Consider the following 144179-nt stretch of genomic DNA (forward strand, 5'->3'; position numbering starts at 1 on the left):
TAAAACAACCTCTTTTGAGTAGCTAATCTGGGTTGATGAAGATGACTCCCCACACATTAGGCTTTTGTCATTGTTCATGGATTTCCCACAGAAGTAGAAATTATGTCCTTCATGCTTAAGCTACCAGCCTCTTCAGACAGTGATATCAGACCATTCAGAGGATCTGGCCTGAATGCCTGCCTCCTGACAGCTATACCTATAGGAATCATGAAAATTTACCAGGCAAGGAAGCAATCAATAGTTTTTACATTTCTGATGCCTTTGAACCAAAATAATGATCAATATGGTATGATAACCCTACAGTGACAACAGTGGAACACACACGTACCTTGTTGGTCAACAACAATTTTCTAATTGGAATCACACTTCACTTAACAAGAGGAAATTATGCCTAGTACTGGAAACCTGTTCAATGCCCAAAGCTTAATGAAATGATGGATCTGAAAGAAGGACATACAACCACCATTTTATTAAGCCAGTCTAATCTCTATATTCTAAATATTTATCAAGGAACTTGGAAAACTTTAAAGGAAATGAAAACCAGTCAAAATGAATCAATTGGGGAACCCTATCTCAACTGATATCTACACCTAATTTCTGCACCTAAAGTACATGAGGGAGTGAAATGATTATAAGAGACATTTGAACAGGAAATTTTCTGTGAAATTGTCTCTCTAAAAAGGATGGTACTGATAAACATGTTAATGTGGACAGAGAAAAGCTCATGAGGTCTGAAACCTAGAAAAAAGGCTACAGGCAACTGAGTAATTTTGAGAGTAGGAGAAATATTCTTCTCTAGCAAAGAGCACACCAATGTGTTATCCAATTCTGAATGGCCAGCCCTGAAAAAACATTCACAATATGCATTCAAGTAACCTTACACACAATAGTATGGAATTGTATAATACAGAATAAGCAGGTTGTATTTCTGTATTTATGAACACACATCTGTATGTGTATATATGTGTAGCATCAATTAAAGGAAGTGAGGCATAATTTGGAAGAGAAGAAGAGGTACAAGGTTCATGGGCAGATTTTGAGTTTGGGAAGAGATAAGAAAATTATTTACAATCCCAAAAACATAAAATCCAAAAATTGCCTTAAAAGTAATAGGTAAACAATAAAATATTCTATTGGTGGAAACTCATCAAGAGACTAAGACAGAAAATGGAATGGCATAAATCACAAGAACCAATATAATAGATATAACTGCAGAGAGTTGAGAGAATACTATCCTGATCAACAATACTGATAATTTTAAATTCCCACAACAAGAAAAATACATATGTCTCATTGAATACAATACTAACCAAAGTTTATGAACTGCTCATGGAGTTGCTTCTAAGATACTTAAATAGAAACATTCATCTAATGAATAAAATATGAAGGCCCGAGTCCCAATATAAATGTTCTGCACTTGGGATTACTAGCATTTGAAATATCATATGTAGCCCATGACAGAGTTTACGAGAAGCAGTGTGTTTCCACTCTGTGGGAGTGAGAATAAGGTACCTGGGACAATTTGAGAAATACTATAAATATCAAGTAAACCAATTGTACAGAGAGATGTGAATGTAATAACTTAGCAAGCAAAAAAAACAAAAAAAAACAAAAAAAACAAACCAAACAAACCAAAACCAAACCAAACCAACCAACCAAAACAACAACAACAACAACAACAACAACAACAACAACAAAACCCAGATATTTTCTGTGATTCCAAGGGAAAAAAGGAGCTGTGGGATTAGAAAGATGGACAGTAGTTGACAGAATTGCTGCCTGCCTTTCTGCCCTTCCAGAGGATCCGAATTTAGTTCCCAGGACCTACATGAGGCAATACCAGGCAGATAAAATTCATTTGTAACTCTGGACCCCAGGAGAACCAGTATCCTCTTTTTTCCTCCATAGCTGCCTGGACACACATGGAAGACACACAGACTTACATATACATAATTAAAAATTAAACAAACCTTGAAAAATTTAAATTGAGAACAAAAATGTGATATGACAAAAGTGATCTAAGGGTGAAGGTATAATAAGTTAAGAATTGGTAGGAGGAGAATAAAGAGTAGTGTGCATGAAGTCATGGGAACCATGATGAGTGTAATTACAGAAGACAGGGATAGAAGAACAAGATTTTGAATGGAGACAAAAGAGGAAGAGATGAAACTGTCCCCAAATCATCATCTTCTTCTTCTTCTTCTTCTTCTTCTTCTTCTTCTTCTTCTTCTTCTTCTTCTTCTTCTTCTTCTTCTTCTTCTTCTTCTTCTTCTTCTTCTTCTATTCTTTTTAGTTTATCTCAAAGTGAGATAAAAGTACAATATAAATTTTCATAAACAAACAAACCTAGGTTAGTAGCTAAAACACTATAACAATTTTACCGAAGATAATGCTTAAATGATTTATTCTTTATAGTTAATCTTTGCTTGTAGGATAGTGATTAATATCCCAAGCTTCAACAAACTAGGTTCAAGTAGCAAATTCCACCCAGTGAGACTAAAAAGATATTGCTAAAAGTTCCTTGCTTTCAAATTATCCTTTGTTGGGAACAACTGTACTAAAGTGATTATTATATAAGTAAGCCATATCTTGGCATTGTTCTCTTTTCAAAGTAAAAGTAATAACATATTGGATACATGTGATAACAAGTATGTATGCATAGTTTCATATTTAACTACTCATACACAATTACCTTAAAATGCAGTTTGTCTCTGAATTTTCTTTCCTTCTTTTGACAAATGCTGCATGATTTTACTCATATGTGTAATCTAAAGTTGATTTTACAAGGCAAAGAATGCTCTCTTTCAGAGACAATGAAAATTGTACAGAGACAATATAACAGAAATAAGGTAGGATTATGACACTATGGAAAACAGTAAAGTGTAAGATAAATTAAGGTGGAAGTGAGCTGACCTTTTACTTCTTCCTCTTTCTGAGTTTGAATACAATGAGAACAGGTGATGTATGTCAAATCAAAAAGCAAAAAAAAAAAATAACCTTTCCCCCTTCTCATTAATAAGTGGATATTAGCAAAAAAAAATACCCACGATAGAGTCCACAGAATTAAAAAAAAAATCAACAAGCTGAAGGGCCCAAGTGAGGATGCCTCAGTTCCACTTGGGGGAGAGAAGAAAGCAACCACAACTATGGAGGGGGAGACAGGGGAGGTAAATGGAATGGGGATGGGGGAGAGGGAAACATGATCTGGTATTGGGTGGGGGGAACAGGACTGAAGCCCTAAGGACCTGCAGAAAGAATGGAAACAGGCTACCTTGGAAAAAGGAGGTTGGGAAAACCACCTAGAATTCTCCAGAGACCTGGGAAGTGAGAGACTCTCAGGACTCAAAATGTGTGTGTGGGGGGGGGTAGATATCAGGCCCTAGAGTGGGGAGAGGGAACTATGGAACCTACCTGCAGCAGAAAGACAGGGCATCAAGGGAGGGGTGGGGCTGCTATAATTCTTCCTGTCTGAAAGAAATTCAGGAAAGGAAATGGAGAAGAGCCTGAGGAGAGGAAAGTCCAACAATAAGCCCAAAGTGGGTTCCAGCTCAAGGGGAGGCCCAAAGACCTTACACCATTACTAAAGCTATGGGGTATTCACAGAAAGGGACCTCTCATGACTGCCCTCTGAAAGACTCAACAAGCAGCTGAAAAAGTCAGATGCAGATGTATGCACTCATCCAATGAACAGAAGCTGCTAACCCCTCCGGTTCAATTAGGGAAAAGCTGGAGGAAGCTAAGGAGGATGGCAACCCTGTAAGAGGATCAGCAGTCTCAATTAACCTGGACCCCTGAGATCTCTCAGACACTGGATCACCAACCAGGCAACACATACCAGCTCATATGAGGCCTCCAACACATATACAGCAGAGGACTCCTGAATCTGGGTTCAGTCAGAGAAGATGCACCTAATCCTAAAGAGACTAGAGACCCCAGGAAGTTTAGAGATCTGGTGGGGCGAATAGAGTGGGTACATCCTTGTGGAGACTGGGGAGGATGTGATGGTGTCTTGATGAGACATTGAATGTGGAAACCTCAGGGGGTTAACCAGGAGGGGAAAAATCTGGAATGTAAAAATAAATAAATAGAGATCTGGCACCTCAGAAGTGTGGAAACCCCTGAGAAGTCAGAGGAGAATATCCTCTGCCCACAGTCCAGACCCAAGAGGGAATCACATAATATCAACTGTGCCTGCGGGGTTCAAGGACCTGCATGAGCAATCAGAGGCAGGACACTTTGATCTCTGCCTGTACCTAAAGCTGGAAGATAGTCTCCAGGATTGCCAACACACCTGAAATCAGAGCACCTGTTCTCAGGAAAGGCTGAAAGAATACAGGAAAACAGTTCTACAGGAGTGCTGACACAGAGGCCTACAGCAAGATCAAGTCACTGTCAGAAACAGCAAGACAAGCAAACACCAGAGACAACCCAATGGCTAGAGGCAAGCACAGGAACATAAGCAACAGAAACCAAGACTACGTGGCATCATCAGAGACCAGTTCTCCCACCAAAGAAAATACTGTATATCCAAACACACTGGGAAGCAAGATTTAGATTTAAAATCATATTTTTGATAATGATGGAGGACATTAAGAAAGACATACAGAACTCTCTTAAAGAAATGCAGGAAAACACAAGTAAACAAGTAGAAACCCATAGAGAGGAAACACAAAAATCCCTAAAAGAATTACAGGAAAACACAATGAAATAGGTGAAGGAAACGAAAATGGAAATAGAAACAATAAAGAAAGCACAAAGGGAGACAACTCTGGATATAGAAAACCAAAGGAAGAGACAAGGAGCCGTAGATACAAGCATCACCAACCGAACAGAAGAGATAGAAGAGAGAATCTGAGGGGCAGAAGATGCCATAGAAAACATCAGCACAATCATCAAAGATAATGTAAAACGCAAAAAGCTCCTAGCCCAAAACATACAGGAAATCTAGGACACAATGAGAAGATTAACCCTAAGGATAAAAGGTATAAAGAAAGTGAAGACTCTCAACTTAAAGGGCAAGTAAATATATTCAACAAAATTATAGAAAAAAAAATCCCTAACCTAAAGAAAGAGATGGCCATAAACATACAAGAAGCCTACAGAACTCCAAATAGATTGAACAAGAAGAGAAATTCCTCCCGTCACATAATAGTTAAAACACCAAATGCACAAAACAAAGAATATTAAAAGCAGTAAGGGAAAAAGGTCAAGTGACATATAAAGGCAGACCTATAAGAATTACACCAGACTTCTCACCAGAGACTATAAAAGCCAGAAGATCCTGGAGAGATGTCACACAGACCATAAGAGAACACAAATACCAATCCCAGTTCCTGTACTGAGCTAAACTTTCAATTAACCTAGATGGAGAAATCAAGATATTCCATGACAAAACCAAATTTACACAATATCTTTCTGCAAATCCAGTTCTACAAAGGATAATAGATAGAAAACTCCAACACAAGGAGAGTATCTACTCCATACAGAAAGCAAGAATATAATTTCCTTGGAATGAAACCAAAAGAGAGACAAACATAATTCCACCTCTAACAATGAAAATAGCAGGAAGCAACAATCATTACTCCTTAATATATCTCTATATCAACGGACTCAATTCCCCAATAAAAAGACATAAACTTACAGACTGGATACATAAAGGGGACCCAGCATTATGCTGCATGCAGGAAACACACCTCAGAGACAAAGACAGATAGTACCTCAGATTAAATGGCTGGAAAACAACTTTTCAAGCAAATGGCCCGAAGAAACAAGCTGGAATTGCCATTCTCATATCAGATACAATTGACTTTCAATCAAAAGTCATTAAAAAAGGTAAGGAAGGACACTTCATATTCATCAGAGGAAAAATCCACCAAGGTGAACTCTCAATCCTAAATATCTATGCTCCAAATGCAAGGGCACCTACATTCATAAAAGAAACCTTACTAAAGCTCAAAGCACACATTGCACCTCACACAATAATAGTAGGAGATTTCAACACCCAACTCTAATCAATGGACAGATCATGGAAACAGAAATTAAACAGAGACTTAGAGAAACTAACAGAAGTTATTAACCAAATGTATTTAACAGATGTTAATAGAAATTCCATCCTAAAACAAAAAGATCTACCTTCTTCTCAGCGTTTCATGGAACCTTCCCCCAAATTGACCATACAGTCGGGCACAAAACAGGCCTCAACAGATACAGGAAGATAAAAATAATCCCATGCATCCTATCAGATCACCATACATTAAGACTTGTCTTCAATAACAACAATAATGACAGAAAGCTCACATGTACTTGGAAGTTGAACAATGCTCTACTCAATGACAACTTGGTAAAGGAAGAAATAAAGGAATTAAAGACTTTTGGAATTTAAAGAAAAAGAAGATACAATATTCCAAAATTTATGGGACACAATGAAAGCAGTACTAAGAGGAAAACTCATAGCTCTGAGTGCCTGCAAAAAGAAACAGGTGAGCATATGTAAGCAGCTTGACAGCTTACCTTAGTACACTAGAACAAAAAGAAATAAATAAATCCAAGAGGAGTAGAAGGCAGGAAATAATCAAACTCAGAGCTGAAATCAACCAAGTAGAAATGAAAAGGACTATACAAAGAATCAATAAAACCAGGTGCTGGTTCTTTGAGAAAATCAACAAGATAGATATGCCCTTAGGCAGACTAACCAGAGGTCACAGAGAGTGTATCCAAATTAACAAAATCTGAAATGAAAACGGATATAACAATAGAATCTGAAGAAATTTTAAAAAATCATCAGATTCTACTACAAAAGCCTATATTCAACAAAACTGTAAAATCTGGAGGAAATGGACCATTTTCTAGACAGATACCAGATACAAAAGTTAAATCTGGAACAAATAAACTATCTAAACAACCCCATAACTCTTAAAGAAATAGAAGCAGTTATTAAAATTCTCCAAACCAAGAAGAGCCCAGGACCAGATGGGTTTAGTGCAGAATTCTATCAGACCTTCATAGAACTCCTCATACCAATACTTTCCAAACTATTCCACAAACTAGAAATAGACAGAGTACTGCCAAATTCCTTCTATGAAGCCACAATTACTCTTATACCTAAACCACACAAAGACCCACCAAAGAAAGAGAACTTCAGATCAATTTCCCTTATGAATATTGACAAAAAATTCTTAATAAAATCTTGCAAACTGAATCCAAGAACACATCAAAGCAATCACCCATCATGATCAAGTAGGCTTCATCCCAGGCATGCAGGCATGGTTTAATATACAAAAATCTGTCAATGTAACCCACTATACAAACAAAATCAACGATAAGAACCACGTGATCATTTCATTAGATGCTGAGAAAGCATTTGACAAAATTCAACACCCCTTCATGATAAAAGTCCTGGAAAGATGACGAATTCAAGATCCATATCTAAACATAGCAAGAACAATATACAGCAAACAAGTAGCTAACATCAAACTAAAGTAAGAGAAACTTGAAGCAATCCCACTAAAATCAAGGATTAGACAAGGCTGCCCACTCTTTCCCTACTTACTCAACACAGTACTCAAAGTCCTAGCCATAGCAATCAGACAGCAAAAAGAGGTCAAATGGAAACAAATTGGAAGGGAAAAAATCAAGGTATCACTATTTCCAGATGATACGATAGTGTACTTAAGTGACCCCAAATGTTCCACCAGAGAACTACTTAACCTGTTAAACAACTTCAAAAATTCGTCAGGGTATAAAATGAACTCAAACAAATCAGTAGCCTTCCTCTACTCAAAGGATAAACAAGTTGAGAAAGAAATTAAGGCAATGACATACTTCACAAGAGTCCCAAATAATATGAAATAACTTGGTGTGACTTTAACCAAGCAAGTGAAAGATCTCTATGACAAGAAATTCAAGTCTCTGAAGAAAGAAATTGAGAAAGATCTCAGAAGATGGAAAGATCTTCCATGCTCATCGATTGGCAGGATTAATACAGTAAAGATGGCCATTTTGCTAAAAGCAATCTACAGATTCCTGCAATCCCCAACAAAATTCCTACTCAATTCTTTATAGAGATAGAAAGAGCAATTTCCAAATTCATTTGGAATAACAAAAAACCCAGGATAGCAAAAGCTATACTGAACAATAAAAGAACTTCTTGGGGAATCACCATCCCTGACTTAAAGCAGTATTACAGAGCAATAGTCTTAAAAACTGTATGGTATTGGAAAAGAGATAGGCAGGTAGATCAGTGGAACAGAATTGAAGACCCAGAAATGACCCCACACACCTATGGTCATTTGATCTTTGACAAAGGAGCTGAAACCATCCAATGGAAGAAAGATAGCATTTTCAACAAATGGTGCTGGTTCAACTGGAGGTCAGCATGTAGAAGAATACAAATCAACCCATTATTATCACCATGTACAAAACTTAAGTCCAAGTGGATGAAGGACCTCCATATCAAACCAGATGCACTCAAACTAATAGAGAAATTGGGGGAGGAGTCTCAAACACATGGGCCCTGGGGAAGTTTTTCTGAACAAAACACCATGGCTCATGCTCTAAGATCAAGAATCGACAAATGGGACCTCATAAAACTGCCAAGATTCTGTAAGGGAAAAGACACTGTCATTAGGACAAAATGGTAACCAACAGATTGGGAATGGATCTTTGCCAATTCTACATATGATAGAGGAATAATATCCAAAATATACAAAGAACTCAAGAAGTTAGGCTCCACAGAGCCAAATAATCCCATTAAATTGGGGTACAGAGCTAAAAAAAACATTCTCAGCTGAGGATTTTGGAATGGCCAAAAAGAATCTACAGAAATCTTCAGCATCCTTAGTCATCGGGAAAATGCAAATCAAAACATCCCTGAGATTTCACCTTACAATAGTCAGAATGGCTAAGATAAAAAACTCAGGTGACAGCAGATGCTGGCAAGGATGTGGAGAAAGAGGAACACTCCTCCACTGTGGGATTCCAAACTGGTACATCCACTCTGGAAATCAGTCTGGAGGTTCCTCAGAAAATTGGACATTCTACTACCTCAGTACCCAGCTATACATCTCTTGGGCATATACCCAAAAGATGCTCCAACATACAACAAAGATATATGCTCCAGTATGTTCCTAGCAGCCTTATTTATAATATCCAGAAGCTGGAAAGAACCCAGATGCCCTTCAACCGAGGAATGGATTAAAAAAATGTGGTACATCTATACAATGGAATAGTATTCAGCTATCAAAAGCAATGACTTCATGAAATTCATAAGCAAATGGAATGAACTAGAAAATATCATCCTGAGTGAGGTTACTCAATTACAGAAAAACACACTTGGTATGCACTCATTGGTAAATGGATATTAGCCAAAAAGATCAAATTACCCAAGATGGTATCCACAGACCACATGAAGCTCAAGAAAAAGAATGACCAAAATTCGGATGCACACTACTTCTTACAGGAGGAAAAATATCCATAGGAGGGGATATGGAAGCCTCATTAAGAGCAGAGACTGAATGAATGGCCATTCAGAGCCTGCCACACATGTGGCCCATATATATACAGCCACCAAAACTAGATAAGATTGATGAAGCTAAAAAATGCATGCTGAAAGGGACTGGATACATATCTCTCCTGAGTGAAACATCCAGGGCATGTCCAATACAGACGTCAATGCTAGCAGCAAATCTTTGAACTGAGAACAGGACCCTGTTTATGGGAATTAGAGGAAAGATTGAAAGAGCTGAAGGGGCTCTTAACCCACTAAGAACAACAATGCCAACCAACCAGAGCTTCCACGGACTAAATGACTACCGAAAGCCTATACAAGGACTGACCCAGGGCTCCAAGTTCATATGTAGCAGAGAATAGCCTTGTTGGGGCACCAGTGGAAGGGGAAGCCCTTGGTCCTGCCAACGTTGAAACCCCAATGCAGGGGAATATGAGGGGGCAATAAGGGGGATGTATAGGGGAATACCCGTATGGGGGAAGGGGGGAGGGAATGGGGACTTATGGACAGGAAACCGGGAAGGAGAATAATGTTTGAAATGTAAGTAAAGAAATATATCTAATAAAAATTAAAATAAATAAATAATAAAAAGATATTGCAGCTATTTTAATTTAATATTTTAAAAATATATAAAAATTATAAATTTTATAAAAACTGTACTTACAAAAATAAATTTTATACAACATATTTTCATGTCATGTTTTTACTTTGCCAATTCATCCCAAATCTTTACACCCACTCAACTTTATGACCTTTCATTCTCTCTAGAAAACAAGTAGGCAAAAACAAAACATAACAACAAAAAAGGCCAATGAAAAATGGTAAAGACCTTCAAGAATAAACACACATACACACACAAACAAATGCACACACACACACACACACACACACACACACACACACACACACACACACCAAAAATAAAGCCCCATTCAAACATTAAATCAGGGACCCTAATATTCAAACAAAAGTGCAGGAATACAAAAATATCCAAGGTAGCAATGTGACAAAAATGTATATACAATATCATTGTGATCATTTTGTGTTGATTATTTGCTTCTTGTCATTGGATTCTATCCTCAATGTGCTTAATATATACAGTGAGACTAAACTGGCAAAATATTTTCTTTACAAATAGGTGCTCATTGCAGATAGTTTCAAGGTTAAAAGTGGGAGCCAGTGTCCTCTGTCCACCCTCAGCACTGAGACCCTCTCTGACTTGAACCTGTCAGAATCTCTGAGCTCATATTTCTATCAGTTCTGTTGTGCATTAAGGACACAATTTACTTGGTATCATTCATCCTCTCTGTCTCTTACAGTCCTTTGCCTATATTTCCATATAGCTCCCTGATCACCAAGGAAAAAAAATTGATGAAGATCCATCCCATTTAGGACCAAGTCTTCCAAAATCCGCATATAGTCTCCATGTTAGTTCCCATGTACTGTCTAAGGAAGTTTTCCAGAGTTTGGCTGTGCAAGGCACTGACCTATGTGTGTATAGATCATAAGGAGTCATTTTTGTGCTATAATTTCTAAGCAGAATAATAGTATTTGTTGTTCTCCTAGTTCCATGTTAAGTCTCAGGTTCATAGCCACTTAAAAACTTAAAAAAGAAGCAATTATATCAACGAAATGATCATGCTTACATGTGTGGCCTAACTTCCTTACTGAGCAACACACACACACACACACACACACACACACACACACACACACACTGAGAGAGAGACAAAGAGACAGAGACAGAGAGACAGAGACAGAGGGACAGAAAAACAGAGAGAGACAGAGAATCAGAGACAGAAAGACAGACAGAGACCAAGAGACAGAGACAGAGCAGACAGAGATGGAGAGAGGCACAAACATACACCATAAAAGGAAACACAGAGGAAATCAGAACAAATTTATATCTTAATATCAATTAAAAGATTCTGTCATTTTCACTAGACTGTCATAATTTCTGAAGAATCCCGAGATAAAAGACACAGTGAAGCTTTTCCCCTCTGAGTTCAAAGTTCAACTTTATAATCAGGTATGTCAATTTAATCACTTCTCCTATAAAAGCATATGTTCTTGGAATAGTAAATGATTTATTGATGTTTAAAAAATGTACTTATTTTAGATAATCATGTCCTTGGCATACACAATTAATATATGTAGTATAAATGACTTCAACAGGAATTTCCAGGGAGACAGGACTAATGACATATTGATTGGGTAGTGCTTGTATGTGGCTTGCCCACACAGTACTTTATCCTGGAAACCTTTTCATCAGCATTACAATGTTAACATCTAGGGCCCTTTAAGAAATGGACCTAGTGGAGGGGCTAGAACCAACTGCCTACAGTTCCAGTTTCAGGAGATCCATCAATCTCCTGGAATCTGTGGGCATTGCAATTACATGTGTATATCCCCACATAGAGATGAACAAATAATTAAAATTAAATTTAAATCCTAAGAAAAGAAATTGATTTAATGGAGTGTTCTCAGAGCATTATGGGTACTATTCTAAGACGAGTATACTAGTTTTCTGATACAAGTTCTCAAGAAGAAAGCTGCTAGGAAAGCATGAATCTGACTCTAGTCAGTTATTGCTTTTTTCTCTCTCCAATGTCCTCTTGCTTTCTTTCTCTTACTGTCCAACTTATTTGAGAAGCACTCCTTTGCTTCCAAACAGACGTCACCATGGCAACAGAGAATGATGTGACAATGCCTTGAGGGTCCTCACCAGAAGTGAGTATACATTACTACTGTGTACTTGAAGACCCAGACCTGTAAGTGAAATAAACTTTCTTGTAAGAATATTGCTTCCTTCATAACAAAATCTACATAGTTGATAGATGACAGATATATAGATAGATAGATAGATAGATAGATAGATAGATAGATAGATAGATAGATAGATAGATAGATAGATCTCAGAAGAATCGGTCCAATAATTACAGAGTTGAATAAATTCTATAACTAGCTGTATGAAAGCTGGAAATGTTTTAATTCTGGTAGCATGAGTCTTAAAATCTGGGAAGTTAGAACCAGTAATGTTAATCATATAACACTCAGTCCCAAGATATAATTCTGAAAACTTGGTGGGGAGGTACTGGAGAACAAAGACTGAAGAACCTAGGATCTGAGATTCCAGAGGAAGAGAAGGTTATTCCTCTGTGCCTGGTGTTGGGGGCCATGGGAGAGAGTTTTTTCTATTTTTGTTATATCTGGCCTCTTGAAACAATGGAGGTTGTTCACACTGAAGCAATTTTTTTAACTCATTCAACCAATTCAAATGCTAGTCTTCTGTAGAACCACTTTTATAGGAACATTCAGAAAATTTATTGTATCAGTTAAATGGATATCTAAAATTAACCATCACAGTCATACAACAATGTGGGATTTATATATAAATTTGATTTACTATCTTTGTTGGTTTCACCAAATAATTTTCTGTCCCTAGATGATGCATGTTAAATAAATGGAAATATCGCTTCATTTGGTTTCCTATGATAAAAACACACCTCAAAATCATTGTAAACGTGAGTAATTCAAGTATAGGAGCATTTTGTTTATTGATGGACTTTATAAAAGTAAGATTGCCATGTCTTCTTTATCTAAGTTCCTTTACACACTAGAATTGGATTTATATGTAATCTGAGTAAATTCTTTCCTTTTAACTATTTTAATGAAATCATGAATCTCTTATTCATAAAAATACTAAGTAAACTACTTCAAAACCCAAGATTTATGGTAAGTACTGATATATGAGTCTTCCTTTTAATCTTTACCTACTTTTTCATTATGCAGTGATACTGACATTTGTAAGTCAGAATTCTGTCTCCACATTTTCTACCTTAGAGTCCAAAAGCCAACAATGGCTTAACATCTAGTCTTCCTGTCAGTTACAACTCTTAGAGGGTTTTTATTTGATTTAACAATGATTTATGGGAAGTTCCTGATAGTAACTGCCACAGCAAGAGTCATAGATGCTTGGGACTATTGTATTTGAATCATTCAACTCACTTGCTCACTAGGGTTTTCTAATTATAGTTGACTTCATTTTGATATTTTCCACAGGAAAAGAATGTACTGGTCCTGGTGAACTGACCCTCTAGTCAAGTTGACAGTTGTTTCCTTGTAGCAAGTTAACAGGTGAGTCTTGAGGTTTGCTCTGAAATAATCTGGAGATTTCAATGCATAGGCTAGCATCTCTAAATCTGATAGCATAAACACTGGGAAAACACTGAGTTTCTAGACTTGGATCATGATAAATACCTTAAAGAAATTCCACTTGGTGAGTCCTTTGCAGAACACTTCTTCCTGTAATAAATATATCTATATATCATAGTGTCATTTATCATATTTGCAGCTTTCTGTGTAATATTCATAGTGAAGAAATAAGAGATGACTTGACTTCAATCTTATATAAAATGATCACTACATTCTTATAATAAAATATATTTTCTTTACATAACATCACTTTTAATCAGCTTATATTATCTTCAATATATTTAAAAGGCAAAGATACTCGCTCTTGGAAAATCTTAGGAAGAATTTCACAAAATGTCATTATCAATATTTTATTATTTATAAAGGTTGTAATTTCACTCCTTTTGACATTTTGCACTGAGTGATTGAGGTAAATTTTAATTTGTTTAGATTAATTTTTTTTATTTTAGGTGTATGAGTACCTTGTCACCATGCATATATGTTCAAAATGTACTTGCTTGGTGCATAAGTTACTCAGAGAAATTTATTGGATCCCCTTTAACTGTAGTTACAGATAGAGTTTTAGCACTGTGTAAGTGCTGGAAATTGATCCCAGGTACTGGCAAGAGCAACAAGTGCTTGTAACAACTGAGCCATCTCTCCAGTCTCTTAATTGTTGTATAATAAGAAAAAAAATCAGGGATAATTTATATTGATAGGAAAAATGAATAAAGGTAAAAGTTTTGAAAAAATTCAGGAAGTAAATGGAATAAGCAATTATTAATATTTTCCTTTTTAACTCATCAACTTGACAGTCACAGGTACTTGTCATGAACATTGAACCACACTCTCAATAGAGATAGATCAATAGAAAAATGTTTCCCCACTACAGGCAAAGAATTAATTGTTCTATAGTCAGTTGCATGAGTTCATGAAGCTAATAGGACCTATATTGAGGTCATTCTACCACCTTTCATCTCCAAGTTTCCCAAACTTCATAGTGCTTAACATCTGGACTTTGCAATGTATATAGATGAACTTTGTTAAATGATATATTGATGTGAAAGAACAAGCCACACATGAGCAACTTCAATGCTTCTTAAAGTATTTCTACATTGTTTTAAATTAATCTATAATCAAATTATTCTTGTAGGCAAAAATTCATGTATTGTTTTAAAAAGTCAAGTACTGTCACTTTCTTTGTGCTCATCTGATTTTGAGATGCCAGCTCATATGATTGACAATTGATAATACATTGTTTTGTTCTCTAACAAGAATTCAGTATACATTTTCAGTTAGCTATTCTAGAATGTGTTTTTTTAAAATGATGGTAATTTGTTATTTCAGCACAGGGTATATATTAAGGCACAATCCAATGTGTTGATGCATAATATATGCAAATTTTCACAATTAATAAGTCTTGTAGTGGTACAGGTTTTTTCCCCTGTATCCATGAACAGGATTTTAGATAAAGACTTCTTATACCTTTTTCTAAACATGAAAATTTATGGTAAATAAATGGCTTATAGTACTTTATAAGATCATTTTTTAATAGAATGGATTTCAACTTTGGTAGTCAATAGAGGAATTTCCCAAAACAAATCTAGACGCAGTCATTTCACTTTTTTTCCGTTGTATCTATTTATAGTTCTTCAATGCTAAACTCCACCAAACATGAAGACTTCTTTCTTACACTTTTTTTCAAAATGGCAGCCATTCTTAAATAGGATGTTTAGGAATGACTTTCCAAGGAGAAGAATAAAAGCCACATAAATATAATGCAGTGAACCATGTCACATATTACCCAAATCACCTGCATTTCTGCCATATCACTTGGCATTTGACAGAAGAAAAATAAGGAAAAATGCATATTATTTTGGTAAATAGCAACTAATTAAAAAGTTAGCCTTAAGTTACCAGTTTTATAGAATGAAAAATAAGTAAAGCAAATAAAGGGCCTTAGGGTAAGCCAGTCTTCCTTAGGATCATGCCCATGTCTGTTTCTGTCTTGTTGACATTTAATTTGATGAAATTTGTCAGCTGTCATATATTTTACTGTAAGTTACATTTTCTTTACACAAGTATATTTGCCTTTAAAGAAACATATAAAATGAAGTACAGGATTTAGCATATTATCGCAAGTATCACAAGCATCAACGAACCCTCACTGGCAAAGAATTCTGAAACACTACATCTGGTCCAATGTGTTTTCTTAGGCCAATGAACCTATTTTCCAATATGGTTTTGAAGTTCAAGAGTTATTGAAAATATAAATTGATTCAATGAAGTTCATAAATTGACTCATTTTCAACCTTGTTCCCTCTCCTGGAATCAATGATTCAATTTAACTGCCTTTGATTAATAGAAATAATAATGGCTAACAAATCCTTGGGCCATGTACACACTTTCCCCACACATAAATGATACCTGCTTCCCTCCAAAAATAAGTAAACTGAAAATTTGTCTGTATTCACATCTTTATGCTCTAGGTTGGCTTACTCTGGTGGCCCCGATTCTTGAAAGTATGGCTTTAGATGTGTTAGTTGGATCACTCTATTCTCCTCAAAATATTCCTGAGTAGACAGATACCACAATTGTAAAGTGGACTGAAATGCTGAGAAATTCACAGCAAACAGTTCTTATCCCTCCCCCATATATGTTTGTGTGTGTGTGTGTGTGTGTGTGTGTGTATGCACATCCTTATAAAATATTATTTTATTTTAATATCTTTAAAAATAGGAAATGAATACAGATAGCACCCTCAGTTTCTACAACGAAAGTGAAATAATCTTGTATTAGAATCATCTATGGTGAATATGTGTTTGTGGTTATGATGACATAAATTAGAGCTTTTTTCCAATAGTTAAATCTATAGATACTAAACTTTATATTTTTTGACTGTAGAGAGAAAGAACACAGGAAATAAGCCCTAATTCTAGTGGACTAAAAATGAAGAGGATTAATCCTAGTGGAATATCATTTAAGAATTAATTCCTATTCATTGATTAGAGAAATAACTGCAATGACTATGCCCAGCCCTCATTTAGATTACGTTTTAGGAGTTTCAAATATTTTAATAAAATACAGTCAAAATAAGAACTCTTAATAAGCAAGCATTAAATGTGTTTCAAGACCCATGTAGATGGTCTAAGGATAGTGATTTTTAATACAGTTATATAAAGAATATAATATATTGACACTTTACTTACATGCATTTAATGAATTCTATCATATGACTACAACTTTAATTTTAATTATAATTTTAAAGTTATTAATGTATTTGTGTAAATAAATTTTCTTGTGTGCGGGGGTTTGTAGAGTCCAGAAGGAGGCTTTGAATACACTGCAGATGAACTTACTAAGATAAATCCTGGGTATTGATTTTGGCATCTCCATGAGAGCAGCAAATGCTTCTAACTACTGAATCATTTCTGCAAACCCAACAGCCATATTTTTATGAAGAAAAACTTTAAAGAAGGAATTAGTTTATTTAATGATGCAGTAGAAGTTACTTACAACTTACTTGGCTTGTTGTTGTTGTTGTTGTTAATAATAATAAGATGAAATAGTTATTTATATTATGGCAAGAAAACTTTTTTAAAATCATTATATACTATATAGTGTGTTGTGGCTGTATTTCTTAAATAGAAGTTCAGCATTCCAGAAGATAATAGCATAAAGTGCCATAAAAGGAGAAATTAATTTTTTACTATTGTGATCTTTCCTAGTGTACCCAAATGTTCTGTGATATCACCAAATTCTCGAAGTCTATGTCTATACATAAATATTTATAATTCCTTGACAATATAATAATTAAATGCTGTGCAATCCCAAGTTGTTACAGCCATAATCACAATTAGTAGAGTACTCAAGAAGAGTTATGCTTCAAAGCTAGGTAAAAATTAGCGAGTTTATAGGTAAATGAAAATCTTACTGGTGAGATATTTCCTTAGGAGGTTTGGTATTTTGAATGGTAATGTCCCCTATAGGTTCAGATATTTGAGCAAGTGCTTTTCCCTGTTGGTATCATTTGAGTTAGGAAATGTGGCCTTTGTGGAGGAAGGATATCATTAGAGAAAAGCTTTGAGAGTTTAAAACTTCCACCATTCCTAGTTTTCTCTCTCAGCTTTGAGCTTACATTAAATATGAATTCTGTGCATTCTTTAGTCACCATATATGTTGCTTCTTTCCATGTCTCCCACTCTGATGCATACTTATTCTTCTGGAGCCTTAATGCTTATAATTTGTCTTGGTCATGGTATTTTAGCACAGCAATAAAAAAAAATAAATGAATACAAAGCTGCTATTCAAAGAGGTCCTTCAGGTTCCCAACTCCAAACAATATCATCTGTTGCCAGTGGTTCAGGTTATCCACCCAAACTACATAATGGGTCTCTGTTGTTGATAATACTTCATGCTGTAGTTGTAGAACATAGAGAAATCAAGAAGAAAATGAGGTGAAAGCTTCCAATCTGTTGGTTATTTTTTCAGAGTATAAAAATGTGTTTTGCAAGCTTCCAGGGGAGAAATGGAATCAACGGTTTTACCAGCTGTGCACAATATGTACAAAACATCAATGTTCTCTACAGGGCATTATCATGGTCACTCTGTGGTATTTATCTGTTAGATGGGTCAGTATATTAAGATCCAAAGTGTCTGTACTGAGATGTTTAGTACATTGTCCAGAGTTACTCAAAGGATGGTTTCCGCTGGGTCATTCATTTTGTTTCCCTTTAAGATCGTTGTACATGTTTTCCTAATAAGTAAATTGGTTTAATTTTTAAGTTAAAAAATATAAAATTTGTTCTTGGACAATTCATAGATGTACATAGTTCATCCCTACTCCGTTTTAACCTTTAAGTCTTTTTCCCTATTCATGTCTTTGTTTTCTTTTGTGGCTCACTTGGTTTTACCACGACAATCTCTGTGACCATGGTCATGTAGGTAACCTCTATACCTTAAAAGAAAAGCCATTGTTCCAGGTATTCTGTAGGAAGATGGCCTCTGATGGAAGGCATGGTTGATTTTCTGCTATTTTTTTCAGAACCTTTGAGGAGATAATGTTTAAATCCTTTCATTTGTTAACAAAAAAGTACTGGCTAAACTAGGAAGCATCTGGAGATGATCAATTGGAAAGAATGATGGGTAGCAAATTACTTACTCTGAAAAAAAAGTAAAAGAGTCCAGTCTATTAATCAATAAAAAAATGAAACCATTCCAGTTTAATAGACATTTTCAAGTACATGAGAGGATAGTTTTAGAAGGAAATTAGGGAGTTGATCTCTTTAAAACTCACTAAGGAAAATAGTGACTTAAGCCAAACCAGGCAAAATATAGATTTTGTATTTCTGTTTATTAGAGAATAAAAAGTTGAAACAGGAAACTTTATAAATAACTTTCCACTGATTATTAGCTATGTAATATTAACATTTTGACACCTCAACAGTAAAGTTAAGGGGAAAATAAAGTAAATAGCAGAGTAAAAGTTGAGAAGTAATACTATGCTTTCCTGAATGTTATTTCTTAAATTGTTTAGAGTCTATTTGGAACTATAGTACATATGAAATAAACAACTTTTAAAAGGTAATACACAGAGAAAGAGTATGTGTATATAAATATCTGCAGCTGGAACTTGGGGAGAACTGCCACAAATGGACCACTGCATGCACATATTTATCTTTTGTATGTAATTATTCATTCTGTGATCTTTTGGTGGATTCAAAGGGTTCACTTCAGTTTTAGAGTAAATACAAAACATATGCATGCTAGATTTAAAGTATGGTCAAAGTATTTTCAGTATTGATGTCATATGCAAGAGGAAAACTGGAGTAACCAGATGACGTTTTTCCATCCAAGCTGTTGTATTAGTGGCCACTTCACAACTTATTTGATATAAGTTTTTTATCTTACTGTAGTTTGAAGCTTCTTTTTGTTAGTGGGAGGTGTGGAGAAAGGGGAGTTTCTGAAAATACAGACTTCTAAAAGAAATGCCACGAACCCTGTTATTTAATGGTTTCTGCTTACAAATTGCCATATCTATTTTAGGGTAAAACATAAGGAAATTTCCAATAGCATATAATGGTTGACTTTTGGAAAATGTCCTATAATTTTATCTAAAATATACTATACTTTAATCCTAATGACTGACATGAGTATGATAAATTTCTTTTATGCTTCATAAAGATGAGGTTTGAGCCTCTAAATATGTATCAAATATAATTTATGTTATAATAAAGGAAACTTGTATACTAGCAAAGTTTTATCATTTTCAAAGACTCATCTTGTATTTCTTTTATACATGTGTCAATATCTGTTTATATTTATATCATAATAGGTTTCTTTTACGTAGGTTCAGAAGGATTACTTGTATTTTAAGCTTGTTTTTAGACTCATGAGAGTTGAACAACTATAATGCTATCACAATTAAAGGCTAGTATGACCATGTACATCATATCTGGTGTTTCAAAGCTAAGTTTGGCAAGCATTGTACTAACTGATCTACACCTACAGCCATCATAGAGTTCCTAACACAGTAGTTAATAATTGGTAATTAATTCATAGATAACAAATTAAGTTGGTGTCTAATTAAGAAAATTTCTGAAAGGAGATATTAAAATTTAGCATCTATTTATTCATGTTACGAATGCTAAATGACATGTGATTGAAAAGAGAGAGAAAATAGGAACTAGGTGCAAACAGATTCTTTAATCAAATACAAGCTTTAAATAATTCTTAACTATGATGTCATGAAAATATTACACTAAGAAACCTAGTTTCTATCTGTTATAACTGAGCTTAAGATTTCTGAAAATTTTTATGAGTTTTTTTTTAATTTTGTGAGTCTATGTATACATAACAACAGTTATGTACATGGCACAGGTATGGAGGTCAAATTTCAACTTAAAGGAGTTGGATCATCTATTGCACCATTTTCCCAGCCTGAGTAAAACTGTAAGCTACAGTCTTATAAGAAAAATAACTTAGGTATGTAGTGTAAGTACCCAAAATTGACAACTTATTAATCTAGGTTATTTGGTTTTTAAAAATTAGCTATTTAAAGACAAGACTATCATTCAGTTCATGGTTTGTGAATTAGTAACTGTAAAAAGAGTCAGGGAAGAGGTGGATCATACTTTTTAAAGACATTGAAGCTTGACTTCTTAAAGGAAAGAATTTTATAGGAAAAACCCTTTATCTCTAAGAAACATCAAGAAGATTACTGCTTGGAGTTTACTGATCCTGTTTTTGATCTAAATCTTAGTTTCAAAGAAAGTTTTCTGGTATAAAGTAAAATAATATGCAAGAGTGGCCATTCTTACATCATGCAAAATATACTTGAAATAAAAAAATTATAGAGACAAGAAAGGCTATGATATAAAAATAAAAGATTCAGTTCAAGAAAAAGATAGAACAATCAGAAATATATATTCCATATCAGAGAACTTAAATATATAACCAATAATGAGCAGATCTGAGGACAGAGATTGACAGCAATAATATAATAACATATTATTTAAATATGTTGTTCCTATGACCCTTCAGCTCCTTCAATCCTACAATGGGGACCCTATTCTCAGTTCAAGGATTGGCTGATAGCATTGCCCTCTGTATTTCTAATGATCTGGCAGATCCTCAAAGGAGACAGCTACATAAGGCTCCTGTCTGCAAGCACTTCTTGGCTTTATCAATCTTACATAGTTTTGATGGCTGTATGTATACATATGGGCTGTATACTCTTGGGGGACAAGCTATGAATGGCCATTCCTTCAGTCTCTGCTCCAACCTTTGTCTCCATATCTCCTCCTCTGAATTTCTTTTCTCCCTTTTAAGACGGACTGAAGTATCCACACTTTGATCTTCCTTCTTCTTGAGCTTCATGAGGTCTTTGGATTGTATCTTGGGTAATTTAAGTTTTGGGCTAACATACACTTAGCAGTATGTACATACCATGTGTGTTTCTTGTGATTGGATTACCTCATGCAGGATGATATTTTCTAGTTCCATTCATTTGCTTATGATTTTGTGAAGCCACTGTTTTAAATAGATGAGTAGTACTCCATTGTGTAGATGTACCACATTTCCTATATCCATTCCTCTGTTGACAGGCATCTGGATTCTTTCCATGTTCTGACTATTATAAATAAGGCTTCTATCAACATAGAGAATGTGTCCTCCTTATATGTTGGAGAATCTTTTGGCTATATGTCCAGGAGTGGTATATAACTGGGTCCTCAGGTTGTACTATGTCTAATTTATTGAGGATACCCCAGACTGATTTCCAGAAAGGCTGTACCAGCTTGCAATTCCATAAGAAATTGATGAATATTCCTCTTTCTGCATATCCCTGCTAGCATTTGTAGTCACCTCAGTATTTGATCTTAGCCATTCTCAATGGTGTGAGGTGGAATCTCAGAGTTGTTTTGATTTGCATTTCCCTAAACAACTTCAGCAAAGTGGCTGGGAATAAAATTAACTCAAATAAATCAGTAGCCTTCCTCTACACAAAAGAGAAACAAGCCGAGAAAGAAAGTAGGGAAAAGACACCCTTCATGATAGACCCAAATAATATAAAGTACCTCGGTGTGACTTTAACCAAGCAAGGAAAAGATCTGTATGTTAAGAACTTCAAGCCTCTGAAGAAAGAAATTGAAGGAATCCTCAGAAGATGGAAAGATCTCTCAAGCACATGGATTGGCAGGATTAAAATAGTAAAAATGGCCATTTTACCAAAAGCGATCTACAGATTCAATGCAATCCCCATCAAAATACCAATCCAATTCTTTAGAGAGTTAGACAGAACAATTTCCAAATTCATCTGGAATAACAAAAAACCCAGGATAGCTAAAACTATCCTCAACAATAAAAGGACTTCAGGGGGAATCACTATCCCTGAACTCAAGCAGTATTACAGAGCAATAGTGATAAAAACTGCATGGTATTGGTACAGAGACAGACAGATAGACCAATGGAACAGAATTGAAGACCCAGAAATGAACCCACACAACTAAGGGCACTTGATTTTTGACAAAGGAGCCAAAACCATCCAATGGAAAAAAGATAGCATTTTCAGCAAATGGTGCTGGTTCAACTGGAGGTCAACATGTAGAAGGATACAGATCGATCCATGCTTATCACCCTGTACAAAGCTTAAGTCCAAGTGGATCAAGGACCTCCACATCAAACCAGACACACTCAAACTAATAGAAGAAAAACTAGGGAAGCATCTGGAACACATGGGAACTGGAAAAAATTTCCTGAACAACACACCAATGGCTTATGCTCTAAGATCAAGAATCGACAAATGGGATCTCATAAAACTGCAAAGCTTCTGTAAGGCAAAGGACACTGTAGTTAGGACAAAACGGCAACCAACAGATTGGGAAAAGATCTTTACCAATCCTACAACAGATAGAGGCCTTATATCCAAAATATACAAAGAACTCAAGAAGTTAGACCGCAGGGAGACAAATAACCCTATTAAAAATGGGGTTCAGTGCTAAACAAAGAATTCACAGCTGAGGAATGCCGAATGGCCGAGAATCACCTAAAGAAATGTTCAACATCTTTAGTCATAAGGGAAATGCAAATCAAAACAACCCTGAGATTTGACCTCACACCAGTGAGAATGGCTAAGATCAAAAACTCAGGTGACAGCAGATGCTGGCGAGGATGTGGAGAAAGAGGAACACTCCTCCATTGTTGGTCGGATTGCAGACCAGTACAACCATTCTGGAAATCAGTGGGGAGGTTCCTCAGAAAATTGGACATTGAACTGCCTGAGGATCCAGCTATACCTCTCTTGGGCATATACCCAAAAGATGCCCCAACATATAAAAAAGACATGTGCTCCACTATGTTCATCGCAGCCTTATTTATAATAGCCAGAAGCTGGAAAGAACCCAGATGCCCTTCAACAGAGGAATGGATACAGAAAATGTGGTAAATCTACACAATGGAATATTACTCAGCTATCAAAATCAATGACTTTATGAAATTCGTAGGCAAATGGTCGGAACTGGAAAATATCATCCTGAGTGAGGTAACCCAATCACAAAAAAACACACATGGTATGCACTCATTGATAAGTGGCTATTAGCCCAAATGCTTGAATTACCCAAATGCCTAGAACAAATGAAACTCAAGATGGATGATCAAAATGTGAATGCTTCACTCCTTCTTTAAAAGGGGAACAAGAATACCCTTGGCAGGGAATAGAGAGGCAAAGATTAAAACAGACACAGAAGGAACACCCATTCAGAGCCTCCCCCACATGTGGCCCATGCATATACAGCCATCCAATTAGACAAGATGGATGAAGCAAAGAAGTGCAGGCCGACAGGAGACGGATGTAGATCTCTCCCGAGAGACACAGCCAGAATACAGCAAACACAGAGGCGTATGCCAGCAGCAAACCACTGAATTGAGAACAGGACCCCCGTTGAAGGAATCAGAGAAAGAACTGGAAGAGCTTGAAGGGGCTCGAGACCCCATATTTACAACAATGCCAAGCAATCAGAGCTTCCAGGGACTAAGCCACTACCCAAAGACTATACATGGACTGACCCTGGACTCTGACCTCATAGGTAGCAATGAATATCCTAGTAAGATCACCAGTGGAAGGGGAAGCCCTGTGTTCTGCTAAGACTGAACCCCCAGTGAACTAGATTGTTGGGGGGAGGGCGACAAGGGGGGAGGATGGGGAGGGGAACACCCATAAGGAGGGAAGGGGGGGGATGTTTGCCCGGAAACCGGGAAAGGGAGTAACACTCGAAATGTATATAAGAAATGCTCAAGTTAATAAAAAAAAAAAAAACCTGAAAAAAAAAAAACATTTCTTTAGGTATTTCTCAGCCATTCACTATTCCTAAGCTGAGAATTCTTTGTTTAGCTTTGGACACCATTTTTAATAGGGTTATTTGATGCTCTGGACTCTAACTTCTCAAGTTCTTTGTATATATTAGTTATTAGCCCTCTATTGGATCTAAGATTGGTAAAGATCTTTTCTCAATCTGTTGACTGCTGTTTTTTTCCTAATGACAGTGACCTTAGCCTTAGAGAAGAGTTGCAATTTCATGAGGTCCTATTTGTCGATTCTTGACTGTAGAGCATAAGCCATTGGTGTTCACTTCAGGAAATTTTCACCAGTGCACATGTGTTCAAGGTACTTCCCCACTTTTACTTCTATTTGTTTGAGTGTATCTGGTTTTATGTGGAGGTCCTTGATCCACTTGGACTTGAACTTTTGACACGCAATAAGAATGGATGGATTTGCATTCTTCTCCGTGCTGACCTTCAGGTGAACCAGCACCAGATGTTGAAAATGCTATCTTTTTTTTTTTTTTACTGGATGATTTTAGCTGCTTTGTCAGAGATCAAGTGACATAGGTATGTGGGTTCATTTCTGGGTCGTCAACTCTATTTCATTGATTTAACTGCCTATCTCTGTATCAATACTATTCATATTTATTTTATGACAAATGCTCTGTAATACAGCTAGAGGTCAGTGATGGTGATTCCTCCAGAAGTTCTTTTATTGTTGAGGATATTTTTCACTATCCTGGGACATTTGTTATTCCAAATGAATTTGCAAATTGCTCTTTCTTCCTTTATGAAGAATTAATTTGGAATTTTGATGGAGATTTCATTGAATATGTAGATTCCTTTTGGCAAAATAACCATTTTTACTATATTAATCCTGCCAAACCATGAACATGCGAGATTTTTCCATCTTCTGGTGTCTTCATCAATTTTTTTCTTCAGAAACTTGAAGTGCTTGTCAAACTGATCTTTGACTTGCTTGGTTGAGTCACACTGAGGTATTGGATGTTATCTGTGACTATTGTGAAGGGTGTCATCCCCCTCTCCCCCTTCCTTATGGGTGTTCCCCTCCCAACCCTCCCCCCATTGCCGCCCTCCCCCCACCAGTCTAGTTCACTGGGGGTTCAGTCTTAGCAGGACCCAGGGCTTCCCCTTCCACTGGTGCTCTTACTAGGATATTCATTGCTACCTATGAGGTCAGAGTCCAGGGTCAGTCCATGTATAGTCTTTAGGTAGTGGCTTAATCCCTGGAAGCTCTACTTGCTTACCTGTGCTGTCCCATATTTCTTTAAGGGAATTATTTATGTCCTTCTTAAATTCCTCTATCATCATCATGAGATGTGATTTTAAATTCAAAACTTGCTTTTCCAGGGTCTTGCTATATCCAAAATTTGCTTTGGTGAGAGAAGTGAGCTCTGATGATGCCAATTAGTCTTGGTTCCTGTTGCTTAGATTCCTGTACTTGCCTCTTGCCATATGGTATTCTCCTGTGTTAGCTGGTCTTATTGTCTCTGACCGTGGTTTGACCATCCTCTATGACTGTTTGTCAGCACTCCTGGAGACAGGGTTTCTCCCAGAAGTATCTGGTTATTTAGAGTTGTGAAACCTGTTCAGCTCTGAGCTCAGGCAGAAACCAGGAGTGTCCTCTCCCACACTACTCTTGGATTACTGTGTGTCCTGGCAGGTCTCTCAGAGCAGAATTGGTGCTCTTACCCCTGCTCTCAGGTGTGTTAGTGCTCCTGGTGACTACCTTTCAGCTCCAGTTGCAGGCAGACATTTGAAGCGTCCTTTCCCTTACTCTTCCTGTGTCCAGAGGTCTCTAGGCAGGTTCCTCTTGGGGCAGGAATGTTAGCAGAATTGGTGGTCTCCCCTGAGCTCCTGAGATTCCAGCTCTCTCTCCCGAATAGGATTTGGGTACAGAGAATTGTGGGACCAGGCCAGCTCTGTGCACAGGCAGAAGCCAAAAGTGTCCTGCCCCTGACTAGAAATTTGATATTTAATTGTCTGTCCAATTTCATGGAATTGTTCTTAAACGCACACACACACACACACGCACATTACCAATGAAATATGTGATTTCAATAAGTTGTATTTATGTTTATCTGAATATATATGGCATAATAAAAATTAAAGAATAAAACACTATTAACTTAAGGGGACGTGGGGGTAAATAAGATAAATTGAATGTAAAAATGTGAATACGGTACTTATCTATGAAATTCTCAAAAAAATTCCAGCCAATATTATACTTACATTGGAGGAATATGATGAAGGGACAGGAAAGAATTCCTTGAAAAAAGCATTATCTTAGTTGCTAAATTACCTTAAAGTTATTTTGAATATTACATTTTCAGGTGCATTATACATGTTACTTAGAATTTATAAAATATCACACAATATATATTTTTATAAATAACAAGAACAGGGCTGGGGATTTAGCTCAGTGGTAGAGCGCTTACCTAGGAAGCGCAAGGCCCTGGGTTCGGTCCCCAGCTCCAAAAAAAAAAAAATAACAAGAACAAACAAACAAAGGCAAATTTCCATCAAAACACACAGGGAAGTTATGTTCCTATAATAAAAGTCACATATGAAGACCCATTTATAAAATATTAAAAGAGGAAATTAAGTAAAAATTTCTTCTATGACTTGGGTAAGGCAACACAATACCTGCTTTTTCTATCTCTTTTCAATTTAGTATTTGAAGTCATAATCAGAGCAAATAATTGATTAAAACAGAACAATTTAAATCAGAAAAAAACTGTGAAATTATACTTATTACCAAATATCACTATAGTGGAAAAACATCTCTTTCATTTAGACATTAAAATCAATAGTATATTAATTCAAAATGTTTTAGGACATATAATAAACAAATAAAAATTAATGTTATTTTCTACAATTAGAACACAATAACAAAAATAATGTTTTACTTTACCCTTTTATACATATACAGTGTATTTTGATCAAACACATTTCCCCTATTGCTCTTTATTTTACCTCATGCTCCTCTGATTTATCCTCATCTATATCTTTTAAAAAAATATGGATGTCCCATATGATAGAAAGGTTGTGACACTTGTTTTTCTTAGACTATCTTATTTTCCCATGATGGACTGAACTTCAGTTTTATCTACTTCTCTGAAAATAATGTAATTTCCTGTTCTCTATAGCCTTGTAACTCGATTGTGTTTTCATTCATGCCATACATTATTCATCTGTTCATGTATTGGTGAACATCTCAGTTGATACCGTAACTTTGGTACAAAGAAGATGGTTGCAGTAAACATGGATATGCCTTATTCTATGTGATATGCTAACTTCTACTCTGTTGTGGCCATAGATACCTAAGAATGGTATACCTGGATAAGATTCTGGTTCCTTTTAAGTGGCTCTTTTTAAAGTTTATTTTATATTTTATTAATGTGTTTTGTTTTTGAGATTATAATATCATTACCTAACTTTCACCTTTCTTTTCTCTCTTTAAACTCTCCAGTTTAAATCTTTTTGCTCTCTTTCAAATTCAAACCCACATATTTTCAGTAAATGATGGTAGATGCTTACACACACACACACACACACACACACACACACACAAACACACACACATATTCACCTGAATACATGTGTGCAAGCTGCTCAATGTGTATAATGTTATTGTATACATATTTCATATTTTCATGGCTGACCATTTAGTACTGAATAATTTCTTGTAAAAATGAAACTTTTTTCAAGAGTAATTTGCAAACTCAGTGCAAACCCAATCAAAGTCCCCATCTAATCCTTCACAGAAAGAGAAAAAATTGTCCTAAAGTTTATTTTTAATATTTCATTATTAATATTTTAATTATACGAGCATGTATGTACATCATATGTGCATACAGTGCAGGCAGAGGCCAGAAAATGATATCAGATTCATTAGAATTAGAGTTACTGATCATAATGAGCCACCACGTGGGTGATGGGAACAAAATCCTGGTCCTCAGTAAGAGCATCAAGTGTTCTTAACTGCTGAAAAAACACTACAAGTCCTACATTGTATTTTTTATTTTTTGATGAATTTTCATACTCATTTGAATATTGGTTGATATAAATTACATTCCTAGTTAGCAGTGAAAAAGATACCTTTTCCTGGCATTCTTGCTAGCATTTGTTAATATTTGTTTTCTTGTATAAGAAAGGTTCAACTTTGTTACAAAAGTCAACCCATTAGAAAAACAACATCTGTCTCAGCTGAAACTCTAAGGTCCAGGAGAACATGGACTGATGTATTTCAATTCTTACAACATCCAAGTATCTACCTATAAACAAGTTGGAGGATATCCAAAAGGGGAAAAAAGAAAAAAGAAACAATTGCAAATCGGAACAAAAATAATACACGAGTCAAATTTGAAAATGAGTGGAAATCTTTAATATCTTAAATTAGAAAGTATTAATTATTAGACAATAATAGAAAGATAGGTTGAAAGGATTAAAAAAAATCCGACTATCCAAGTGATTTTTAGATTTAATGTGATGAATGAGAAAAGAATCAATTATAGTTTACAAAAAGTCATGATGCATATGAAAACACAAAACTAGTCAAAGCAATTATGAACAAGGAGAGTCAAATTTGTAGCATCAAACTTCTTGACTTCAAAATATAATATAAAGCTACAAGTAAGTAATCAAATTAGTACTGGATTAGTATAAAAATGGGTGTGGTGACTCACACCTTTAATCTCAGCAATCTAGAGGCTGATGCAGGACTGCTCAAGGCAAGGCTTGGTTGTACACTGAGTTCTAAAACAGAGGATGATACAAACTGAGAACCTGGTCCAAAGGAGATACTATCACAGAAGCTTAAAAGTAACGCAGGTGAACAAGTTGAGAAGAATAAAGAATCTGAAAATAAATGCACTACTCTATGATCAACTGATATCCATAAGAATTTCAAGTATGAACAAGGGGAAAAGGATAGCATCTGCAACACATGATGCTGGAACTCACAGTCATACAAACATATCCATCATAAAATCAGATCCATCTGTTACCATCTGCACAAAATACAATGCAAAATAGAATGAGGATATGGTCCCTAAAACAATTAACAAAAGCAAAACTGCCAAGTGAGATACTACCAAACTAAAAAGCTTGAGTACAGCAAAGGAATGAGCTGACACTGCAAAAGAACAGTATGTAGGTTTCTTAAATAACTAAACACAGAGACACTGTTTTGAAACAGCAAGTTCAGTTATAGATATTGCTTTCATGATAATAACACTATTATTTTAAAGAAATACTTGTGCCCCATTACTCTCTCACTTTCACTCTGATAAATGCTATGCACTCTGTAAAAACTTCAAGAAGACACCCAGGTTTCCTGATGTTATATATATATATATATATATATATATATATATATATATATATATATATATATATATTCTCTCTCTCTCTCTTGTTTTGTTGCTAAAATTAATTTATTTACCCATTTACTTCAATTCATTCTGCTTCATTTCTTCAGACAATACAGATAATCATTAACATCGATAGTAAAAACACAAGACAGTATAAATTACTTGGTATAAGGAACAGTCATTGGACCCTCTTCAGAAAAATACATACATAAGCTATTAAATACTGACATCACTAAAGTGAATGAAAAGAAATATCTCCTTCTTGTAAAGAAAATCAAATACATATTGTATGAGAGAGTCATTGCATAGTAAACAATATATTAATGTGATAAGTGATTCTTGATATTCACCTCCATATAAATGTATTTGAAAACTACTTTATATTTAATAGAAAATGGGTAGTGTGTATTCTGCTTCATATATGAATTCCAGCATGATTCCCCTTTTATAGTAAATTTCTTTCTCTGTAGCAAAATTGTCTAAATTGATTTTGATTCTCCAAAGTATATATTGTATTACATCTTATTTCAGGTAATTCTATATCAAAGAGAAAATATTCAAGACTAGAAAGGCCAATACATTTGCAACATAAGAATAGATTATTCAGAAGATCACAGACGAAAATATAAAGGTTAAATTTCAGAAATTCCTACAAAAATGTGAGAAGTATGTGTATTCTTTCCCTTCAAAGCCAGTTAACTCTAGGAAAATTTGTTTTATATAAAATTAAATGAATGCCAGGGACAAGTGTTTTGAAATGAAAGAAGATCATTTTAAGCAATATCTAGTTTTACCAAGGTTAAGAATACAAACCAACAGGCCAAATAGATATATAGACTTTTTTTTCCCTTTTTTAAATTCAAGGCTAGGTCAACCTCTCACGTTCTGAGTTGATACGTTTCTTATGAGAAAATATGTTGTGTTGCTATTTCTACAAAATGGTAAATAGACAGAAAAATATAATTATGTAGATAAAAGAAAATAGTTGAAGAGAAAATAACTACATATGTTATCTGTCAACACTTTATAAATATTGTTAATTTATTGTTTTTAATTGATGAATATTTTGAGGTTACTTAAAAGGATCATAAACTATGTAATAAATTTGAACTATTGGAAAGACCTCTACATTTTACTGAAGTATATAGCATATGTTTAAAATAGAGTGGTGTAGCACTCTACTTGCCTATAAGTAAAGTTCAGTGTCTTACTTTGGGATGTTAAGTACATAGAATATACCTGTTTAGCTGTCTCTAGTTTTATCTCAACTGAACAGTGTAGCTTTAAATTAACATCACTCACTTTCTTAGACCCACACAACTCTCATGTCTGCTCTCTGGAAAGGCATAGGTACCTGACAGTTTTAACCTAAATCCAGACACAATGATGAGCAGTTCCTCTAGAATTACCGCATGGATTTAGACAAGATTTTCGGGTCTGCTTTTCAGTCTGATGTCTCCTTTTGTTTCTGTTAAAATATGCTAATACTCATAAATTTCTTAAAAACAAAATATGTCTCAAACCTATGTCTGAAAATGTTGACCAGGAACATTTAGTACCTGGAGTGATCTAAGAAAGCAAGCAATTTGCTTTACAGCAGTCATGTATGAAAGAGGAGTTGGGGACAAGGTGACTGCTACATTGTTTAAAATTCCACTAATAGTGATTAATACCTTGTACTAGAAGAATATCTTACCATATACACTGACTGGATTTGTAATACTCACCAAGAAAATATCAGATGAAAGGATACTTAGTTGCAAGAAAGTATAACATCTTAAATCATCAAGTAACGCAAATATAAATGACAAGAAAATGCCCTTTTTAAGCCCCTAGCACAGGTATAATAAAAAGAGAGACAGTAGCGAATGCTGTAATTATCCTACTCTGTTAAGAAAGCTGCAAAGTGGTATATTCATGGGAGAAAACAACTCCTTACATTTCTACCATGGTGCTACTATGCATCAGTTAATGGATTAAAGATAACCTCAGAGAGCACATATTCACACGGCTATTGCATTAAGGAATAAAATAAAGGAACTTCCTCTTAGGTTAGTTCAACCAAAATCAAGTCCAAGTCTGAATTCTCCACTTCTTTGCTGGTGTCTGCCTTCTGCTTATAGTTTGTGGTTAATAATCTGTCTATAATATATCTGCTGCTGTGACTCATGTCTCTCTCTCTCTCTCTCTCTCTCTCTCTCTCTCTCTCTCTCTCTCTCTCTCTCTCTCTCTCTCTCTCTCTCTCCTCCCTCGCACATATCTGTGTGTTTGTGTCTGCCTTTAATGACAAAGGACTTTCTTCTATGTATACTGAACAGCACAGAAAAAATAGTGTGTCTTAGGGTTTCTCTGGCTGGGATAAAGCACCATGACTAATAACAACTTGAAAAAGAAAGGTTTTATTTTATCTTATGCTTCCCAACTGTCTACCATTCATTGAAATCAGGTCAGGAGCTTAAGACAGGAGAAAAGAACTGATGCAGAGGTCATGGGGGAGTGCTGCTTAAATGCTTCTCAAGATCAGTCAGTCTGCTTTCTTACAGTACATAGAACCTGCTTTCTTACAGTACGTAGAACCATGAGCCCAGGGACGGCCCGTCCGCATGCACTACTAATTAAGAAAATACCCATGAGTATTTTGTTCACTCACAGGAGGAAATACAGTGACAAAGAGTGGAGCAGAGACTTAAGGTAAGGCCATCCAGAGATTGCCCCACATATGGATCCATATTAAGCCACAAAACCCAGAAACTATTGCTGATTCCAAGAAGCACTTGCTGACAAGAGCCTGGTGTAGTTGTAACCTGAGAGGCGCTGCCAGAGCATGACCAACACAGATGTGGATGCTCGCAGCCAACCATGATACTGAGCACAGTGACCCCAATGGAGGAGTTAGGGGAACTACTGAAGGAGCTGAAGGGGTTTGCAATCTCACAGGAAGAACAACAATATCAACAAGCCAACTCCCCGTCCAGAGCTCTCAGGGACTATACCACCAACCAAAGGGTACACATGGAGGGACCTATGGCTCCAGTAGCATATATAGCAGAGGAAAGCATTGTCAGGCATCAAAAGGAGGAGAGTCCTTGTTCCTGTGAAGGCTCATTTTTCCAGTGTAGGGGAATGCTCAAATTATGATGTGCAAATGGGTGGATGGGAAGGAAATCATCCTTACAGAAGCATGGCCGAGGAGAACCTGGAAAAGGGATAATGTTTGAAATGTAAGTACATAAAATATCCCCTCAAAATAAAAAAAACTACATCTTATTATTTTATTTTATAGATTTCTTGAAATAGCATGTTTTTTACAATCTGTTTCATAAAATTAAATGGATATAAATATTTTAGAAGCAAAAAAGAAAGAAAAAATGCCCTACAGTCTGACCATTTGGAAACATTTTCTCAGTTTAAGTCCCCCTCTTCTCAAATGACTCTAACTTGTGTCATGTAGACATGAAATTAGTCAGGGAAAGGAATGAAGGTTTCTTTATAGAAATATAATTTCACAAGGGAAGAAATTACTTTACTGGTCTTTATAAATAGGAAACATCACTGCAAATAGTTGTGATCAAGCTATATCAAATATTTGCAACACTTTGGTGGCTATTACATAAGGTTGTTTTCCATCTGCTGGCTCTTCTTAGCAAATGATTACCACTACATACAAATATATTATTGTGGTTAGTGACATTAAGAACTATGTAAATTAAGATTAAATCAATGTATTTAGCTTATTTTGTAAAAGAAAATTTCAGCAGAAACCCAAGGAATAGTACAAATGATTACTTTGTTCTCTTAATGAGTTAAACTAAAGAGGCTATCCTACTCAACTTGTTGGCTGTGTGTTTGCATGTTACGTTGAGCTTGGGAAGTAAAGCATACAAACAGGATGCTTGGTAGATTGTTCAGACTGTGCAAACTATCACTGTTCTACAGATTTCATTCCCTAGTCTCACTCTTGTGGATATATGGTAGAATTCTTTAAGAAAGAGAACGTGAACCAAGATTCATTTCTTAAGTATGTGAATACAAGTACAAGGGGATGATAGATGAAAGATAATCCTATAAATTTTGACAGATAATTTTAAGGAGATTACTCCTATATGTGTAGGGCTTAAGAAAGTTCACGTGTAATTCTTACATAGGAAACAAAAAGCATCTAGTGTGTAAATGATAGGTAATAGAGAGTGGCAATCTTCTTACTAGATCAGAGTTTATTTCTTCTATAAAGTGATATTTTCTTGTGCAACACTCTAGTTTATATTTCTTTTTAAAATTATTTATTGGATATTTCATTTATTCACATTTCAAATGTTATCAGCTTTCCTGGTTTTTCCCTCCACAAATCCCCTATCTCATCCCACTCACTGGGCTTCTATGAGGGTGCTCCCCAACCAACCCACACACTCTAGCTTCACCACCTGAGCATTCCCCTACACTGGAGCATCAAGTCTTCACAGGACCAAGGGTCTCCCCTCCCATTGATGTTAGATAAGGCCATCCTCTGCTACATATGTGACTGGAGCCATGGGTCCCTCTATGTGTACCCTTTGATTGGTGGTTTAGTCCCTGGGAGCTCAGGTGTGGGGGTCTGTTTGGTTGATATTGTTGGTCTTTCTATGGGGTTGCAAACCCCTTCAGCTCCTTCAGTAGTTCCCCTAACTCCTCCATTGGGGTCACTGTGCTGAGTATCATGGTTGCCTGCGAGCATCCACACCTGTGTTGGTCATGCTCTGGCAGAGCCTCTCAGGGGACAACTATAGCAGGCTCCTGTCAGCAAGTGTTTCTTGGAATTAACAATAGTTTCTTTGTTTGGTGGCTGAATATGGAATGGATCCATATGTAGCACAGTCTCTGGATGACCTTTCTTTCAGTCTCTGCTCTACTTTCTGTCCCTCTATTTCCTTCAGACTGTGGTAATTCTGGGTTAATATTTTTGAGATGGGTGGGTGGCCAAGAGCTACGCCTAACCTCTGGATATAGTCTTTACATGTTCTCTCTCCCCTTTGTTTGGTATTTCAGCTAATCTCATCCCTGTTGAGTCTTGAGAGTCACTTGCTTTCCGGCCATATGGAACTTTCTGGTGGCTACCCCCAGTTCCCTATTCCCCATTGCTATACACTTCTGTTCAATATTGTGTATAGCTTCCCGATTTCCTCCCATACTTGGTCCTATCTCCCCCTTTTCCCTCTCCCTCCCTTCTTCCTCCCAAGTCCCTCCTACTCTCTACCTCCTGTGATCATTTTGTTCCCCCTTCTAAGTAGTACTGAGGTATCCACTCCTTGGCCTTTGTTCTTCTTGAGCTTCATATGTTCTGTGAACTGTATCATGCATATTACATGATTTTTGTCTATTATCCACTTATCAATGAGTATATACCATATGTGTTCTGGCTTACCTTTTTGACTGGGTTACCTCTCGCAGGACGATATTTTCTAGTTCGATCCATCTGCCTATAAATTTCATGAATTCATTGTTTTTAATAGCTGAGTAGTACTCCATTGTGTAGATGTACCACATTTTCTGTATCCATTCCTCTGTTGAAGGGCATCTGGGCTCTTTCCAGCTTCTGGCTATTATAATTAAGTCTGCTATGAACATAGTGGAGCATGTGTCTTTGTTATATGTTGGGGCATCTTTTGGGTATATGCCCAAGAGAGGTATAGCTGAGTCCTCAGTCCTATGTCCAATTTTCTGAGGAACCTCTAGACTGATTTCTAGAGTGGTTGTAACAGTTTGCAATCCCACCAACAATGAAGGAATGTTCATCTTTCTCCTTTACCAGTATCTGATGTCACTTGAGTTTTTGATCGTAGCCACTTGACTGGTGTTAGGGGGATTGTCAGGGTGCTTTTGATTTGCATTTCCCTGATGACTAAGGTTGTTGAACATTTCTTTAGGTGCTTCTTGGACATTTGAGATTCCTCAGTTGAGAACTCTTTGTTCAGCTCTGTACCCCATTTATTTAAAAGTTTTATTTATTTATTGTATATAAGTACATTGTAGCTTTCTTCAGACACACCCAAAGAGGGCATCAGATCTTATTATAGATGGTTGTGAGCTACCATGTGGTTGCTGGAAATTGAACTCAGGACCTCTTGAAGAGCAGTCAGTGCCCTTAACCACTGAGCCATCTCTCCAGCACCTCTGTACCCTGTTTTTAATAGGGCTATTTGTTTCTCTGGAATCTAACATCTTGATATATATATATATTTGATATTAGCCATATATCAGATGTAGGATTGGTTAAAAAAAAATCCCAATCACTTGTTTTCTGTTTTGCCTATTGACATGGTCCTTTGAGAATCTTGTATTTATGGGTGAAACTATGCAGTATACTGAGAAAAATGTTATATAGAGTTATAGTCTAGTGAGTGGTCAGTTGCCTGCAGGGAGAAAGATAAAGGAGCCAAGAAAAAATGAACTGTCACATATAGATATCCAAATGGCATAAAAATGGTATCATGAAGTGTGCCAAGTGTGAATTGTTGAATGATGTATTAACAAATAACAGTTTTCATCCTCCATATACATGAAACTAAGCATAAAATAATCAGTGACTTACTTGGCCATTTTAGGTTAGATAATAAGTCCCTGTTATCAATGACACAATGCTGAAAACTAGCTACATGAAAAATAAAGCCACAATTACAGAAGAAACTACACCACTTTTAGTTACAAATCTGGACTTCATTTGACCAAGATTACTCTTGTTACTAGAGCCAATGATAGTCCAACCAGTCACTAGACTTAATATATTCTTTTCCCTTAAGAAATACAACTTACCACTTGGTTGTTAGTAGATGACACTAGGCTCCTCCTATCTTGGCAAGTAGTTTATTTTCATAACAGATACATAGTCTTGGTATTGATTTGTTTTTCCTGCATTCAAGGCTCCATCCAACACCACTGTTCAAGGGTTTATGCAGAATTGCAAATGGTGATTACAGACAATGTCATTGCGGACATGAAATTGGATTTTTGATCAGAGAATATATCAGTCATACTATATATTTTATAGTCAGGAATTATGTACTGCTATATAGTATTAGGACAATTTGCTGAACATGCTGAGGCATAAGCTCACAAGCTTATGAACTTGCATTTTCTCTAGTTCTGAAATTCTGAACTCTTCCTGGTACCCTTTTGTTAAAAAAGGACAAAAGTTGCCAACTCTGAACTACAATGTTACATAGGGAAAAAAGGTCATTTTGACAAGAGAAGCACTCCCTACTTAAACTACAAGCACTAACAGAAAGTGTGAAATTCAGGTGCTGCACATGAGTGCTTATTTTTATCCCTTTGCCCCAATGTAAAAGGAAAAATTAATGCCCTGTTATGGGAAAGACAGAGTGGACAGACAGTTTATAAGCTAAGAAGTAACTATTCAAGTTTATGTGTTAGCAAATGGTAGTGCTGTTCAAAATGTAACTAGAAAAGAACGTTGGGTATCAACTGTGACTGAGTATTTAAATGAGATAGTGGATCTATGATCCCCTTATTGATCTTCTAAGCTTCTCCAAAGCAAGCGGTAACCATTAGAATTTTCTAGATCTTTCCCCAAATGAATGAAGAAAAGAAATTTCTATGAGGCATAGAATATGATTCTGATAAAGTCTGAAACGTGACATGCAGATCCACTTTCAAGGAAGAACAATTTTCACCTCTGCATTCGGTCTTTGAGCAGCTTCCAACTGCCGGCCTCTGCAGGGTCTCAATAAGTTACAGAAAACTGTTTTATCAGATGTCACATCCTTCTGACAAGAGCCAGTGTGCTTCACTGAGCAAAACAGGGGTAAAAAGAAGAGTCATTATAGCCCTTTCTGAGACACTAGGGAAGCCATTACCACAAAGCTTCCTAAATCACAGTTCAAGTTATCTCTCTGACCTAATAAACACCTGCTTCCTAAACTCTAACAGAAATTGCCCTCAGAGAATCCAACCTGAAACAATAAATTTAATGTATTTTCTCCAATTTAGACATATACTTATAACAGTAATGCTTGCATTATATATTCCTTTCATATAGTTTAATATCCTTCTAGAACATTAAAATGCCATGTTTGGTATAAATCAACATTTGGATAGAATTTTTAATAAGTAAAACATTAGAGAACTAAACATTTCAATTTTCACATTTTATTTTCTTTGATTCTGGGAAGTACTACATTGAAGATTATTTGACCAACCCCTGAAAACAATATAACCTGACAAAAATATCTCATATTTTGGGCATTCAAGCTTACAGATGCCCCGGACTAGAAAGATCAACATTTGAGTTTTTGAATGTTTTTTTTTCTTGTCTTCTACACCTTTCAATTTAATACTTAAAAATGTTTTAAATCACTTGAATAACAGGAACACTTACATATTATTGAAGCTATTTTTATATTTTTCTATATTGCTGATTTGTATACTTGAAAATATTTTATTGCCATTAACCATGAAGGAAAAACAGCATGTTTATATTTAGGTATTATTGAAGTGTAAGTATTTCAGAATTAAGGTGAAGTTAATATGAATGCTAAGGCTCTCCCTAATCTTATCTCATCACTTGTAATACACTTCATTTAAAGGATGCATCTACCAGATTAAAAGCATTGATGACCTATCCTACAGTATGCTCCTAATAGCTGCATCTGGGGATGATCTAATCTTCTTGGTTAAAATACATTCAAATGTGTGATAAATATTAAATACTTGGGAATTTTATGCTTTGTAAATTTACTTGTGTCATTCTGTACTTCCAGTCTTCTGCTATTTATCATGTCCCTCCTGCACTTCCATCAGAATTCCTCCTCTAAGTAAAATTTTAGGACAAGAAAGAGTAAGTTTCATCACATCACAGCCTGGCATTTTTAGCTTTTCTGCATGAATGACAATGAAAATTTTGAAATAATCTATAAGAAATATATCATTTTTGAATCCAGATAATAATGAGATGTTAGCATTACCCATCTATCATTTGATATTACTAATATAAAGCTAAAAGAGCTTGATTTTTTTAAATGTTGTACCTTCCAAAGTGTCTATATATATTTACTATCAGCTGGTCCACAAAAAAACAACATATGTGCAAACTGCAGAGGTTTATTTATTTCAATTTTGTAGGAAGTACTGGGACCAAGAGGAAAAAAGGAATTAAAAAATTAGAAATGGTTGTTAATAACTGAGTTAACAACATTAATTTATGATGCTGTGATAAAACACTGTGACCAAAATCAACTTAGGGAAGGATAGAATTTGTTTCAGAATTTTGGTTACAGGGAAGTCATTCAAGGAAATCAAGGCAGGAGTACAAGCAGAATCTTGAAGCAGAAACCATGTAAAAATGCTGATCGCTGGCTTTCTTGCAAGTTCATTCTTAACTAGATGTCATACACCATGTAAGACAACCTGTCCAGGGGATGATGCCACCCATAGTGGACTATCCTACAGTCCAGTATTATCTGGAAAATTCCTCATTTGAGAGCTTCTCTTAACAGGTGACTCTAGGCTTTGTAAGGTTGACAATTAAAGCTTGTCTGTGGACAAGTCTGTGAAAAGAAATTGAAAACTTTGTATGGTACCTAAGGCTAGGGACAATCTTGGCAGAGAATCTCTCTTTGATGGCTACTAAGAAGTCACTAGCCTTCCAGCTCACCAGGAAAAGAAAAAAAATATGCTTGTTGTCTTGGATAGAGATGGTGGGCCCTGGTTATGAAAGCTATCATCTGGGGGTCAGTCTAGCCACATCAGATAAAATGTGTAAATAGAAGGATGTGTCAGGAGTATGGATCTGAAATATGATCCTGGTGTTACCAGGGACTACCTGAAAGTGGTTATTGTACAAGACCATGTCTGTGAAAGATTTCCACTACATGTTCTTAAACTCTTATTTCTCACCAAAGATACAATACCTAGTATGAAAAAATAAAAAAAATAAAATCTCTGCAATGAGATTACAACAACTTCTATCAAAAAACAATAGCACAGGGTTCCCTTATTTTTTATTTTGTTTAAAAGAAATGAAATAGATATTTTCACCAAAGCAGATAATTACTGAAGGATGGACATGGGACTGAGAAAAGCAAGTCAACAGTTTTCATAATACTTTACTTAGAAAAAGATCCATGTTAATCTCTTAAACTGTCACTTTTGATGTTTGGCAGCAAAAATATTTAGTTGAGCTTTATTAAATGAACCCCTGTGCCACCTTAGTTTAAGCCAACATATCTGCTTATTTCTCAGACATATTATGCCAATGTCTGAAATGGCCAGTGTCAGAATCTTGCTGTCATGTTCTGATTTTGTAACCCAGTATACATGTGAACATCTGAGTATAGTTTTATGGTATGTGCTCTTCCTTACACATTCAAAACAAATTTATCATTTTCTGTTCATTCTCATGCCAATCTATACTTTCCACATCCAACTTCTCTGTTCCTGTATACCAATAGTCTTTCTGTTTTGGGACATTGTACAATATACCAAGTCATTCAAAGCTTCTATCACTCCACCCGCTTATCTCAAATACATCTATGATTCTTCAATTAAGTTGATAATGTAAAACATCTGAACCATTGCCCATTGGGTGTATGTCATTTACTGTAAATACTCAAGGCTATCCCAGTGTGAAGTTGTTATGGAATCACTGTCCATTTTTACTTTGTTTTTAAAACCAAATTTAGTTACTGGAGAAATGGCTTATGGGTTTACAGCACAATCTGCTCTTTCTCAGTAACAAATTCTCTTCCCAGTTGCTATATCTTATGTCTCACAACCATATCTAACTCCAGTTCCAGGGGATCTGACATTCTTCTTTTAACTGCTTACACATGATATAGATACCTATACTTAAGCATATAAAGTATATAAGAAAGATGTAAGTCTTTAAAACCAAGCTTATCACCATGCATGTTAGGGTATGCCTTTAATCTCAGTACTCTAGGGGCATAGGCAGGTGGATCTCTAAATTCAAAGCCAGCCTGTACTATAGATTGAGTTCCAAGATAGGCAGGGCTACACAGAGAAACATTGTCTGGAAACCGAGAAATAAATAAAGAAAAACAGTTTCAGTATTCAGTTTGAGCTATTTATTTCAATAAATAACTCAAGCTGAGGACTCAGCTTGAGATAACTTTCTATCAGATATTGATAGGAATATTCAGATGACCCCTCAGATTTTTGGTTGCAGACATTTTGGGTGATATTCAATCTTGGACGTCCTTGGTCCTTCCTGTACTACATTTTTCTTATGAGATATTCCTAACAGACCCACCTGAGTTTATGACCTTGGGAGTCTTACATAATCATTTTCACAAGAGGTAAGTCTAATTTCAGTGGAAGCAATTTAAATCAGTTGAAGGAATTACCTCCACATCACAACCCAGAAACATGTTTAAATGATGTGTTATTTCTGTTGATGTTTTGAGTGACTTTGCTCTAAAATCAAAGGGATCTACATTATGACCTTCTAATTTAAGCTTGCTGTAGGATATAATGCATATTATATCATTTTCTAAAATGGATGTTTATTAGGCAATGGGGTTTTCTGACTTGTGTTGCTCAAATGGAATTACTGAGAGCATAATCCACTAAATTTGCTGATCAAATGTTGTCGGACCCAATCCCCACACAAATCTGTCAGTTTTCTCACTAATTAATGAGGCAGAGTAATATTTCAAAGTTGAAAATTTAATATACCCAGACACCAAAGAGCACTATTTCCTCTTTAGTTGTTAAACAAGTACATGCAATAGTTGTCTTTCCCTTTTGGAAGAGATGTCCCAGCATTCCTTAGAACACTGAAACTCTGAAACATTCTATTAATGGACAAGTTTTGTTTGTGTGGTGTATCTGATATTATATACAGCTCATGTATCCTACTAAAGCCTGAATTCTACCTGCAGATTTTGATATCTGTGATTTTCATATCATAGTATCAGGGATATAGTGGCTCAATACAATTTTATGAGTTACCCTTAGACTATATTTTGACTGAATATGGAAATATTAACATAGCTCTGAAACAAAATCTTATCAACGAAGGCCATTTTTGTATAAGGTAAATATGAGTTGATGGTATGTTTCTTTTTCTGTTAGGAATGTAGAAACAATGTATCAGAACAAGAAAAATACATCAAATATTTGAGGAAATGTTAATAAGTTGATATAAAGTATAAGCATTTAATACGACAGTCAGTTTGTATACCATATGATAAGTTCTGAAGTACTTTTAATGTCATAATTTATCACCCATATGTTTTTGAAAGAAATTAAACAGGTACACTATTATATCCTATAAGTATTAAAATGTTGTAGAATGTAGTTTTTCTCTCTACCGACCATTAAATCCCAGAAGTGACCACTCTACCAGCCCCCTCCCGGCTTCCCTTGAATTTGCAGATAAAAGACAAACACAAAGTTCTTCCTTTATAGTTTGCGTTCTCGGCACAATTGCTGGATGCTACTATCTCCAGACTGGAAAAAAATATGTCCTTATCAGTTTCTTATCTCAGTTTCTCCACCTACCCTAAACTTCATTTGCTAAACTCCTTTGACTTCCCTGCCTGTAGGAGCAGCCTGTGTTACCACTCTGCCATGAGATCTCACATGGTTGCTGGTTCTCCACTCTACAACACATGATGAACTCTGTCCTCTTCCCTTGTGTCCCTCTCTCTGACTCCAGGGATCTGGATGTCCTGCCTGTCTCTTCCACTTAACAATTAGCCCATGGCTTTCTTTACTGACAAATCAAGAACCAATTGAGAACATGACCTTAGCATCATAACCACCTTCTACAAAAGGTTACATTAATTTCAAAGAATGTGTAATATTGGCATTCAACATTGCTATGATTCGTGTGAAACTAACATATAAGTTTTTCTAGGTCTCAAGGAATTTTGCTGTTTGACTCCAGTTACTGCTGCAATAATAAGAAGAAAAGGTAAGGGAAGACCCTGGTTATATGAGCTCACTGTAAAATCTGAGGTAATAGTAAAAACAAAACAACGTGCATTATATAAGTTATTGCTCACAGGAAACAAAACAGATGGTGTTCACTGAAAGCATCTCCATAGTGGTGTTTCTTTGTGCCCTTTACTGATCCACAAATAGTGCAGTCTTGTCAGGGAACCCCCGAGTAATGAATGCAAAGGCATGTACTATGTGCATGCCCATGGAAATCATAGAAATTCCTAGGACTGGAAGTACAGAGACAGTTGTGGGCCATCATTTGCATGATAAAGACAAGCCCATTTCCTGTATAAGAGCAACAAGTGCTCTTAACAGATGAGCTACATACCATTTCTTTCAAGTTATCTTTCCTAAAGAAAGTTTCATACACTTGCTGCAATGCTTGCAGCAATTCTCAATCTATGTGTAGCAACCCAGACTTTGGAAGTCACCTATATGATATCTTGAATATTATATTTTGCATTACAATTCATAATAGAAAATCACAGTTATGAAAGAGCAAAAAATATTATGGTTGAGGCTCAGCATAACATGATAAACTCTACTAAAGAGTCACAGCATTAGTAAGGTTATGAACAATTCAAGGTGGTTTTTATATATTATATAATATATTATTAGTACAATAAACAGCATAATATATTAATAGTATGTATTCTATTAATATATTTCATCAGTATATATTGAATTATAATCAACTAAATATAAACTAATCTATTTTATATATTATTTAGGAAGATTTATATAAGCCATTATTTTTGATTGGCATTAATGGCAGTATATATCATGAAAATACTTTCAACACGATGTGATCAACAATAGATTTTTTTCACAAACAGAAAATGTAACCACTTCATATTAGTCATATAGTGGGAATATCTTGCTTAATTAGATTTTCAGACTAAGGTAAATAGTTTTCTTTAATTCAATGAATGATTTACTACAGGATTAAAGGAGGAGAGAATTTAGCTATACACACACACATAGTGGGCATTAATACATATATATGTGTGTGTGTGTGTGTGTGTGTGTGTGTGTGTGTGTGTGAATACAAGACAGAATAGATGAATTTTTATTGCAGTCATGGGGCCTTACATTTTCTTCTGGTCTGACTATCTGTAGCTGTAGATGCTTTTATGCTATGTTTATTTCTGTGTACTATTTGTGTAGTCACTCTTCACTGGATAATATTGGTAGAAACTGTTATACTCCATTCAATAAGGTATTCAGAAATCTGGGCATGATAAAGTCTGACTGCTTAGTAAGAAAAGATTTTCAGTTTTAACTCTTCAAAATATATCTCGGTCTCATTCACCAATAGACTCTATATATTCATTCAGTAATTTTGACGTTTGCATCAGTACTGCTTGTCTTTACAATGATTTTCTGTATGTGAAAAAAATCATACGTTTAGTCTCAAATTAACTTAATTTTTACAGTTTTTATGAAGTGTTGTATCATCTCAGTCATTTCTTAGTTTCCATTCTTTCACTAATGCCTAAAAATCATTTTAAATTTCTCACATATTCTTGTATACAGAACTGCATCTTCCATTGTTTGCTAGTCTCTTTGATGATAAGACCTAATACTTTTGTTGTCCAGATTGCCTGTTTAGGAACATACATATAGCTGCGGTACTGTTGCTATCTTTACTTGAAATTTTTCTTGGTTATGAGAAACATCTACCTAATAGAAGGTTATCGTTCCTTTAAGCAGCTTTAGCAGATGAAATACTGTTTCAGCAATATAATGGCTCATGTGCCACCCACTATGTCTCATTATCTACAGGCATTGACTAGAAATCCTCTGTGTTGCAGTGCGTATTTGATAGGTATTCTAAAATTAAATTGAAGCTAAACATCCTGATATAGTCATGGTTTTGAACTTCATCATCTGAAGTGTCCTTTAGTCGGGTCTAGAGAGATGGCTCAATGTTTAAGAATACTTAACTGTTCTTGCTTGAGGACCTAGGTTTGTTTCTCAGCTAGCATATGGAGGCTCACCAGCATACAATCTGGACTCTGTGATATTCCACACACATGATGTACAGTGTGGAGGCAGGCAAAAAGTTATATGTGTAAAATAAAATTTTGATAAAATTCCACTTTAAAAAACAAGTATCAACAAAGTCTCCTAATTCACAATATGTTGTGATATGGATCTTTGAAAACACTAAACTGTAAAGGCAGAGGATATTTTTAAAAAGTGCTTTCTAGAATGATTTTAGTATATAAATTTAGTACATCACATTCATGCATCATTGCTATATGGTCTGGTTTTCCTCCAACTTGTTTATTACAATCAAGGATGATTCAGTGTGGTCTTGTAAGTATGTAGCTTCAGTTGAAGTTAACTGATAAATTTTTAGCAGATTTGTATTTCATGGGTTTATGAATTCATGATATTTTTCATAGAGCAATCTTTGTTTCTTTTTTGAACCATGTGTTCATCACATGAGAGTCTATACTTAAGAAGAATACTCGAAATGTATATAAGAAATACTCAAGTTAATAAAAAAAGAAGAATATAAAAGTAAAGAAATCATTACATTGGAAAAGACTTACATAAAAAGTAAATATTGGTGGTTTTATTTGATCCATTGTTCGGTTTATTTGGATCACAATACAAAAACAGAACTCTCATTTGAAAGGATGGAAAAGATAGTTTATTCTGAAGTCAATAATGAGTATCCATGGGTTGGGAACACACATTTAGGTTTCCAAAATTTCATGTTCTAATGTGAAAGCAGTTTTATAAAGTAACATAGTAAAGAACAAAATAGTTGCATAATACATAGCATCATAAGTCAAGACATTTTTCAAATACAATGGTGGAAATATTAAGTAGATATATTAAAGTAAAATGGATAGACTGCTACAGACCTCAGACACATAATATGTGATGATATTGTAAGTTTTCTGGTTGGTGGAAAATAGGATTTTAGAAAATTAATACATTTCAAAAGTTTTCTTTCCTATTAGTCTTAGTATCTTAGGTGATACACAGAGGTGAGTAAGGAACAGCTATGTAGGGGGCTAAAGATAAGAACATGTAAATTGTAATTTGACTACTCCTAAAACATTTTACCCTTTCAAAATCATAATCATTGAAGGTCTAATCAGCTAAATAGCCCTGAGGAACATTTTGTGAAAGATGAAGTTTTCCCAGAACTCTCACTAACAATGAAGTGATTTAAAATACAGTTCATTTTTAACACTTCATAATACAAGATGTTATCTTGTGCACAAACTGGGGGATTGCTGTTTATTTACTGTCATACAAAAACATGAATCAGTGTTGCTTTGTTCACTCTAGTCCTAGATAATCTATATTCTCCTTCTCCCTCTCCCTCTCTTCCCCTCCCTCCCCCTGACCTCTTTGCCCAGGAGGAGGAGATTTATAAGCATTTCCCATTGAGTACAATTAGTGTACATGGTATAGTGGTGAATATAGTTGCTTTCAATTCAATACAATTCAGTACTTAAATAATTTACACATAAATCTAAATATTTGCAACAATGAAAAAATGGATTTCTAATAAGATGAGATTTAATAGGGCAAAATTTTTTTATCTGTCAGGCTACTACACCATATTTGGCCACCCAGACCTAATAAGCCAATTCAAGAAACAAGTAAGAGTATAAAGAAAATACATTTATTCAGTGTATTTACATGGGAAGAGAGACAGCTAAGTCCAGTGACCAATATTCGTACTCTGGTTTATCTTTCAGGATCCTGATATGAGGTTTATTTTTATATAAAGAGACATGGATACTCATAATTTAGTAATAACAATCAAGAACTGGTTCATTCCTCCACTGATTGGGCTCGAATCTCTTCTGAAAAGTGGACTGAGACTTCTTAAAGCTGTAAGAATTCTCTATCCGGGTGCAAAGCAATCCTCTGACTGATACCAGGCTTCAGTTATTTCCTTCTGCCTTTATGAGATACCTGGGAGAAATTCCAATTCATTAGGATGCTTTGTTTATATTTTCTGATAATATAAGGAAGGTTCATGAATATTTCTGTAAAATATTTTCATATCTGTCAGGATAGTTACATGGTGGGTGTACATTTTGGAACTGGTACTCCAAAGATATACGAAAAGTATTAGACTGGGACTAAATATATTCTATTTTTAAATTCCCAAAAAGAGAACTGCATGTGATAAAACTGTTTTTCAGCGAATTTTTGTAAACTTGTTAGTATATAAATGATGGAGAACACTTTTTTTTAAAATAATACTAAATGAATTTCAACCCAGGTTAAACGAGGCCTGAAATAGAAATAAAATAGAGTCATCAGGAAAATACAGGCACAACTGAGAATTGTAATAGAGGAGAGGTGTATAGTTAATGTCACTGGCAGTTCCAGTATCACAGAGATGAGTGCAATAGCAATTAGGAAAAGAAGTAGTAACATTGATTGACCTAGTACTACAGTTGATTAATCCTGTACCCAGGAAGAGAGATTTTAAGGAGTGAAATGGAAGCAACTGCAAGCAGAGGGACAGTGATAAATTACCACAATTAACCTTTCTGATAGCCTAAAGCAACTAGCAGAGCATGATAAAATGTAGAACACAGAAGTTACAGCAGGTGAGAGATATAGGCTTCAAGAGAGGATAGAGACTTCAGTCTAGCTAAAGCTTCTCATGTGTCTCCTGAAAATGCAACATCTACATTCTGTTAAGAAGTACAAAAAGCAATTTGTTTAAACTTTCAACTAGCCATTTATTACATTATCTCTGCAGTTTGTTATGCTTGCTTAACTTTGCTATCTGTGTAGGTATGCAAATGCCCTTCCACACAGACAGACACATAGAAAAATATGTATTTTCTGGAGAACATATAATGACACTTACAGGGACATAAAATAGGAGAGAAGGAGCCCTTATTCAGGAATCTGGATGAAGCCTTAAACCGAGATACTAAATTGTACTAAGCTTAGAATTGAAGTAAGAATTATAGTATACTTAACAATGACTTAAGAAAGGAATAAATGTAAAATGATCTGATAATCTTAGAAGAAAAATACATGCACTAGACTCCTTGTACAAATGTCTCATGGTATCAAACTATCATTCTATAATTCTGCTCAGAATATTCTTGAATAGACCTCATCTGTCTATCAAAAGATATGAAAAAGGAAAAATTCGTAGGGACATTATGTTGTTGTGTCTAGGATTTAATTGATTTTATGCATATGGGTTATGCTTACATTTATGTACGTATGTATATCGCATGCATTAAGTACCTGTAGAAGGTAGAAGGAGTCAGAATCTCTAGAACTGGATTTATAGATGTTAATGAGAGACTCTGTGGATGGTGGGAGGTTAACTAAGATTTTCTGCAAGAGCAGGATGTGATCTTAAACTCTGAGCCATCTCTTTAGATTTAAAGATTCATTTCTTTTTATGGTAGGTATATATGTGTACAGATACCTGCCCTGTCTATTCTTGCACCATGCAAAAGCAGGTGTCCATGGAGACCAGACAAAGCTATAAGATTCTTTTGGAACTGAAGTTAGAGACACTTGTGAACTACCCAACACGGGTACTCAGAAATAAACCCAATTCATCTGTAAGAGAAGCAACTACTCTTAACTATTGAACCACCTCTCCAGTACCTTATAATTTGAGATGTAACAAGTACTGCCAAAGTTGTATATACACCTAATGCTAAGACAACTAATTATGACTGTTCCTTCAGAAGCATATATCTCCAGTTGAATAGGTCTTACTTCCTGAAACTCTACCATTCCCAAATTTTATTATGCACTACCTTCTTGATTTCCCATCTTCCTCCCAACCCCAGTGCTTACATTAATCTTAAGTGAAATCTCCTACATCAAACTCAGAAGTTCTGAAATTCTTCTCTCTGTCAAAGTCATGAATCCTGTTTTGCCCAAGTTCCCCAACAGATTAAAAAAAACTTCTCAGGCTGTTGATAAAGAAAATGTGGCGCTGTGTCTCGGTCCTTCACTGCTGACAGGACATATCATGAAAATATATGAGTGTAATGCATGGATAATTCAATATCCAAGTGTTAGATGGTATATTCTATGATGCAGATGCCGGATCGATAAAATGAAGATGCTGGAAAGGACAGCTTTTTGTGAATTTAACTTCAGTTTAATTTCTCTAGTATCTCAAGTTGATAAAGGGCAGCCATAATGGGGCCCTTGTGTTGCAATGGACACCTCTGGGTCTAGCTCTTCCTTATTATTTTTCTTCTACTGGAACTAAATTCCTTTAATTGAATCTTTTTTCATTCAGTCATATTCTCACATATCTCCATCTCACTGGTTAAAATTCTTAGTCAGGCGAAGGTATCTTTCCAGGCATTTGTCAACTTCTGAAGCTCATCTTTCAAATATGTGAAAGACCATCCTCTTCAATATCCACATTCAAAATTCATTTTTGTATCAATTAAATATACTTGTAATTGACATGAAATTTTATTATGAGAAGTGTTAATACAGACAGTGTAGATACCATTAATACATTCTGATATATATATATATATATATATATATATATTCCTATTTTGAATTACATGTTAAGATTATATTTTCGTTACATTGATTAGGTGTAGAAAAACTATGGTCATTTACTTGGCCAAGAAAATATGAAATGTGAATGAAATAAATCTTTTCTCCTTTTAGAGTTTAGAGGTAATAAATGATTTTTTTCTAGTAACCTTTGTTTACAGTGTGCTATAAGAAATCTAGAAGGTAATTTCACTTTTCTTGGTTTCTGAGTGTGAGGATGAGATCTAATTTGCCACATCATAAATCATGAGAAAAAAGCTACTGTAATCTACAGGTGATTAAAATTATTGCTTGGTGTCTCAACATAGGATTTCTTTATGACAGTCCCAGAAAAGTGAAATTTACTCTCATTTTTTCAAATTTAAGTCTGAATACAAATTGGTCAGCCAAGTGACCCACAGGAGTGAATTTCAATCTATACTAGAGTGATACTAAGGAATCCTAAGAATCTCATCAGATATCACCTGAGGCAATTATGAGAGGAGCTGATTCTCTGTAGATATAATCAAACACAGCATCTGCTTCTCAGATTATCTGAGATAATTTGTTTACTAATAGGGTTTCCAACTATTAATGGGTTCGTGCAAGTGAAATGATATTGGGCAAAACATACTTCTGAGAACAATAGATAGCATAAAAGGAAATTGATAATATATTCAGTTTCTCACCAGCCATTAAATATGCATTGCTCATTCAAACCTCAGCATTTTGCATGAGTTGAAATGCATTTTCTCTCTTTGCCTGTCTCTTTGTCACAAATTGCTATGTGCTACTTAACCCACACATAAAACTTAGCCTGTTCTGTTAAGCTACCGCAGATAAATTTGTAGAACATATGCATGTACCAAAACTAACAAATGTCATGCTTTGCAACCCTGCTATTGTGTTATTTTTCTCAGTGTTCTTTTGTATTATCAGTTTTTAAACCTTTCTTAAGATGGATTTTTTTTTTTGCTTTTAGAGATAGCAATCTTGCCATATAGCTCAGAGTAGTATCAAAATTGTGATTCTCCAGACTCAGTGTTTTGAGTGCCAGGAGTAGATTCATGTACTACTAAACCTAATCTACTATATTATTTAAAAATAAAACTTGATTTAGTTTCTAATTTATTTCAATACAATAATTTATATAGAAATGTGTCTGACTTTACAAATTTCAAAAGTGCCGTATTCTGTTACTAAATATTTAGCAAAGATTTCTCCAGACTCTATAAAATTATAGAATATTCTGCAAATTATTTACTGTGATGCTTTTTTAGTTGACTTTCAATGATTTATCTGTATCAACTGTAATTAACAAGAGGAATAAGCAATGTGAAACAATATAACTTAAGTTTTTGATCATTGTGCTTTCAGATCTTGTTCTTTTACTTCCCACTAGAAAGATTCCTGATTCCTTATTCCCTTCTGTTTGGGCTTATTATTCTTACTGTAAATGTGGCTGTGTGTAATGCAACAAATGTTATATTCAATTTCCAGTGTATACCAATTATACAAACTGTTGGTATTCTGTCTAAGCCCCACCCCCACAGCTACCTGGGAACAGCCAGGTATGTTCCACTCCACAGTTGCCTGGCAAAAACCAGCTGTGCCTGACACTATATAAGGGGATGTTTGCACCCTCCTCTCCCTCTTTATTGCTCTTTCTTCTTCACTGCTCTTGTCCCCTTTCCTGTCCCTTCTATCTATCACCCCCTTTCCTCCATGTACCCATGGCCGGCCTTCTTTGTTACTACCTTCTTCCACTCTTCTCTCATTAAATCTTTCTACGTGGAACCGTGTTGGCTTGGTATGCTTTATCCAGGCACAGGCTGAGATTTAAACCCTAATACAAACTACCACATTGTAGTTCATGTACAGAATGCCTCTATCTGCACTTAAAATGATTACATGTGATAGATGGCAATACTTTAAAAGAGAATAAATTTTTGGACTGGGGAGATGGTTATGTGTTTAAAGTACTCACAACACAAAAAAACCAGAATTTTTATACTCCAAACTTATGTAAATAATAGGGGGGCATGGTGACTTACTTGTCTATAAACCAGCCCCATAAGGCGAAACTAAAAATCTCTGTAGCTAGCTGGCTACAGAGACTAGATATGTCAGGGGTTTCTGTGTTTCTTTCACAGAACTTAATGCTATCTAAAAGATAAAGGAATAAGCTCCAAAGTTTGACCAAATTGGGATAGTGAAGGACTGAAGAAAGACAGACATACAGACAAACACAAACTGGGATCATGTGAGATAGACTCTTGGATAGAAAAATATAGGACCCAAAATGTCAGTGTTAATTATATATAACTGTACAGAGAGGTTTGGTTATTGCATGTGGTTGAATCTAGAAGGTGGGATTATTAAATATAGATAAACAGGACTATTATGTATAACAAAACAAGGAGGTTGGTTTACCTAATCTGGGTAAGAATAGTATTTGTAAGTCAGCAGTCTTCAGGCAGTAAACACTCAGTGAAGAAAGCTACTGTGTCCATTTTCTGCACACCCTGTTAACATTCACAGTGGGTCCCTATGTAGGCTTTACCATCCCTCTGAGCCTCAAGAATGCTTGCCACTACCCTGGGGATGAAGCATTGGTCTTTGACATGATAATGCCTAAACAATACACATACACTTAGGACTTTACTCATTCCTACAGTGGAAGTGGGATCATGGAAAATTATAGACATGAATCTTAGGCCTATACACACAAATGCATATGAACATGCACATCCATGCACAAGATAATAAATGGACAAACACACATACCACACATTATCCAAACACATGAAAAGAAAAAATAGAAAGATAAAACCAACAAAACTGACTTATTTTGGGAAGTATAGTGGTTTGGATGAAAATATGCTCCAAAAACTCAAGTATTTGATCACTTGGTGCTCAGTTGGTACTGCAGTTTAGGTAAGTGAAGAGGGAGTCATCTTTGCTGGAAGAAATACATTATTATGGGTAGAATTAGAAATTTTATAGACCCCCTCTATGTCCAGGTCTCTCTATGCTCTCTGTGTGTCTCTGTCTCTTTGTCTCTGGCTTTTTCTCTGTCTCTATGTCCCCGTCTTTCCATGTTTATGATTGAGAACATGATCTGTCACCTGACTGTTCTTGCCATTGTGTCTGTTATTTGCTATCATGCCTTCCATCCATGATGGTATCTTATGCCTCTGTAAGTATAAAACAAAATGAACTCTTTCTTCCAAAAGTCACTTTTGGCCCTGGTATTTTGTCACAATTGAACAGTAACTATGATAGAAATAGTACAGCAAATAACAGTAATTTAATATCCATTTTTAAACAAAGTCAAAAACAGGCTTTACATTTCCAAGTACTTACATAGAAAAGAAAACATGAGGAATACTCCAAGATTTTTCCCCCAAAATCATAAGAAAATAATGATAAATATATATGCATATGTATATGTATATGAGTGTGTGTATGTGTATGTATGTGTATATATAAATATATGGGTGATTTCAACAGTACGTATTATTTAAAATCTGTAATATCCAGAAACAAGCTCTAAGACTAAACTACCAACTAACAAGTATACTTGGAGGGATCCATGGCTCCAGACACATATGTATCAGAGGATGGCTTTGTCAGACATCAATGAGAGGAGAGGCCCTTAGTCCTGGGAAGACTGATGCCTCAGTGTAGGAGAATGTCAGAGCAGGGAGGCAAGAGTGTTTGGGTTGGTGGGGGAGCACCCTCATAGAAGCACGGATAGGGCTGATGCAATAGGGGGTTTCCAGAAGGGAAACCAAGAAAGGACAGAACATTTGAAATGATAATAAAAAAAAATCCAATTAAAAAATAGGACATGTTCAAATCAGAATTTCTCTGTGTATTAGCATATATATTGGTGTGTGAGCACACACAGAAGCATATACTACAAACTGAGATCAAGATATGCACATTTATACTGAGTTATTCTTCTGACCCAGAATTTTTTTTGAAGTCCCAAAACTTAAATTTTAAATACAATGACAATGATGGTGGTTTGAAAAGGTAATTTCTTATGATTGAGCAAATTGGACTTATCATTTGCTCATTAAAAATAGTATAAATAGGGTGACTAAGTTTCATATTCACTACTACAGTCTTGATGCTGACTATAAGAAAAGGAAATGACTGCTGAGAGAACATATGTCAGTTTGACTAAATGCTAGAGATACTGAGATAGTTTCAGGCTGGAGAGATGGCTCAGTGGTTAAGAGCACTGACTGCTCTTCCAGAGGTCCTTAGTTCAATTCTCAGCAAACACCTGGTGGCTCACAACCATTTGTAATGGGATCTGATGCCCTCTTCTGGTGTGTCTGAAGACAGCGACAGTGTAGTCACATATATACATAAATAATTTAAAAAATAAGAAAAGAAAGTAAAGATAGACCCAATACAGAATACGTTAGAATCTGCGTGGGATGCTGCAGTATATTAGATTGGTAGCTAAATAATAAATAAATGTAGGTACTCAGTAGCAGCAACTGGTTTTCCAAAAAATATAATAGTTATGTTTTTGAATGAATATAGTATAAGATACCAATGTGAGATTAAAATAGGGACCTTCACTAAGAACTCAGTTAAAAGGTTGAAGAAAGATTTCCTTGAAATATAAATTTAAATTTAGGACTTCTGAATTTATATGATAGTAATATAGCCAACAAACTAGAAAGATGGTATTTATTAGGTAAGAAACATATAGACCAAAGAGACCTGCTACATGAGAAGAAAACATTTTCTCCAGAATCACCTGCATACACCATGTCTCACAATTCAGTACTAGTACTATAAAATTCACATAATGGGATATTTTAAGAGATTAATTTTGACCAATATTAAATACAAAAGAATAACCAGAAAAAAATAAGGATTGAATTTTCAGAAGCTGGATTTTTTTATGTCATTATCTGGAATATATATATATATATATGTATATATATATATATATATATTAAATATTTGATGAAAGAATGTAACTTATGGTAGCCATCAGAATGTTCCAGTTGCCAGGAAAGTGAGAGGATCCCAGGACCCAACAGAGATGAAATTAGCTGAAATACCGAACAGAGCGTTAGGAGATCCTGTAGAGACCATATCCAGAGATTAGGCAAGGCCCCCTGTTAAAAAATGGGGCCACACACTCATCTCCAAAATTTTAACCCAGGATTGCTCCTGTTTAAATGAACTACAGAGACAAAGTATGAAGAAGAGGCAGAAGGAAAGGTCATCCAGAGACTGCCCCTCCTAGGCATCCTGCCCATATACAGACACCATACCTAGACACTATTGCAGATGCCAAGAAGTCCATGCTGGCAGGAGCCTGATATATCATCTCCTGAGAGACTTGGCCAGAGAATGACAAATACAGATGCGGATGCTTGCAGCCAACTATTTGGAATGAGCACAGGGACACTAATGGAGAAGCTAGGAGAAGAACTGAAGGAGTTGAAGGGGTTTGAAACCCCATAGTAAGAACAACAATATCAACCAGCCAGAACCCCCAGAGTTCTCAGGAACTAATCCACTAACCAAAGAGAGTACACTTGTAGTGGCTCACGGCTCCAGCTGAATATGAAGCAGAAGATGGTATTGTCTGGCCTCAATAGGAGGAGAAACCCTTAGTCCTGGGAAGGCTCCATTCGCCAGTGTAAGGGAATGCCAGGGCAGGGAGGTGGGAGCTGGTGGGTGGGAGGGGGAATATCCACATAGAATCAGGGGGAAGGGATAGTAGAGGGGGGAACTGGGAAAGAGGATAACAGTTGAAATGCAAATACATAAAATATCCAATAAAAAAAGAAAGAGAAAGAAGCAATTCATGATTATGATTACAATGAGTATATATATATATATATATATATATATATATATATGTGTGTGTGTGTGTGTGTGTGTGTGTGTGTGTGTGTGTGTGTGCGTGCATGTGTGTGTATCTCCAATCTGGAATAACTAATATGAAAGAGTATTTTACATTTTATTTTGAGAATATTGAGATGTTTTTAAAAGTAAAATTTGTTTTATAGACTGTTATTCAATTGATTTTCTCAATAGGATGTTTGTACAAATCATGTGATATATACTTCATGCAGTAATGAGAAAATTCACATTTACATTTTGGAGATTTGTTTTTGCTTGATTTTGATTTTCTTCTTTAACAAGACAGTGTGGATCCCAGGCATGCCTGGAAATTGTTCTGTAGGAGCTGTCTTTAGACTCCTGCCTCTCCTGTCTCTATTTTGTAAATGCTGGTATTATAGGCATGCTTATTAACCATGTTTGGCTGAGAGTTTACTTAGTAAAGGTGATATTGCTGGGAATTTTACTATAAGGTAGATTTTTTAAATTAGTGAATAATTTAAAGACTGTGTAACTATTTTTTTCTCATCAAGGTTTCAACCACGGATTTTAACAGTCACTGATAAGTTTTGACTAAAATAACTTTTGCTATTGGGTTTTTAGAGAGCAATAGAGCACTTCTCAAGTCTTGGTGAGCTTAATTCAGTGATTTCTTTTTTTTTTTTTTTCAGAGCTGGGGACCAAACCCAGGGCCTTGTGCTTGCTAGGCAAGCGCTCTACCACTGAGCTAAATCCCCAACCCCTTAATTCAGTGATTTAAACTGCCTGATAATCAATAATCATCAAAGCCACCCAGAACCAATATTTTACAAGTTCTTTGTCTCTACCAAAATAACAAAAAGAAAGCGAGGACAAGGAGTGGGTGAGCATAAGTAATTTACTAAGGAAAAACGACAAGTTACTGGGAAAGTAGAAGGAAAAGAACACTGTTGTATTGCCTTATTTATTAGCTTGTTAGAAGATTTATGCCAATAGTTGGAGGGACACTGAGATAGTATTTACTAGGTCATCAGAGGCAGATTTAGCTAATAAGTGACCTATATATTTTTATCCCGACCAAAATAATAATGATCATGGTTTCTCATGTAATCAGAGGATCTGTCACTTGTCATTGTCACTTAAAATTCTCTCTTACCCAACTAATTTTACTTAGTTTGTAGGCTATTTATTGAGTTGCTGTCTTGCTGTCTTCATTGTTTAAAGATAAATTTTTATTTTAGTTTGCATGGGCATGTCTCGGTGTGGGTATGTGAATATGAATATTGTGTGTGCACAGTCCAGGAAAACACATCATGCATTCCTAGAACTGGAGCTATAGGCAGTTATGTGCTCCCTAAAGTGAGTGCTGTGAAATGCAGTTGCTCTAGAAGTGTATAAAGTGCTCTTAACTGCTAAGACACTTCTTTATCCATGATAAGGTCTTTTTCTACTTGCAACTTATGGCCTGCCATATTCTTGTCCTTGTTTACTGCAGGGAGCCAGCTTCTATCTCACTACAATGGCTTCCAAATAGTGACACTATTCTTCCATTATATTCTTTATTTACAAAAGCACATTTTATATTTTAATTTATATATTTATTCAATTAAAAGTTCATGGATGTATATTCTCTTCTAAAAATATAATTTGTTGTTTCAATATTTACTTTGATTCTTGAAATATCCAGTATTTGGCTGCGGTAAGCCACTTAAGATTGATTTCTTTACCCCTTTGAGATATTCCTAGAAGCTCTACAATCCATCCTTTACTCTGTGTCACCCTGACAATATTGCAACTATATCATGGCTTTTTTATTCCTGTACAACAAACAGACATTCATCTAAACATTTCTTATTCCTTTCAGTAAAGTGTTAAAAGTTAAGAATCATTATATGACTTAAAGTCTGTGATCAATAGTGGGAAATATTTGTGTCTTGACATGGTGTTCATTACACACACACACACACACACCACATGACTATACTTAGTCATTTCATCCTCTATTAAAAACTCTGCTTATAATTACACTTCTAATTTTCTAAATTTTTGGTCAGGTTAGTAATTTACTATCACATGATAGATAACATGGGAAATGATCTAGATTGGAGGATATTTTAGCCAGTAGTTTTTTTTTTTCCTTTGTGATTAGAATTCCTGATCTGACCACAGAACAGTTTAATTCTACCCTACATGCAAAACATGTTAATTTTTTTCTTGAGGAACAACCAAATAGTACCACGAAAACTTAAATATCTATTGTTGATGATCAACAATGTTTATTCTAGGATATGATGTGCTGAGTCTAAACCAATTACTGATTTCTCTTGATTTGAATACTTATAACCAGAAATGTTTACTGTTTCACATTCAATATTTATGCCCTGGTATAGACATGAAAAATAAATATTGCTATTTAAAAAATGCAAGACCTGAGGGAACAAAGAGCAAATTTTGTATGCTAGAGCTCCAGGCTCTTTCTGTGAGCATCTCATAACATCTAAATGTGTAATTATTATTGTGATAATAATAAATAAATACATATACCATTTTTTCTGGATCTGGTTTACCTCATTCGGTATTACATTTTCCAGTTCCATCCATTTACCTCCAAATTTCATGATTTCCTTTCTCATCATGGTTGAATAAAATTTTATTATATATATGCACCATAAATTCATTATCCATTTATCAGTTGCTGGACATTGAGATTTTGTCTATATCCTAGTATTTGTAAATAGAGCAGCAATGAACTTGGCTGAAAAAGTATTTATTGTTATGAACATAGTGGAGCACGTGTCTTTGTTATATGTTGGGGCATCTTTTCGGTATATGCCCAAGAGAGGTATAGCTGGGTCCTCAGGTAGTTCAATGTCCAATTTTGTGAGAAACCTCCAGACTGATTTCCAGAATGGTTGTACCAGTCTGCAATCCCACCAAAAATGGAGTAGTGTTTCTCATTCTCCACATCCTTGCCAGCATTTGCTGTCACCTGAGTTTTTGATCTCAGCCATTCTAACTGGTGTGAGGTGAAATCTCAGGATTATTTTGATTTGCATTTCCCTTATGACTAAAGATGTTGAACATTTCTTTAGGTGTTTCACAACCATTCAGAATTCCTCAGCTGTGAATTCTTTGTTTAGCTGTGAACTCAATTTTTTAATAGGGTTATTTGTCTCCCTCCGGTATAACTTCTTGAGTTCTTTGTATATTTTGGATATAAGCCCACTATCAGTTGCAGGATTGGTAAAGATCTTTTCCCAATCTGTTGGTTGCCGTTTTGTTCTAACCACAGTGTCCTTTGCCTTACAGAAGCTTTGCAGTTTTCTGAGACCCCATTTGTTGATTCTTGATCTTAGAGCATAAGCCATTGGTGTTTTGTTCAGGAAATTTTCTCCAGTGCCCATGTGTTCGAGATGTTTCCCCACTTTTTCTTCTGTTAGTTTGAGTGTATCTGGTTTGATGTGGAGGTCCTTGATCCACTTGGACTTAAGCTTTGTACAGGGTGATAAGCATGGATCGATATGCATTCTTCTACATGCTGACCTCCAGTTCAACCAGCATCATTTGCTGAAAATGTTATCCTTTTTCCATTGGATGGTTTTGGCTGCTTTTTCAAAAATCAAGTGACCATAGGTGTGTGGGTTCATTTCTGGGTCTTCAATTCTATTCCACTGGTCTATCTGTCTGTCTGTGTACCAATACATGCAGTTTTTTATCACTATTGCTCTGTGATACTGCTTGAGTTCAGAGATAGAGATTTGCCCAGCAGTCCTTTTATTGTTGAGGATAGTTTTAGCTATCCTGGGTTTTTTGTTATTCCAGATGAATTTGCAAATTGTTTTGTCTAACTTTCTGAAGAATTGGATTGGTATTTTGATGGGGATTGCATTGAATCTGTAGATCGTTTTTGGTAAAATGGACATTTTTACTATATTAATCCTGCCAATCCATGATCATGGGAGATCTTTCCATCTTCTGAGGTCTTCTACAATTTCTTTCTTCAGAGGCTTGAAGTTCTTAACATACAGATCTTTTACTTGCTTGGTTAAAGTCACACCGAGGTATGTTATATTATTTGGGACTATTATGAAGGATGTCGTTTCCTTAATTTCTTTCTCGGCTTGTTTCTCTTTTGTGTAGAGGAAGGCTACTGATTTATTTGAGTTAATTTTATACCCAGAAACTTTGCTGAAGGTGGTTATCAGGTTTAGTAGTTCTCTGGTGGAAATTTTGGGATCACTTAAGTGTACTATCATATCATCTGTAAATGGTGATATTTTGATTTCTTCTTTTCCAATATGTATCCCCTTGATCTCCTTTTGTTGTCTGATTGCTCTGGCTAGACACGTGCTCCACTATGTTTATTTATCCCTACTTATAATAGCCAGAAGCTGGAAAGAACCCAGATGCCCTTCAACAGAGGAATGGATATAGAAAATGTGGTACATCTACACAATGGAATATTACTCAGCTTTCAAAAACAATGACTTTATGAAATTCATAGGCAAATGGTTAGAATTGGAAAATATCATCCTGAAAAAGGTAACCCAATCACAGAAAAACACACATGGTATGCACTCATTGATAAGTGGCTATTAGCCCAAATGCTCGAATTACCCTTAATGAACAGAATACATGAAACTAAAGAAGGATGACCAAAATGCGAATGCTTCACTCCTTCCTTAAAAGGGGAACAAGAATACCCTTGGGAGGGAATAGGGAGGCAAAGTTTAGAACAGAGGCAGAAGGAACACCCATTTAGAGCCTGCTCACATGTGGCCCATACATAGACAGCCACCAAACTAGATTAAGATGGATGAAGCAAAGAAGTGCAGGCTGACAGGAACCAGATGTAGATCTCTCCTGAGAGACACAGCCAGAATACAGCAAATACATAGGCGAATGCCAGCAGCAAACCACTGAACTGAGAATGGGACACCTGTTTAAGGATTCAGCAAAAGGACTGAAAGAGCTTGAAGGGGCTTGAGACCCTATATGAACAACAATGCCAACCAACCAGAGCTTCCAGGGACTAAGCCACTACCCAGAGACTATACATGGACTGACCCTGGGCTCCAACCTCATAGGTAGCAATGAATAGCCTAGTAAGAGCACCAGTGGAAGGGGAAGCCCTTGGTCTTGCCAAGACTGAACCCCAGTGAAAGTTATTGTTGGGGGAGGGTGGTAATTGGGGGATGGTGGGGAGGGGAACACCCATATAGAAGGGGAGGGGGAGGGGTTAGGGTGGTGATGTCCCGGAAACCGGGGAGTGGAATAACAATCAAAATGTAAACAAGAAATACTCAAGTTAATAAAGATAAAAGAATAAATAAATTAAAAAAATCGTATTTATTTTTTCCTTTTGAAAACATATAATTTTTTAATTGCATATATATGTATATAAATTATTTCAGACCTGCACTAACCCTCCTCTCATCCATCTTCTTTCATCCATCACTTTTAAAAAATTACATTTATTTATTTATTTATTTATTTAATTTATTTGTTGCATGTGTGAGCATATGTGTGGTGGTCAGAAGAAAATTTGTGGGAGTCAGTTTTCTCTTTCAACCATATGACCGAACTCAGGCTTGGCAGCCAGTGCCACTTCCAAGCCTCCCTTCTTTGTCTGTCATTTCCCTGTAATGAGGTAGATAAGCTTCTTCTGTTCTATATTTCTGGCATAGAGTATTATGCTTTCATATAAAGCAAGAGAGCCAAATAATCATAAGCTGAAAGTAGAACATTTCTTTTTATCAGATGACTGTCTCAGATATTTGTTGTAATGAGGGAGATATGACTAGAGTAATGATTTCTCAATAATCAAATGATAGTTGATATAGAATTTTAAGTAATACCATATAATCTTTAACAGGTAAATAAATCATGCTGCATAGTGGCAACTTGAAAATTATAGTTTTCTGTGATACAGGGACCACCAACAGTTTGAAATTATTCATCATGCTCATAGGGCTTTCAAACCAAAGCCAACCACGAATCAAGTGAGTTGACTTCGTTACAGTAAGATATTTATTTCTTTTTTGAGGTGGAGGAATATTGAGATAAAGTCTCATGTTGTAACCTAGGTTGGCACTGGTTTATATGTTGGCCAAGAATTGTCAGCAATCCTCCTGTTTTGACCTTTGAAGAACAGGGATTATAGGTATGTGTCACAACAGTGGCCCATTAAAGGTTTATATTTTGTTGGATTTTTAAATTTACATTTCAAATGTTATTCCCTTTCCCAGTTTCCCACCCATAACTCCCTATCCTATCCCCCTCCCCCATCTTCTATGAGGGTGTTCTCCCACCCATCCACTCACCTCTTCCCATATCACCACCCTGATATTCCCCTACATTGGGGGGTCCAGCCTTGACAGGACCAAGGTCTTCTCCTCCCATTGGTGCCCAACAAGGCCATCCTTTGCTACATATGCAGATGGTATACTTGGATATTGTATCCTTTGAATATATGCCAAGGGTTGGTTACATGTGTCATGTGTCAGATATTTTCAGTTTTCTTTTTTTTTTTTCCTTTTTGGGCAATTCCCCATTCTGGTTTACATAGTGACTGTCGTGCCCACCTCGGCCGGCAAGGAAGATGCAACACTGTCGGATTCTTCTCAACAGCCTTTATTGCAGGACCACCTCTTTGCTGATATGGGGACCTCGAGCAGCAAAAGCGCTCGCCTTACATACACAGCAGGCTGAGGCTATGCTAATTGTCCTTCAGGGATTGGCAGAGCATGAATTCCTCATTAGCATATTAACGTCCCGGCCAACTGGTGCCAGGTGCAAAACCCGCACATGCGCAGTACCGTTGTTCACCACAGGTGGGCGCCGGATCAACTCATTATCCTACGGCCACCCTGGCAAGGGGACAAGCCTGCGCATGCACGATAAGTCGTTTACTACCAGACAGGACTGGATGTCGGCGCCATCTTTGTTTTACCGTGTCGCTCACTACAAGTGACTGCACCAATATGCGATCCTACCAACATCAATGAGGATTCTCCTTTTATTTAAACTGTAGGCAATACCATACAAGATAGTGTTTCAGGAAAGAACTTTTTGAATTGGACTGTATTTGCTCAGGAATTAAGACTAACAACAAATGAGGCATCAAAGATTTTTTTTTGTCTTATCATATATGCATTAATTTTTTTCTTTTGTAGGATATCTTCTTTATTTACATTTCAAATGTTATCCCCCTTCCTGGTTTCTCCTCTGGAAACTCCCATCCCATCTACCCACCTCCTCTCTCTATAAGGGAACTCCCCCACCCAAGCACATTCTCTCTCCTGCCTCCCAGCTCTTATCTTGCCCTACACTGGAGAATCCAGCCTTCACAGGACCAAGGGTCTCTCCTTATTGATACCCAACAATACCATCCTTTGCTATATATGCTGCTGGAGCTATGGATAGCTCCATATATACTCTTTGGTTAGTGGTTTAGTCCCTGGGAGCTCTTGTGTACCTGGTCGGTTGATATTGTTGTTCTTCCTCAGTTACATCAGTTTTTTTCTCTAACACCTGCATTGGATATACCATTGATCTCAATCCAATGGTAGGCTGCGAGCATCCACCTCTCTATTTGTCAGGCTCTGGCAGAGCCTCTCAGGAGACAGCTATATCTGGCTACTGTCAGTGTGCACCTATTGGAATCCCTGATACTGACTGAGTTTCATGACTGTATGTGCACGTGTGGCAGTTTCTGTATGGCCTTTCCTTCAGTCTCTGCTCCACATATTGTCTCTGTATTTCCTCCTGTGTGTATGTTGTTACCTCTTCTACGAAGTATGTAAGCATGCACACTTTTTCCTTTCTTCTTCTTGAGCTTCATGTGGTCTGCAAATTGTAACTTGGCTAATTTGAGCTTTTGGGCTAACATTCACTTATCAATGAGTATATATCATGTGAATTATTTTATGATTAGATTACCGCACTCAGGTTGATATTTTCTAGTTTCATCCATTTGCCTATGAATTTCATTAGGTCATTGTTTTTAATAGCTCAGTAGTACTCCACTATGTAAATGTACCACAATTTCTGTATTAATTCCTCTGTTGAAGGACATCTGGGTTCTTTGCAGCTTCTGGCTATTATAAATAAGGCTGCAAAGAACATAGATGAGTATTAGTTCTGATATATGTTGGAGCATTTTTTCGGTATATTCCCAGGAGTCGTATAGCTGGGTCCTCAGGTAGTACTATGTCCAATATTCTGAGGAATTTCCATACTTATTTCCAAAGTGTTTGAACCAGCTTGCAATACCACCAACAATGGAGGGGTGTTCCTATTTCTCCATATCCTTGCCAGCAACTGTTGTCACCCAAGTGTTTGATCTTAGACATTCTTACTGGTATCAGGTGGAATCTCAGGGTTGTTTAGACTTGCATTTCCTTAGTGACTAAGGAGGTTGAACATTTCTTTAAGTGCTTCTCAGACATTTGAGATTCCTCAGTTGAGAGTTCTTTGTTTAGCACTGTCCCCCAATTCTTTTTTTTTCTTTTTTTTTCGGAGCTGTGGACTGAACCCAGGGTCTTGGGCTTGCTAGGCAAGCGCTCTACCACTGAGCTAAATCCCCAAACCCTTCTGTCCCTAAATTCTGATGGGACTATCTGTTTTTCTGGAGTCTAACTTTTTGAGTTCTTTGTGTATATTAGATGTTAGCCCTCTCTTAGATATAGGATTGGTAAAGATCTTTTCCCACACTGTTGGTTGCTATCTTGTCCTAGTGACAATTTCCTTTGCCTTGCAGAATCTTTGTAATTTTATGAGGTCCCAGTAGTTTATTATTTATCTTAGGGCATAAGCCTTTGGTGTACTATTCAGGAAAATTTCCCTTGTGTGAATATGTTCAAGGCTCTACAGCACTTTCTCCTCTATTAGGTTCAGTGTTTCTGGTTTAATGTGGAGCTTCTTAATCCACCTTGAGTGGAGCTTTGTACAAGTAGATACTTCCTTTCTTCTACCTGCTGACTGCTCGTTGAACCAGCAACATTTGTTCAAAATGCTGGGTTTTTTTTTTTACACTGGATAGATTTATCTCCTTTATCAAGGGTCAACTGACCATAGGTATGTGGGTTCATTTCTGTGTTTTCAATTCTATCCTACTGACCTACCTGCCTGTCTCTGTACCAATACCATACAGATGTGTTTGTTTGTTTGTTTTTTTTATCACCAATCCTATGTAATACATCTTGAAGTTAGGGATAGTGATTCCCCCAGATTTCTTTAATTGATGAGAATAGTTTTTGCTATCTTTGGATTTTTTGTTATGAAAATGAAATTGCAAATGGCTCTTTCTAACTCTCTGAGGAACCAGTTCAAATTTTGATGGGGATTGAATCTTGCATTGAATCAATAGATTGATTTGGTAAGATGATCACTTTTACTATATTAATCCTGCCAATCCATGAGCATGGTAGGTCTTTCCATCTTCTGAGATTTTTCTTCAATTTCTTTCTTCAGAGACTTGTGATTTTTATTATACAGATCTTTCACTTGCTTATTTAGAGTCACAACAAAATATTTTATGTTATTTGTGATTATTGTGAACTGTATTGTATCCCTAATTCCTTTTTCTGCCTCTTTATCCTTTGAATAGAGGAAGGCTATTGATTTGTTTGAGTTAACTTTATATCCAGCCACTTTGATGAAGTTATCATGTTTAGGAGTTCTCTAGTAGAATTTTTGGGGGCACTTATATATACTGTCATATTATCTGTAAATAGTGATATTTTGACTTCTTCCTTTCCAGTTTCTATCACTTTGACCTCTTTGTTGTCTAATTCTTCTGGATAAAATTTTAAGTACTATATTGAATAGGAAGTGAGAGAGTAGGCAGCTTTGTTTAGTCCCTGATTTTAGTGGGATTGTTCCTAGTTTTTCTCCATTTAGTTTGATGTTGGCTACTGGTTTTCTATATATTGCTTTTACTATGTTTAGGTATCGGCCTTAAATTCTTGATCTTTCCAAGACTTTTAACATGAAGGGGTATTGAATTTTGTCAAATGCTTTCTCAGCATCTAATGAGATGATCATGTGGTTTTTTTTTTCTTTGAGTTTGTTGAGTAAATTACATTAATGGATTTTCATATATTGAACCATCCCTGCATCCTTGGGATGAAGCCTACTTCATCATGATGAAATTTCATTTTGATGTGGTCTTGGATTTGTTTTGAAAGAATTTCATTGAGTATTTTTGCATTAATATTCATAAGCAATTTGTCTAAAGTTCTGTTTCTTTTTTGGGTCTTTCTGTGGTTTAGGTATAAGCATAATTATGGCTTTGTAGAATGAATTGGGTAGTTCTCTCCTTGTTTCTCTTTTGTGGAATAATTTGAAGTGTATTGGTATTAGATCTTCTTTTAGGGTGTTGATAGAATTCTGCACTAAACCTATCTGCTCCTAGGCTTGTTTTGGTTGAGAGAATTTAATGACTGTTTCTATTTTTTTAGGGGTTATGGGATTGTTTAGATGGTTTATCTGATCCTGATTTAACTTTGTTTCTTGGTATCTGTCTAAAAAATTGTCCATTTCCTCCAGATTTTCCAGTTTTGTTGAATATAGGATTTTGTAGTAGGATTTGATAATTTTTTTTTTAATTTCTCCAGTTTCTGTCTTTATGTCTCCCTTTTCATTTCTGATTTTTAAAATTTTTATACTGTCTCTGAGCCTTCTGGTTAGTCTGACTAAAGGTTTATTTATCTTTTTGATTTTTTCAAAGACATAGCTACTGGTTTTGTTGATTCTTTGTATCATTCTTTTTTTTTCACTTATTTTATTTCAGCCCTGAGTTCGATAGTTTCCTTCCATCCATTCCTGTTAGGTGTATTTGCTTCTTTTTGTTCTAGAATTTTCAGGTGTCCTGTTAAGCTGCTAGTGTATCCTCTATGATATTATGGACACTATATATTTCAAGAATATAGCCATTCAAAAACTTGCATATCTAGTACAAAATAAATAATAGATGCATATTTTTATACTTTCCACTGAGGTATCTATTTCACGAAAGAAGATCTAACAGTCACTATCCGATAGATAGCAATGAATTCATATGACTATTTAACATAAAAGTGCAAAGCTCACATACTTGAATGTAATAAGCACATCACATTATGTGGCTTATAGCTTGAATAGCTTTTCAGTATACTGCATTAATTTTGTCCTTATTAAGGGGATCTCATTGTCACTTGATGGTAAGCAACATTTTGTCTTAGTATCTCCCTGGATTAACGGCAATTTCTATGGGAACCTCTTGGCCAATACATCAACAGACTGCACACTTCTCCCATCAGCAGAAGTCTTGCCTGGATACAAGATATGGATAGATTCCTTATCTTCCATTCCTTGTAGTGTTCTTTAGGATCAACTTCATAGATTTCAGTAAAGTTCCATTGCACTAGGTTTCCATTCCACCCCTCAATTAGAATTATAAGAACATACTTTAAAAACCTGTTCTTCACCAAATTTGAAAATCTAAAAGAAATAAATAATTTTCTTGGTGGATACCACTTACCAAAGTTAAATCACGATCTCAGATAAAAAAATTAAATAGATCTATAATGCATACTGACATGGAAGCAGTCATTAAAAATCTCACTACTAACTAACTAAATAAGTAAATAAGCGAAGTGCAGGGCCAGATGGTTTTAGCACAGTATTCTACCAGATTTTCCAAAATGAGTTAATGAAAATACACCTCAAATTATTCCCCAAAATAGAAACAGGTAAAACATTGTTTAATTCATTTCATGAGACCAAAGTTACTCTGACACCCAGACCACACAAAGACCCAGCAAAGAAAGAATTACAGACTAATTTCCTTTATGAACAGATACAAAAATATACAACAAAATACTTGCAAAGGGAATCCAGAAACACAAGGAAAGATCATTCACCGTGATTAAATAGATTTCATCCCAGAGATACAAGGATGGTTCAACATAAAACACACACACACACACACACACACACACACACACACACACACAACCCAGTAAAGGTGCTGGTAGCCCACATCTTTAATCCCAGAGCTAGGGAGGCAGAGCCAAACCTGAGTTGTACATTACAACCTCCCAGACTTACCCTTATACACCCCCTCCAGTTATCCTCTCCACTTCTCCTCAGAGAAAAGGAAGCTCCCAGTGGCTGCCAACTTGACCTGACACATCAAGTTGCAGCAAGACTCAGCTCATCCTCTCCCACTGAGGCCAGACAAGGCAGTCCAGCTAGGAGAAAAGAATCAGAGACAGCCCCCCTACTCCAATTGTTATGGGATGGGCATGAAGACTCATCTGCACATTGGCCCCTAGACATATGTAGCATTGTTTTGTATCTCAAAAGTAACCTTTATGGCTGAAGAGATGGCTCAGCGGTTAAGAGCATAACCTGCTCTTCCAGAGGTCCTGAGTTCAGTTGCCAGTACCCAGATGTTGGTTCACAACTATTTATAATGAGATTGAATATGCTCTTTTGGCCTGCACATGTACATGAAGCAGAGTACTCACACTTAAAATAAATAAAATAAGCAAAACTTCATGTTTGGAGACCAAATAATGAGTAATTTTTAAAAATGTTTTATAAAATCTTGTAAAATATATGTGTGAAGGATTGTCAGTGCTATTAATGCCATTAAGTTATTATTGCAAGGAGAACTGCCTGCAAGATGGTTATAGACAAAGATAAAGATCCTCTTTTCTCCTAGGTAGCCACAAACACAGCAACAAAATACACTATACCTCTTTATGAGAAAGACAGAAACCAAATAGGAGGCACTTTAGCCTAAGTTACTGAAGTAACATTAACATTAGTAGAATATATCATAGCCTGTCATAGTGTGTTATAGTGTATCTGCTGAGCACCAGAATATCAGGAAGAATTCGTAGCACATATTTGGAGACAGTAAGGTAAGGGAATGCATTCGATAATCTAATTTTTGAGGAAATCATTTGAGAGATTAAGGATTCTATCCAGTATTAGAATGTAGATGAGGTCAGTATATATTTTACATGTTTAAGAACAGTAAATAATAAAATTAACAGGGGATTCTACTGCTGTTCCAGATTATCTGTGGTTAACCTAGAAGCATTTATATTAGTAATAAAGAAAAGAGTGGAACATATGTCCAATATTTTGGCTTTTAGGAAACTACTGAGGAATCAAATTCTGTATTTTCATTCTAGGATATAGACAAGTCTTGGAATATCCTGGATGCTTGGAAGATAGAGAGACTAACAAAACAAATCAAAATTAACAACAACAGAAAAAAAAAACAGAAAAAAAACTAACAACAACAACGACAATAATAACAAAATATCAGTATTCCTAAATGCCCACAGTACAGAAAAGAGATTTCAAATTGTTCATGAGAAATCTTGCAATCTCTAACTAAGTAAAGACTTTTTTTTCAGTATGAAGCCAATGGGACTGGGAGAATTAGTATCTTTATTTTTGCAAATGTAAAGATACAATACAAAGTTCTAAAAAGAACAGAATAACAAAAAGAAAACTATCTTGTTAAAAAGAAAACCATGGTGAGCTTAAGATACAAAACATTCACTCATTCATTCATTCATTCATTCATTCATTCATCCAATCATTAAAATGTTAAAATAAACATAAGGAAATATACATAAACATGAAAATCATAAAAGTTACAAAAATACAACAGTAAAATTTGTTTGCTGAAGGAGAAAATAAATAAAATATTCTCTACATGGGTCAAAAGAATATTTTCTGTATAGGAGAGAGGGAAAACCTCAGAGGCAAAGGAGGGGGGATGGAATAACTAACTCTTGGTGGGCATCTGAACCCAGAGGCCCTTCCATAGAAGAATGGATACAGAAAATGTGGTACATCGACACAATGGAATACTACTCAGCTATCAAAAACAATGACTTTATGAAATTCATAGGCAAATGGTTAGAATTGGAAAATATCATCCTGAGAAAGGTAACCCAATCACAGAAAAACACACATGGTATGCACTCATTGATAAGTGGCTATTAGCCCAAATGCTCGAATTACCCTTAATGAACAGAACAAATGAAACTCAAGAAGGATGACCAAAATGCGAATGGTTCATTCCTTCTTTAAAAGGGGAATAAGAGTACTCTTGGGAGGGAATAGAGAGGCAAAGTTTAGAACAGAGACTGAAGGAATGCCCATTCAGAGCCTGCCCCACATGTGGCTCATACATAGACAGCCACCAAACTAGATAAGATGGATGAAGCAAAGAAGTGCAGACTGACAGGAACCGGATGTAGATCTCTTCTGAGAGACACAGCCAGAAAACAGCAAATACATAGGTGAATGCCAGCAGCAAACCACTGAACTGAGAATGGGACCCCCATTGAAGGAATCAGAGAAAGGACTGAAAGAGCTTGAAGGGGCTTGAGACCCCATATGAACAACAATGCCAACCAACCAGAGCTTCCAGTGACTAAGCCACTACCCAAAGACTATACATGGTCTGACCCTGGGCTCCAACTGCATAGGTAGCAATGAATAGCCTAGTAAGAGCACCAGTGGAAGGGGAAGCCCTTGGTCTTGCCAAGACTGAACCCCAGTGAAAGTTATTGTTGGGGGAGGGTGGTAATTGGGGGATGGTGGGGAGCGGAACAGCCATATAGAAGGGGAGGGGGAGGGATTAGGGAGATGTTGGCCTGGAAACCAGGAAATGGAATAACAATTGAAATGTAAATAAGAAATACCCAATTTAATAAAGATGGAGAAAAAAATAGAACTCTTGGAGGGTTCTGGGTTGGGGGACTATATTTGGGACAAAAACAAATAAAATAATTAATGAAAAATAATAAAACACAGTATTAAGCAAGGAAAAGGACAATAAAAGCAAAATAATCCATTTAAAATTGACATGGAAGTCAAAGTGTTTGGAAAGGATCAAAAATTGATTCTCATTAAAGGCTCCACAAAATTTGAATAATGAATGAATAATCTAACCAAGTATTTGGGCAGAATGGTATTCACACAGATACAAATGAAATAATACCTGAAATAATTTTACTAGAAGAAAATATTAGGAATGGTTCATAATGTTGATTTTGATCAACAATTGTATTGATCACCATTGCTTAATCATGACATTAAAGGCATAGTCAGAAAAAGTAAACCTTTGACAAATGGGACTATATCAAACTGAAATTCCGTCACAGAGTTAATAACACTGTGAAAATCATTAATAATTAGGGAAAATATTTTAAAATATGGATCTTATTAAAGGTTAATATCCAAAATTCATGAGGAACATAAACATACTGTAGTAGAAAACTAGACAACCATATTTTAGAAATCACTAAAAGCCCTAGTAGGCATTTTAAGGATGATTGGAGAGTTAGACAATATGTGATGTCAATCTCCTTGGGAGTCATTGAATTATAAATTCAACCTACAATGCGATATTTTACAGCACTTAGGAGAACTACTATCAAAAATATAATGGATGAGTATTGGGGCAAATGAAGAAAATGAAAATGTAGAACAATTGAGAGTAGGTTATAATTGCTACTATGGGGAAAAGGCAAGAATATCACTCAAAAAATTAAAGACAGAGCTATAATATGGCCCAGAAATATCAAAGCTGAACATTTTGTGTGTAGCAATAACAATATCACTCCATTTTCTTTAACACGAATGCATGAAGAGTTTTTACATTTTCAACAACTCAATATAGTTCTAAATATAAATATTGTATCAGGAAATAATATCAATATCCCATGTACTTCATCCACCCAAAAATATAATCAAAAAGCTTGACTGAAAATAACTATACTTAACATTCTGAAGTTTTATGTTAGATTTTGTTTGGCAAATAGAAAGAGTATACACAGATCCATATGTCAAAATAACAGGCTTTTGAACTTGTTTTATTTCAAGATAGTAATTCGGAATGATGTATTTATGCACAAAATACCTTTAACCTTCATAAAGCATTGTATTCCAAGAATTCTATTGCAGGGGGGATGGAAAAGGAGAGAGAGGGGAGTGGGAGAGTGGTAGAGAGAAGGAGAGAGAGGTGAAGAGAGAGGAGAGAGAGGGAGAGAGAAGGGGAGAGAGAGGGGGAGAGGGACAGGGACAGGGACAGGGAGAGTGTCTCTTGTGTGTTTCTTTTTGTTCTAGAGCTTTAAGGTGTGCTGTTAAGCAGCTAATGTATGATCTTTCCTGTTTCTTTTTGGGGGCACTCAGAGCTATGATTTTTTCCTGTTAGCACCGTTTTCATTGTGTCTCATAACTTTGGTATGTTGTGTTTCCATTTTCATTAAATTCTAAAAAGTCTTTAATTTTTTTTATTTTTTTCTTCCTTGACCAAGTTATCATTGAGTAGGCTATTGTTCATCCACCATATATAGTGGACTTTCTGTAGCTTTTGTTGTTATTGAAGCTGAGCCTTAGTCCGTGGTGATCTGATAGGATGCATGTGATTATTTCATTCTTCTTGTATCTGTTGAGGTCTGTTTTGTGACTCATTATATGGTCAATTTTGGAGAAGGTGGCATGAGGTGCTGAGAAGAAGGTATATTCTTTTCTTTTAGGGTAAAATGTTCTATAAAAAATTAAGTCCATTTGGTTTTTAACTTCTGTTAGTTTCTCTATGTCTCTATTTAATTTCTCTTTTCATGATCCTTCGATTGATGAGAGTGGGGTGTTGAAATCTCCTATTACTGTGTGAGGTGCAATGTGTGCTTTGAACCTTGGTAAGGTTTCTTTTATGAACATAGGTATCCTTGCATTTGGAGCATAGATATTTAGGATTGAGAGTTCATCTTGGTGGATTTTTCCTTTGATGAATATGAAGTGTCCTTCCTTATATTTTTTGATAACTTGTGGTTAAAAGTCGATTTTATTTGACTTTAGAATGGCTACTCCAGTTTGTTTCTGCGGACCATTTGCTTGGAAAATTGTTTTCCAGGTTTTTACTTGCAGGCAGTGTTTGTCTTTGTCTCTGTGATGTGTTTCCTGTATGTAGCAAAATGCTGAGTCCTCTTTCTATCTGCAGTCTGTTAGTCTATGTCTTTTTATTGAGAATTGAGTCTATTGACCATATGAACCTAAAGGAGAACCACAAGAAGAAGGATGACCAAAGTGGATGCTTCACTCCTCCTTAAAAGGGAGAATAAAACTATTCATAGAAGGGATATGGTGGCAAAATTTGGAGCAGAGACAGAAGGAATGGCCATTCAGAGCCTGCCCCACATGTGGCCCATATACATACAGCCACCAAAACTACATAAGACCAATGAAGCAAAAAGTGCATGCTGACAGGAGCCTGATATAACTGTCTCCTGAGAGGCACAGCCAGAGAATGTCAAATACAGAGGTGAATGCTAGCAGCAAATCATTGAACTGAGAACAGGGTCCCTTTTGTGGGAATTAAAGAAAGGATTGAAAGAGCTGAAGGGGCTTGCAACACCATAAGAACAACAATGCGAACCAACCAGAGATCTCAGGGACTAAACCTCTACTCAAAGACTATACATGGACTAACCTATGGCATATGTAGCAGGGGATGGCCTTGTTGGACACCAATGGAAGGAGAAGCCCTTGGTCCTGCCAAGGCTGGACTCCCCAGTGTAGGGGAATATCAGGGGTGTGGGGTGGCAGGAAGGGGGCATGGATGGGGAGGTGAACACCATTATAGAAGTAGGGGAGGGAATGGGATAGGGGCTTATGTCCACGAAACGGGTAAAGGGAATAACATTTTAAATGAAAATTTAAAAAATCCAATAAAGAAAAAATAGCTTTTTTGCCCAAGTGATTTGAATATATGTTCTCTATATGCATGCATTGCCCACATAGGCCACAAAACAGCGACATAACATCTTAAGTGGAATCATAAATAATCAAAAATAAGCAAGTGTAGAGTAACACCAAACTAGACCACTCTGTAGATTAAACAAACAAAAACAAACAAACAAAAAATAACAGGAAACAATTAAAAAACCCAAAAAACAAAAAAAAAAAACAAAACAAAACAGAAAAAAAGCCAAACAGATAAACAAAGAAAAAGAGAGAGAAACAAACAGCCAGGCCACAGGCCATCTCACATAAATAGAAATAGCAGCAGATTGGTGAGAAAGCAAGCAGATTGCATATGATAATTAGCATGGTGAAAGTCTTTGAGCTGATGCAGGTTGTTTATGTTAAGAACTAGATGCACTTTGCTCCTTTCAGCTGAATATCACTGTTGGAGTAGGGAAGTAGACACCTTCATGACATATAGAAACCACCTTACTCTGATGTTTGAGAAATGTTGAACCTAGGTTCTGTTTACCCAATAAGACTATGACCTGTGTTGAGCTGGGACTGCCATTTTAGGATAGTGTCATCATCACTGTCTTTTTGGGCCCTATTTTGTGAGCTAATTTTAGTGAGCCAGCATATGGATTTTTGAAAGTCTACTCCAATCTCTCTAAAACCTGCAAATGCTTTTTAACTCCAGCCCCTCTGTGAATGTTTGAAGTGTCCCTTCATCTTTTGTTAAAATGTCTAATGGAAATTAAAGTTTAACCTTATGACATCACTGTAAGCAAAAAAGAGTGAACTAGTTTTCTTTACCTAAAGATGTTCAGAAGTATAATCTATTTCTACAGGTATGTGGATACATGTAGTATGAATATGGTAAAAAAACAAACCAAACCAAAGCAAAACAAAACAAAACAAAACAAAACAAAAAACATAGCGTCACTGAGATGGCTAGGGAGGGGAATAAAAACATTTGCCCTCTATCCTGGAGAATCAAGTTCAATCCCTAGGATCCATAGGACAGAAGGAGAGAACCAAGTCTTCTAAGGTGTACTTTCACCTTTACATAAATAATAATTAGTAACTAATAAATGTTTTAAAATACTGAAAGTATATGACGATTTCTTACCAAAGACATTTGAGTTTTCTTATATATCCAAACATATATTCAAAGACATTATTACTTTGTTTTTTTGGTAAGCATTCTGATGCCATACTTGATTGACACTTGGAAATAAGAGTAAAATATGGAAATGTTGATTTAATATGCCCAAATGATAAAAAGCAATGCAAAAATTGTCAGAAAACATGCCATGTTCACTTTTAATCTTTTAAAAAGTGAATTTGCAAGGACATGTATAGATAAATGAGTCAAATACTACAATCATGATTACTGTTTTCATATTTTTATGATGCACTCAAATTTACCTGCTAGAAATTTATATTTATAATTTGTTAGGGTACATTGTGAAAGCATTCATATGGAATGAACATTTCTTTCCATCTATGAAGATTAATAGATTTGTTTTCCTCATAAAACCTATATGTTGTCTGAAATATATTTACTACCCACGAATTTCACTTTCATACTTTGAGGAAATCTCATTAGAATAAGTCCATATTTAACAGAGAGTCCTGGAAAAATTGTCTGTGTTTAAAAATACTTGATATTTCATTTCTTAATATAGGTAAGTACTGCATAATTCTTATAGCAACAGAATCTTTCACCGTCTAACATTTTCTTCATTATTTAAAGTATAAGATTTTGATATTTGCACATCTGTAAAAAAATAAATGATTTTTCTGTTTCAGTCATGTTTGAATTCATTCTTCTTGAAAATATAATAATTATTTCTCATTTCAGCAAAAGAGTATGTTAGATGAAAGTAAAGAATTAAGTCATAACTTCACAATTTTATGATGCAGGGGAAAAACATTAACAGTATATGATAGGAACTGTTTACTTCTGTATTTACTATTGATTAAATAAATTACCTATTGCCACAACTTTTTAAAATATCTTGATATAGATTTAAATATAAGTTTATCAATTATATAGCACTATTTAATATTCATTTTCTGTATCTTTCATTTCCTTATAAAAAGATGTAGAATTCAAGTTGTTTTTTGTAAAAAAATTACATTATTTCTTAAATGACTATACCAATTAGATTGTCCTTGAAGAAAAAAATGTGAAAATGTAGTGAAAATGCATTTAAATATTTTCTTTATTATTCTACATGTATTTTCTAAGCATATAAGCAAAACATTTAAAATATGAAAATATTAATGACTAAATATTTTAAAAACTGATTTTTCTACATATTTGAACCAAATGTTTCACGTAGTTTATAAGTAGATTTATTTTAGTAGCTTCTACATTTGAAATGTTGACTCAAATTTTTAATAATCCAAATAAAAAAGGGTATGAATAAAACACTAAAAAGTCTATTTCCTGAGCTGTCTTCATCTTAGCCTTGTATGCATTTCTTCACAGTTGGCAATCCATGTTTTTACATGAATTGTCTACTATTTTGATCTATACAAGGTGCCTATTAGATGAAACTACCAATATTTTTATAATTTGGATAAATAAGTTAAGGAACAAAATTAATAAATGAATTATTCAACGCTTACAACCAAATAATCATTCCCTGACTTGCAACTTACTCAATTTTTACTTTGTATAGAAAGGATCAGGAAAATACAGTATATCTTTAGAGCTGTTTTATTACCATAATAGTTGTTGCCATAATAATTAATCTACTCCTTCTATATAAATTATTTGTTTTAATTTTTGTTACATTTGTGATTTATTTGTGTATATGCACATGTAGGGCATATGATCCCTATGGGTTATGTGTGGAGGTCAGAGTACAAGTTCCAGAAGTAGTTTCTCTTCTTCCAATATGTAGGGCCTGGACAAGCAAACTCAGGTTATAAGGTTTCAATGCTCATAGTCACTACGAAATCGCATTGACCTCTTTCTCTTTATTTTTTAAACAAGAATTTCATTATGAATCTCAGGCTTGCTTTGATTTTACAATTCAGCTTTTGCATCCATAGTGCTGGGATTACAAGTGCATGTCAGCATTCCTAGTTCAACATGATACCTTTAAATTATTGTAGTTCATCTTCCATCTAATTCTATAGAGGATGCTGTTTTTCTATTGTATTTAGTTTACCAAAAATAATTGTGATAGCAAAGACTTCATATCTAGGCATTGTTTTCTTTCATTTATGCTTGAAAAATACAAACAGCTGTTTAAATGCACATATGAAATATTTCAATCTTTTATACAAGAGAATTATAGTGATTCCAATGTCATGGGGATTAAATTAGCTTTCGTTGGCAAAAGGAAATTGCCACAGGAATTATTTAAGAGGTTTAAATTGCATACCTTTCCTTTCACAAGCTGTCAATAATAAAGACACTAAGACTTCATTTACAAACTTTATCTTTAATGTAAAATGACAGCAACTGACATCTCAAAGTTCTATGAGTCAGTACATTACAAGGCAGAGACTTATTTGACTTTTAAAGACTAAGTTTTTGTCTTTACTTTTCTTGGATATTTATTTACATGTCAAATGTTATCCCCTTTCCATGTTTCCCCTCTGGAAACACCCTATCCCATCTTCCTGCTCCCTGATTCTATGAGGGTGCTACCCCACTCCCTCCCCAACTCCCTCCTGGCTATCTGCCCTGGCATTCCCCTGCACTGGTGGCGGGGTCTAGCCTTGGAAGGACCAAAGGCTTCTCCTCCCATTGGTGCCCAATAGGGCCTATATATCCTTCTACATATGCAGATGGAACCATGGATCTGTCCATGTGTACTCTTTGGAGGTAGTTTAGTCTTTAGATGCTCTGGTTGGTTGGTACTGTTATTCTTCCTATAGGGTTGCAAACCCCTTCAGCTCCTTCAGTTCTATCTCTAACTCCTCAGTTGAGGATGCTATTCTCAGATCAAAGTTTGGATGTGATTATCTGCCTGCCTTTGTATTTGTCAGGCTCTGACTGAGCCTTTCAGGTGACAGCTATATCAGGCTCCTGTCAGCATGCACTCTTTGGCATCTGCAATATTGTCTGGGTTTGATGATTGTGTATGAGATGGATTCCCATGTGTGGCAGTCTCTGGATGAACTTTTCTTCAGTCTCTGTTCTCCACTTTGTTTCCATATTTCTTCCTGTGATTTTTTTTGTTCCTTCTACTAAAGACTGAAGCATCTACACTTTGGTCTTCCTTCTTGAGTTTCAGGTGGTCTGTAAATTGTATCTTGAATATTCCAAGCTTTTGGGCTAATGTCCACTTATCAGTGAGTGCACACCATGTGTGTCCTTTTGTGATAGGGTTACCTTAGTCAGGATGATATTTTCTATTTCCATCCATTTGCCTAGGAATTTCATGAAGCCACTGTTTTTAATAGCTGTGTAGTACTTCATTGTGTAAATGTACCACATTTCCTGTATCCATTTCTCTTTTGAAAGAATCTTGCACATATGTACATTGATTCTCTAAGACCATGGGGGGTTTCTTATTTGATTTTTTAGTAACTTCTTTGATAATGTGTTAATCTTCAAGAAAATCAACCTGAAAGCAGTGTCCATATTACTTTAGATATTTCCCCCTTTAAACTCCTCTTGAAATGTGTTGCCATAAATGCAGACCCTAATACATAAATATCAGACACTAACCCACATACTCTCCAATTAAGTTATCAGTAGACCAACAAAAATTGAGCAGATTTATGTCATTTCTCAAACATAGAATTTCTTTCATAGTAATTGTTCTAGATACTGTAAGGCTATAGTAGGAAGAATTCAGTAAACAATAAGATTGAAGTTTACATAAAACCTTAAGGATAACCAACATGTAAATTATACTTATTTAACAGGAATTTGGATAATAAATATTAAATTATCATATATATATTTACACATATTACTATCCCCACACACATGTATGCACACCTGTGGAAACACACACACACACACACACACACACACACACACACACTCACACAGTTTTTGAATTCCAAGTTTTGTTAAGCATGATAGAGTCTTCTTTGATCCTAATTGTGGTCTAAGAAATGCTCATGTCCGTTGGTTTCTACATTGGTTTCTGTATACTGTATTTTAAATGGTATACAAGTGATAATCACATTCTTTAAAGAATAATGGGCCTCTTCAGTGACAGTTTTATGTTAAATGTGATATTATATTCCATATACTACTCTGGTTACAAAATTATTCATTTGATTTAGATTTTTAATTAAGCATGACAAGACTTTAGTTTTGAGTTAGGAACAGGAAATAATAATGAAAGGATTGCCCTGGAAATGCCTAGAGCACATTTAGCTGAGCATCTTGGAGCAAACAGTTTTAAATAAAGACTTAGCCTAATCCTTTGATGACTTCATTAACAAGTGAATATCTTCAAGCTGAGTAAACCTATGACAGAGAATACTGTAGTAGCTTGATGAAGTATCCATAGAGTTTATACTTCTTGATCATATTATTATAAATATTTTTAATGCAGCAGCATTTGCCTGGGGGATTTAAAAAAGCAAAAGATGTATTGTTATTATTTACTTTTGAATTTTAAAGTCCTCAATGTATGATAACTGAAGGAGTATATATATATATATATATATATATATATATATGCATTAATGAAATCCATAAGTAGCCAATATATCCATAGAATACATTTCTTTGAGCCCTATTATTTTGTATAAATTCTTTTTGTTGGTGTTCAAAGCTATAATTAAAGTCAAAGCTTCATCTTTTCCTTCTTTATAATACTTTTAAAACATTTTATTCTGAGCCAAAGAACCATGAGTAAAGATTATAATATTTTCCTTGATTGCCACATTCAGTAACATGGTTACTTAGTTAACAAAGAACATGGAGCAATCAGTGACTCTTTACTGGAATAGGATGTAGACAAATCTTAAAATAGTAGAAAACTCCAATTGTTTGTCAAGTATTAAAATTTTTCTCTTATAAGAATATTTGCTGCAGGATTAGAATCACCATTAATGGAACAGTATTTTACAAATTGGTTAAGAAATAATCTTAAATCCCATATTCATAATAGCAACTACACTAAAAGTTGAGTTATTTTTAACCAAAAACAGCTTCATTTAAAATTTTACAAATTAATCATTGATGTGAAATAAAGGTCTGAATCATGTTTCTGTAACAATCAATTAATTGAAAATAGAAGATGGCTTTGGTAGTTAAAATTAATATTTTATAAAAATCCAAAGTGATCTATTGTTTTAAGACATTCCTTATCAAAATACCAAAAACATTCTTTTTGAAAATAGAAACATACCTTAACATCTTAAGAGAACTAATAAGCTTGGTATAGGCAAATTTATGCTCAACAATAAGATTAGAATGAAAAACATCACAGTCCCTGAGTTCAAAATATGCTCTATGCTATAACAAAAACAGCAAAGGTCCAATGGAAAAATTAATGAAGATCGCATAACAGAATACAGAACTAACATATAATTCTAAAAAATTAATTTATTGCCAATTGATTCGATCTCTCTCTCTCCCTTTCTCTCCCTTTCTCTCCCTTTCTCTCTCTCTCTCTCTCTCTCTCTCTCTCTCTCTCTCTCTCTCTCTCTCTCTCTGTATGTGTGTGTGTGTGTGTGTATGTGTCTTTGTGTCTATATAGTTCTGTGCATTTACTACTTTCCCCATTTTTTAGAAGTCAATAATCCCCTTTAGTTCTTTTTTTTATATAGAACCTTGAAAAATTATCCTCTTGTCCAAATTGACATGTCCTGTGATACTACCGTTATTCTAGTCTATTACACAGCCATCTTTCCAGTAAACTATATTTTACAATATTTCTGCTACATCTTCTGTGATGTTCCCTGATCCACAGAACTATAGACAGCAGATCTGTGATAAACCATAGATGCAGGAGCTGTATTAAAGATTCATCCTTTAGGGATTTGCTCCCCATATTCTGGAGATCTCTGTATTCTTTTCATTTGTTGCTTTATATAGAAGGTTACTTTTTGTTTTTCCAGACACTGTTTCTCTGTGTAGTTCTGACTGTTATGTGTAAATATAACTTTTATCTGCTATGTGTAGTTGTCATCTTGGAGGCTTACTGATGAATAAACTCACCCTTTCAAGCTCTTTCTGGACTTAACCCGAATAGTTCATTTCAGCTATTCTAGCTCCAATGCTTTTTCAAACTGACTGATTCAATCCAGTTTCTCTCAGCTTCTAACTAAATTGCTTCACTTGCCCTCACAGTTAACTTTGACAATATATTCTCATCTTCTGGCTCCTTCTCCTTTGGCTCGGTCTGTCTTCACCTGCAACTTTTCTCTGTAAAACTGTCCCAGTAAAACTGCTCTCTCTCTGACTCTCTGTCTCCTTGTCTATCTCTCTGTCTCTCCATTTCTCTCTGTCTCTCTGTCTCTCTGTCTCTCTGTCTCTCTGTCTCTCTGTCTCTCTGTCTCTCTGTCTCTCTGTCTCTCTCTCTCTCTCTCTCTCTCTCTCTCTCTCTCTCTCTCTCTCTCTCCTACTCTCTTAAACCCTTGCCTTCTGTTTCTTTTTGTTGATATAGCTTATTTTCAATTCATTCTGTCAAATCTTTCTCTAATTTGTCACTTAGCTTCCACTCAATTAGACATCACTTTCAATCATGGCCACTTCCTCCTATAAACACTACTTCCATTTTGTAGGATTAAAGATATATGTTAAGGGTATATCTATATTCCAGCCAGAGGGATTAAAGATGTGTGACATGTCTATATTCCAGCAGGATCACACAGACTTGGGTATTTGGATATGATTCCTGGCGAGAATAGTCATTTCCCTCTACAGTCATGGAACTCATGTCTCTGCCTCTTGAGATCTGAGATTAAACGAAGTGATGAGCAGTGGTGCCTATTTTTATCTCTAGTATAGGTAAGATATAGAATGTAGTACAGAATTGTGGTGGTCTTAGAAAGTGACAGTAGGATTGATTTTCTTTTCTTAATGCTTTATTTCCTTTATGTGTATGAATGTTTTTCAGTATGTATGTAAATGCAGTACATATGTTAATCAGTAGAGACTAAGCCCATCAGAGAGTGCCAGACATCCTGGAACTTGAGTTATAGATGGTATTGAGCTGTCCTGTGGGTGTTGATCTCAGTTCCACTGAACAGCAACAAGTACCCTTAACCCCTGTTCCCAAGTAAATAGTCTACAGTAATAGTGCTGAGAAAACAAACTAGGAAAAATGGCATTGTTTTCAGCAAGTGAGGTTATGGAATTGGATATCCATTGTCCAGACAGAAAAATCAACTAAATATCCAGACATACAAAATTAGACTACTATGTCTTACCAGACATAAATATAAACTCAAAACACAGTTAAATGTGATATTGAACCTAGGAAAATATTTGGGAAAGAGGAGATGAGTTTCATGATATTAATCTGGGAAATGGATTTTCATATATGCTGGCAAAAGGAAAGTCACCAAATTAAAACTAGAGAGTATTCAAGTAAACTAAAAGACTTCTCTGTATATCAAAGAAAATGGTAAGGCAATGATACAACCTGAGAAAGAGAAAAATAATATTTGGAAGCTGTACATTTAAAAAGCAGTTACTATGCAAAATTTATGCAAGTCAATACATAAAACTAAAACAAATGACCCAACATACAACAAAGACACATGCACCACTATGTTCATAGCAGCCTTATTTATAATAGACAGAAGCTGGAAAGAACTCATATGCCCTTCAACAGAGGAATGGATTCAAAAAATGTGGTACATCTACACAATGGAGTACTACTCAGCTATCAAAAACAATGACTTCATGAAATTCATAGGCAAATTGATGGAACTAGAAAATATCATCCTGAGGTAAAACACACATGGTATTCATTCACTGATAAGTGGATATTAGCTCAAAAGATCGAATTACCCAAGATACAATCCACAGACCACATGAAGCTCAAAAGGAAGGATGACCAAAGTGCAGATGCTTCACTCCTTCTTAAAAGGGGGAAGAAAAATATTCATAGGAGGGAATATGGAGGCAAAATTTGGAGGAGAGACTGAAAGAATGGCCATTTATAGCCTGCCCCACATGTGTCCCATATATATCCAGCCACCAAGACTAGATAAGACTGATGAAGATAAGAAGTGCATGCTGACAGGAACCAGATATTACTGTCTCCTGAGAGCTACAGCCAAAGCATGTCAAATACAGAGGTGAATGCTAGCAGCAAACCATTGAACTGAGAAGAGGACCCCTGTTGGAGGAATTAGGGAAAGGTTTGAAAGAGCTAAAGGGGCTTGCAACCCCATAAGAACAACAATGCCAACCAACCAGATCTCCCAAGGACTGAACCACTATTCTAAGGCTATACATAGACTGACCCATGACTCCAACTGCATATGTAGCAGACGAAGATCTTGTTGGGCACCGATGGAAAGAGAAGCACTTGGTCCTGCCAAAGTTGCATCCCCAGTGAAGGGGAATGTCAGGGGGTGGGGTAGGAAGGGGCTGGATGGGGAGCAGGACACCCTTATATAAGAAAGAGAGGGGGATGGGATTCGGAGCTTATGTCTGGGTAAACGGGAAATGGAAAAAAAACATTTGAAACGTAAATAAAAAAAATCCAATAATAAGGAAAAAAAAAGAGACAACCATGTGAATAGGGATATAAAGTTTGATGTTCTACTTTTCTAAGTAAGAACGTGGCCCACAACTATCACAACATTAAAGAGAACTGGAAGAATTCTTTTCTAAGACTTTCATGAGAACATAGCCTTGAACTTCTGTCTCACAAAATCATGAAGATAAATATCCGTTACTCTGATACATCAAAGTCTATGGTATTTTCTTAGACAACATCTAGAAAACTACACTATTTTAAAATCAATTGAAGAAAAAAATACAACCCCACACTTATTTTCTCACAGGCCATAGAGGATACAAAGTTGATTTGGAGTTGAGAGTTGTGTGAAACTCTCAATTTTCACTCTGTAAATATCTTAACATGGGCATGTTCTCATTCCTGAAAATGATTTGAAGTGAAAATGTACGTTTTTCACTGTTGTATAAATCTGTGATAACATGATTTTTCTTTGTCCTAAGCAAGAAATGATTTTTTCAATGCTCTACTAGACTATTGCTAGATTTAATAAAGAGAGGTTGAACTTCCATTTTCCTCAAGATTGCCAAGGAATCCCTTTGTCTCTGTTATTTGTTAAATGGTTTAAAAAGGACATTTCATTGTATTAGAGTGGCTTGGCCAGAGCTTAAAATACAGGTGTTTAAAATAATAAAATAACTTATTAGATAATTTTTCAAAACACCCTGAAAATGAATGGCTTAACCCAACGATACATGCCTCATAATTACTGTATATTAGGAATCCAAACTGGATCCACTGAATATAGGTGCGCTCAAGTTTCTAGTATGTCCCAGTCTCATGTAAAATAATCTGCTTCTTTTTTTATTTATATGTGTGATAACAGGATTCAGTTTCTCATGGAATATAAGGTTGAATTTATTTCATGAAGTTTTAGCCAGAGTCCACTTTTAGTTCTTTGATATGTATGCTGCTTTTCAAAATATCTCACATATGAACTTGTTTTTATTATTATTTGATACAGCAAGATTATAAACAAAATGTATTTCAGTAAGATTAAAGACAGAAACAGTTCTTGTGACTGAAATATACAACTGGAATTCCCTCATTTTTTTTCATATTCTGCTTATAACATTAAAGAAAGACATTAAGTCCAGCCTTCATTTATAAAGAATAAAGTACATAGTGAGAAAATATCTATGTTGTTATTGTAGGTTCAAATGATGCATTTGTCCAATATTATTAAGTTATAGTGTATAGAACTAATAAAGAAAACTGAGCCAATCATGGGGACACACATCCCAGTACTTGAGATTAGGAGGAAGGTATACAAAGAGTTTGAGATTACTCAGAAAAAAAAAACTTTAATATCCCTTAAAATAAAAGTAAATCATAGACTATTTATCATGAGCTGAATGAAGCACTGTTTAAAAGTATTTTTCCAAAAATAAAAAAAATTCCACGATATTTTACTAATACAATAACTATTTATTTGAACATAACTAGAAATTGCTATTCTCAAATATATATTCATGTGCTTCCAGGTTTTTGTGTACATATATCCTATTTATTATAAATGTGTGATATGTGTATATATGTCACAGTTGATGAACTGAAATGTTCTTTTTTGAATCACTGTGGAGAAAATCTCCTTGAGAATTTAGCTTTTTTTCCTATTTCTTTTTTTCAATTCTTTAATCTTTTTAGACAATCTTTTCCCCTCCACATCTGCCCTCTGATTGTTCCACATTTCATACCTCCTACTGCAACCCCCTGTCTCCAAGAGAATGTCCCCACTTCCCCAACACCCCACCTCTACTCCACCGGAAATCCCCACTCCCTGTGGTTTCAAGCCCCTTAAGAGTTAGGGTATAAAATTAACTCAAATAAATCAGTTGCCTTCCTCTATACAAAAGAGAAACAAGCCGAGAAAGAAATTAGGGAAACGACACCCTTCATAATAGACCCAAATAATATAAAGTACCTCGGTGTGACTTTAACAAACCAATTAAAAGATCTGTACAATAAGAACTTCAAGACACTGAAGAAGGAAATTGAAGAAGACCTCAGAAGATGGAAAGATCTCCCATGCTCATGGATTGGCAGGATTAATATAGCAAAAATGGCCATTTTAGCAAAAGCAATCCACAGATTCAATGCAATCCCCATCAAAATACCAATCCAATTCTTCAAAGAGTTAGACAGAACAATTTGCAAATTCATCTGGAATAACAAAAAACCCAGGATAGCTAAAGCTATCCTCAACAATAAAAGGACTTCAGGGGGAATCACTATCCCTGAACTCAAGCAGTATTACAGAGCAATAGTGATAAAAACTGCATGGTATTGGTACAGAGACAGACAGATAGACCAATGGAATAGAATTGAAGACCCAGAAATGAACCCACACACCTATGGTCACTTGATTTTTGACAAAGGAGCCAAAACCATCCAATGGAAAAAAGATAGCATTTTCAGCAAATGGTGCTGGTTCAACTGGAGGGCAACATGTAGAAGAATGCAGATCGATCCATGCAGAGCGACAGGAGTCAGATGTAGATCGCTCCTGAGAGACACAGCCAGAATACAGCAAATACAGAGGCGAATGCCAGCAGCAAACCACTGAACTGAGAATAGGACCCCCGTTGAAGGAATCAGAGAAAGAACTGGAAGAGCTTGAAGGGGCTCGAGACCCCATATGTACAACAATGCCAAGCAACCAGAGCTTCCAGGGACTAAGCCACTACCTAAATACTATACATGGACTGACCCTGGACTCTGACCTCATAGGTAGCAATGAATATCCTAGTAAGAGCACCAGTGGAAGGGGAAGCCGTGGGTCCTGCTAAGACTGAACCCCCAGTGAACTAGACTGGTGGGGGAGGGCGCAGTGGGGGGAGGGTTGGGAGGGGAACACCCATAAGGAAGGGAAGGGGGGAGGGGGATATTTGCCCGGAAACCGGGAAAGGGAGTAACACTCGAAATGTATATAAGAAATACTCAAGTTAGGCGAGCGTGATGACCACTAAAGCTCAAAGCACACATTGCACCTCACACAATAATAGTGGGAGATTTCAACACACCACTCTCATCAATGGACAGATCATGGAAACAGAAATTAAACAGTGATGTCGACAGACTAAGAGAAGTCATGAGCCAAATGGACTTAACGGATATTTATAGAACATTCTATCCTAAAGCAAAAGGATATACCTTCTTCTCAGCTCCTCATGGTACTTTCTCCAAAATTGACCATATAATTGGTCAAAAAACGGGCCTCAACAGGTACAGAAAGATAGAAATAATCCCATGCGTGCTATCGGACCACCACGGCCTAAAACTGGTCTTCAATAACAATAAGGGAAGAATGCCCACATATACGTGGAAATTGAACAATGCTCTACTCAATGATAACCTGGTCAAGGAAGAAATAAAGAAAGAAATTAAAAACTTTTTAGAATTTAATGAAAATGAAGATACAACATACCCAAACTTATGGGACACAATGAAAGCTGTGCTAAGAGAAAAACTCATAGCGCTGAGTGCCTGCAGAAAGAAACAGGAAAGAGCATATGTCAGCAGCTTCACAGCACACCTAAAAGCTCTAGAACAAAAAGAAGCAAATACACCCAGGAGGAGTAGAAGGCAGGAAATAATCAAACTCGGAGCTGAAATCAACCAAGTAGAAACAAAAAGGACCATAGAAAGAATCAACAGAACCAAAAGTTGGTTCTTTGAGAAAATCAACAAGATAGATAAACCCTTAGCCAGACTAACGAGAGGACACAGAGAGTGCGTCCAAATTAACAAAACCAGAAATGAAAAGGGAGACATAACTACAGACTCAGAGGAAATTCAAAAAATCATCAGATCTTACTATAAAAACGTATATTCAACAAAACTTGAAAATCTTCAGGAAATGGACAATTTCCTAGACAGATACCAGGTATCGAAGTTAAATCAGGAACAGATAAACCAGTTAAACAACCCCATAACTCCTAAGGAAATAGAAGCAGTCATTAAAGGTCTCCCAACCAAAAAGAGCCCAGGTCCAGACGGGTTTAGTGCAGAATTCTATCAAACCTTCATAGAAGACCTCATACCAATATTATCCAAACTATTCCACAAAATTGAAACAGATGGAGCCCTACCGAATTCCTTCTACGAAGCCACAATTACTCTTATACCTAAACCACACAAAGACACAACAAAGAAAGAGAACTTCAGACCAATTTCCCTTATGAATATCGATGCAAAAATATTCAATAAAATTCTGGCAAACCGAATTCAAGAGCACATCAAAACAATCATCCACCATGATCAAGTAGGCTTCATCCCAGGCATGCAGGGATGGTTTAATATACGGAAAACCATCAACGTGATCCATTATATAAACAAACTGAAAGAACAGAACCACATGATCATTTCATTAGATGCTGAGAAAGCATTTGACAAAATTCAACACCCCTTCATGATAAAAGTCCTGGAAAGAATAGGAATTCAAGGCCCATACCTAAACATAGTAAAAGCCATATACAGCAAACCAGTTGCTAACATTAAACTAAATGGAGAGAAACTTGAAGCAATCCCACTAAAATCAGGGACTAGACAAGGCTGCCCACTCTCTCCCTACTTATTCAATATAGTTCTTGAAGTTCTAGCCAGAGCAATCAGACAACAAAAGGAGATCAAGGGGATACAGATCAGAAAAGAAGAGGTCAAAAAATCACTATTTGCAGATGACAGGATAGTATATTTAAGTGATCCCAAAAGTTCCACCAGAGAACTACTAAAGCTGATAAACAACTTCAGCAAAGTGGCTGGGTATAAAATTAACTCAAATAAATCAGTTGCCTTCCTCTATACAAAAGAGAAACAAGCCGAGAAAGAAATTAGGGAAACGACACCCTTCATAATAGACCCAAATAATATAAAGTACCTCGGTGTGACTTTAACCAAGCAAGTAAAAGATCTGTACAATAAGAACTTCAAGACACTGAGGAAAGAAATTGAAGAAGACCTCAGAAGATGGAAAGATCTCCCATGCTCATGGATTGGCAGGATTAATATAGCAAAAATGGCCATTTTAGCAAAAGCGATCTACAGATTCAATGCAATCCCCATCAAAATACCAATCCAATTCTTCAAAGAGTTAGACAGAACAATTTGCAAATTCATCTGGAATAACAAAAAACCCAGGATAGCTAAAGCTATCCTCAACAATAAAAGGACTTCAGGGGGAATCACTATCCCTGAACTCAAGCAGTATTACAGAGCAATAGTGATAAAAACTGCATGGTATTGGTACAGAGACAGACAGATAGACCAATGGAATAGAATTGAAGACCCAGAAATGAACCCACACACCTATATGCACTTGATTTTTGACAAAGGAGCCAAAACCATCCAATGGAAAAAAGATAGCATTTTCAGCAAATGGTGCTGGTTCAACTGGAGGGCAACATGTAGAAGAATGCAGATCGATCCATGCTTATCACCCTGTACAAAGCTTAAGTCCAAGTGGATCAAGGACCTCCACATCAAACCAGACACACTCAAACTAATAGAAGAAAAACTAGGGAAGCATCTGGAACACATGGGCACTGGAAAAAATTTCCTGAACAAAACACCAATGGCTTATGCTCTAAGATCAAGAATCGACAAATGGGATCTCATAAAACTGCAAAGCTTCTGTAAGGCAAAGGACACTGTGGTTAGGACAAAACGGCAACCAACAGATTGGGAAAAGATCTTTACCAATCCTACAACAGATAGAGGCCTTATATCCAAAATATACAAAGAACTCAAGAAGTTAGACCGCAGGGAAACAAATAACCCTATTAAAAAATGGGGTTCAGAGCTAAACAAAGATTTCACAGCTGAGGAATGCCGAATGGCTGAGAAACACCTAAAGAAATGTTCAACATCTTTAGTCATAAGGGAAATGCAAATCAAAACAACCCTGAGATTTCACCTCACACCAGTGAGAATGGCTAAGATCAAAAACTCAGGTGACAGCAGATGCTGGCGAGGATGTGGAGAAAGAGGAACACTCCTCCATTGTTGGTGGGATTGCAGACTGGTAAAACCATTCTGGAAATCAGTCTGGAGGTTCCTCAGAAAATTGGACATTGAACTGCCTGAGGATCCAGCTATACCTCTCTTGGGCATATACCCAAAAGATGTCTCAACATATAAAAGAGACACGTGCTCCACTATGTTCATCGCAGCCTTATTTATAATAGCCAGAAAATGGAAAGAACCCAGATGCCCTTCAACAAAGGAATGGATACAGAAAATGTGGTACATCCACACAATGGAATATTACTCAGCTATCAAAAACAACGAGTTTATGAAATTCGTAGGCAAATGGTTGGAACTGGAAAATATCATCCTGAGTGAGCTAACCCAATCACAGAAAGACATACATGGTATGCACTCATTGATAAGTGGCTATTAGCCCAAATGCTTGAATTACCCTAGATCCCTAGAACAAACGAAACTCAAGACGGATGATCAAAATGTGAATGCTTCACTCCTTCTTTAAATGAGGAAAAAGAATACCCTTGGCTGGGAAGGGAGAGGCAAAGATTAAAACAGAGACTGAAGGAACACCCATTCAGAGCCTGCCCCACAGGTGGCCCATACATATACAGCCACCCAATTGGACAAGATGGATGAAGCAAAAAGTGCAGAGCGACAGGAGCCGGATGTAGATCGCTCCTGAGAGACACAGCCAGAATACAGCAAATACAGAGGCGAATGCCAGCAGCAAACCACTGAACTGAGAATAGGTCCCCCGTTGAAGGAATCAGAGAAAGAACTGGAAGAGCTTGAAGGGGCTCGAGACCCCAAAAGTACAACAATGTCAAGCAACCAGAGCTTCCAGGGACTAAGCCACTACCTAAATACTATACATGGACTGACCCTGGACTCTGACCCCATAGGTAGCAATGAATATCCTAGTAAGAGCACCAGTGGAAGGGGAAGCCCTGGGTCCTGCTAAGACTGTACTCCCAGTGAACTAGACTATGGGGGGAGGGAGGCAATGCGGGGAGGGTTGGGAGGGGGACACCCATAAGGAAGGGGAGGGGGGAGGGGGATGTTTGCCCGGAAACCGGGAAAGGGAATAACACTTGAAATGTATAGAAGAAATACTCAAGTTAATAAAAAAATAAAAAATAAAAAAAAAAAAAGAAATACTCAAGTTAATAAAAAAAAAAAAAAAGAGTTAGGTGCATCTTCTTTCACTGAGTAAAGACCCAGCAGTCCTCTATGTATATGTGACAGGGGCCTCATATCAGCTGGGATATACTGCCTGGTTGGTGGCTCAGTTTCTGACAGATCTCAGTGGTCAAGGTAAATTGAGACTTCTGGTCCTCCTACAGGGTTGCCTCCTCCTCAGCTTCTTCCAGCTTTTCAACCACAGGGCTCAGCAGCTTCTGTCCATTGGTCGTGTGTAAATATTTGTATCTAAATCTTTCAATTGCTTGTTGGGTCTTAGGGCAGTCTTGATACTGCCCTTTTCATGAGCACACCATAGCCTCAGTAATAGTGTCAGCCCTTAAGCTGGATTTCACTTTGGGCTTGTCACTGGACCTCCTTTCTCTCAGGTCCTTCTTCATTTTTGTCCCTACATTTCTGTCAAACAGGACCAATGGAAGAAGGAGACTAGCACTGCTAACAATCGAATTAATCCTGGGCAGCCATATAAATTTCACTGTAGTCAAGTAGAAAAAATACAAAATGTCATAAGATAAGTCATAACTTCTACCCATACACTAAAGTTATAAAACCCAAATGTATATTGTGGTATGTCTACAATATCAGTATGATGCAGGAAGAGGAAAGATGGAATCTAGGATGAAGCTGGCTATCTAGAGCCTAAATGGTTAGTTCTGGGTTCATCTATAGATAAACTCCCAATGCATAAGGCAAAGAGGGATTGAAGAAAATAAGATGTCAATTTGACCACACACACATACATACATTATCATATGAAAACTATACACGCATATACGTAGAAACAAAATACTGAGTACATTATATCTGACTTTAGAATAAGGAATAATTTATTTTTCCTGGAGAGAAATTTAAATAAATATAAGAAAATATAGGAGATAACACACATGATTTCAAAACTTTGTCAGTATCAAATTCTAGATTTAAACTTGGGTTTTTCTTACAATAAATTAAATAAATTACCACTATATTTTTGAACCGAATAAATTCATCTAAAAAGACCTTGTCAGATCAGTGGGAGGAAAGGCCCTTGGTTCTGTGAAAATTTGATATCCCCGCGCAGGGCAATGCCAGTGTGGTGATGTAGGAGTGGGTGGGTGAGTTGTTGAGCATCCTCATAGAGGCAGGGGGAGGGAGGATGGGATAGGCGTTTTGTGGAGGTGAAATTGGGGAAGTGGATAACATTTGAAGTGTAAATAAATAAATATTCAATAAAAAGGTAATAAAATTAAGACTAAAATATAATTATTGATTTATTGTTATTTTAATTTTATTCACGTTTCTACATCACAATACATATGTCTACTTAGTTTTAGTTTTTATTTATTTATTTATGGTGCTAATAAGAAGGACATACGTCTGAGGGTCATATTTTTTTCTTTCCATCTTGAAGGTTCTGGTAAACAAATTTACCATCTCAAACATGAGGAAAAGTACTTTTTAACACTGTTGCATCTTGCTGGCCATAGTGATTCATTTAAGGATAAAGTCACATATAGCTATACCAAAGAAATGAGGAGAGTAATATAAAGGTATGCTGTTTTTATATGCCGTGGTAGCAATCTACTAGAAAATATTTAAAGTTAATCATTTCAACCTACACCTTATTTTTAAATTAAATGAAATATCTTTTCCCAAACCCATTAAAACAACTATTGGTTATTGAGATGGCACATGTTTGAGGCAGATCATTATCATTCTGGGGGTGGTAGCTTAGCTGATATTTTAAATACATGCAAATAACTTTGCTAAAAATAAAAATTAATAAATAAAAGGAGACCTTTATTTAAAAATTAAACAGTCCATTTTACACATGTATATTATACATTTATTAACTTCATTCTTATAATATATTTTGATTAAACCAACATCCTGGTTTTTAATCTTTTAACGCCTCCTCTGTCCCTTTTCCACTTTTCCTTCACACATTCATTTGTTCATTTCTTTAATCCACTAAGTCTACTTCATACTGCCAGTATGTGAATGGACACAGGACCACATAATAAAGCAAGTATAGCCTCTCAAGAACCTCATCCTTGAAGAAAACCTATTGTCCCATCACTAGTAGCCACCAATTGCCAATAACTCCTCAAATAAAATGGAACACTCATGAAGATTCTAACTATGCTGGCATTTTGATTAGTCTTTAGTCTTGATCTTGTACAAATTTTGTGCATGCAAGCACAGCTACTATGAGTTCATGTGTGCACTATCCTTGCTAAATCTGGCAAACATCAGTTCATTGCTGACGTTCACTCCCTCTGACTCCTAGAATACTTTTGCCCCTTCTTCCCAAATGATTTCTGAGCTATCACAGAAAAGGTGAGATATAGTTATTCTACTTGGAGCTGGGAATTGCAGTCTTTTATTCATATTGGCCACTTTTGGAGTGTTTATATGTGAAGAATCTATTTTAAAACATTTCTGTGTTGGAAGAGTGTATTAAAGATAAATTTAAAAAGTACCCTGATACTTGGATGACATTAGAGAGTAAATTTATCAGCCTTTGTCATATAATGTTAGTTTTTCTTTATCATGCTTAAAATATTCTATAGAAAAAATCTAAAAATTACATTTACCACTTTTCTATATTTTTTGATAGCTCTCTAATGGAAAATTGTGGACAAACGATTTGAATTTACCCTATGTTTATTGCAGAACTATACAAAAGATATAGAATCAAAATAAGTACTCATCAACAAATGAATAAATAAAAATTTGGTACAAATGTTTGATTTATATCCTATGCTTTTCTTAGCTATAAAGAAAAATAAACTTATGTAGATTTTAGAAAAACGTAAGGAAGTAAAATCATGATGCCAAATGAAATATGCCAAATTTAAAAGATAAAACTACATTTTCTTTGATGTGCTAAAGCCAAAGCTGGAGGGGAAAAAAGAGTATGAAGAAAGAAATAAAAAATGGAATTGACAGGGACGTGTCTAAACTGAGGGAGTGACATTATAACAAGGAATAATAGTAAAAATGGTCAATGTACATATTAATATATAGAAAAGCCATAATGATCTCCCTTAACTTGTATTATTAGCATATGCTAATATTTTTAAAACATTATCTAAAATACAAAGAGAATAGATGAAAATCATGCAAACCATTAGGGCTCAATAGACTATTAACTCAGAAATAAAACCACACACATGAAAACTTGATCATTGACAAAGAAGCCAAAAAATAAATAATGGAAAAAAGAAAGCATCTTCTTTTTTTTTAATTGAATATTTTTTATTTACATTTCAAATGTTATTCCCTTTCCAGGTTTCCTGGCCATAAGACTCATGTTTTGATTTGTATTTCTGTGATGACTAAGGATGTTGAACATTTCTTTTCTTAAAGAGATGAATAAAATATTTATTGTATCTGTTGACTTAAAACATAAACAAGAGGTTCGTGAGATAACATGGTTTGTAAAAAGGCTTGCTGAGCAAACTGAGGGCCTGTGACCAAATCCTAAAGACCAATTTTATTTTTATTGGATATTTTTTATTGATATTTCAAATATTATTCCCTTTCCCAGTTTCCTGTCCATAAGCCCCTATCCCACCCCCCCTCCACTTTTTCTATAAGGGTGTTCACATCCCCATCTACCCCCCTCCCCCTGAAATTCCCTTACACTGGGGGTCCAACCTTGACAGGACCCCCAATGGCTTCTTCTTCACTTAGCGCCCAACAAGGACATCTTCTGTTACATATGCAACTGGAGCCATGGGTCAGTCCATGTATAGTCATTGGGTAGTGGTTTAGTCCCTGGGAGCTCTGGTTGGTTGGCATTGTTGTTCCTATGGTGTTGCAAGCACCTTCAGCTCTTTCAATCCTTTCTCTAATTCCTCCAATGGGGGTCCTGTTCTCAGTTTAATGGTTTGTTGCTAGCATTTGCCTCTGTATTTGACATGTTCTGGCTGTGTCTCTCAGGAGACATCTATATCTGGTTCCTGTCAGCATGCAGTTCTTAGCTTCATCAACCTTATCTAGTTTTGGTGGAGATATATATATATGCCACATGTGGGACAGGCTCTGAATGGCCATTTCTTCAGACTGTGCTCCAAATTTTGTCTCCATATCCCCTCCTGTGGATATTTTTGTTCCCCCTTTTTAAGTAGTATGAAGAATCTGCACTTCAGTCATCCTTCTTCTTGAGCTTCTTTATGTAGCTCTTTACCCCATTTTTAATTAGATTATTTGTTTCTCTGGAGTCTAACTTCTTGAGTTCTTTATAGATTTTGGATGTTAGTCTTCTGTCTGATTTAAGGTTAGTGAAGGTTTTTCCTATCTGTGGGTTGCTGTTTTGTTCCACTGACAGTGTCCTTTGCCTTATAGATGATTTTCATTTTCATGAGGTCCCATTTGTCAATTGTTTATCTTAGAGTTTGAGCCACTGGTGTTTGGCTCAGGAAATTCTCTCCTATGCTGATGTGTTCAATGTTCTTTCCCACTTCCTCTTATATTAGTATCAGTGTATCTGGTTTTATGTGGAGGTCCTTGATGCATTTAGACTTTGGCTGTGTACAAGGGAAGAAGAATGGGTCAATTTGCATTCTTCTACATGCTGACCTCCTGTTGATCCAGCATCATTTACTGAAAATGCTGTTTTTGTTTCCACTGGATGCTTTGACTTCTTTTCAAAGACCAAGTTATCATAGGACTGTGGGTTTATATCTAGGTCTTCAGTTCTATTGGACTGATATATTTGTCTGTGTCTGTAACAATACCATGTAGTTTTTATCACTATAGTTCTGTAGTACAGTTTTAGGTCAGGGATGGCAATTTCTCCCTGAAGTTCTTTTATTGTTGAGAATTGTTTTTGTCAAGTTTTCTTTTTCTTTTCTTTCCTTTTGTTATTAAAAATGAAGTTGAAAATTGTTCTTTCTATCTTTTTGAAGAATTGATTTGGAAATTTGATAGAGATTGTATTGAATCTGCAGATTGTTTTGATAAGTTGACTATTTTTACTGTTATTTTTTATTACAGATCATTGGGCATGAGAGTTTTTTTTCCAAATTCTGCAGTCTTCTTTGGTTTCTTTCTTCAAAGAATTGAATTTCTTTTCATACAGATCTTTCACTTGCTTGGTTAGAGTTATGCCAAGATAATTTATATTATTTGTGACTATTGTGAGGGCTGTTATTTCCTTATTTTTTTCCCTTAGCCAGTTTGTCCTTTGTGTAGAGAAAGGTTACTGATAACTTGACTTCTTCATTTCTATAACAGTATTGCCAGATATAAAAAGTGGGAGTCACCAAATAATCCCTAGAGTCACAGAGGAGAAAGCTGTCCACTTCAATCTAGACCCAAGGAATAAATAAGGTCTCTGTAAATGGACTTACCAGAAACAGAGCTAGTAGGAATATCTGGATTTTCTTTTCCTTTGACACTTCAATCTTCTGTCAAAGTTTATAAAATCCACATATCAGAAAAAAGGCTACTTATAGTCTCCTTCGCTGTCTTTTAAGGCAGAAAAAAAAACAAAGAAAAATGTATATGAGAGCATTTAACTGACAAACCTAAATATATGCTCTGATATATTTTCTAAAATCAGAACACTTAGAGATGTCTTCCTAGAAAAGTTTAAATTCATTATAAAGGTAAATGTGTTTTCAGTAGTGTACAGGTTATGCCTCTCATAGTCGTCAATAAATGCGTTAAATGAATATATTGTAAATTAAGTTTATATGGATTGATAAGATGTCTCAGCAAATAAAGGTACTTGCCACCAAGCTTGACAACCAAAGATTTATTGTTAAAACTCTCAAGATGACAGAAAAAAAAAACCCTGGAAGTTTTCTTCTGACCTTCACTGTGCACTGTGGTATATGTATGCACATAATCATGTATGCAAACAAATATAGAAATATTGGAGGTTTTGAAGATTCTCTGACAATTACAGAAGGCTCAATATGTACCATACTTCCTATTCCTCTGGCTCTTACAAAGAACTACCAGCAATTACAGAATGCAGAGAGAATGCAAGTAATAGTCTTCTCCTGGGGGAAAAGCACAGCAAGTTGATATCTAATAACAAATGGGCAGCCCTGAGAATAGATACATACAAGTAATCATTTATGGACTGAGCAGCTTGTGTTTACTTATTTAAGTGTATTCACAGACACACCACAAAGAGACACACAGAGACACACACACCTACATACACTAGCAAAAACAGTTAAAGAAATAGCAGCCTCGAATTTAAAAGAATGAAAGTGTATGGGGAGGATTTGGGGTTAAAATAGGGATGGGGAATTCTTTGTCAATATTCCGTTTCCTTCCTCTAAAGAGCTACCATGACCAAGGCAACACACTATCATGATGATGATGATGATGATGATGATGATGATGATGATGATGGTAGTGGTGGTGTTGGTGGTGGTGGGAGGGGTGGTGGTAACGGTGATAATGATGATGATTATTATTAATAATTCATTTACTTTATGTAAATGTTTCTTTTATTTTTCTCAGATGAAGTGATAAGATGAGAAACATACCCAAGCTATATAAATACACAGCTGAGCTTAGAACATGTCCTTCACTGTTCTAATCATTTTTAGGTAGGCCTAGAAGCTTCTAGCCTCCATACAATCTACTCTTCCACGTTGTTCAATATAACTTCTCACAGCTTCTGACTGACTTGGGCAATATATTCCCTCTTCTGGCTCCTTCTCATTCACTGGTTTGTTATGCTGTTCCCTATTTCTAGCTTGTTCTCTCTGCAACCTATCTCTGTAAAATTGTCTCTGTAAAATTGTCCCAGTAAAACTGCCATACACACACACACACACACACACACACACACACACACACACACACACACACACCTCACACCAGAACCACACCTCTCATTCTATCTCTTTATCTGTCTGTCTGTCTGTCTGTCTGTCTGTCTGTCTGTCTGTCTCTCCCTTTTTCTGCTCTTAAGTAAACTTCTCTTTCCTGTCCTGTTCTCTTGTGAGTTGGGTATATCCTCTCTCCCACTCATTTTGTGAAATATTTCTCTGACTCATCTCTTTGATCCACAATTAGATATCATTTTAAAACATGGCTAATATCTGCATCTGACTCTGGCAGCTGCTTGTTGGGTCTTTAGGAGGGCAGTCATGATAGATCCATTTTTATGAGTGCTCCATAGACTTGAGTTTCCCCTTGAGCTGTATCCCACCATGGGCCTGTGGTTGGACCTCCTTTTCTTCAGGCTCCTCTCCATTTCTATCCCTGAAATTCTTTCAGACAGGAACAATTATTGGTCAGAGTTTTGACTGTGGGATGGCAACCCTGTCCCTCCCTTGATGTCCTGTCTTTCTGCTGGAGTTTGACTCTATAAGTCCTCTCTCCCCATTGTAGGGCATTTCATTTAGGGTCCCTCCCTTTTAGTCCTGAGAGTCTCTTGCCTGCCAGGTCTCTGGTACATTCTGGAAGATTCCCTACAACCTTCTACCTCCGCGCTTGCCTAGGAAGCGCAAGGCCCTGGGTTCGGTCCCCAGCTCCGAAAAAAAAGAACCAAAAAAAAATTAGTTTAAAAAACCTTCTACCTCCCAACGTTGACTGTTTCCATTCTTTCAGCTGGCTTCAGTCTTTCCCTCCACTCAATACCAGTTAATGTTCCTCTCTTTCCCCCTCAATCCCTTCTTTTTGCCCAACCAGGTCTCTTCCCCCCCCCCTTTGGGATTGTTTTCTACTCCCTCTCAAATGGGTTTGAAGTGTCCTCATTTGGACCCTTTGGCTTGTTGACCTTTTGAGTTCTGTGGACTTGAATATTCTGTACTTTTTTGGCTAATATCCACATATTAGTGAGTACATACCATTCATGTCATTTTGGATTTGAGTTACCTCACTCAGGACAATATTTTCTAGTTCCATCCATTTGCCTGCAAAACTCAGGATGTCCTCATTCTTAAAAGTTGAGTAGTATTCTATTGTGTAAATGAGCCACATTTTCTGTATCGATTCTTCTGTTGTGGGACATCTGAGTTGTTTCCACCTCAACTATAAAAATATAATTTAAAATTGAGATACATTAAGTAGCCAATTAACTATTATCATATTCAAATAATCCTGTACATGTTATATTAAAGATAATATAATTATTTTTCTTGACATGCCACATATTTATATATTGGCATTATATTATAATATATTAATATACAGACCTTAGGACTGGAGGGATGGTTCAGTGTTTAAGAATACTTACTGGCTGCTACTACAGAGGACTGGATGGTGTTTCTAGCTGCCATGTGGCAGCTCATAACTGTGTGTAACTCCTGTTCCCAGGGAACTAACACCTCAACACAGACAAGAGTACAATCATAACACTAGTGTTCATTAAATCAAAATACATTATTAAAATGCACAGAACTCATGAAACATTTTTCCAGAAATATGCATACAAAAGTGTACACAAATACAGTATATTCTATGTAGATTCTTCACCTCTTATTCAGCCTGAAGCCAATTCAGGAATTCATTTTCTTTTCAAGATATGGTTTCTCTGTGTACTCCTTGCTGTTCTGGAACTCACTCTGAAAAACAGACTTGTCTCAGACTCACAGAGATCCACCTGCCTCTTTCTCCTTAGTTCTGGAATTAAAGGCATGTGCCACCACTACCTGGCTAACAGGAATTTCTTATAAGTCAAATAAGGCACAAGTATCCCATTAAAGTTGATCAGAATTTATGTGGTGCAATTTTGTTTTAATATCTGAGAACAATTATTGTCATTTCAAAGAAAGATATTAGACAATATAAAATTTCTGAAAGAAAAAGAATCTATTCTATTGAAATAACTACTGCAAATTCCAGGATCTCAGATTCAAGTTATACTGCTGAGGAATAATGTTAGTCAATCAAAATGAAAATAAACTTGCTGTCTTATTTTGTGACTAACAAGATTCACATAAATATGGTGTAATTTAAAAATGGCTTCTAGGGCCATGGAAAAGCTCCCATTTATATCCATCACTGAACTTTGATATATTTATACAAGATAGAAAAAATAAGTACATAAAATGTATATTGTAGTAAAAGTCTATTTAGAATCCTATTAGCTTTTTGTTTCCACTAGGAAGTTTACCCAAAATGTGGTGTCTTAAAACTATATACATTTATTAGTGCACAGCATCTGTGACTCAGGAGTTTGGGTGCAGTTTAAATATGAACTCTGGCTTAGATACTACCAGACTACTATCACAGTATAAGCCAGTATTATGACTTCATATGAAAGCTATATATTGGATCTGTGTCAAGCTTACGGCACAATTGGTACCAAGGATATAGGAGTCAAGATGCATGTTCCTAAGGCATATGCTCAACTTCTCACTTTCTAGGTATTGGGCAGGGATCAGTGTCAATAACCTGGTCTTCTCTATAGTATCATGAATCCTTAGCATAGTCAGAAGAGAAAAACATGGAAGAATGAGGGGGAAGGTAGGAAGGAGTGGGGAGAAAATGAGAATTAAGGAAGAGGAAAAGAAGAGAGAAGAAAGGAGACAAAAAGAGAAGAGAGTCAAGGAGAGAAAAGGAAGGAGGGGTGCCATATTACATATTTTTAAAAGAATAGATATAGCAATATATAACTAAAGGATATCTCTCAATGGGCTAAGTACAGAAGCATGATTGTTGGGAATTATTGCAGAAGAGTGTTATGACAAGAATTAAACATCACCAAAATATATATAAGTGGTTTGGGGATGTGGATTAATTGTAGAACACTTGTCTTCATATGTAAGAAATGAGTTCAATTTCCAGAAGAACATGCAAAAACAGTTGTTGAAAACTTCTGATCGTCTCATAGTAGTTATAATTTACCTCGTAAATAAGGAAGGTTCCCGTTCTTAACTTTTAAACCCTAATCTCACTTTCAAGGAAAGGCAAAATCTAAAAATACAATTTAGTTTTTCTCTTTGTTTTTGCTCTGGCAAATCCTACTTTCTCCATTTTATGGTATTCATATGACACATTTTAAAATAGGGAATTATGTTTAACATTTCAAAATTAAAATAAATGTGAATAAGTTATTACAGGATAGTTGGCTAATCTTACTCCTAAATATAATGTTTTCACTTTTGAGGAGCCATTTACAGTTTATGAATTATGTATTTTCACACAATGAAAGAAAATTAAATCTAACTCTTTATAGGTGTTTCAGTTTATATTTATTCCTCTTGTAACTATCTATTGTTGCCTTCAAATACTTCTTTACCTTTAAAAACTCAAATGTTTCCAGTAAAGATTAAAATTTTCTTCTTAGCAATCAAACAAAAAGATACAAATTCATCATTTCATAAATCTACTCCATATGTTAGAGAACAAGAATGAGAAGATGAGACTTTCAGAATGATCCTTAATTCTTTTACTTTCCCCATAATTAAAGGTGTCTGTGTCTGACAAAATGGTGGGAGTAGATCATTATGTAAACATTTTCCTACATTTGAGATAATTAAAAATATTCAAGATTATCTGTATAACTAGAATAGAAAGTCGCTTCTTGTGTGTAAAATGTAAAAGTTTCTTTGATGAAAGAAAATAACAAGGTAAAAACACATGCAAGTATAAATTCAATAAAAAACAAAATAGACGGGAGTGAATTTGAAAGAATTCACATGAGAAAGGTACTGACAACTACACTGATGAATCTAATTAAGGTGTAAGAGTCTTTTAATTTTGACCAGTGACCAAAAGAGGGCTAATGCATGTTTCTCTTCATGCATAAGCTTAAGGGTACAGTGTATATAAAGGCAAAAGTTGCAATTGCTTGCAATGTGGCTTAATGTAATTATACAACATTTGTTTAAAGAATATTGTTATTACACATACAGCATGATAATTATTTTTTACTTTTTTCTTAAGTTATCTTAAATGTTAATTATTTTGGTTACTACATCTGCATTACTATCAAGGTTACAGAAATCTTAAATGATTTGTTAAGGCAGACAAGGCTGAGGAAAGTAGAGGGCTAAGAAGTATCAAAGCAGACAGAAAATACAATCAGGACAAGCTATATAATCTTAGTGACTTCAAATTCAATTAAATAGATGAAGTCTACACTTAAGTGCTGGATTTGTTGAGTAAATGAAATAAGTTATTGGAATTTTAATTCTAGAAATTGGTAAAGTAGTAAGCTACGTAACTTGAAGTTTAAAAGTTAGAATACTTTCTAGAATTTTATGGCTTTGAACCATGTGTTATTTTATTTAACACCAATTATTGGATGCTACACATCTCACTTGTCTATAAACTTTATATCTTAAAATAGATAGCAGACACTTATGATGAAAAGACACTGTGTTTTAAGAAATTCTGGGGGTTGGGGATTTAGCTCAGTGGTAGAGCACTTGCCTAGCAAGCGCAAGGCCCTGGGTTCGGTCCCTTGCTCCGAAAAAAAAAAAAAAGGAAAGAAAAGAAAAATAAATTCTGAAAGAAAATAAAGTTGGACCATTGGGTCAGAACACTCTAAATACCTACAGAGAAGTAAGACTAAATAAGTTTAAGTGCAACAGCTTAAAACAGAAACATGAATAATAGACTGATTTATATTTATCTTTTCATAGAAGATATTCAATTTCTGAATATCAGAATAATCAATATACTGTTGTAAATATCCTTTAAAGGTGAAAAATTTGTATCCTAGAAATTGTTGTCCTCACCTATTTCCAGAGGAAGGCAAATAGACAGACAGATGGACAAAGAGACAGATAGACAGACAGATTGATAGAATGATAGAATGATATGTATAATTTGGTAGATATATGGGTATAGGTAGGTAGATACATAGATAGATTAATAGATATAGAGACACATGATAGAAATATGTAAATAGACGGGATATCATAATTCTACTACCTTCTATTTATCTTTTGTATACTGTATTTGTAGAAAATTAACTTTTAAAAGATGAGGGAGAAACACAGACTTCATATGACCTATATCCAACTTTCCTCCAGCAACAATGCTGGATTTAATAGAAAAAAAGAGGAGAGCAACAATTTTCAAATTTATCATCACAGTTTATAAAATTAATTTTTGTTTATTCATTGGTGGTTTGTCAGGAATTACATAGATGCAAACCTGAATATGGAAAACTAACAATATAGCAGTAAGGCCATAATGTCACACATAGTAGAATTAGACTCAACATTTTTTCTTTCTATGTATCTATCTATCTATCTATATATCTATTTATCTATCTATCTATCTACCTACCTACCTACCTACTATTCATTTATTCATCTTATATCCTAACTGCAGCCCCCATATTAATTGTGCTTCTTTACTACTGTACATTAAAATTTCTGTTCAGCCTTGAGAATTACCTGGAGCTTGTCTGCAGGAAGAGCACTATGACATGAAAACATTCAGCTCATTATTTCTAAAGTTCCCTCAAGCTTTCTGAAAACCATCATTGTGTTACAACCATAGAAATAAAATTCAAAGGTTAAATAGTCATTCTATTATACTATAACCCAGTTATGATGTTCTAACTGCCTTTTAAGTGCCACAACCTCAATTTGTCTAAACTAAATTAATCTTTTTCCCCTAAAACTACCCTCCTTTATAACATGAGCATCTCACAAGTTGGTAATTATTTTTATTTCATCTCTACTAGTTCTTCTTAACATTATTCTAACCAATCAGGAAACTCTGTTAATTAAAATCCATATATATCTCTTAAATTTATCTTCATATCTGCACTGCTGACACTGCAGATCAGATCACAGTTATGCCTTTCTAAGATATTTGCAGAATTTATTATTAAGACCCTAGGCTTGTTACATTCTCTACAGAATTCTAAAACAAGGATAAAGTTGTAATACTAGTAAATTCATAATTACTTAGTTACATAAATACCATATTTTGGTGATATTAGCCCCTTTCTTTCTGACTCTACTCCTTTCTCCTTTTGAGCCCTTGTCACCTTCTCTTCCACACATATCTGTACTCTTAACTATACTACAGTGCACAGCATAATAGTATTATCACTGATTATACTTCTTTGCTATGATTAGGTTGCCCTGGACCCCAATGAGATACTTATACAAATTATTATATATTTTATTATATAATTATGTTATAATTATATAATATAATAGATTTATTATAAATGCTTATTCAATCCCCTTTTAAGACTAAGTTTTTGAGAGTGACTAAAGGCAATATTTATTTTAGTATTCACTTCTGTGTCATCAACAAATATTCTGGTTTAGGCTAGGCACTTGGAAAATGTACACCAGATACTTGAATTATTTCACTAACTTTCGTAAATATCAATTTCAGCTTCAAATAGTTAAGCATCAGTGATATGGTGATTTGTGTTTAAATATTAGATGATTTATTTTGTAAGATCTACATGAATTTAATTTTCTGGTATTGTCAGTATTTAAACAGCAGGTTTTAGTTATAACATATTTATTTTTCTGCTAAATAGCATAAAAACAGGGAATCAATTAATATTTAATTACTGATTAAAATAACAAGTTGATCCCATCACAATGGAAACTGAGGCAAAAAGTGTCTGAAGTTTAGATCATTCAGATAGTGTGCCCAATGACACAATGAAAATGTAAAATCCAACTTAAAACCTTCCACTGCTCTGAGTTTAAAAATTAATGCTCAGCTTTCAAGTCTGGTAGCTTTCAAAAGGAAAGATTATATTCTGCTAAATTCAGATAACTGTAAATAAATACTATTTTTATAACAAACATGTATATGTCTTCACTAATAATACTCTGTATAATAAAATTATACCATTTTTCTTTTTCTTTTTCTTTAAAATTTTATATATGCAAGCAATACATTTTTTTATTATATCCACTACCCAAGTCACCACCTAAACCCTACAAAATCTGTCATCCCACCTAGAAACTCACTGTCATCTCTATTCATAACCTCACCCCAGATAAAATTAGTGCTTATAGGTTTGATGCCATCTATTGGAATATTGATGACTTACTAGGGACCACAGTCTTAAAGAAAAGTGCCCCTCCCTCAAGATCATCAACTGTCAACAGCTCCTCCCCTAAAAGTGGGAACTCCTGAGCTCAGTCTGCATTCACCAACATTTTTTTAAAAGTTGAAAAGTGAGTTAATAAATACATAAATGATATCTAGTTTTAGAAACTTCACTTTAAAGATCAAAATATCACTATGCAAAACTTCCCAACACAATGTTGTGTATTTAACCCTTAAGTGCGGTGTCACTATCTTTGAGTTCTTAGCTATTAAGTATTTCATTCAGGTTGAAACACATGAAATGGTTGAATCTGCACAAATTGATACTGCTTTGGGGCCAACGTCATTACCTATTTTCAGGAGAAAACTAAAGAAATCAAGAACAGTCATAAAAAGGATTATCTAGAGCACAAAGCATTGTTGAAGAGAAAGACTACTATACATTATAAGGTATGCATAATTTCAATCTGAGGGGCGCCTCACACATAGGCCCATTTTTCAAGCACCTTAGGCATTAGCAAATTATAAGAATTTATTCTTTGTGATTTATTTCTGCTGCCTAAAAGTCATCTAGTGCTGGGATAGTAACAGAAGGAAGGGGAACCTCATATTTGTTGTCCAGCTCCCTTGGGATACTGAACAATTCAAAAGAGAGTGAAATTTTGAAGTGTATACATAATAGCTAGCTACTTAGAGCAACATAGACAAAATATTTCATTTTCTTAATCTTACTTATTCCCCTTTGAAGGAAGTGAATTATATTTAAGATAAAAAATAAAAAGAAACCAATGTGCTTAAATAATTTCACTAGGTCTAGTGTGTATGTGTTTTAGTCTTATAACCAGAGAATGACATATAACATTTTATTTAAATGGCACTGGTATAGAGGTGTAGATATTCTAGGTATCTTGGCCATGCCACATGAAAAATACCTGACAAAACTCAGGATTTCAGCCTGAGATATTTATTTTTCACTTTTGAACCCTTTAGAATCAAACCTCCTTCCTCTCAGTTATATATTCAGATTTAAGATCAAGTGTGAATCTAGAAATGTACATGTATGTGACTGAGCTATATTTATAGATCCAGATATAAATGAACATAACTACATGCCACTACCTCTATTTTAATTATAAAAGAGTGATTATATGTGATTTAACTTTTTAAATATACCCATTTGTTTGTGAAGTTTTGCTTTCTTTCAGTATCTTGCATCACTAACTAGTTTTCTTCCTGCCTTTTCTTGAACTTTTTTCTACACCAGGATAATTGCTTCTTGTACAATAAGCCACCAACACCTCCCTGAAATAACTGAAAAGACCTGAGGAATAGATTCATAGTCAGGAGCTTTAGGTGTTAAAATACACCTGGGACTGCAATTGAGTTAGAATGTGAGAACCCTAGAATGGATAAGCCCTATCATTTTTCTTTGATTTCCTTTCCTGCGTATTCCTAACAAATGGCAAGGGATTCCATAAGAGTGTTCCCAGTGCAACTTCAAATAAATTGCAAAAGATAGGCATATTCTTTACCTCATAATTTTGTGTTAAATTAAAGTGAAAAAGGAAGCTGAAATTTCCAAAGGCAATGTAAATTCAATAACATCAAGATTGCATAATTATGTATATGTAATATTAGAATAAAGAAGAATTCCTTTAAATATTATAATAATGTTTTTCTTTGGGATATAATACTAGAATATTAAAGAGAAAATAAAACCACAAATATTATACTAATAATCAGTTAAAATAGAAATAATGATTGTAACATTAAAGTTAGATATGTTTTGCATGAGAAAATTGGCACTTGAAATACTTAGGAAACGAAGCAACCCCAGTGTGCTTCAGATTGCATTCACTCTGTCACTGATAAGAAAATGGAACGAAATGAAAACATGGAGGTTTACTCCAAAAAGGTCATTTATTAAAGAAAAATAAGATCAAATTGGTGCAAGATAAATGATATTAGAAAATATTCTTATGGATACTGTTACATTTCCAAACCTGGTGGTTTTAAAGATAAAGCAAAAAGAATACTTGCTGAGTATAGTAATACTTAGTTAGAAAACTCAGTTCTAGCTATGGATAGAAAAACTTGGATAAAGTCAAAGTTAAATCGGGATCAGATAAACCATCTAAACAGTACCATAACCCCTAAAGAAATAGAAACAGTTGTTAAAAGTTCCTCAACAAATAAAAAAAAAAGCCCAGGACCAGATGACTTTAATGCAGAACTCTATCAGACCTTCAAAGAAGACCTAATACCAGTACTCTTCAAACTATTCTGCAAGATAGAAACAGAAAGAACATTACCTCTTTGAAGCCAGAATTAAATTTATACCTAAACCACACAAACACTCAACAAAGAAAGAGAACTTCATACAAATTTCCCTCATGAATATCAATGCAAAAATACTCAATAAAATTCTTGAAAACTGAATCAATTCAAGAATACATCAAAATGATTATGCACCAGGTATGCAGGGATAGCTCAATATACAGAAATTCATCAATGTAATCCTCTATGTAAACAAACTCAAAGACAAAACCTGCATGATCATCTCATTAGATGTTAAGAAAACATTTGAAAAATTTCAAAACCCTTTCATGATAAAAGTCTTAGAATGATCAGAAATTCAAGGCCAATACCTAAACATAATAAAAGCAATACACAGCAAACCAGTAGCTAACATCAAAGTAAATGGAGAGAAACCTGAAGCAATCAAACTAAAATCATGGCCTAGACAAGGCTGCCTGCTTTCTTCCTACCTATTCAATATCATACTTGAAGTCGTAGCCAGACTACCAGGCAAAAAAAAAAAAAAAAAAAAAGAGGTCAATGAGATACAAATTTGAAAGGAAGAAGTCAAAATATCACTATTTGCAGATGATATAATAGTCTACTTAAGTGATCCCCAAAAATTAACCCAGAGGACTCCTAAACCTGATAAATGACTTCATCAGAGTAGCTGGATATAAAATTAACTCAAACAAATCAATAGCCTTCCTCTACTCAAAGGATACACATGTTGAGAAAGAAATTAGGGAAATGACACCCTTTACAATAGTCAAAAATAATATAAAATGCCTCAGTGTGACTAACCAAACACGTGAATGATCTGTATGGCAAGACCATCAAGTCTCTGAGGAAAGAAATCGAAGAAGTTATGAGAAGATGGAAAGACTTTTCATCCTAATGGATTGGCAGCATTAACACAGTAAAATGGCCATCTTGCTGAAAGCAGTTTACAGATTAAATAAGGTCTCCAGCAAAATTCCAATTCAATTTTTCATAGAGTTTGAAAGGCTAGTTTGCAAATTCATTTGGAATAACAAAAAAATAAGGATAGTGGAAACTACCCTCAACAATAAAAGAACGTCAGCAGGAATCACCGTACCTGACCACAAGCTATATTATAGAACACTAGTGATAAAAACTGTATGGTATTGGTAGTTACACCAATACCAGACCCAGAAATTAAACCACATACTTATGGTCATTTCATCTTTGACAAAGGAGCTAAAACAATCAAATGGAAAGAAGACAGCATTTTCAACAAATGTTACTGGTTCACCTGGTGGTCAGCATGTTGAAAAATGCAAATTGACCCATTTTTAGTGCCTTGTAAAAATTTCGAGTCTAAGTGGATCAAGGACCTCCACACAAAACCCAAAACACTGAAACTAATAGAGGAGAACAAGGGGACATCCATTGAACATATGAATGCAGGGGAAAATTTCCTGTACAGAACACCAATAGCTTATGCTCTAAGATCAACAATAGACAAATAGGACCTCATAAAATTACAAAGCTTCTATAAGACAAAGGACACTCACTAGGACAAAAATGGCAACAACCAGATTGGGAAAAAGATCTTTACCAATCTTACATCTCATAGAGTTCTAATAACTAATTATCTATCTATCTATCTATCTATCTATCTATCTATCTATCTATCTCTCCCTCTCTATCTATCCCTATCTCTATCTCTATCTCTATCTCTATCTCTATCTCTATCTCTATCTCTATCTCTATCTCTATCTCTATCTCTATCTCTATATCATCTATATCTATATCTATATCTGTATCTATATCTATATCTGTATCTGTATCTGTATCTATATCTATATCTATATCTATATCTATATCTATATCTATATCTATATCTATATCTATATCTATATCTATATCTATAAAGAGAAGTTAGACTGTAGAGAACCAAATAATCCCATTAGAAATGGGGTATAGAATTATACAAAGAATTCTAAACTGAGGAATAGTGAATGGCCAAGAAGCACCTAAAGAAATGTTCAATGTCCTTAGTCCTCTGAGAAAGGCAAATCAGAACAACCCTAAAATTCCACCTCACACCAGTCAGAATGGCTAAGATAAAAAAACTCAGGTGACAGCAGATGCTGACTAGGATGTGGAGAAAGAGTAATACTCTTCCATGGTGGGTGGGATTGCAAAGCGGTAAAACCACTCTGGAAATCAGTATGGCTTTTCCTCAGAAAATTGGACCTTAGGAGCAAGCTATATAACTCCTGGGTATATACCCAAAAGATGCTTCAACATGTAACAAGAACCCATCCTCCACTATGTTCATGGCAGTCTTATTTATAATAGCTAGAAACTGGAAAGAACCCAGACATCCTTCACCAGAGGAATGAATAAAGAAAATGTAGTACATTTACACAATGGAGTGCTACTCAGTTTTTAAAAACGACTTCATGGAATTCTTAGGTAAATGGATGGAACTAGTTAATATTATCCTAAGCAACATAATTCAGTCACAAAAAACACATTTGGTGTACACTCACTGATAAGTGGATATTAGCCCAAAAGCTTATACTGCCCTAGATAATATTCACAAACCATTTTTGAAGCTCAGGAAAAAGGAATATAAAAATGTTAATGGCCCAGTCCTTATTAGAATGGGGACAAAGTACTCATAGGAGGAAATACAGCGATAATATGTGAAACAGAAACTCAAGGAAAGGCCATCCAGAGAGTGCTCCACGTATGGATCCATCCCATATGCAGCCACCAAACCCAGTCACTATAGTTGATGCCAAGAAGTGCTTGATATAAGAACCTGATATGGATGTCTCCTGAGAGTCTCTACTAGAAATTTACTCATACAGGTTAATATGCTTGCAGCTAACCACCAGACTGTGCACAGGGACCCCAATGGATTAGTTAGAGAAAGCAATGATGGAGTTGAATGGGTTTGCAACACCATAGGAAGAACAACAACATCAACCTACTATATACCCACAGAGCTCCCAGGACCTAAACCACGAACCAAAAAATACACTTGTGGTGACCCATGACTCCAGCTGCACATGTAGGAGAGGATGTTATATTTTGATATCAACAGGAGGAGAAGCCCTTGGTTCTTTGAAGGCTCTTTTCCACAAGAGGTGAATGCCAGGATGTTCATGTGGGAGTGGGTGTGTGGGACTGGGAACATCCTCACAGAAGCAGGGAAGGGAGGTGGGAGAGGGTTATCTAATGAAAAATAGTCATGCAAGTAGGAAATTAATTTCTCACCAGCATTAACTTAGGTGATGCAAATGAATGTCAGTTCATATATGTGATTATTTAAAAATGACTTTACTTGGCAAAAGTGAAATAGCTATATTGTCCATGTCTACAATAGTAATTTGTGAATCAAATTGGAAAATAGAGAAAGAAAATATTGTAAAATGTACACGGAGCAAGATATTGCTGATTTTAAGTTCAGTGGTTGTATACATGAAAAACTATTGTTTCTAGTTCAGTAAGTATCATAAACAAAGAGGGAATATATTCCAAATTAGTTTATGTGAACTCGGAAAAAAAATAATAAAATTTCTAAGAGAGTTTCTATTTTGGGAACAAATTCTTTACCAAATAGAGACAAACAATCATCTATTACTTGCTATCAAATTGCCCTATATTTATCTTTAGTGAGAGAAAGATGGGTATGAGAAATAAGAAATGGTATATGGAAACATATTTAATCTGGTTTTAGGACCCATGTAAAGTGAAGACAAAGAATAATACATGTACAACTTATTGAACTAACAAGGATGAAATGTAAGGTCAGAATATTTTCTTACAACATAAATTAGTTTTGCTTCCCTTGTGATTGTGTGAGGGGGGCAACCCCCTGGTACTGGAGTTAGAGGTAGTTGAGAGCTGCCATGTGAGTGATAGAAATTGAACTACGGTCCTTTGGAAGAGAAGCCAGTGCTTTTACCACTGAGCCATCTGTCTAACCCCCAGCACATGTTTTTCTAACCTTATTATCCTTATGTAGTTGAAAAAAATTAGGAAAGAACTTGAGAAAACAGGACTGATTAGTAAAACCAGATACTAACAACATATTTTAATGAAATGAAAGGAAGCTTAATTCTTTCTATATTGTCACATTTCCAAAATAATAGAGTGACTTTTCAGATGGATTCATGGTCATTCATACCATCTTATGAATATTTTCTTTGAGCAAATCCATATAGAGAAGAATAGTGCTGCATAGTTTCTTCTTTGCTTTGGAAGGGATTGAGCTACCAGTAGATGTAGAATTACAGAACAAAAAGCAGAGAAACAATTAATAGTCCTACTTCATTGTAAAGCCTATAAATAATAAGTGAGGTCAGTATGGTAAACTATATTCAAGAGTGAAATCGTAGTGCTTATATACTGCGGATAAGCATCAACAGTCTAATTGAATTTAAGGACCAACCAATATGAGAGGATTCATGCCTGGTACTGCACCCACAGCTTGTGAGATCAAGGACACTACAGAGAACTGGACAAAATATAGAGAACAAATGACAATTGGATGATTGCCTCCAATTGATATATCTGCAAGTCAACTACTTCATATATGGCCCAGGGAATATTGCAGGAAAGTAAGCAGAAAAACTGTAAAATTCATAGGACCAGTAAGAATATTATGAGATATTAATTTCTTTTAATAACAGTGAAGCTGCATCCATGAAATATCAAAAATTTGTTTCCCTAAATAAGACTTGAACATGAGATCACAAGCTGACATGTCAACATGGATAAGGAAAATCTCATAGGCTCTACCCTTAGAAGCAGAGTTACAGTCATCTAATTTTTGCTGAGAAAGAAAGAATCAATCACTTAGGAAAACCCATTGTCCAATTCCAAGTATTGTCCCCCTAGTTCCCTACAGTTGTGTGTGTGTGTGTGTGTGTGTGTGTGTGTGTGTGTGTGTGTGTGCGCGCGCGCGCGCGTGTGTGTGTGTGTGTGTGTGTGTGTGTGTGTAAAACAATAATAATTAAAGAAAAGGAAGCCATAAATTTGAGGCGGGGTAGCATGGCAGAAGTTGAAGAAAAAGAGGAAGCCATGAAAAAGATGTTAACATAGTGCTTCTTTACAAAATTCTCAAAAAATTAAAAAAAATAAATTCAAGCAAAGCAAAATTGATGAAACAATTACACATGAAACATTCTCTACATATAAAGGGAAGTAGAACAGTATTAGTAAGAAAAGGGGCTACTCTCTTACATTTTGAGAGAAGTATTTCTGAATGATTGACATTTCAGGCAAACTGTGTAAGATATATTCATTGAAATACATAATTCCAGGTAGTATGGAGGTAAGCAGAAGAACAGAAGAGTTAGATGGACAAGTATTATGCAACATGTCTAGCAAGGTAGAGCAACAGGAACAGAGAACAGTTGGTGACGAGGATAAAGATGTGAAGCCTGAGAGGATACAAATGAAGGTATTATAAGCAATTCATTATACTAAAGGCAAAGTGCTTCAGGACAAAGGAAATGCGGTAGCTAAAATAGCCCTTTACTAAAAACATTAAAAAAAAAACACAAAAAAAACCCAACTAGTTTCCTGGTAATAAATGCCATTTGCTGTTTTGGAATGAATGTGCAGATTTTCCAATTAATTGAGATTAGAATGTGACAGAATTTCAAATATTTTATCGTATTACACATGAAAAGAGGAGCACAGATTTTGTCTTGATTTTTAACTTTTGTTGATTTTCAGAAGTCTTTTTCAACTTGAAGCAACTCTGTATATCATACCTTGGGATATTAGCCAGTATTGGTTATTACAACAGGGGAATAAGGCTGAACTAGTTATCTAGTAATTAAATATATGTACTGTTTTTTTTTTAGTGTGCTTGGTAATAATTGAACCAATTAATCACTCAAAGGCTCTGCTTGCAGGTGTTTTACAAGAATGATCTTTATTAAAGTTAAAATTTATAAGATTTCTCAATATAACACCTATGAGGTGCTTAATGTATATATAAACTGAACAGTAATTACACCTAAGAAGCAATAAGATCTTTTATCTCTGTTTAAGATGATAGTCTGCCTGGTATTTTGGAAAATGTGTAAAAGGATTTTAATACATTATATTCTGAAGGAACTGTAAACAAATGTTGGATATTTTCTTGAATTATTTTATTGTACTAATCAAAAATAAATTCCTAGGTTGGTAAGATGAACCAGCTAGTTGATGCACTGGCTGCCAAGCTAGATGGCCTGCATTATATTTCTGGAATATGGGCAGTGAAAGAAAAGGACCAACATGCACAAATTGTCTCTAATTTCCACATAGTCACCATGGCATATATATCTCAAACATCTACCACACAGAGAGAAAATAAATTTGTAATAAAAATTTTAAAATACACTCCTTACTGGCATGTCATGTTCTGATTTTAAAATGTCATACTACAGATCATGCTAATTACCAGCATTAACATGCACACACACACACACACACACACACACACACACACACACACACTTTCTGGACTGAGTCAAATCTTCAAAGAGGTATTATATTTAGAGACAGCAATAGTTAACTGATAGAATTAATAAAATGTGAATTGTCAGAAAATGCTAAATGCTATGGAGAAGACACAATAAAGAAAAACATGATTAGTTTTTTTTTGCTTGTTTTTTTCTTAATTTGAAAGAGATGTGTAGAATGAGAGTTTTGAAGGAAAAGGAGGACTTGCTTAAATTTTGGAGAAAATGAATGACTGATACAATTCCTTTCTGAGAAATCATACATTTCGAGTCAAAATACAAACAGGAACATAGACCCTGAAATAGAAGTATATTTGATGTATTTAAAGCAGAGATAGTAGCTCCCAATACTGTAACAATACTTAAATAAGAGAGATACTATAAGGTAAGAGTTCAAGATTGTCAAGATGGGAAGAACTTAATTGTGATATAAAGACCTAAGCATGGGTGGGCTTGTCTAACCCTTCTCTGGGACAGTGCTAGAGAACTGGCTGTGGTCACATGTGGGACTGGAGAACTGACTCTTATAGCCAAAGCAAAGAAGAGTAGATTCAGACCATTATAGGCTGCCGTAGAGAGGACAGCTGGCCCCATTCTTCACCTGGGCAAGAAGGAGAGCTAGCCCCTTTTGTGTGGGATCAGGAGAGCTGATGGTTTGAGTAACTCAGCTACTACCCAGTTCCAGATCCAGGGTTTTGACATGGTGCATTCCAAAATTTACTCCCTCCATAAATTGCTGAATCATGAGACTGGGCAGGTACAAAAGAGGTGAATAGAGTGAGCCCCTTAAAACAAAAGGAGGACTTGAATAAATTTCTGGAGAAAATGAGAGCTTGGGACATGTCCTTACTGAGAAATTGTACATTCCAAAGTTGCAAGACCTCCTGGGCACAGGGCTGCAAACATGATAATTAAGGATTCCCAGTGAGAATCTCATATTGATTGTGTAGCAGAAGCAAGAGGCCTCCAACCAGACCCTTGAAATGAACATTTTCAAGTAAAGATGTGGACAAAACAGTTTATTGTGGAATACAATATGACACACTACAGCTTTCACAATAAGTTTTTTCTCTTTTATGGGGGAGGTAATATCGACAAACAGCAGGTGTTAGGGAATGATGGGGTGAGTAAGATAGGCATGTAAGATGTAAAATTCACAAGGAATCAATACTACATTAAAATAGAACTATGGTTTTTATTATGAGTGATATATAAACCATTCATTTTGCCTATGAAATAGCATTGCATTTAGAGAATCCCAAAGATAAAAATTGAATATACAAACACTTGGTTTCTTCAAGTTTTAACACCATCATGTTCTGTGGGAGTTTGCACCAAATGCTTGATAATCTTTTGGATCTTGAAGGTTTTTACCCTCTATTGTGGTAGTAATATTCCCTTCTGGCTATTATTTTATGAAGACTAATTTAAAAATTGTGTGTGTGTGTATACCATATTCTAGGAGATTCTATATGTGGATTATAAAGCTATAAAATTCCCTCAGAACATGTTGTTTGCTTACATATATTTCTTGATATTCTGGGAATTATCGGAGGTTAAAATAATAACATAATAGAATTGGGTAGATATAACTAATGGTTCAAAGAGGAATATTATTTCTTCAAGCAACAAAACAAAACTGCTTCAGCAATAGTAATAACAAGTGTAGCCTAGAGCCTTTTTAAAATCATAAAACAACTGCTGTTAACCTAATTAAGACAAAGGGACCTTTACTGGTCTAAAAGAAATTCCAAAGAATAAACCTGAAAATGCATGGATTTGTGCTGGATAATTCTTTTAGAATAGTACCTAAAGACAAATTCAGAGAATTGACAGTATTATAATTAATTGTTGAAGGAGAATTAATATAAATACAATAGAAACAAATCTTTTATTAACTTAACTGTTACTTTATATTTCTATTCCTTATTAAAATGAGGTATTTTAACTATACATGTAGCTCTGCTTATAAATCATTAATTTTTATATTTATACAATTCATAAAATTTGTTTGTACACATATAGAATTCTTTTTTTTTTTTTGGTTCTTTTTTTCGGAGCTGGGGACCGAACCCAGGGCCTTGCGCTTCCTAGGTAAGCACTCTACCACTGAGCTAAATCCCCAGCCCCACATATAGAATTCTTTATTGTTTTCATGAATTATCATTTCCACCCAACTTTCCTAATGTGCAAGCTGTAGTGTCTTGAATATTTTAGAGTTTGTAGAATGTCATGTTGTAAAAGAAGCATGTAAAAATCTTTCTGTACACTACTTAATTAGGAATTGTCACACATCACTAGTGCTAGGGAAAATGAAGTGTATAATACAAATAGGACTTTTAAAGTTCAAATGGGCTTAATTTGAGAAATTGTTAGTTTTTCTCTTGAAACAATAGGGTTAATGTTTGGGAGAAATATTTCTTGAAAAAGAAAACTGCAGAAGTTGCTGTCACATCAAAAATCAATTTAGACACTATTAAAATTATATTTAACAGAGTTGCCATATCCAAGCTTCTAATTTTCAGTTGTCTACACCCAGATGTGGATCTAAAGCAGGAAATGTGTGACTTTCATAGAGTCTTGATTATTTAATGTTGATTACAAATTATATAGATGGAAGGAATGTGAAATAGAGTGTAATGAAAGCCAAGAAAAGACATCAATAGCAGTTCAATTCCTCAGCTAACCAATTTTGTAATTAGAAAGACATGTACAAATTAGAATTCCTTAACTTATTAAATATTTGAACTTTGACAATGTATTGACTTCTTTTTTTGTTTCTTGACTCTAAAGGGAATATTAATATACATACATTGCTAGATTATTATGAAATTTTAGGCAAAAATATAAATTCTTTCTCCAGCTGTTTTAAATGTGGTAAATATTCAAGTACACTTGATTGATTAGGTTATTACCCACATAATTCCTAGCAACTATGAGTTTACTTTAATTATGTCCCTTATTATGAACAGATATATTCTAGAAATATAGTTTACTTGTAGAACCATTCATTAGCATGATAAAGACCCAGAGAAATGGTTCTAGCATGGGTAAAGCACTACCTAGCCATAATTCTTTTTTTAAAAAATACCATGAAATAATAATTTACAAGTATCAATTCTCAATCTTAGGCTAGCTGGACTCTGGTGCTGATATACTGCTCTGAATGCAATGAATGTGTTCTTAAACTTGTGTCTAGGCATCTGGGTTTATGGTGATAATTGTTCTAGGTATCAATTTCTTAGTTTTGTTTTGGCTTATTTTGTTTCATTGTTGATTTATAGGTTTTGGGAGGGCTATTTTTTTCCTTGCTTTCCATTTCCTCCCTGGTACTATAGACAAAGTGACCTGTACTTGAGTAGGGGGGTCTCTGCTTGAGTTGAACATTGAGCTTCTGATGGCCAGGATGGCACACAGAAATGACTCTACAAAGCTTAAAGAATCATAGAGCTTTACTTAAAAAAATAAGAACAGAAAAAATGAATTATTTTAAATGTCAATTCCGAATCTTAGCAAGCTTTCATTCACTTCCTCTTTGACCCATTATTTCTCAATAACAAAGTTCATTATTAGGCAAAGGGAAACATTTGAGGAAGCATTATACTCACTGGAAGGTCAAACTTTAGGTTGAACAGAATGGAGTGATGTGGCTAAAAAAAGATGTTCAATTTTTATATAGGCATGTGATACAGACTACAAGATACTCAAGAGTGTCTTGTAGAGAAACCCAATTTTATTTCTCTGATACTTGGGTTGGGATCTTATCTGTCGATGATGTATATGTGCCTATGTGCTCTAGCATTTCATTGGCATACATGGTGAAGTGTTGACTTTACCAAAACATTGATAATTAAATTTTTTTGCTTAAGAGCCTAAGAAACAGAAGTCTGATGAGTGAAAATACTTTGGAGAAACAAAATTTGTTATAGAAAACATATAGTACTTTCTAGGCTTCCATTTTTGAAGTAGGGGAGGCAGGTTTCTTTAAGAGTATCTATTACATAAGCACATTCTTTTAGGAAGAATCTTGGATAAATCACAAGATTCTGCCAGAACGAAGGCAGGCTTAGGGATTCAAGTGCTCCTGACAGAGGTTTGTTAGTGACAGTTCAGTAAGGGTGCATTGAGAAGCATTAGGGTCTTCTACCTGAGTAATCCTAATGATCTTCGGCCCTTTCTTAACCTCTGCCTTTCTTTTAACACCTAGTAACCTGCTCTCTTGTGATTTGTTTCAGAATTGTGACATCATCGACATTCCTTGCCAAGGTAGCAAGGAATAGTTACTTCTAGATAGACTACAGAAAGCCAAGGTCTTCACTGGGACGTGGCCTAGTGAGGCAAAACCAGAGATCATTATGGATGACAAACTTCATAGTGTAAAAGTCTTTGTGTTGGTGGAAGATGAGCAATGGAAAATCATAGGTACAGGACAAATTTCATCCAAATACATTGAACGGCTCCAGGGTGTGTGCCTGCTTGTTCACTCAGAATCAGATGGCTCACAGATTATGGAGTGCAAGATATATCCTAATGTGCCCTATCACAAACAACGAGGGGAGATAATCGTTTGGTCTGAAGCTAAGAACCATGGCATGGCAATATATTTCCAGGAACCAAGTGGTTGTCAAGAGATCTGGGAAGATATATGCCAAGTTCAAGGTAAAGATCCAAGTGTAGAAATCACACAAGAAGTTACGGATGATCTGGAAACTTTTGCAGATCTCCTGCCAATAGGGAACCTGTTTGAAATGCCAAACTGTGAACTCAATACACTTGAACATATTGCAGATTTATTTACTTTTGTTGATAAAACACCAAACCACAGGGAAAGGATGGCAATGGTCTTGGAAAAAGGAAGTTACATTAAAAAATTGCTACAGCTTTTCAACACCTGTGAAAAACTGAAGAACATGGAAGCCTTACACTTTTTGAATAACATCATTAAAGGAATCCTTTTTCTAGATGATACACGTTTGCTTAATATCATGTTTTCTGATGAATTTTTCATGGATGTGGTTGGATGCCTTGAATATGACCCTGCTTTGGATCAACCAAAGCAATACAGAGAATTCTTGCTTCAAAATGCAAAATTCAGGGAAATTATGCCAATAACAAACTCCCAACTTAGGCAAAAAATACAAGAGACCTACAGAATGCAATATGTTTATGATATTGTGTTGCCTGCACCATCCATATTTGATTCAAATCTTCTTTCTGATCTTAATGCTATGATTATTTTCAATAAAAGTGAAATAATTACCATGCTTCAGGATGATGAAAACTTTTTGCTTGAAGCTCTTTCTCAGTTAAAAGATAACACTGTAGGTTATGAGAGATGGTATGAATTATTATTATTCTTCAAGGAATTCTGCATATTTGCTAAGGCATTAGAGAATCAAGAGAAAGATGAATTACTGAAAACACTAATAAAGTTAGGAATCATGAGTGCTCTGAAAGTTTTAGTACACATGCATGATTACCAAATACAAAAGGCTGCTCTAGATATATTTCCTTATCTAGTAGAATATAATCCATGCCTTGTTCGAGAGTATCTACTGGAAGAAGCTCAGGATAGTGAAGATAATGATGAGCTTCTCATTAATGTAATGATCAAACAAATGATCTATGATCCTGATCCTGAATTTTCAAAAGACATCATTTTGCCAGCAGTTCTCCGTGCCCTTCTTGATCCAGAAAATATGCATGTCACAGCCAATGGATGTGAAAAAGCAAAATTTCTCAATTTCTTCTATGCACGTTGCATGGGTAACCTCATAGCACCAATTTTGTCTACCACAGTGGAAAACGACACTGATGATAATATGGTTAACATCTGTCCTAATTATCAAAATGCACAATTGCTGGGAGTAATTTTAGAAATACTTACTTTTTGTGTACAATACCACTCAACATATATGAAAAATTATATTTTGAATAACAACTTGCTCAGCAGAATCCTGATGCTAATGAGTTCAAAGCATACATTTCTGATTTTGTGTGCTGTCCGGTTTATGAGAAAGATTATTAGTCTTAAAGACGAAATTTACAATCTTTACATAATTAAGAAAAACCTGTTTGAACCTATTGTAAATGCTTTTATGCATAATGGAACTCGGTACAATATGTTAAATTCAGCTATTATTGAGCTATTTGAATTTATAAGACAAGAAAACATCAAGTCTCTTATTGCAAACATTGTGGAAAACTTTTTTATTGCTTTCGAATCAATTGAGTATGTCCAGACATTTAAAGGGTTAAAAACTAAATATGAAGAGGAAAAGAAGAGAGAAAGTGGAATAAGAAGAAATTTATACAATGTAATATACCAGAAAATATACTGCAGACATATCAAAGTTATGGAGTTAAAAGTCAAGGCAGACATATGTTGTAGAGAAATCACAGAAGAAGAAGGAGCTATTCTACCAATGGGAAAAGAATTTCCAAGTCATTATGACATAATCATGAAAATTAAAGAGACAAATGAAAATGAAAATGTAATAGAACACCCAAAAAGCAATGAAACTTCTAAATGTTCATCATCTTGTGGTGATGCTTCTTCTAACAAAATGAGTATGGTTCACTGTAGCAGCCTGGTTCCTTTAGTGGATTACCCATATGATACTGATGGTGAGAGTGATGATGATCCTTATGGTAATGATGAAAATGACGATGAAGACAAAGACAACGAGCCCCTGAGTAAAAGACCTAATCTTAGTTCATAAAATCACATGAGGCCTACAACTCTTAGCTCAAATATAATTCTATAAATACCACAAACTGAAAAATCTAGTTAAAAAATCTTTTGCCTATTGACATTTAAATATAGTAGTATACAGAGCCAAAATAATGAATAAGAGGCCTCAATTTTATACAAAGAAAACCTCCCATAATATCGATGCATAGTATAAAATAAAGAGCAACTGACCAATAACTTCTTATCAAGAACATCTTACTTTACCAACATGGTTTGGGAGGATGAAAGAGTTTGATAAAGTAATACATTTTTTACTAAAGTCTTTATATTAGAAGCAACTGCAAAGGTTTTATTGCAAAGCCTACTTTCAAAAAAGGATCTAGCAATGACATTTATCCATAAACTGAAGTTTGTTTAAAATATCTTTTGTTGCATTGAAGGCAAAGTTATATTAATGTAAAAGTAAAGTGATACTTTTCAATATTTCTGTGAACATTTAACAGAACTTCAGCATTGTGAATATTAATAGGAAAAACATTCAGTGTAATTCAGTATGTATTTTCATGAATAAAGTGATATGCTTGATCCTAAAGGAGCTGTTTTTAATGTACTTATTTTTACATAAGAAATGTCAAATATCAGTTTCAGTAGAGTACTCTCCCTGATGGTTTTCTGTAGGATCTTCATGGGATAAAACAGAATAGATCAAATATCCAGTTTATGAAAATTAATGAAGCTTTGTCTTTTTCCTTTGAGTAGTAGGAACATAGTAGGATACACACACAGACACAGGCACAGACACAGGCATAAACACACAGACACATACAAAGAACCATAAACACACACAGCATTATATATTAATAGAGAAACATTACCTTTGTCTTACAGTGTGAGAGAATGCAATCCATCTTGGTGGGGAGTAGACTGTTAGATTTTGAGAGGGATCTAAAATATCCTGTCACATTACACCCATAATCAACATGCAATTAGATGATTTCTGAGGTTCATTTAAATTTCTCTTTTTACTTAGCGTTGGAAATCAGCCAGTGGTGCAGGGTCACATCTATTCAAAGTTGGTCTTCCAATCTCAATTATCCCAGCCTATAAACTGCTTCATAAATATGCCAAGAAGTTTGTCTCCTAAGTGTAGATTATGGTAATTATTAACTATCACTAATTAACCTTTGCCTGCTTAACACACAAACATATAACTATGTAGGTATAAACTTCTGCAATCTCATACCGAATCACACAGTGTATTTAGTCTAAATGTTAAACACACCTTAGTCTACAATGGTTTCAACATTGTTCAAAACTGTAAGGACAGAGTCTCTTCTGAGACTCATTCTTTGAATTGTGAGGTCTCAAACCATAAAAGAAAGCATATCAGTAGCTTATTTCTGGTGATAAAACACATGACAAAAAGTATATGGAGGCTATAGAGATGGTTCAGCATTTAAGAACATTTCCTTTTAGCTGCATTTGATTCCTAGCAACCTGATGGCAGCTAACAAACAGGTATAAGTCCAGTTCCCTAAAGCATGCTGTCAACTTTTGGCCTGCAGTTGCACTTCATGCATGTGGTACACAGTCATACATACAGGCAAAACACAAACCCGTGTGTGTGTGTGTGTGTGTGTGTGTGTGTGTGTGTGTGTGTGCGTGCATGCGCGTGCATGTGTGTGTGTATATGTACACATATGTCTACATATATATATATGTAGATAGATAGATAGATAGATAGATAGATAGATAGATAGATGATATTTGTAAAACTAAACTCATGGATGAAATACTTCCTTTTGGTGTATGGCTCTAAAATAGGAAGCCCATATGTGGCAGTAGTGACAAGGCAACATTTTGTCAAGAAGAAAGCTGTTAATCACATTTTATCCACATACAAGCATGAGAGAGAAGAAAGAGAGAAACAGGCAGAGACAGAGACAGAGAGACATGGTCGAAGAGAGAGGGAAAGGAAGAGGCAGTAGAAGAGGGAGAGGTGAGGAAGAGAGGGAAAATTAGAAGTAAGTGAGTCTGTTTGCTCTCAACAGCAATCTTCGGTGATGTTCTTTCTTTAGCAAAGCTTCACTTGCTAAAGATTCCATACCCTTCCCAAACAGTGCCAACAAACATGGGTCAAGTGTTCAAACACGTGGGAAACTGATGTCAGGATACCATGTTATACCTCCTGTCCTCCATATGTCCTTCTAGCTATGTCACAATGATGTGGTGTAACTAAAATTTTCATTGGAAGGTAAAATAAACAGATACCACTAAAGACTAACATGTTGAACGAATGATTTCTATTGGGGTTCCTTACAGAAATATGGGTTAGCAGAAATGACAGAAAGACAGCTGCATCACCAAAGCATATCCAAGCAAGGGCAACCAGTAACAAACACTGGAAACATGGGGCATATTGTACAGCCTGAGGGCAGCAAAACAGATTGAAGAGTGTCATTTTCATGCAACTCAGTTGGCCTGAATCTCTTTCAGGCAGCTTGGTTGTTTTCTGCTTCTTGCAAGCAACAGACCTGGCATCAGAATCTTCTGTGAAGGTTGCTTTGTCTGAGAGTGAATCTTAACAGCATCTTATTACTTATCGATTTTATTCTTTATATATATATGACATCCTAACCATAGTTTTCCCTACCTCCACTTCACCCAGCACCCTTCCCCATCTCTACTCTGGCCAAAATCTAATCATCTGTTTCTCTTCAAAAAAGAGCTGGACTTCTAGGGATATCATCTGACCATGACATAACAAATTACAATAAAACAAAGCCTATACTCTCATCTCAAGGTTGGACAAAGCATGTCAGTATAAAGAAAAGATTCCCCAAATTAGTCAAAACCATCAAAGACTTTCTCCAGCAAGGTCCATAGAACTCAAAATCAATTTAAGTAACAGCACAGACCACTGAATACCCCATGGCCTCACAGGATAAAATGGATCGCAGATAAAAACACAGCTCTCAGGCACAAAACAGACCACAGATCTTATTATTGCTCTTGTAGAAATGGTTGTGATGACACCCAAGGCCATGTTGATGTCCTGTGTTCCATGATACAATGAATACCATGGTACCTTGGTACCATTGTACATGGATGTCAAGTGGCTGTCTGTAGCCCATGTTAAGATTGAAATCCTTGTGGATATCCTAAGTCTATGCTACCACCAGAAGACTTGTTGAAGTCAGAGGGTAATGCTGTCACCAGAATTCATGTTGATGTGTATGGCCTAGGCTATGTCTTGAGATCCTGTTGATATCTGAGGACTGTCTTGCTACCTGTGTTGATGTTGGTGTTCATGGCCTTGTTGTAGCAAGGGCACTGCTGATGTCCATGACTCATTTTACCACCAAAGGCTATGGGGATGTCCATTGGCTGCAGTACTACCAGAAGACATGTTGATGTTCACGGACCATGCTGCCACCAGAAACCATGTGGAAAACTATGATTCATGCAGTCACTGTCTATGAAGGGAAAGGAAGATTCTTTGGCAGTGGTATTAGTGAATGCAGAATCAGAGTGGAGAATGAGAGGCATAGAAGGCTTCTATGTCAACATCCTCTTTTACATACCAACCTGCCAAAAGTGAACTATATAGATAGCCATTAGAAAGAACTCTTAAAAATAGGAATAGGACTGGTGTATAGCTCTTCACAGGTGACAGATTCTTGTGGGGGCAGGGGTTGGAATAGAGAAGGACTCAGTTTTCTACTAGAGGCTGGACACTGGGAGTTAGACCATGCTCCTCCACTGAGTATATAAGTAACACAAATTTAACTGGGTATTGCTTTACTCACCGCCCTTTTCTTTTATTCTTCTTTGATTTAAGGGAAGGTCACAAGGGTTAGGATACACATGGGAGGAATGAGAAGTCAATGTGATTCAGGTATATTAAGTTAATTTTCCAAATAGTCAATGAAATATTGTATTAAGCCTTCTGGTATGAACCAGTGCCCTGAGCAGACCTTGAACGCTAGCTCTGCACCCACTTCTACAACACCCAGAGGGAGCCCGACTACCAGATGCTCTGAAAAACCAAGGACCACAGGAGAGGCCACAACACTTGCCCCATCACCTAGAGTAACTGGGAACCCCAGGATCCAGGGACACAAGTATCTCCACCCAGTCAGGGACACACAGGTCCCTTCCAGTCTGAACCAGTGCCCTGAGCGGAATTTGGGTACTGGCTCTGTACCTACTCCTACAACACCCAGAGGGAGCCAGGTACTCTAAAACGCCTGGGATCACAGGAGAGACAACAACATCTGCCATAACACCTGCCTCAACACCTGGAGTAACTGGGTTTCCCAGGATCTAGGTTCACAGGTACTCCTGCACAGCCAGTGGCATGGGTTCTTTCCTTTCTGTACCAGTGCCCTGAACAGACCTTGGGCACTGGCTCTACACCCAGTCCCACAACACCCAGAGGAAACCCAACGCCAAGGTGCTCTAACACTCCTAGGATAAGAGTTTGAACCTGCACTCAGAGTAGACCTGGGGCACTGGCTCTGCACCCATGCCTATAACACCAGAGGGAGCCCAACTCCCAGGAACTCTGAAATGCCCAGGATCATAGGAGAGGCTACAACTTCTACCCCAACACCTTTTGTAACTGGGTCCCCCAGGAGGCAGGGATGCAGGAACCCATGCCCAGTCCATGGTACGAGTTCTTGCTGGTTTGAAACTGGACCCTGAGCAGTCCTGGGGTGTTGGCTCTGCATTTACTCTTACCAGATAGATCCCGATTCCCAAGTGCTCTGAAATGCCCAGAATCAGACGATCACAGGAGAAGCTTGACAACCAGGAACACTGGTACTTTGACACACTCAAGATCACAGTTGAGGCCACATCTTTTCCACCATATAGCAAAACTGGGACCCGAAAGGAACCAGGGAAACTCAAATCCCACCAGCCAGGGGCATGGGTTCCTTCCAGTTTGTACCTGTACATTGAGCAAAACCACTGCTCTGTCTGCCCATCAATACCTGCAACACCCTGAGACAGCGCAGCTTCCAGGAGCTCTGACAAATACAGGACCTCAGGATCTAAGGATCCCAGAATCTTAGGATCACAGAGAGAACTGGACCCTGAGGAGTTCTGTTACAACATAGATCATAGGAGGGACAGTCTCCTGTAAGAGACAACAAAGGCAGGTAACACTAGAGGTAACCAGATGGCAAGAGGTAAGCACAAGAACAAAACAACAGAAACAATTGCTACTTGGCATCATCAGAACCCAATTCTCCCACTACAGCAATTCCTGAATACCATATCATATGAAAACTGCAAGATTTGATTTAAAATCACATCTCATGGTAATGATAGAGGACATTAGGAACAACATAAATAAGTACCTTAAAAAATAAACAACAACACAGGGAAACAGGTAAAACCCCTTAAAGGAGAAACACAAAAATCCAATACAGAACGACAAGAAACCATAAACAGGTGAAGAGATTGAACAAAATAATCCAGGATCTAAAAATAGAATTAGAAACAATAAAGAAACCACAAAGGGAGAAAACCCTAGAGATAGAAAACCTAGGAAAGATATCAGGAGACATAGATGCCAGAATCACCAACAGAATAAAACAGAAAGAATCTTGGGGCAGAAGATACCATAGAAAACATTGACACAACAAACAAAGAAAATGCAAAATGCGAAAAAACTCTTGTCTCAAAACATCTAGGAAATGCAGGACACAATAAGAAGACCCAGCTGAAGGATAATATGTATAGAAGAGAGAGAAGACTCCCAACTTAAAGGGCCAGTAACTATCTTCAAAAATTATAGAAGAAAACTTTCCTAACCTAAAGAAAGTGATGCCCATGAATATAGAAAAAGCCTACTGAAATCCAAATAGATTGGACCAGAATAGAAACTCCTTCTGTCACATAATAATAAAAATACCCATAAGGAAGGGGAGGGGGGAGGGGGATGTTTGCCCGGAAACTGGGAAAGGGAATAACACTCGAAATGTATATAAGAAATACTCAAGTTAATAAAAAAAAAATAAATAAAAAAAAATAAAAAAAAATACCAAATGCAGAAAACAAAGAAAAAGTATTAAAAGCAGTAAGGGAAAAGGGTCAAGTAACATATAAAGCAGTCCTGTCAGAGTTATACCATACTTCTTACCAGAGACTATGAAAGGCAAAAATCCTAGGCAGATATTATACAGACCTTAGGAGAACACAAATGCCAGCCCAGGCTACTATATCAAGAAAAATTCTCAATTAACATAGAGAGAGAAAACAAGAAACTCCATGACAAAACAAATTTACACAATATCTTCATACAAATCCATCCCTACAGAGGATAATAGATGGAAAACTCCAGTACTAGGAAGGAAATGGTATCCTAGAAAAAGCAAGAATGTAATTTTCTTTCATTAAGCCCAAAAGAAGGTAGACACACAAATGTAATTCCACCTCTAACATCAAAAATAAGAGGAAATAACAATCACTATTACTGAATATCTCTTAAAATCAATGAAATAAATTCACCAATAAAAAGACTAACTGACTAGATAAATAATAAAAAGGACCCAGCATTTTGCTCTATACAGGAAACACACCTCAGTGACAAAGACAGACTCTACCTCAGAGTAAAAGGCTGGAAAAAAACTTCCAGGCAAACAGTCCAAAGAAACAAGGACTCAACATATACAAGAAGATGGAAATAATCCATTTCATCCTATCAGATCACCACAAACTAAGGCTGATTTTCAATAACAACAGAAACTCTACATACACATGGAATTGAACAATGCTTTACTCAACGCTAATATAGTCAAAGAAGAAACAAAGGAAGAAAATAAGGCATTTTAGAATTTAATGAAAATTAAGGCAAAAAAGCCAAAAATTATGAAACATAAGGAAAACAGTGCTAAGGGGAAAATCTCAGAGCTCTGAGTGCCACACAAAAGAATTTGGAAAAAACACACACTAGCAACTTGACAACATTCCTGAAAACTCTAAAACAAAAAGAATCAGATTTACTCAAGAGGAGTAGAAGGCAAGAAATAATCAAATGCAGGGCTGAAATCAACCAACTAGAAACACACAAATCATACAAAGAACCAACAATACCATGAGCTGTTTTTTTTTTTTTGAGAAAATCAACAAGATGGATCAACTTTTAGTCAGACAAACCATGTGGCAGAGAGAAAGTATCGAAATTAATAATATCAGAAATGAAAAGGGAGACATAACAACAGAAATTGAGGGAATTCAAAAAGTTATCAGATCCTACTACAAAAGCCTATACTCCAAAATAAGTGGAAAATCTGGATGAAATGGACAATTTTCTAGACATATAACAGGCACCAAAGTTATATCAGATGCAGATTATCCATCTAAACCTTCCCATCACCCCTAAAGAAAAAAAATTCAATAAAATCTGCCAACCCAAAAGAGCCCAAGACCAGATGGATGTGTTGCAGAATTCTATCAGATCTTCAAAGAAGTCCTAATACCAATACTCTTCAAACAATTGCACAAAATAACAACATAAGGAACACTACTTCTTTGAAGCCAGAATTATGCTTATATCTAAACCACACAAAGACCCAAAAAAGACAAAGAACTCAGAGCAACTTCTCTCATAAATATCAATGCAAAAATACTTTATAAATTTCTCATGAACCGAGTCCAAGAACACATCAGAATTATCATCCATCATCATCAAGTAGGCTTCATCCCAGGGAAACAGGGATGATCTAATATATGTAAATCTATCAACATAATCCACTTTATAAACAAAGTCAACCACAGGAATTCAAGGCCCACTTCCAAACACAGTAAAAGCAATAAAAACCAAATCATTAGCCAACCTCAAACTGAAGGGAAAGAAACTTGAATGAATCCAACTAAAATCAGGGTATAGACAAGGATCCCAACTCTCTTCCTACCTCTTCAGTATAATACCAGAAGACTTAGCAAGAGCAATTAGACAACAAAAGCAGAGGAAAGGATATAAATTGGAAAGAAGTAAAAATATCACTATTTGCAGGTAATATGATAGGGTCTTTAAGAGATTCCAAAAATTTCACCAGAGAACTCCAAAACCTGATAAACAACTTCAGCAAAGTGATTTGATACAAAATTAACTCAAACAAATCAGTAACCTTCCTCTACTCAAAGGGTAAAGAGGCTGAGGACAAAATTAGGGAAATGATACTCTTTACAATAATCACAAATAACATAATATATTTCAATGTGACTCTGACCAAGCAAGTGAAAGATCTGTATGACAAGGATTTCAAGTCTCTGAAGAAAGTAATTGAAGAAGATCTAAGAAGATGGCCATTTTGCCAAAAGCAATCTACAGAATCAATGAGATCCCCCTCAAAATTCCAACTCAATTATTCATAGAGATAGAAAGAGAAATTTGCAGATTCATTTAGAATAACAAAAAACACAAGATGGCTAAAACCATTTTCGACAATAAAAATTTTCTGGGAGAATCAACATCCCTATGCTCAAGCTGTATTGCATAGCATTAGTCATAAAAACTATATGGTATTGGTACAGAGACAGGAAGGTAGAACAATGGAATAGAATAGAAGACCCAGAATTGAAACCACACACCTATGGTCACTTAACCTTTGACAAAGGATCTAAAACCATCTAATGGGAAAAAGATAGCATTTTCAACAAATGGTGCTGGTTCAACTGGAGGTTTGCATGTAGAAGAATGCAAATGATCCATTCTTTTCCCCTTGTACAAAGTACCATTTCAAGTGGATCACATTCCTCCACATAAAATCAAATACACTGAAGTCAATAGAAGAGAAATTGGGGTCGAGTCTCGAACACATGGGCACTTGGGAAATTTTCCTGAACAGAACATTAATGACTTATTCTCCAAGATCAACAATAGACAAATGGGACCTCACAAAATTACAATGCTTCTGTAAGGCAAAGGATACTGTCACTAGTACAAAATGGCAACTAACATATTGGGAAATGACTTTTACAAAGAACTGAAGAAGTTAAACTCAAGAGCATTAAATAACACAATTCAAATGGATTCAGAGCTAAACAAATAATTCTCAACTAATGAACTTTGCATGGCCAAGAAGCACCTAACAAGTACCTAAAGAACATCCTTAATCAGCAGGGAAATGTAAATAAAAATAACCCTGAGATTCCACCTCACATCATTCAGAATGTCTAAGATGAAAAACTCAGGTGACAGCAGATCCTGACAAGGCTGTGGAGAAAGAGGAGCACTCTTTCATTGTTGGTGGGATTGCAATCTGATACAACCATACTGGATATGGGTCTGGCAGTTCATCAGAAAATTGGACATAGTACTTCCTGAGAACCCAGCTATATGACTCCTTTGCATATACCCAAAAGATTCTCCAACATATAACAAGGACACATCCTCCACTATGTTTATAACAGCCTTATTTATAATAGCCAGAAGCTGGATAGAAAACAGATATCCTTTAACAGAGAAATGGATATAGAAAATACGGTACGTTTACACAATGGGGTAGTACTCAGCTATTAAAAACAATCACTCATGGAATTCTTACTCAAATGGATGCAAGTAGAAAATATCATCCTGTGTGAGGTAACCCAATCACAAAAACATCGTATGCACTCACTGAAAATTGAATATTTGCCCAAAAGCTAGGAACAGCCAAGGTACAATTCATAGACAACATGAAGCTCAACAAGAAGAAAGATCAAAGTGTAGATCCTCAGTACTCCTTAGAAGGGTGATAAAAGTACAGGAGGAAATATGAAGACAAAGAGTGCAGTAGAGACTAAAGGAAAGACCATTCAGAGACTGTCCCACATGGAGATTTATTTCACATGCAGTCACCAAATCCAGACACTACGGAGGACTCTAAAAGGTTCATTCTGAAAGGAGCCTGAAATAGCTGTCTCCTGAGAGGCTCTAAGAGAGCCTGACAAATACCGAGGCAAAGGCTCTCAGCCAACCATTGGACTAAGAAAGTGGTCGCCAAGGGAGGAGTTAGATAATGGACTGAGGGAGCTGAGGGGGTTTGCAACCCCATAGGAAGAACAACAATATCAACGAACCAGATCCCTAGAGCTCCCAGAGACTAAACCAACAACCAAAGAGTACACATGGTGGGACCCATGGCTCCAGCAGCATATGTAACATAAGATGGCCTTGTGGGGCATCAAAGGGAGGAGGAGCCCTTTGCTGTGTGATGGCTTAATGCCTCAGTGTAGGGGAATGACAGGACAGGGAGGCAAGAAGGAGTTGGTGGCTTTGTGGGAGTGCATCTTTCTGGAGGCATGTGGCTAGGAGATAGTATAGGGGTTTTCCAGAGGGGACAACAGGAATGGGGATATCATTTGGAATGTAGCTAAAGAAAATATCCAATAAAAATGAAAAAAAAAGTAAGATGTTCACCTCTTCCATTTCTACTGCTTGGTGTGCTACAAATACACTAATTGTAGCATATAAATAGATGACATAGCTCAGACAGATAAAGGGTCAAAGATTTTTGCTTCCGTCTCCATGAGCACCTTTGATTCTTTTTTAAGCTGCTTCTAAGTTCTGTGTTCTCTTGGTGTCCTCAAAACTTATGATTCCTGAAGTCCTTCCTCCCCTCAGCCTTAGAGTTCAATAGGCTTTTCTTTCTGTTTGACTGCTTAATGATATCTCTCTGATGAACACTGAGGTAGTCACTGATTTTTGAATATTTGATTATAACACAATAATATTAGAAATTCTTTCATTGACTGTTTTTATTCATTTTTGCCAGCCATGTTTGGTTTTATCACAATTCTGAATAACTTTTTTCTAGTTTCATCTCTTTGCCTACAAATTTCATATATTTTACCAGTTAGGTAATACCCCATTGTGTAGATGTACTATATTTTTTCCAGTCTTTAATTAATGGACATTTGATTTGTTTTTGTTTTCTGGCTATCATGAATAAAACTGATATGAAATTGTTGAACAAGTGTTAATGTGGTAAGATAGAGCATCATTTTGGTATATTTTTAGAAAAGATGTAGCTGGATCTTGTGGTAGATCAATTCCCCATTATCTGAGGAGCTGGATATTGATTTTCAAAGTGGCTTTACAAATTTGTATTCTTTTTTTTATTAACTTGAGTATTTCTTATATACATTTCGAGTGTTATTCCCTTTCCCGGTTTCCGGGCAAACATCCCCCTCCCCCCTCCCCTTCCTTATGGGTGTTCCCCTCCCAACCCTCCCCCCATTGCCGCCCTCCCCCCCACAGTCTAGTTCACTGGGGGTTCAGTCTTAGCAGGACCCAGGGCTTCTTCCCCTTCCAATGGTGCTCTTACTAGGATATTCATTGCTACCTATGAGGTCAGAGTCCAGGGTCAGTCCATGTATAGTCTTTAGGTAGTGGCTTAGTCCCTGGAAGCTCTGGTTGCTTGGCATTGTTGATCATATGGGGTCTCGAGCCCCTTCAAGCTCTTCCAGTTCTTTCTCTGATTCCTTCAACGGGGGTCCTATACTCAGTTCAGTGGTTTGCTGCTGGCATTCGCCTATATATTTGCTGTATTCTGGCTGTGTCTCTCAGGAGCGATCTACATCCGGCTCCTGTCAGTCTGCACTTCTTTGCTTCATCCATCTTGTCTAATTGGGTGGCTGTATATGTATGGGCCACATGTGGGGCAGGCTCTGAATGGGTGTTCCTAACCAACAATGAAGTAGTGTTCCCCTTGCTCCAGATTATTGCCTCATGAGCTCTTTCTTGAGTTTTTGAGTTTAGCTCATCTGACTTGTCTGAGATAAAATCTGAGATTCATTCTGATTGGCATTTTCTTGATGACTAAGGGTAATGAACATTTCTATAAGTGCTTCTCTGCTCATGGAGAATCCCCTGTCAAGAATTTCACTGTTTAGCTCTGTACCCCATTTTAAAGTTGGGTCTCTTTGTTTCTTTATGTGTAAATTCTTGAGTTTCTAGTATATTTTGTATATTAACCCTCTGCCAGGTATAAGGTAGATGAGGATCTTTTCCCATTGTGTATGTTCCATTTTTGTCCTTTTTGACAAAGTTCATCACCTAGATGAGACTGTTGAATTTCATGAAGTATTGGTTATTAATTATTAATCTTTGTGTGTGAGCTGTTGTTATTTTGTTCACGAAGTTTTCTCCTGTGTTAAAGTGTTAGAAGCTACACTCCAATTTTTCTTCTATTAAATGTAGTGTATCTGATTTTATGTTGAGTTCCTTGATCTACTTGGACTTGGGTTTTGTGCAGGTGGAAAATATGGATCTATTTGCATTCTTCTGCATACTGATATCCAGTTAGACCACCACCTTATGTTGAAGATGCTTTCTTTTTTCATCTATATTTTTGGCTTCATTATCAAAAATTTGGTATTCATATATGTTTGAATGTCTGGGAATTTGATTAGATTCCGTTGATTAACCTGTCTGTTTCATGTGTATACCATGTGGTTTTCATCATTACTTGTCCATAGTATAACTTGAAATTGGGGATGGTTGTACCTCCAGACATTCTTTACTTGTTCAGGATATTCTTTAGCTATCCTGGGTATTTTGGTTTTCTATATGAATTTGACTATTGTTCTTTCAATTTCATTATAGTACTGTATTAAAATGTTGATGACAATTGGGTTGAATCTGTAGATTGCTATTGTTAGGGAGGCCGGTTTTACTTTGTTAATCTTACGGATCCATGAGCATGGAAGATTTATCTTCTGATAATTTTTTTTCAATTTTCTTAGACACTTGACATTTTTATTTTTCATATTTTCACTTGCTTCATTAGTTACATCAACATTTTATATTATTCTGGGCTATTCTGAGGTTGTTGATTCACTGATTTCTTTCTCAGCTCATTTGATACTTCTGTATGAGAGAGGTATTAATTTTTGTGTGTGTATGTTATTGTTGTATCCATCCATTTTATGATGGATTAGACTAACAGGTTTTGATATGTTGAACTATGCTTGCATCCCTGGGGTGAAGCCTACTTGTACATGGTGAATAATATATTTGATGTGTTTTTGGATTCAGTTTACAAGTGTCTTATTGAGTATTTTTGCATTTATGTTAATGTAGGAAGTCAGTCTGTAATTCTCTTCCTTTGTTAAATCTTTGTCTGGATTGGGTATCTGAGTGACTGTGAACAAATAAAAACGAGTTTGGTAATGTTCTTTCTCCTTCTATTCATTGGAATCATTTGACAAGTGTTACCATTAGTTCTTTGAAAATCTGATAGAATATTTTACTAAATCAAGAGCAATTATTTTGTTTTTGTTTGTTTTGTTTGATAGACTTTGAAATACTGCTTTCTGTTTCCTTAGGGATTATAGGATTATTTTAATTGATTATCAGATTTTTGACTTAACATTGGTAAGTGGAATCTATAGAGAAATTTACAATTAGGTGGAATACAAGTTTTTACAGTATGTTCTAATGCTTCTTTGCATTTCCTCAGTGTCTGTTGCCATTTTCCATCTTTCTATTTCTTTGTTAATTTCGATAGTCTCTCTTTGATTTGAGTTAGTTTGCATTACGATTTTTGTATCTTGCCAATTTCCTAAAGAACAAATGTTTTGTTTCATTCTCTGTATTGTTGTCTTTGTTTCTACTTTATTGATTTCAGCCTTCAGTGTTATTAATTCCTGACTTGCTCTCTTTGGGTGAGATTACTTCCTTTTTCTAAAACTTTATGGCATGCCATTAAATTGCTAGTATGATATCTCTCCGATTTATTTATGTATATGCTTAATGCTGTGGGTTTTCTTTTTAGCACTGCTTTCATTGTGTATCAAAAGTTTGGTTATGTTATATTTCCATTGTCATTAAATTCTAGGAAGACTTATTTGTTTTCTCTCTGCCTTTTGACAGGTGTCATTCAGTAGGCAGTGGTTCAGTTTCCATACCTTTGTAGACTTTCTGTTTTTTTCATTGTTTTTAAAGTCCAGTTTTAAATCATGGAGGTCTGATAGGATACAGGAGATTATTTCAATCATCATGTATCTGTTGAGACTTCCTTTGTGACTGATTATTGGTCAATTTTGGGAAATGTTCTATAACATGTTGAGAGGAATATGTATTCTTTCGTATTTGTGCGAAATGTTCTGTAGATATCTCTTAGGTCTATTTGGTTTATAAAGTCTGTTAGCTCCAATGTTTGTTTAGTTTTAGGCTGGATGACCTGAACATTGATGAGAGTAGAGTCTTGAAGTTTCCTGATCCTATTGTGTGAGTGTCAATGTGTATTATAAGCTTTAGTGTTGTTTCCTTTACACATATGAATAGCCTTACGTTTTGGGAGTGCATGGTAAGAATTGAAAGATCATCTCGTTGGATTTCTCCCATGACGAGTATGAATTGTTCTTTGCCAAATCTTGATTAACTTTGGTTTTAAATTTATTTTGTTAGATATTATAATGCCCATGCCAAATTATTTCTTAGATCTATTTGATTGGCAAATCTTTTTGTAATTTTCTCCTCTAAAGTAATGTCTATACTTTATATTGAGGTGCATTTCTTCTATGAGACAGAATGATGGATCCTGTTTTTGCATCCTTTTTGTTAGATCATGTCTTTTTACCGAGGTATTGAGTCCACTGATATTGAAAAACATCAAAGAACAATTATTGTTAATTTTTGTTATCTGTTGTTATTTTGGTGTGTGTGTGTGTGTGTGTGTGTGTGTGTGTGTGTGTACGTGTGTGTGCTCATGCTTTCTTTGTTGTTTCTGCTAATGAAAGATTATTTATTGCCTAAGGTTTCATGGGAATAGTTAACCTTGTCAGGTTGAGTTTTTCTTCTAGTTCCTTCTGCAGGGCTAGATTTTTCACTAGATAGTCTTTAAATTACAGTTTGTAAAGGAAATATCTTGTTTTATCAAAAAAAGTGATTAAATTGATTAACGTTTTGCTGGTTATGTATCTATAGTCTCTTAGATTCTGCAGGACATCTGTCTAAGTCGTTATGGATTTTAGACTCAATTGAGGAATCTTATATAGTTCTAATAGGTCTACCTTTATATGCTAACTTATTCTTTTTCTTTTGTAGCTTTAGTATTTGTTCTTTGTTGCACACATTTAGTGTTATAATTATTATGTAGCAGGAAGACTTTCTTGTCTTATCCAATCTATTTGGTGTTCTGTAAACTTCTTGTACATGTATAGGCATGCCCTTCTTTAGCATAGGAAAATTTTCTTCTATGAGTTCATTGAAACTATTTTTTGGTCCTCTCACATGGGAATCTTCTCCTTCCTTTATTCCTATTATTCTTAGGCTTGGTATTTTTATATTGTCCTAGATTTAATGAATATTTTGTGTCAGGAATGTTTTAGATTTCACATTTTCTTCAACATATCTATTTCTTGTATCACACCTTCAATGCTTGACGCCCTCTCTTCTGTTTCTTATACTCTATTGTTGTGGTTTGCATCTATATGCCCTGTTCATTTTTCCTAGCTGTTTTCATTTCCAGAATTCCCTGTTTGTGTTTTTTTTTCTTTTTAGTTTTTATATCCATTTTCACATCTTCAAATAATTTATTAATTTCTTTCAATTTTTTGCTTTTCTCTTATATTTCTTTAAGAGACTTGTAATCACTACTTGCTTGTTTTCCTGGCTTTCTTTAAGTAACATATTCCTTTTCTCCCATTGTTTGTTTGTGTTTTCCTTGATTTCTTTTACATATATATTTATTTCCTCTTTAACGACCTCTATCATCTTCATAAAACTGGTTTTAACGCAGTTTTCTTGTTCTTCATCTGTGTTGGAATATGCAGTGTTTCCTATAGTACAATAGCTAGGCTCTGGTCCTGATGTGCTGGTGTGTAGGAACCTAGGTTTGTTGTGATTATTGGTCTAGGTGCCAATTTCTAAGTTTTGTTCTGTCTTGTTTGTATGTTGGTTTTTTAATTATTTTTTTGAGTGGCGGTGACTGTTTTGTCCTTGATTTCTATTTCCTCTTTAGATTCCTTGATGGAGCAGCCTTTATCCAAGAATTAGGCAACTATAGCAGAACAATTAATTGTTATCTTAATTAGGATTGTATTGCTATGATGAGACACAAACAAAAAAAGTAAGGTGGTGAGGAAAGGTTTTATTTGGCATAGTCTTCCACATCACATCCTTAGAGGAATTCAAGGCAGAAACTCAAATAGGGCTGGTTCAGTGAAGCTTAAAATTGGCCAGGTCTTGCAGTCTTGAGTGGCATGTGTCATAGGTTTTTCAGGATATATTTTATGGTTTCTGGGGCACAGTGGGAATGCCTTCCAATTCCTGAGAAATTGATTCACTCTCTTAGGCAATGAAGTACTCAGGCCACCTTGAGTTTCTCTGTATGTTTTCGTAGTAATCAAGAAAGCATGGAAGTTTGACATAACCATTGGTCTTGGATGTTAATCTTATGCACACTGTATAGTTTAAAATGTCACTATATCATGGCAACTACAATTATTATTACTCACAATTGGCATTGAATTCTGAATCTGAGAAATGTAAGAAAAGTCTCATTGCTCTCAGTAAAATTGCCACAGCTTAAGTTTAGCTGTGGATCCCCCAGTTGGCCTGACTTAATTCCTCACAACAATATCAGGTAATGTAGAGGTGATGGAAGAGTGTAGTTCAGTGAATTGGTTTCTATGGCTTGATTATTAGGTTTTCCAATAGAATCTAGAACCATGAGGTCAGTGTTGGCCATACTCACAATGCTTACTACATCAATATATACTCCTTCTTGTGGATTAGTCCTTAAAATCAATCAGAAGGCCATCTTACCCATGATAGCTGAGGTACCTTTTGCCAAGCAGACACATCCTCTCTGGAATGTCAATAGTTTAGCATGTGAGATGCATAGCTGATCAGGAAAGTTGATGACATTTCTCCACCAGAATCATGTATGGCACAATGGTATTATGGAAGCCAGACAGCAGAGTGGAGCTTTCCAGTTCAGTCCCAGCTTTATTTATCCATGCTCTACAGTCAATGTGTGGTCTCTAACAATAGGGTCTTACAGTCTAGTTCTGACTATACTATACACTCAACAGCAGTATCAACGGCCTTTATGGTTATGGGGTCTCTGGGGCTTCCCCGGCCAACAACTCATTGAGAAGTAGACGACAATTGGCACTAGTATTTTCATTCTATAACCATATGCCCCCTGTAGCATCCCTTTTCAGCTACATAGAATACATTTGTATTTACACTCTAGCTATTGTTCTATTTTTATTAAATTATTCTATTTATTTTATTTACATTCCAAATGTTGTCCACCTTCCTCATCCCTTTCCCAGAGTTCTTAACCTGATTCCCCCTTCCCTTTGCCTCTGAGAGGATGTTCTCCAACCCTCCACCACCACTCCCCACGCCTCACACCCCCAGCATCCTCCTCCTATGAGGCATGAAGTCTCTACAACATTAGATAGATTTCTCCCACTGAGAACAGACAAGATACTCTGCTACATAAGTGCCAGGGTACATGAAGCAGTCCATGTATGCTGTTTGTCTCGTGGCTTAGAATCTAGGCTCTCTGAGGAGTCAGGGTTAGTTAATACTCTTGTTCTTTCTATCTGGTTTCCATCCACTACAGCTTCTTTATTCCTTCCCCTAACACTTCCATAGGGGCCCCTGACCAGTCCCATGGTTGGCTATAAGTATCTGCATCTGTCACCACATTGAGTGTTGGGAGCCTCTCGAAACCTAGGTCTCTAGGACTTTCTAGAAGCTCCCTGCCCACATGCCCCAGAGCTTCATATTTCCATTCATTATCTTGGTGTTCTGGGTTTCTCTCCTGCCTCCTGTCATATCTGATACTGCCTCCCATGATTATTTTGTTACCCTTTCTATATTGGATTGAAGCATCCTTATTTGGGCCCTCCTCCTTATTAAACTTTATATAGTCTGTGAATTGTATCATAGGTATTCTGTACTTTTGGTTAATATCCACTTATCAGTGAGTGTATACCTTGCATGTCTTTTTGGGTGTAGATTATTTCACTCAGGATAGTATTTTCTAGTCCCATACATTGTCTTGCAAAATTCATAATGCCCATGCTTTTAATGGCTTAATATTATTACACTGTGTAAATGAACCACAATTTCTGTATCCATTCTTTAACTGAGGAACATCTGGTTGTTTCTAGCATCTGACAATTACAAATAAGACTGCTATAAACATAGTGGAGCAGGTGTCCTGTGGTATGGTGGAGCCCAGGGAGTAATATAACTGGATCTTCAGGTAGAAATATCTCCAATTTTCAGTGGAACCAGCATATTGATTTCCAGCATGGTTCTACCAGCCTATGGTCCCACCAGCAATAGAGAAGTGTTCTCCTTTCTTCACATTCTCACCAACATGCATCTATTGTTTTAACAACACCCCCTTTCTGTAAATTTACCTAGCTCTAGTAGTATTGTAAGATAGATCTGAGTACCATTGTACCTGGTTGCCTCTCTAATGGCTTCCCAAATGTTCAAATAAATCAAAGGTGAGTATATGCCCTCTGGGTAAGAATATATTTTTCAGAGGATGGGCAGGATGAGACAACATCCTAAAATGCCTGGGGTGGTTATAAAGATAGCTTTCATGATGCACTCTCATAGTCTGTTGTTATCTGCTTTGAGCAAGTATCAGGTTACCCCCAAAGTTCATAATTAAGAAGATACTAAAGTCAAACATAAGTAAAGTCTGATATAGCATGGAAGGGTTCCATCAATTTATACCAATTGCTTCCTAAATAGGTCAAAGATTGGATACAAAGCATGGATAGGAGGCACTAACTTAGTTATCTCCCATCCTCAATAATTCTTACTGAGTCATTACATTTTTATATATTGGACATCTTACCTGGATCCTTTTTATATCTATCTACCCTTGATTAACTCAATGTGTTTCAATTAAGTTGTTCAGCCCTACCCATTGCCGCGGGTAATGTGTCCCTGCTCTTCCCTGCTGTACCCCCTGGCTCCATCCATCACAGAAACCGTGGGTTGGCACTGTAATTCTATTTTCTCCACTTACCTCACTTGGTTTTCTTCAAGTGGCTTTGGTTGGATAGATAGATTTATCTGCACTACTAGCATTACCTTTTGTTGTAATGATATATATCCTCCTTAGCCTGCAAGAATAACTACTCCTCTTTGAAAAAGGTTTAATCATCTTAGGATGATTAACTAATCATGGATGTCTTCTGTAAGCTCTTCCCTAGGATTGAAATTTTTCTAGAAAATAACAAGCACATAGTTTAGCTTTCTATCAATTATTTCCTTATAAACTCTACTCACCAAAGAGATATGCTACTCCATACTACAAAGATGAAGACAGTCAACCTATGACTCCTCCCAGAGACACCTAATCTTGATGGCTCCATCTAATCCCAATAGCTCAGCTTTAGTTGTATTTCTTCCTATCCATAACAATAACTATACAAAGGGTGTCATAGCAGAAAGGCACACTAACATACACAATACAAAAAAGTACAAGTGTATCAAAATTTCCTCCACAGATGCTTCTGCCTTGAGGTGCTCAGCTTCAGTTTTATGCTTGGTTACCCATAGCCAGGACTGTGTACTAATGCTACCCCAGCTTACTTTTGGTTCTTTAATGCTCCTCTCCCATTCAAATGTTAGCTATGCTGTGGGACAAAACTTTTCCTGCAGAGATGAAACACACATATCTACTGACCACAGTTAGGGAACTTATGCTAAAACAAAATACAGAACAAACTTGGTGAATGAATAATTTTCATGGGGGTTACTTACAGGAGCATAGGTGAGGGGATCAAGCAATTCAGTTACCAAAGCACATCACAGTAGTAGTGACAGCTCACAAAACCTGGAAACCTGGGGCCCTTTGCACAGATCAACAGTTTGGACAATGTACTTTCCATGCAGTACATTTGTTCTAAACCCCTCACAGGTAGCTTTGCTGGTTTCTGCTTCTTCTAGGTAGCTGTACTGTTGTCAGAGTTTTCTTGGCAACTTGGTTTGTCTTAGAGTGACTCTCAGTAGCTTTAGCTGTCTTCTCTTGGGAAGTGGGGGGTAAGTGAACCTGTTCAGTTTTAAAGATTTCCTGAAGCTATTTAGAGTTGCTTGCCTTCTGACTCCTTTTTTTTCAGGAAAGAATGGTTCAATCTCAGAGAAAACTGCTATGCCACAATGCAAAATATATTAGTACAACTTCAAAAATTCACATAGCCTTTCATGTTTGAACACTATGCAAATGTTCAAAATCCAAAGATGTTTTCTGAGCCTCTAGTCTCTTAACTGTGACCCACCCTGGAAAATAATGAAAAGAAGCAAATTACTTAATTAAAAATCCAATGGCACAGAAAATATTTTACCATTCTACATGGGTGAAGGTGGGCATATTAGGGAAATGCTGGAACAAAACTAGACCAAACTTTTGCAGTCAGATACTAAATCCTGTGTCTGGCACCAAATGTTTTAGATGCCCCTATTCTTCCATCTTTTCTGCCTACTACATCATTCTTTTGGGTAGTTTCTACTCCCTGTATGCTACTATCTTTGAATTATGTCTCACATCTCTATCATCTACAATATTCTTGGGATCATTACAGTTCAGACTTTACTTTTGTAGCTTCATGCTTTGCTCTTTCTTCATCTTTTTTGGTGGAGACTCTCCTGCTGCTACTTTTTTTTGACTGGCCAACATAAATTTCTGAAGAATCTGTGACCCACTCATTGTTTCATTTTTCATGCCTCTAAGCAGGTACCAGGTAGATGATACTTTCTAAGTTCAAAGTCCAACTTGGTATGGACTTTGGCTTCTTGAGTCAACATTACATTACCAGTGGCATAAATATGTGCTTCCTTTCTTGGATGAGAAAAGTCCTTAGGCTCTCTTTCTATAGATGGAACACTTGCTGTCTGTTCATGCAGTCTATTCCAATACAAAGGACGAAGTCTGACATTAAAATCATTAATTTCTTTAACAATTACATAAGATTTAACAGAAACATAAGCTTATGTGTTTTTGTCTCTCTAGATTATATTTTTTATATTTATTTCTACACTACTTACTCCTTTTCATTATGGACCTACACAAGAGTTGCTAATAACCATTCACAGATCCCATATTATGCAGTCTTCAGATTTATTCTTTTTAACTAACATAAATCACAATGGCATGGAAAGAAAACAGTGAGATAGTAAATGTAAATTTAGCTTTTATTTACCCAGATGAAGTCATGGGATGAAAGCCATACCTAAGTTTTATGAATACATAATTTTAGCTGAACCCAGAGTATTTCTATCTATCACTAGGCCTATGTATGGAAGCTTCTGTCCTTTGTATAATCTAATTTTCTACAAGTTCATATCTTAAATGTTTCAGATTTCAGCCTCCATCTGCTAACCTAGCCCTAGAATGGATGTTTGAGCCTCTGAGATTTACTACTAAATACATTCACCCTTTCTAGCTTTCTGAACTCTAGCTGGCTGTTTCAACTCAGCTGTTCTGACTCAAACTCTACTTCAAGCTGACTGATTGAAATTTGCTTCTCTTGTTTTGAGACTGAATTGCTCTGCTTTGAATGATTTTCTCTGAACTCCATGAACTCAACTTCTTTGCTTTGAACAGAGTTCAACTGCACTGAAGTGTTCAAAATGAATTGATCAGAACAGTTCTGAACTCAATGATACTTGGAACTGACCTGACTTCTCTCTCCATTTCCATTCTTTAAGTAGCCTCTTAATCCTGTCTGGTTTAGTGAGAGTTTGGCATAACCTATATTTGATGAATTTTATGAAATATTTTCCTGATTCATCCCATTTTTTCCTCCCAATTAGATGTCAATGGATAAAGTTGTATACTAATGGCATGTGGGTATTGCAGCCATATGGATTAAAGGTATGTGGTGTTTCTTTATTCCAATCAGATCATATCGTTGGATGTGATCCATTACCAGAGGAGTCATGATCTGTATTAAAATTCCTCTATACAGATTAGGTGTTAAAATTTCACACAAGTGGCCTGTAGCTTAGCTTCTACCAGAGAGTTTCCCCTCTAGAACCATACAATCTAGACCTTGATAGCATCCTCCATTAGTTCTTTCTGTAGTGCCTTGACAAATTACCACTATCAAGGTAATTTATAAAAATAAGCATGTAATTGGGGTTCAGGGTTTAAGAATTTAGTACAGTTCATTAACATCATGATGGGATATATGGCAATTTGTAGACAGGCATGACACAAAAGTCATATCTGAGCACTAAGGTCTGATCCAAAACCATAAGCAGAGAGACAGCTAACTGGGAATAGCATGGGCTTTTGAATCCTCTATGTGCAACCCTAGTAACACACCTCCTCCAACAAGATCCCATCTCTCTAATCTTTCCTTATCAGTTCTATCAACTGGGAGTCTGGGAACTATTCATTAAAATACATAAGGCTAAGGGAGACATTCTCGTTGAAAGCACCATATTCATACTACTGTTTAGTATATAAGAGTAGAATTAATTTTTACTAAATCCTTCAGATTTCTTACTACAAAGACTTGACTCATTAAGCTCCCTTATAGCATTCCTCTTCTTTTGAGTCTAATGTCCCCTATCTTCCTCCAAAGAAAACAAGATTAGATTATTCACAGCAACAACCTCACATCTCCTAGTAACATCTGATTAAGTTATTTTTTGTTGCTGTGACAAAATATCATAATTAAGTATAATCTATTAGAAATCTTCATTTTGGGTTATAATTTTAGAGGGAAATATTATAATAAACAGTGGTGATAATAGCAGGTATCTGGAGTAGATAGCTGGCTAATCATAATTTTATCCAGGTACAAGAAAAGAACAAAGTGGAAGTATAAGGAGGCTGTAAACTCTAAAATACTTTTCCCAGGAACATACTTCAAAAATGATCTACCTTTTTTTCTTTTTTTATCTATTCACTCTATAACTGAATATCAGCTTCTCCTCCCAGTACACTTACATGCAAGTTCTCCCCAAGTTCCACCTTCCCTTTCTCTTTTGAGCAGGCGAAGCCCCTCTTTGGGTGTTGCCTGCCCTGCTGCATATCAAGCCAATCTAGGACTAGACTCATCCTCTCACACTGAGGTAAGACAAGGGTGTCCTTTTAGAAGCATGGGATGTACAGGTAGACAGGCAAAAAGCTCATGGATAGTCACAGCTACAGTCATTGGGGGACTCTCATGAAGACTAAGCTGCTAATCTGCTATAAATGTACAGGATCCAGCCAGTGCTCACTCTTTCATTGGTGAGTCAGTCTCTGGGAGTACCCCAGGCACAGTTTAGTTTAACTCTGTTGGCTTTTCTATGCAATCCTTCGCCTCTTTCGGTCCTTGAATCTTTATTATAATTCTTCATTTTGACTCCTGAACTCCATCTAATGTTTGGAAATGAGTCTTTCTATATATTTATTTCCATTGGCTGCTGGGTTGAGCCTCTCAGAAGACAGTTATACTAGGTTCCTGTCTGTAAGCATAACAGAGTATGGGCTGGAGTGAGCACTGATACTCACTACTAGTGTCAGGGATGGTTTTCGCCCATGGGATGGTTCTTAAGCTGGGCAGTCATTCTTTGGCCATTCCCTAAGTCTTTACTCTATCTTTGTCCATGTATATCTTGTAGGTAGGTAACAGATTGAGTTGAAGGTTTTATGGGTGGGCTACTGTTCTTATCCTTCCACTGGGAGTCCTGCCTAGCTACAGAAAGTGTCCTTGTCAGGATCCTTGTCAGTGCCCCTACTGCTAGCAATCTCAGCTAGAGTCCCCCACATATACCTCCTGGGGCCCCTCAAGTCTCTGGCAAGTCCTAGAGATTACCTCTTTGCTGGACTGAATACCAGATGCTATGCATGGATATCTTCAGGGGCTTTGGTCTCGCTGGAGTGGTCAAGGAGTCCCACTCTTTGAGGGGGAGAGGGGAGTCGGATTGAGGTTTGATTCTGCAACAGCAGCTACTATAAAGCACAGAGACACTGAGGTGGGTGGGCTCGAGTGAGCAGGGAGGGGAAGTGGAATGGGCCACTGCTGGTTAAGCAGGACCTGGATTGCAAGGTGCAACAGCTAGGGCTGGGTCACCCAGTCTGTGCCTGGGCAGCTTCCAGCAGTGAAAGCTTCTGGGGACAAATCACTTTCCCAGGAAGTATTACAGCTCTTATATGACAGAAGGTTTCAGACAAACCTTGATGGAGTAATTTGCTCACCTTTATTTCCTCTGGATAGGGACTTATATACATTGTGGGGTGGGGGTCTGACAACAGATGCTTTCTATTGGCTTGACCTTAGATGTTGGGATGGCTCATCTTCATGTGGAGGAACTTGGGATGTTGCACCTATGTGACTGGGTGTCACAATCCTCTTCATGAAGTCCTGTGGTCACCAAAAAGGGGCGTGGTCAGAAGGAGGTGAAGCACCTAACATCCTCTGGTATGAGGTGGCAGGGTTTCTAAACCCACTCAACCTTACCAAGTTTCCTGGCACAGTACATTGTTCCACACATAATCCAGCTGATATCCTTTCTCTCTTCTTCTTTCCCTACATATGATCACCACTCCTACCTACTCTCCTTCCCATTCCCTCTTTTACCCAGATACAGCCTTGTCCCCAGTTATTATTGAAAATGCTTTAAGTTTCTCATTGTTTAATCTGATGTCAGCTATTGGGTTTCTGTATATTGACTTTCTTATGTTTAGTTGTGTTCTGTGTATCCATATTCTTAAACTTTTATCATGAAGGGGAGTTGGATTTTGACAAAACCTTTTCTGGCATCTAGTGAGATGATAATATATTTTCCTTCTGTTTGTTTATGTGGTGCATTATATTTGTGTATTTTGTATAATATACCATACCTACATCCCT

General features: G+C 35.9%; 1 protein-coding gene across 4 annotated transcripts; it reads left to right on the plus strand.

The window, feature by feature from the left end:
- Positions 1 to 12207: 12207 nt before the first annotated feature.
- Positions 12208 to 119937, plus strand: Ppp4r3cl2 (protein phosphatase 4 regulatory subunit 3C like 2). 4 transcript variants are annotated; one of them, NM_001446985.1, is given in 5 exon segments: positions 12208 to 12276; positions 12951 to 13029; positions 13568 to 13642; positions 42785 to 42841; positions 116887 to 119937. In NM_001446985.1, a coding segment is annotated over 1 exon segment (2367 nt). In that variant the 5' UTR covers positions 12208 to 12276; positions 12951 to 13029; positions 13568 to 13642; positions 42785 to 42841; positions 116887 to 117006; the 3' UTR covers positions 119374 to 119937.
- Positions 119938 to 144179: the final 24242 nt, after the last annotated feature.

The sequence above is a fragment of the Rattus norvegicus genome, chromosome X, assembly GCF_021556685.1.
Source record: "Rattus norvegicus strain SHRSP/BbbUtx chromosome X, alternate assembly SHRSP_T2T, whole genome shotgun sequence".
Classification (NCBI taxonomy): domain Eukaryota; kingdom Metazoa; phylum Chordata; class Mammalia; order Rodentia; family Muridae; genus Rattus; species Rattus norvegicus.

Excerpts from the sequence above, each read along its gene's own strand:
- Ppp4r3cl2 (XM_087599430.1), top strand. The coding sequence starts at position 117,007 with ATGGATGACAAACTTCATAGTGTAAAAGTCTTTGTGTTGGTGGAAGAT.